The sequence below is a fragment of the Lytechinus variegatus genome, chromosome 13 (genome assembly GCF_018143015.1).
Source record: "Lytechinus variegatus isolate NC3 chromosome 13, Lvar_3.0, whole genome shotgun sequence".
Classification (NCBI taxonomy): Eukaryota; Metazoa; Echinodermata; class Echinoidea; order Temnopleuroida; family Toxopneustidae; genus Lytechinus; species Lytechinus variegatus.
Genome location: NC_054752.1, coordinates 1,175,114 through 1,319,292, shown reverse-complemented (window position 1 = coordinate 1,319,292; position 144,179 = coordinate 1,175,114). Strand labels below are relative to the sequence as shown.

Sequence of the window (144,179 nt, the reverse complement as noted above, 5' to 3'; positions counted from 1 at the left end):
AAGTAAGAGGAAAATCGAAAGAAGCACCATTTGAAATCGTGTTATATCAAAGATGGCATTGGATTGTATTAATAGGTATATCAAATAATATATTATATACCTATTAATACAATCCAATGCCATCTTTGATATAACACGATTTCAAATGGTGCTTCTTTCGATTTTCCTCTTACTTACAGATTTATTATTTTGTCTCTTTCGACTCTGAACTATTTTTTTAATTAATTGTAATTTCGAGGCAAACTTCAGAGCTATTGATTATTTGAAATAAAGATCGACGCAAATTTTGTTATGTTATCCTGTTTGCCGCAAAAATTTGCACCAACCCTTCCTGTTCAATGGAACAGAATTGGTGTCATTGCGTAACTCCTTTTTCGTTAATTTTGTCAATTATAAAAATGAAGACTTATAAAGTTATGTCTTACCTTATTTCAGCAGAGAATTCCTTACCTCGATATCTCAATCATGTTCATCTCAAAACTAAAACACCAAACAACCAGCCGAACGATAAATTCATAAATAAACCTCACGGAGAAAATGAACGAATGAGATGATAAATGAGAAAGAAGAGTGGATGTATGAAAGTTGAAATAAAAAGGAAAGGTGAACAAAAAAACCTCTCGACAGCTTTTGGTTTATCAGACCTAGGTATTCAGCGTGGGTGATTTGCAATGGATTTATTTTTCATCTTCGAAAAAAAAATGGAATGGTTTGGTTATCTGAACCAGGTGTGCTACATTCGATATTTCTTTCATTTCGATTTCTCACCTTCGGTTATTTTTGTTTCCTCCCTTTATCTTCATTTATACAATCAAACATTCTGTCGCAGGGGGCGCTCGTCCAGGCCTGTTCGACTTCCTAAAACAACAAAAAAGTTCCTACATTATCATGATTATCATTGTTGGTCCGGACTTGCTCCCATGCACTCCCCCTCTCTACCCCCCCCCCCCACATCCCCTTCCCACTTTCACTCTTCCTTCTCTTTCTCAGTTCTTTTTTTTCTATTTCTATGATTATCTATACACCTTTTATATTCATAATTTTTCCTTACAGTCATTTGATAAAATAATTAAGTTTGCGACATTTTTTTTTCCACCTGACGATCTTGAAATAATATACATGGTAACATTCTGAAATAACATTCATTTCATGTTCTACAGTTCTGTATGTAGAAGGGATTATAATAACCAGAATGCCCCGGTGGTAGTAATTATCCGGCGAACAAGGCATTAAACTTTCCTGTGGACAATACTCGATGATAAAATCACTATTCCTGCAGGCTACCAATCCCTGCAAAGCATGATGGGATAATTCTTTCCAGTATTTCACCAACCAAAGAACACTACTATGATATCCATTATAAGTCTCGTTCAATTCTCCAATCATTTTATAACTCATATCTTACGTTTAAAAACTATTGCATCTATTTCATCATGCATATGCATGCATGCTTTAAGAAGTGTAAGAATGCATAATTAAAATTGAAATATCAACACATTTTTCTCATTATAATAAATCTCAGATTCATTAAACAAAAAGAAATGAAAGATGCCAGTCACTGTGGAAAAAATCTAGTAAATTGGAATATGGTGAGGTTGTGGTCACGGTCACAGTCACACACAGAAACCGTCCCAGACCGATCACAATACGTTGTACCATCGGTTAGACTCGGTTGTGTGTGAGTGTGACCGTACTATCTCACCTGCCTGGGGCGAAGGAAGATTGAACATGATTTTAGAGGAAGACCAGGTTTCGGTAATGTGGTCTGTAAAATCCTCTTTCTCCTCTGACTCAATACTCATCTACTTTTCTTATTATTCTGAGGGAAGGGCCACCGCCTTTTACTAAAGCTGAAAAATCTACTGGAGATAATGACTCATTGATTACTATCAATTGAGGCCTCTTCGGCTAGCACCTTAGTTGAAACTTTCCTTCATTTATGCTGAATAAGTTACAAATTTTCTTGACATTTTGAAGGAACGAATTAACAATTTTTACCTTTACTTACAAAAGTTATTTCACATTATTTTATTATGTAAATAATGTCTCCTTCCCTCCCCCCCTGTTCCCATTTAGATATGCATTTGTCTTTGTAATCATGTGCAAAATAAGTCAAATATAGGATTATATGCCAAGATTTTGGGGTATGATTTAAAATTATGAAATTTGCATAAATCGATTTTGTCAATTAAATAAATTACAATTGTAGAATTTATGTTTATCCGTTTAAAAGAGTGGTTGCAGTGTTAGTTCTTAATTCAGTCTTTTGATTTTTACTTGGAATGGTGGGGGGGGGGCATTGATTTGAATCATTATTTTGATGATGATCGACAAATCAATGGGACGCGCTATTCAAAAAGACGATAGGGAAAATGGGGCGGGGGTACACACTCTCAGAAAAATATCATAAGTTTGGTTAGCATATTAAATACATATACTAACTGTTGGCTAAAATGAAACAGGTTCGGTAGAACATTTCTGAAATAAAGTAAGTGTGGGATAGTTGACAGATTAATGGGATGTGCTATTTTTTCCTTTCCTCATATGAGGATGGTGATAGGAAGGTTGAGGTATTCATTTCAATCACTTGAGAATGGTTGAAAATTTATAATATGCTGCACTCAACCCAGGTTATGTGAATGGGTACTCAGTGATTGAATGATCCAAGCGCCTTAAGCAGCTGAGCTAAAACAAAAGTGCACCATTGAAAAAATGCAACTATATAATCGTCTCACTAAGGGATTCGCAAAGTATTTTTTCCCAACGAGGTGGGGGTGGGAAAAGTGAGTGTTTGTGTGTATGGGGGGGTAGGAGTAATGGAACTGTCAATGGAGCTGAAGAGAGTGGGTGTGGTTTGGGGGAAGCCCACTATGAACTCTTCTAGACTCTTTAAGATTCCTGTTTCAAACAAGCCCGGGGTCTCTGCGCCTGACCGCCTTCATAACTCAACCATTTCTTCTATCTCTCGCGGGCAAAATTATATCTCGAACAGATCCATATCTATACAAGATAAAACAAAACAATACAATAACCTCACCATCTTTTGGCAATTATTGCTAGGATTTATGACATGGTTTGAGGATAACTCCCTCGGGGATTAATTTACTAGAACGGACGCAAGCCCGATCGACTAAGGTGGGATATGCACCGCATTCTGGTATGAATGTGTATTCTCTATTTAGAAGGATCGTACTTGTCATAATTATTCGCATATTTAGCTAGAGCGGGTGATGTACCCAGGTAATTTAAGGTGACTTGGGTCTTGATTTGACCCAAGAAACAATCAATGAATTATGATGACTAATCGGGTAGTATTACAAGAATCACACCTGCACGGAAGCTTCATCATACTCAGTCCGACAAAACAGTGTGGGGTGTTGACGTTTTTCAATGGTCAAAAGTTTAATATTTACATATTATTATTTATTCAAATGCCATTGAATACAAGGAAATATCGAAAGTGAATGAAGCCAGGAAAATAAAGAAGATGAAAAACCCCTATACTCATAAAATCGAGAGGGGTGGGTTTACATGGGTTGCATGTTGTTGGTATTGTTTTTTTATTATTATTGAAGAAAGAATTGAAAAATGAGAGGTCTGTAACACTAAACCCTGTCCGTGTTATCATTGACCTGAGTTACATAATATACGACACCTTAGATCGTATTCTGGCCTCACCCTTGCCTACGATCATCGACTCATTAGCTAGACTTATCAGTATCAACAGAAAACACTTTTCAAAAATCGTTAACTATCACTTTAAAAAAGTATTGAACTGTTTATTGTTGAACTATTTTAGAATATACTGCACAATCACACTTTTTCTACTTCAGTTTTGAAAAGGTAAAAATAATGACAAAAGTAATTAACATATTTGAATTAACAAATTACCCATTTTATGACTTATAACCGATTTTGTAATGGTTATGGAGTGTTAAAAAGAGTTCAAGTGTTGTTGTTTGTTGGTTGGTTTGTCTTTTTATATACTACAATACTCGATATTAATGTGAGGCTGCTTTTCAACAAAATTGGTTATCTATTGTCTATTACAAAATTATAAATCAATATAAATACAAATGAAAATAATCCATCCAAGGGTTTTGCATAAGATAATCAAAACTATTTTTGAAAATAAAAAAGTAAACAATATGAAAGATTAGTTATATAATTCTTTGATTATAAAATTAGTTAAGTAAAATGATTTAATTTCTCAGACACATCAATCAATATCATATCAAATTATCAAATGAAATAAATAAACAGACGAATTTGCTCGATCTTTTGGTTATCGTCTGTTCCTTCATTCACACATGTTGGTGTTTGTTCTATGAATAATCGTTTTTTGTTGGTTCAATCGATGAAACCCATTTCATAATTTGTTTTTGTTCATTCATTCTCCCGTGTGGTCCGTCTTCATTTATTCGTTCATTCATTATTCAAATCGTTCACTCTTAATTCACTCATTCATTTCTTAATTTGCTTTTCCTTCGTTTAATAGTTGAGAATATTGTCCCTTGATTTCATGCAAGATCTCAGGTATATATACATTAAGTATATATTCTTTCATCACTATTAATGACTGAAAATAAGTATGACATCGATTAGAATTGAAAAACTGAAGTCAACAAAACATCCTCTTGGAATACTTCATTTAAAGTATCAAAAGTCAAGAAATAATATTTTCAACCATTCATGTACTGTTATGTTGTGTCATTATATAGATAGATCGATTTAAATTGTAAATGAATTAATAAACAAACCAGCAAACTTATAAATACTAGTAAATAGACATAATGATTATTCGTATGTAAGTGAGTCGATAAATGGATGAAAATGATAAGTAAACAAATCAATCGATAATTTAATCATATAATTATGATAAATGATAATAATGATAATATTAGTAGTAGTAATAATAATGATAATAATAATAAAATGATAATAATAATAATAATGATAATAACGCATTTCTTGTATAGCGCAGGTCACACTAGGTAACATAACAACGTCCCTATTCGCTTTCAAACGATTTGATTGTTACATTTGCTTTAGACCAGCAGGCTTATTAACTCATTCAATTGATCGAAAAATCATGTAAGTTCACACTCATATTCAACATAAACCACAAAAATCAATAATACGATAATCGATCAATAAGTCAACGAAAAAATCAATTATGGAATTAGTCAATCAATCGATCACTGCAGCACATAACTTAATTTTTTTGCAAATGATTTTCGAAATAATTTCTTTCAGAATCTCTCCTGATCCGATTACCGTTTAAAATCTACTTGGCTATAACTACAAATGCAATCAGTTGAAACGATTTGTCTCCGCCTGTAATTCAACCCGCTATTTCCGACTCTCTAATTATTGATATAAAAAGTGTTGATATTTGTAGGCCAGCCAGAATTCGCAGCCACACGCTCTGTCGATGTGATAATGATTGCCAATGACGCATGGAATATAAGAAACTATTCTCTCCGGGAATGCGATATAGAAATCGCTATAGCACGAAACAAGGGTCTAATTTTGGCTAATTGAGCCTGTCGAGGACGATTGGTGTATGCTGGTTATCATTGCAAAGAAGATGTGAGGGAATGATGAGGAACATACGAACATTTATAGGCTGGCCAGATGAGGATAGCTCTTTTTCTCATTAACATTTGATTACAGACATATGAGGTATGGGTAGAGAGGGATAGCGCTTAATTGGTGAGGAGGGTTTTTTCTGAGGAGAAACTTTGCGTAAGTTGGTTCAAGGTGAACCGCATGACAGTGCATGCATTTTCAGGGTTGATAGTAATAAGCATGGTATTATAGGTTATTTATGTAGGGCAACATCTTTGGATTCTAACCGGTATCCTCGTGATATCAATAATAATGGGTTTAATAACATTTTTATGACTTCTTGTGATAAAACATATCAATTTTCATTTGGTACAAATCATGGACACGATTTTGACGATTAGAATAAGAATAATCATCGTTCTTATTAATCAAAGTCTTCTTTCCTTATTTCATCAGAGAGAAGTGTTTAAATGACAACTTTCAAAAAGAAACATTTGTATTTCGTAATCTGACCATGAAAATCATATGAAGATTGTTTTGAATTTTGACGATTACCTTTAAATTCAACTTTGATATGAGTGTTAAAGGCAAGCTTGATAAAGGTATCATGCAGTTACACTACCAAGACTTCTCGGTTTGATAATCCTCTTTCATTCCCTTCTCGACTATCTCCTCCTCACCCTCGCATAAGAATCAAACGGGAGGTTGGTCGCCCAGCTCACATATCCCGCCATCATTTTCCTCTTTATGACTAGCGACCCTCATCTATTATTATGAATACCGACCCTCCTTGTTGTTTATGACTATAGCGATCCTTGTGATCAATTACCCCTATGGTCGATTATGAATAACGACCCTCATCTTGCATTATGAATATCGGTCCTTTTGACTTATGGTCCTTATGACTGTATGACATAGTGACCCCTTTTCCTTTTTATGACTAGCGAACCTTTGGGTATAATTACATGTATGTACATACACGTTATGACCAGTGGTCCTTATGGCGAGCGGGTATTCATGGTATTGGTCCTTATAATTAGCGGGCTTAAAGGTTTTGTTCAACTTTGTGAGCAGCCGATTTAAAAAAATTCTCAAACCAAGATGAAACATGTGTACAAGTGCATGTATTAGAACTAATAAAAACAACCATTATTGAGAATGAAAAGCTAAAACTACAAGACAAACCCCGATTTTGTAAATAGGTGTCTTATAGACGCCTAAATAGTACACATAAGTGTATGGGATGAAATTAAGATGGTGTTTCCGGTCACTTTATATTTCAAGTTTTGAAGCACTTAAATAATTATTTTCGAACGCAAATTTTTCTGGGCTTCATTTTTGTAACATATCACAGACACAGGTGACAAAAGTGACCTTCTAGCTCAGATTTTTTAAAAGTCAAACCAATGTTAACCAATCACTATTTAACCCCGTATGTGTATGTCATTTTGAACTTTGAATTTACTAGATAACGTACATGTACCAGATAATAATTATGTAGGGAAGTCACTTCAGTTCTGAAAACTGTTCTCCCAGCGGGCCCTGCTATTATTATTTATACCCCGGCTTTAGCTGGGCTGCCTATAGGCGCTCAAGCATTAAAGGTATTTCTTCGCACCGGGTATACCCAATTCACCTCACCTGGGTTGAGTGTGACACTTGCTGAAGGAAATTACGCCATGGCTGGCATTCGAACCCACGACCCTCTGATTCAAAGTCAGAACATTAATCCACTGGGCAGTGGCGTACCGTGGGTCACGGCATTGGGGGGGGGGGGCACCAGCAAAAATTTTGAGTCACTTCGTGAGCGCGCGAAGCGCGCCCAGTTGCCAGGTATACTGACCTAACAGAGACATTTTAAGGACAGTGCCATTAAACGGACATTCAGACCTAAATAGGGACATTATAATCAGTCTTTTGTAACCATGATACGTACCTGTCTCGCTAAATAATGCGAGCGCGAAGCGCGAGCTGAATTTTTTTTAAATATTGACTCTCCAAACAGGAAGATTTTAAGGACTATATTTTAGGAATCCATTAAGAGTATACACATCTCACCATAGTCATCTAATGCGATTGCCCATAAGCGCTTGCTTATTTTGTTAGAATTACATCTAAACATGCACATAAAGCACTTGTAATCATGATTAACATACCCATCTCACTAATCAAATCTTGCGAGCGCGAAGCGCGAGCTGAAAATTTAGGAAATTCAGACCTGAAGGGGGGCATTTTAAGGCTTATTTGTAGGAATTCACGAAGACCATACGTAGTTCACTAACCAAATGATGCGAGTGCGAAGCGCGAGCTGAAAATTTTTGATATTCAGATCAGAAAAAGGGACATTTTAAGGACTGATTCTACGAATTCATGGAGAGCAGACATATTACACAAAGCCACTACTGCGAACGTAAGCACGGACAGGAAATGATTTATATTAAGACCTTAAATGGGGCCATCACTTTTAAGTAGTCATGAAAAAGAAGCACACTATTGTACATAAACAATAATAACTCGAAGTGCGAGGAAATACATTTGGCAGTTTGTTGTATATTGACTTGAAAACGGGAGGTTTTGTAGTATAACAGGATTATCTCGGTAAACAGACAATGCGAGCACCAGGAACAATGAAGACATAGGCCCTATGCAAATTATGTTTCATAAAGTTATGAAAAGAAATGTTTCTTATGTAATATAACATGATTATGATATAATATAACATTATAATGAACAATAATGTCTTCTTTTCCACTACGTTTCTCTCCCTTTCTTCCTCTTTTTCTCCTTCCCCCCTTTTTTTTTGGTCAGCCGATTGGGGGGGGGCACGTGCCCCCCATGCCCCCCCCCCCGTAGTTACGCCACTGCCACTGGGCCACAACGCCCCCTCTTCGACCAAGTGAGAAATATCGCAACAGAAAATGTAACCTTTTCCATATGACGCATTAAGTATTTTAGATCCGGTCTTAACATTTTAATAGGTGGAGATGGAAATTAATATTTGTTAGTGAACTGGTGCTTGGGGAGGAGGGTTGATTTGTGAACAATTGATTTCCATGTAACCTTGATGTAGTCAAGCATCCTCGACCAAGGTTGCCTGTCATCTTCTCTCTTTCATTTGAACCGACATCATTCATGAAGGATTATGATATCATTATCACCTATATCACAGGTATGCCAAGCGATAGTAGGGCTTAGCTTGGCTGCATTCATTAAGGGGTGGGTGGGTGGTTACTGAGTATAACGTGGGCTTATCCTATATTTTCGTTGTCACTAATTAGGTTTCACATTACTTTAAAACTAAATAAAAAATACTTTATTTCACTGATAAATCGTTCATCTATGATATACTATTTGTATCAAAGATAGCAAAGAAAAAGAAACACCGAGACAATCAATTCACAGGCATTCTAATAAATTGTTTCTAGAAATTATCAAAGCACAGTTTATACTGCAAATGAAATGAATGGATTGTAAGGGTCTGGTAATCTTGAGATCACAATCTCTTTCATTTTTCCCTCAAAATTCCCAGTATGATCCAGGCTCTTAACCATGATTTTCCAGCCTCAAACCAACAAATAAACAATACATACTAATAATAGATTATATTCTAGTCATCTCTCCAATATCAACCACTTCTGACGCCAGTGGGTACCCCCCCCCAAAAAACTCTGCGGAAAATATATATATATATATATAAAATGAATAAATAAAAAAAATGAACACACTTTTATACATTTTTTTCTTAATTTTTCACCCTTTTCCCGCCAGGGGTGGGGATCCCTTTCCCCCTTCTGTGTCTGCCACTGGGGCAATCCAAACCCGTACTCCCTCCCATCAAGCACTCCCACCCATCAACGAAGTCATTTCTTTGCTTGGCTGGTCACTCACTTGTCAACGCGCAATAAATTACTCTACATACCCTAGAAGCTAAGACCTGTGGTACGACACCTTTCAAGCCAGACGATGATTGAAGAACAGTGTAGCCGTGACATACCCGGGTCAGTGCGGAGAGCATTCCGCTCAGTCGGGACGAAGGTGCATCCTTTAATATTATCTTTATCATGTTTATCATGTTTGGGCATTGATATCACGTGATAAGAATAAATGATTCTGGTAGGTTCAGACTTTCATGGAACCCATACAACTGAAAATACTTATAGGCCTATCACTATAAGCCCTAGAATGTAAATCGACTCAAATTTGAATCACAACGAATAATCAAAGCCGAGCACTGATACAAGTTTCTTGTAAAGAAAAATAGGGGAAAACAACATGCAGGTATATCGTCATTTAGAGAAATATAATTGATTAATTTCAAAGATATTCTATTCATGATTGCATAAGCAAGCCCTGGAATGTGCAAATATTCGTTATGAACCGTGTTAACATTTGAAATTCCACAATTCTATTGCGGTATACTTTAATGTATTGAAACATATGATGAAATCTGACTGATTCAGGAAAACAATAAAAAATGAGCATTGGCCTCGTTCCATTTTCAATTAATGTCTTTCTTGCATGCCCTTTCTAACTCCACCCATTCCATGTACACTCATTAGTGTAGACGAATTGATCTGACGAGTAAGACAAATAGTTCCCCAAACGCACCACATAAAATTTAGATCAAATAATTAGGTTGGACTTTAACATGATTTGCGCACGATGGTTACAAATTTTCCATCCATCTTGTTTAATTGCTGGAGATTAGTTGAACCCACGTGACCTACACGCAAGAGGAGAACTTGTCCTCTGTAAAGTTTGAGTTAGATTTCTCTGTACCGAAACTATTTTATCAAGAGTCTATAAGGATATGCGGACTGGCTTGGTGCTGCCCGCAGTGATTTGGCGCGCGCAAACCTTAACATCTTATGACGTAAGCACCTGTTTGAAAACTGTTACCAAACCAGAAACCATCTCTGTCATGTTTCGATGGCTTTCCCCGCCCTCTTTCAATTCTAAGCGGATAAGAATCAAAGCTCATGTCATCTATAACAAATCAAATCGCATCGTAAACTGCGATTCTTTAGAACACTATCATTTAAGATATTTCATTGGTATATGTTTATCATAATTGATAAAACACGACACTGAAGTAAAAACAAAAAAATATGTGCCAAGATGGGGGAAATGCATGGCATAAACAAAGAAAGCAAAAAGTGAGCATATGTCGTGTCAATAAAGACAAAGTGTTCGATAAAAACGTAGCATTTAGAGGAATATTCAACATTCATAGATTTAATGATAACATGATAAAGACTAGTTTAATTTTAGTTGAATTCTATTCAAATTATTGTTCTGCTGGTAACCAGTGATATCCTAAGAAACTTGGAAGTTTATAACATAACAGAAAATTTATCAGATTTCAGATTCAGATTTTATTTCCAACAGAAATAGCAAATATACAAATCATTTTCATACATTTTAACAAATATTTACAATACATTAATGATAATCATGATAAATAACATATAAAAAAATACAAAATATTTGATAGAAAAAATTATAATACTTTGGAAAGAAAAGTATCTGTGGAAATGGGGGATTCACTCAAAAGCATAGCTTGTATAATGTGAAACCCCCTAAAGGAAGAGAATAGAGGAGAGAGAGAGAGACGCAATGGTTGCTATTTGCCTACGAAGATTTACAGAATAGATGAAAAAGAACAGGATAACTCACAGAACAAGACAAAACGAAAAATTAATAAAATAAAAAGAAAAAACAAAACAAAACAGGACGACAAAAGTAGAATAAACGTAAAATAGAATCAGGACAAATTACGACCGAAAAGAGAGGATAAAACAAAATGATAATTAATATGATTGGAATCTTTTTGATTTCATTGTCCAGCTATGATAATGAATGCCATACAAATTGACAGAAAAGGGAATAATTGAAAAGGATTTTAAAAAGTCTGAAAACGAATATCCAAATATACCGATATGACCCGGATAGCACCATTTATATTTCATATTCGGATTTGATTATTTATGTTATTACAAGAGAAGTTATAACAATATCTTTCAATTATAGAATATTAGAAGAACTGAGAAAAAAAACTATTCAAAGATAGTAACGAAAATCCCAAAGAGGACCACGATGATCTTGGTAACAATTTCATAGTCATGATAGCCTAAATAACAACAAAATTATAATCCAGGTTTTAGCCGGAAAATACGTCTCTTAGCATTCCTCATATCAAAAGGTATATCAAAAGTAGTATCGACATAGCTATGTCGCTCAACCACAATGGCTATTTGTCAGGATACTATGGATATGATTTAAATTGAAAAATATTTGGCAGCATTTCATGTTTAATTCAAGTCAGTCACTGATCATGAACAACGACAGAAATGTCTGGCGAAAAGTTCATAAATGAATTTTATTATTATTTTAATAAGGTTTAAAATCAGTCCATAGGTTAATCAGTCCATCAGTCATAGTGTATGGCATAGTGGCTGACTTAATTGATGACAGATATCACTCTCGGGCCTTTTTATCAAAGTGGAGACAATGTCAGAGTTTGGATTCGAAGTCACAACCTTGCTATTATGAGTCCAATGTTCTAACCACTGGACCACACGACCTGTGTTTAAACATTATTGTCCACTCCCTATTTACAATGATTTACATTCGGTGTGATTTTTAGGCTGATAATGAGGCGTGAGCATCTCGAAGATTTAAATCGTATATGTCTTTTTTTTTTGTTAATCCAACAAAACATAGTCAATAAACAGTTTCAGAAAATGGATTGGTAAATGATTAAATGAGTACATGAATAATATTTCAGTCACTGGGGTAAAGATGAAATCACTTACGGGCCATACCCCTCTACCAAAACAAGCAAACAAAAAACCGCTTCACGACTGATAGAAAAAGGAATGTTATCGTTTGCTGAAAATGTCAACATATGATTATTATGTTGAAAAGGTCGGAAAAGGTTAACATTTTTTACTCACTCGCTTCGCTCGCTTGTTAGAACTTTGCTCCATCCACCTTATCTGGGGGTGTTTCATGAAAGTTGTCAGCACTGACTAAATTGTCGGTGCTGGCAATTTCAGTGAAATCCTTGGATTTGATTGGCTGTGAAGCACTTGCCTTTGACTGTTTCTTTGGTAACTGTCGGAGAAAGCCAACTTGTCAGTGCTGACAACTTTCATGAAACGTTTCCCTGGTCCTTCATTGTGGCCCACTACGCCACAGAATTCAGTGATCGGCTATCAATAATCGATCATCAGCTTTCAATTAATGTGGACATGGTGGAGGTACCGCCGCGGTCGAGTGGTTTTATGGATATGACTATGAAAGTCCGGGGTTCGATCGTCAGCCAACGGGGCATGACACCTATGCTATTGAGAAAGGCATTTAATCAACAATGCTCTTTTAAAAATATTGAAATAAATAGGCATTTTTTGTAACTTGGTGTCCATTTGTTTTGTTTTGTTTTGTTTGTTGTTTAATAGTGAATAGCAAATCGAGACAAGAAGCAATGTCTATGTACATTAAGTAAGCATTCATCAATTCACATGAATCGTTCTGCAACATCGAATCAATTAATCTTAAAGGGATCGTATATGTCTACTAAAAATGCTGAAATCAAAATCGGTACACCAGGGGCAAGAGTTTACTATTTTGGACGACTGATGCTTCTGCCGCTGTTTGATTTACGAAGTAAAAGATGTATGTCATGTATGTTGAATAATGATTTAGATGTTTTAGGGAAACATCTAATTTCTAAGCGGTAGACAAGGATCAGATATCGCGTACTACATCTTTATTGGTTCATCATTTTCACGGCTACGTGCTTGATGGTTATCAACAAACTCTTAATAAACATCTATATGGATTAGAAATCATCACGCATTCATCTTGAACCTCCTTTTGATTTCCATAATTGCTCTTGATATGGTGCGTGCAAAGTATAATCAACGAAATAATAAAAGGGATATTGGTTTGGTCACAAGCCTCGATTCGTACTTCTTTTTCGAAAATGTCTCAGCTTGGATTATAAATTTATGTGATAAATTTCAGTTTAGAAAAAAATAAAGGTCGTTTTTTCAGCCTGATAAATTATCAAATAATTCTCTCTATAACAAGTCTTGGCTGAATAGGACTACCACAATACGAGCGAAGCAAGCGATTAGATTATAACTTAAAATACTTTCTTAAAGTAAACAAAGTAATGGCAGTTGCGTAAAATGCGGGGGGCGGGGCAGGCTACCCCTTTGGCGGATATCACCGGGGAAAAAAAGAAGAAAAAAAAGCAAGAAATAAACAAAGAAACAGAGAAAAAAAGAAAAGGGAAAGAAAGGAAAGAAAAGAGAAATGGGGGAAGAAAAGGGGGAAAATGAAAAGAAATCTAAAACGTAGAAAGGGTAAACGGAAGGAGAGCTGGAAAAGGAAGGAATGAATAACACTTGAGAAAGAATAAATACTGATACATTCGCATGAATAGTAAAAAAAAGGAAATGAATTTAAACAAGTGGAATGCCTCTGGCGGTCTCACCTGCATCACGCGATTCAATATAGCAGCAGTGCTGACATGACAATTATGGGGACATCCCGATAGACCGCGGGTCCGATAGTCCGCGGGTCCGATAGACCGCGGGTCCGTTAGACCGCGGGTCCGATAGACCGCGGGTCCGATAGACCGCGGGTCCGTTAGACCGCGGGTCCGATAGACCGCGGTCCGATAGTCCGCAGTGCGTGTAAAATTATGATCAGATATATCAAATGTCATCGAGAGGTCCAAAGGTCAAATGATACGAGACCATGGGGTTCTATCAGGTGCGGATCCATGGGGGGCGAGGGGGAACTGCCTCACCCACCCCCCCCCCCCCCGTTCAAAAAAAGAGGGGGAGAGGGGAAAAGGAGAGAATAAAAAGAGAGAGGAAGATGGGAAAAGAAGATAATAGAAAAGAGAGTATAAGAGGGGGAAAGGAAAGACAAAGAAAAGGGAAGAAGAACAGGGGGAAAGAAGAGAAAAAAGAGAGGAGGGAAAAGGAAGAGAAGAAAAGAAAGCTAGGAGAAAGGAAAACGAGGAAAAAGAAGAAGAAAAAAAAGAGGAAGGAAGAGAAGAATATTTAAATAGAGAGGGAAGATGGGAAGAAAGATAAGAAAAAAGAGAGATAGAGGAAGAGGGGAAAAGAAGAGAATAAAAAGAGAGAGAGTGGAAGGGGGAGGGCGAGAAGAACAAAAAATAAAAGAGAAAAAAGGGGAAAGGAAAGAAAAAGAAAGAGGGATAAGTAATGGGGGAAAGAGAAAAAAAGAGGAAGAGGGAAGAGAAAGAAAAGAAAAGAAAGAAAAAGAAGAAGAAAAAATAGGAAGAGAATAATATTAAAAAGAGAGAAAGATGGGAAGAAAGATAAGAAAAAGAAAGATGGAAATGAATGTGGAATGTCCCATTGGGGATTTGAAATCTCATCTTTTTAGGTTGGAATATCAAAAATTTTCAGTTTAATCGTTAAAATATGTATCGTCTTAATGACTAACTTTTCGACCAGTCCATAATACTAGTATTTAACATTTCTTCTCGCGCTTCGCGCTCGTGGTAATTATTTAGTTTCATTCGCGTCCTGTTCAGGTTCACAAACATTGCCCAGAATGGTAAATTTTCAGGACAATAATCATGAAATTTAATTTTCAGCTTGCATATGGCTTATGAGATTTTAACACATTTATGTTGCTTATAAAGTAAATCTAGGAAATGACTGTTAGGACATAGGCGTTTGCCCCCCAACAAAAAAAGAGAGAATCAAGGCTAAGAAAAATATAGAGAAAAGGAAAGGGATTAGGATGTAATATACTATTATTTTCGAAATATTATGTCAAAATCTATCACAACCTTGTTTTTTTGTACTAAAAGTGTCAACATATTTGCTTGCTCGCTTCGCTCACTGCCAACTTCTTATTAATTTTATGCGATACGCCATATCGAGCCCCCTCGAAATTGTTGGCTCATTACGGCACTTGGACAAATCAACTTTGAGCGGCCGATCGGGGAAAATATGGGTGAAATAAATGGCCCCTCCCCCTATTGGCGGAAGCTGGGTCCGCCCCTGACTTAGGCTTCCGGATAAAATACAGGAAAATTAAAAAAAAAAAAATCAGATCGCGCTTCGCGTTCTCATTATTTATTTAGGCCTTGTGAGATACCTCAATGTATTTTTCAAGAATAAAATCTCAGATTTTCTTTAACGTCTACCCCCCCCCCATTTCATTCATTCATTTTTTTTTCTTGGTGCCCTCGGCCCCCCCCCCCTGCACCCATGCTGAATTAATACGCCACTGATGAGGATAATTAGTCGAGATTGCATATTTCCTAGAGGTTATCAATAATATTTAGGGGTATACTAAAACAACAGTACATAAACTACAGCTCCCATTCACAATATTCTAGTAGGGCCTACTCTGGTGAGAAGTTAAACCAAATTGAAACCCCTCAAAATCACTCGTGCTTCGCGCTCCCATCGATATTACATCATGGGCGGAAATCCCAGGGGGGACAGGGGGGACGTGTCCCACCTACTCAAAATAGTAGGGGGGACACAATATCAAATGTCCCCCTACTATTTTGGTCTTTGATAATCATAGATAAAACATCATTCTAAATCGAAATAAAACATGTATTTTGGGACGAGATGACCTTACTTTGGCGATGATAACCTTTTTTTTGCTTGTCATATTTTCCCGCCCCTTGTCCCCATAGGCGGATCCAGGGGGCCGAGCTCCCCCTCCCCCCTCTTGGCGGAGCAAAAAAAGAAAAAAAAGGAAAGAAAGAAGGAAAAGGAGGGAAAAGAGAGGAGAAAAGGAAGAGAAGGACGACGAAGGCATAAAATAAGATGAGGGGAAGACTTGGAAAATAAAAAGAATCTTTCGTGCAACTATATAAAACTTTCGCTCGCGCTCACATTGCCTATTAGGTGATTTGCATATCTTGTTCAATAAGGAGTTCGAATATCAAGTTTGGAAGTCAATATACAACACATATTTCACCTAGGAAATCGAACTTTCATTTTTTTTGTGTAATTTACAAATTGGTTTTTACCAAGTGCTCTGTAAAAATGCCAATTTTATGGTTTGAATGTTAACATTTGCTGCTAGCGCTACGCGCTCGCAAATTTTGATTTATCAGGTACCTATATTTTCTAGTATTCCATAAATTTTTCAAAATATCCCTTTTCTGGTCTGATTGTTAAGGCGCATCAGCTAGAGCGCTGCATGCTTGCATTTTGATTGGCGAGTTATATAAATGTTTCAATATTGTTTATACAACAAACTACTTAAAATTCCCTTTTCATGACAGTTTATCAAAAAGTATAGCTCGCGACTTGCGCTCGCATCAATGGTTAAAAATATATAAACTGATGCATCCTATTCATAATCACAAAAGTGAAATGTCCAGTTTTTATGCCATGATATCATCAGATATAGGCATTAATAAATATGATATCAATTTAATAATTAAATTGTCCCTTTGTTTCATCTCGCGCTTATCAAGATGAATAGGAAGATAGTCATCATTTTCATATGATGGCATGTCGTAAGGATGTCCCGGTCCTATGTCAAAACTCAAAGTAATAATAATATCAGCTCTTTCTTAATTGCGATCCATATCCACCTTACAATTTTTCTACAAAGTGCTAGAAATATAAGGCTGAAATTGACTCTTTTTTTCAGATCGGACTATCAAAGTTTCATGATTTTCATGATTAAAGTTGTATTTAGAATGCCTAGATTCTAGGTCTAAATATGAAACACGCTCGCGCATGTTTATTCAGATACCCAACTTGTTCTCTACTTTAAATCATTATCCAGTTTCAGATCACAATATCAAAAATTTTCTGCTCGCGCTTTGTGCTCGCATTATTAATGAAGGAAGACCCCACATTACTCATCATTTTGATGATTTACAAAACATGAACAGAGTGGCCCACTTTTAGGTCTAAATCTCGATTTTTTTCTGCTCGCATCAATCGTTAAATTACATAGCTATCCTGTTCACAATTACAAAAACTGATTGAAATTTTTCATTCTTTCTTTAAAAAAGTTCAAAAATGTTCAGCTCGCGCTTCGCGCTCGCAATTTTTGATTGTTGAAATATGTGACGCCTTCATGGCTAAGTGCAAGCAGTCCTTAACAGGTACCAGTTTAAAACGTATAATTTTTTTTTGCTCGCGATTTGCGCTCGCATTATTAATCCTCATATTTTTTAGGATTTACAAATCATGAATAGAGTGTCTCGTTCAGTAAATATTATAGGACTAAATCTAGAAATTTTCCCCTCGCGCTTCGCGCTTGCTTTAATTGTTTACTCATATACCTATTCTGCTTGAGTTAAAAAAGTGCTTAGAATTTCCTTTCTTTGGGTGAAAATTTCAAAAAGATTCAGCTCGCGCTTCGCGCTCGCATTATTTAATTGTTAAATGCTACTTTAACAGGTATCTTTTCCATCAGTTCATTTCCCCTTGCGCTTTGCGTTCGTAGTAATTATTAAGTTGCATACATGTCTTTTTCAGGATAACAAACATTGCCCAGAATCAGTTCAAATTTTAGGAAAAATACAAAAAATTTCCCCCAAAATTAGCTCGCGCTTCGCGCTCGCATCATATAAATGAGGATTATGATATTATGTATTAATTTATAAGAATAAAGCCAAGAAGTGACTAATGAGGACTACCCCTTCAAAGAAACAAACAAAAATTATCTTCGAGCTGCCGATCTGCCGGGGAAAATATGGCTGAAACAAATTTCGCGCCTGGGTTCTATAACAAGCCAATTAGGGGCAATCACCCCCTGACAACTACTTCAAGGAAAATATTATCCCCATATTTTTACCGCCAGGGACTGTTACCCCCCCCCGGAAATTTACTCTCAAGACAATTACCCCAGATTATGAAAATAATAATTGTGAAAATGCCTTAACGTGACGATATGGAGTGGTACTTTACCTTACCATGTCTTAATTGATCATTGGCGGCCGAAGGCAAAACATTTAGGGGGATCCACCTGAAATTTTGGGATGGACACAGGTAAAAAATTGACAAGCAAATCAACCAAAATTTTAGGAGGGACCACCAAGATATTTTGACAAGGAAAAAAAAGAAGGTTATCAACCAAAATTAGGGGGGGGGGACAAAAATATCTTAGGGTGGTCTACCTCAATTTAGGGGGGGGGGGCGTAGAAAAGAAATTGACTACCAAAAAAGGTTCTCAACTAAAAATTTAGGGGGGACCGTCCTCCCACCTCAAATTTAGGGGGGAAAGCCCCCCCCCGCTTCCGCCACCTAAGTAATTAATAAGCTTATTATTTCGACATAGCGATGTATTCTATCTTGTCAAGTCGATATGTCCACATGGCGAGATATGAAGTGTACAAGTCCCGGCAAGAATCCCGACATATCGCCATGTTGACATTAAGTCGACTTGGCAAGATACAATATCTCGCCATGTTGACAAATAACTTTTTATAAGTGGACTGACTTGGCAGGATAACGTATCTCGCCATGCGGACATAATAAGCTTATTTAGTCGACATGGCAAGATAAAGTATCTCGCCATGTCGTCAAGTCGATGGCATTTTAGAGGCTCCATATGGCGTCTAGAGGGCATATTTCCGGGGGGGGGGGGTATACAGTCCCCGACGATAGAAATATGGAGATAATATTTTCCTTGAAGTAGATGTCAGGGGGCGATTGTCCTGTGGGTCATCGTTATAGAACCCCATGGACTCGTATCAATGACCTTTTGACCTCTTGATGACATGGATTTCACTATATTGTCCTGATCATAATTTTACACACACCGCGGACTATCGGACCCGCGGTCTATCGGGCCCGCGGTCTATCGGACCCGCGGTCTAACGGACCCGCGGTCTATCGGACCCGCGGTCTATCGGACCCGCGGTCTAACGGACCCGCGGTCTATCGGGCTGTAACCACAACTATAACCATGATAACTCGCACAAGATGTTCAGAGATACTTCATTACTCTTATGTCCAAGTTTCATGAGTCAGATCAATAAACTTTCAAAGTTATGATGGTAATTTAACAGATACCCTCATTAGGGCCAAAGTACATTGACCTTTGACATTGGTCATGTGACATGAAACTCAAGCAGAATGTTCAGTAATACTTGATTAAACTTATGTCCATGTTTCATGAACTAGGTCCATATATTTTCTAAGTTATGATGACATTTCATAAACTTAACCTTAGGTTAAGATTTTGATGTTGATTCCCCCCACATGGTCTAAGTTCATTGACCCTAAATGACCTTTGACCTTGGTCATGTGACATGAAACTCAGGCAGGATATTTAGTAATACTTGATCAACCTTATGGCCAAGTTTCATGAACTGGGTCCATATAATTTCTAGGTTATGCTGTCATTTCAAAAACTTAACCTTCGGTTAAGATTTGGTGCTGACGCCGCAGCCGTCGGAAAAGCAGCGCCTATAGTCTCACTCTGCTATGCAGGTGAAACAAAAATGACCCAGTTGCACGGGAAGGAATAGTGGGAAAGGGAAAGAAAAGAGGCATATAAAAGCGGGTAATGAAGGTAGAATGAAATGAGCCAAAAGGTAAATTGGAAATAATAAAATGGGTTTTAAAAAAAGGAGGGGAACACGATCGTGCTGCCGAGGATTGAAAATAAAGAACGGGAAGAAATATGGATGGCATATAGCATTATCAAGTCTATTACAAGCTTGCTAAAATTTCATGCAATAACTGTCGCAATCAGGACAAAAAGTCCGTTTAAGCAAAGGGATAGACATAACCCATTATGTACGTTATATGTCCCTACCTATAAAGTAAAGTTTTATGTTGACAAGAGTTGCCGTAAAACGCCTCTTAATCTTTACATTGGCTAAATCTCCAAAACTACCAGACCCATGTAGTATGGGCTGTAACTTTCAAAGGGCTCTATAACGCCCCCCCCCCCCTTCTACGGACCCTTCCTGCATTAAGCTTTACGTTGAAGCACTGGCGTATTGATAGGGGAGCTTGGTTCCAAAGCCAAGTGGAAATAGAAAATAAAGCAGGCAACGGAATGAAATGATTGAAAAAAAAAATGATATGTTATTTGCTGATTATAATTTAAAAATCTAACACATGATCAGAATTTCATTTCAATAGACCAAATTTTCTGGCTCGCTTCGCTCGTTGGCTACTTTTTACAAATATCCCACTTTTACTACATTGTCAAAATATTTGATTTGATTAAAAATAGCGGCCATCTGTGAAGTTGAAATAAATCAAAAGGATACGGGGGGGGGGGCTCCGTAGATAGCCCTGGCAAACAGATGGAAGGGTTTGGGCCATGGCGCCCAAAAGTTCTACAAACAAAACAAAATGAATCAGCTGATGTTATTTCTGAACATCATGTCAAAGTTCAATTCTCATGATTTTTTTTAATCTTGCTCGCTTCGCTCTCTCATTACTTCAAGCAACTTTTTTTCTTCAACACGCTCCATGCTGGGCCCTTCTTTTTATCATTATTATTATTCACGATACTGCCACATAGAGCTTCACCCTAACGCTGGCGCACAATAAAAAAAAAACCTGTTCACGGTGGCGCACAGGAAAAAAGAAAAGAGAAAAGGGTACAATATGATATCATTGTCTGCATATCATGTCAAAATCTATCACAAAATTTGATTTTTGAAAGAGAAACGTCAACATTTTCTTTCGCTCACTTGCATTTAAAAAAACAACAACAAATTTTGCCCCATACGTCATATCTAGCCCCCTAAATTATTGCCTCATTACGCCACTGCTTGTTCATACCATGATATGACCGTGAAACGTTTGGCTCTTGCCCCCCCCCCCCCCCCGGCCATCGAATCCTGTTGCGCCCCTGAATAATGGCAGAATTATAAAATGATAATAATCTGAAAACGTTAGCGAAAGTGTAACTGTTTCAAATTATTGAAGTATCTGAATATCCAAAATTTGTAAATAATAGTAGCATTTATAAATAATACAGTTGCACTCTTTACCCAACCCTGCATGGGCAACATACTGTCCACACATTAATACTGGTTAAAATCTGACCAATTTGGGCAATAAAAACTAATGATTGGGTAATGAATTTACTCAATTGTATAATGATTGCCCAGAATATATATATTACCAACATACATTACCTAACACATTGGACAGTATGTTGCACAACATTTAAAGTGTGACACTAACCAATAATGCATATAGCATTTCCATTTATTTGAAAGCAGGATAAAATAGCATTGTCAATTTAATGCCTTGCTCACCGTGACCGTGACCGTGACGGACATAGGTGCCGTGGCCGGGAAATCGAACCCCGGGCTTTCCATGTATAGCGCCTTAGACCACTCGGCCACGGCACCTCCTGTTATAAGGGTATTGATTGATAGATCTATTAACATGATTAAGAGTCATCTTTATAGTCAAATCTTAGAGAAGAGAATGAAGTTATCCGTCTATTCTCTTATTAATTCAACGATTTCTCTTTCTCTCCATCCTTCGTTTAATCCTTTGATTATTTGGTAGCTATATACGATTGCTGCACAAACTCACACAGAATCCCTTTTCTTGTTTCTAGTTGTTCTTTTTCAATCAATGGTATCTCCCTTACTTGGAATTCTCGATTCTGATTGGCTACACTGAGCCCTGTGTTAATACGGATGAGTGAAAATTTATTTTTGTGGAATGGGGCACCGAACTTTATAGTAAGGGGGAAATAAAACGAAAATTAAAAGATATTGAAGATATTCCAACACCGTTCAAGACATTCTCCATCTCGCTCTCTTTTTAGATGGCTTAGATAGTGTTTAAAATTTACATATTTTGGGTAAAATCTTCTTTTTATTGCACCACCCAAGAATGACTTTCAGAAAATCACTGATTTCCTATGTCAGACAATAAAACCTCAAAACAAGAAATGACTCTAAACGAGTATGATATGTCAGATAATTGTGAACAAAGAAAAGAGATCTGACTGCATCGAAACTAGCAAATTATTTGAATAAATGCAATTATCTTCTGACAGAAACGGTTCATCTGAATCATCCCAATGGTCGCGCCCATTTCAAATATCCATCTCAAAACACATGTTGAATCGACTTCATATAGCTGGGGGGGAATCCAAGAAATACTTTTTAAACGCAAACATTACAATTATAAAAGAACGTAATATGTTGATCTTGGGGCTTTAGTCCTTTCCCTAACACAGCGAAATAATAAATGAATAACCCGTCAAGATTTAATTATTCGTGTAACCGTTTAAATAGATTGGCTAAAAATATGTGCCAAATCAGCAACATGAAAACTAAACATTTCTGTTTTTTATCGAATATTGGAAATTGAACGGTGATATGCCAATTCCATTTCAAAGAATATCGGATCAGTTCACAAACAAAGTTCAATTTTGAAACGAATGCTCTTTCAACCAACCAATCAAATTGATCTATTTCTGTAGCTTTTAACGATTGCCATAAGTTTGTTATCCTTATAGGTGGCTTCGAGCATTTTGTCCCGGCAAAAAAAATAACAAGACAAGCAAGTCCATTGATAGGTATGAAAAAGAAAAAAGGATAAAGCAAAGACATTAGGTGCCCGTCTTACACAGATTTACGATGATCCAATCAATCGTAACTCTATTAAAATCCATCAGTGTCATAATTTTTTCTACAGGAAAATTGCACATGTACTTTGTAAAAAAGAGAAGCACAGTGGATTTTTAAGAAAACAATGAATGCATGGATATACATAGCTAGGAAATATGTTGAACAAACATATACATAACAGATGTTGACGTTGCTGGCCGTCCATAGTTGCGAATAATCGGATCAATCGCAACTCTTTGTAAGACGGGGCCCTGGAAAATTTCCATGCCCCTCTCTCCTGACAAAAAAACAACCAAGATAACAAAAAAAGAGACATAAATAAATTGAGTTTTTAAAAGTCATTTTTAGGGGAACTGTTTTGTAATTTGTCTTCAACAATTATTTAGTTTTATTACAGTATTCCAATATCTACAATAAAAAAATAAAATGAAAGTGTACTGTAACCATTCTTTCTCTTCCAATCATGCCAATGGTGCACCGAAAATACATCAAACGCAATATCATTATTGTTTTGAGTGAAAAAAAAACCCCAAAGAATCTGGGAAAAAAATCATTCTAATCCCATTATTTACAATATTCTAAAGATCATAAACAATGTTAATAAACAATAAACAATCAAGCATGTAGATATAAAATCATGCTACAAAAGAATAATTTTTTTTATTTAGTAAATATTTTATTTCATGAGTTAGCATAGAAAGTGAGCCGAAAAAGGACACGTTCGATCATTTTGCCATAATATGGACATGATTGACTGACATGTCAACATGCAGTAAAAATCGATCAAATATCGAAGGATTACATACGAAAACCATTTATTAACTTACATAACAAATAGAAATGTTACCCCTCCCTGGGTGGGATGGGCGTTAAACTGTAAATAATAATGAAGAGAGAAACAATTGTCAGTCACATGTAGCTTGTATGGGCATCAACAAGGTAATGATCATATGTTTATTAAAAAGAATGTCACAAGAACCATTTCAAATAACAATTAATATCAAGAATAGACATAATCTATCAAACTAATTTCTCAACTTATGATTATATAATATATTCACTTGTTCTTTAACATACTTAAATAATAAACGAATGTAAGTACTCAAATCAATACAAATATAACTGCTAACAATCAGTCTAAATTATATGAATTAGAGAATACTTCCTAATTCTTATTAATAGTCTCTAATTCTAATAACCAAACATTGATGAAATAAAGTCTGAACTACTAGACTAAATGATAAGAGAACACATGGCCAATTGATACAGGGGAATACATCCTAAAGCCTCAGGTCTAAACTGTTAAGATGGTCCCTGATTCTTATGGAACTTTTATGTACAACTTGAGAACTTTCTTTGTTCTGACATCCAAAAAGAATCCCTTGCCATTTCTGAGGTGATCCCTTAATTCTCTCCAAGTTAACTCTTTCACTCTTGGAATCAGTAACCAATATACACTAACATACTAACAATGTCTTCCAGCATGCTATATGGCTTAATAACCCCTAATCTACCACTAACTCCTAACATATCTTAAAAGTAAACACAAGTTCCAGGAGTCAAGGTAACAAGCTGAAAGTTGAAGAGCCTATTTACATAACACGTTGATAACAGATACTTTCTTGAGAAGAACAAGAACAAAGGAGTATACAGTATAGGTATATGCACATGCACCTCTGACTACAGAATCTAATATTATATACAGTTCAAGTACACATTAGAAGGAAATGTCAAAATAATATACTGATCAATACCTATTTCTATTTCTATACCAAAAGCTTCAGTAACAACTATAACTAATGTTTTAACTATTAATTGGTGAATATCTCTGTATTGAGATGCCAGTGATATATAACAGTATACTCTCAATTATAATGTTCATCCTACCCAATCAGTCTATATCCTTTCAGGAAGACATATCATACAACAAAAGTATCATTACAATCATATTAACAGAATATATATATATACAACAGTTTTGGGTATTAATAACAATAAAAATGTATCTTTTCTTACCTGTAAATAATAATGAAGAGAGAAACAATTGTCAGTCACATGTAGCTTGTATGGGCATCAACAAGGTAATGATGACCAACCACATGCTTGACAACTGAGATGGAGGTTTTGGGTTGCTCTACTATAAAATAGGGGTGTGCAAGTGTTCTAGTTGAGGGTTATATAATACACTGAAAATGAATGGATGGTATATGTGAATAAGTAAAGCTAAGTGAATTTTGTAGGGGTGCCCTATTTTTGGAGGGGCCTCACATCTTTCCCTCCTCAAAGAAATGTCGTCCTCGACATTTACGACAATATTTACAAGTAACAAATACATAGATGCTAATCAACGAAAACAGAATATCGATACAAAAACGGCTGTCCAAGTAATCAAGGGGATTACTCCTGACACAAAATTCTGAATAAATTTGTATACAAAATGGTCGTGTATGTCTACTCAATGAATTTTCGCAGAAGAATAATATCCTAAATATCGCAAGTTTAAGAACATTGCGTGAAAAGTGTAAACATACCAGGCGGCCTTTCCTGATAGTATACAACTCTCGATCAATTAGATCTTTATACGAAAAAATCATTCATACAACACACTTAGTGTGCTTGAGCAGTCCATTAAAAAAATATCACTTGAGAGAGATGCCTGATAACTCATACATTCTACATTTCATAGCTATATAACTATAAAAATGAAATTTAGAAATGCCTATGTCTCTATCCCAACTGCGCAGTGTCTAATTTAAGTTTCTGTGCATCTCATCTCCCAAAACAAATCTCTATCTGATCATTAAAAAAGTTCTTCCAAAACTATCAATTTCGGAAATGATTTTCAATCAAAGTTCTTCAGCACACGAAGTTCGGGTACACGTGCTGATTCAGTGTGGAATACTGTGACGGTTGATTTAGATATACTCCACTTTGGTTGGGGTAAGAGTAAATGTTATTACTGGTTGGCACATATTCTGGGGCATACACCATCTGTTGTGGGGGCATGTGGACATACATTCCACCTATATTTGAGTTAATACTTTGCCTGTCTGGTTCTCCGAGTCCACTGTAGGTGAATTGGTTGGGAGGTCGTCGATCCCTGGCGGGCCATCGTGGCAAGTTAACCTCATCCGGTGTAAGGACCTGGTCTGTTGAGTTGTCCACAGGCTGCATCTCATCCAGTCCGGTTGGCTGCAAATCAAGATAAGCATCAGCTCTGGGATACCCAGATGCTTCCACTGGTGGCTGGTTTCTATCTACAGTCACTGTTGGGTCTGGTAGAGGTTGACCTCCTTCAGAAGTAGTACTTCCATCAGCCCTGGTGTCCTCATGGAGATGGTCTGCAGGTTCAGGAATTCGCAGAGGAACGTCCACAACCGGGTCAGAGCAGTCTAAAGGTGCCTGCTCTGCCACTGGCGAGTCTACCCTGGATGTCTCTTCTAGTGCATCAGAAGCTGCTCGACGATAATACTCAGTCAAGTATGCATCTTCGTCATCTGAGCTGTCTAATTCTGCTTGATGATAGAATTGGTCACGTTGTTCTTCCTTTTTAATAGAGCGTCTGTTAACCTTCTTAGTTGTAGTAGGAAGTTGTGTCGTCTGGCTGCTTTCCAACGAGTCACAGGGGAAGAGAAGATTTCGGTGAAGAGTCCGGGTTCTCTTTTCACCACTCTCAGATCGCAGCTCATACACTGGCAAGTCATCCTTCCTCGCAACTACCACGTAGATGTCATCTTCAAAATAAGCTCTCAGCTTACCTGGACCATTTCTTGGTTTACAGTTTTTGATGAGAACTCGATCTCCAGGAGAAAGAATGACGTTTGCAGTAGTCTTCTGGTCATGACGCTGCTTTGCTTTCTCTGACGACTTCTGTGCATTCTTCCTGGCAATAACATAAGCCTCATTGAGTCTGTCCTTCCATTTCCGCACATACTCTCCGAGGTCACGAGGCGGAATGGACTGAGCAGGAGTCAAACCGAAGGCCAAGTCAATCGGCAGTCTAGGAGAATGCCCAAAGAGAAGGTAGTGTGGAGAAAACCCAGTAGTCTCATGCCTGGTGTTGTTATAGGCATGGATTACTTTGTTTAGATGCTGTCTCCAATCTTGCTTCTGTTCATCAGTGAGAGTTCTCAGCATCGACAGCAAGGTGCGATTGAAGCGTTCCACTTGACCATTTCCCTGGGGATGGTATGGTGTAGTCCTTGAGTGCCCAACACCTGTCAGTTCCCTCAGCCTTGCGAAGAGATTGTTTTCGAATTCCCGGCCTTGATCATGGTGGAGACGCCTCGGATAGCCAAACTTCAGTACAAAATCATTGAAGATTTTGTCAGCAGCAGTTCGCCCAGACTTGTTTGAAGTTGGATATGCTTGAGCAAATCTCGTAAAATGATCCATGACAACGAGAATATATTCGAACCCTCCTTTACTTTTCTCAAGATGAAGGAAGTCAATGCTGACAAGTTCAAATGGTTCAGTGGTGATGATTGGAACGAGTGGAGCCTTTGGTTGTCTGGTTGGTACTTTCTGCTTGACACAGCTACACCTGCTAGCAATGTAGGTGCTAATGTAGCTCTCCATGTGGGGCCAGTAGAAACGGTCCCTCGCAAGATGGAGTGTCCTGTCTGTGGCCAGATGTCCCATCTTCCCATGGAGTTCATCACAAATTAGGGACCACCACTTTTCAGGTACAACTAGTTGTGTCTTGGTTTTAGTGTGCCGTCGGAGAATCCCGTCGTCTCCCATCCTAAGATTTCTCCATTCATGCATCATAGTGGTGGTGTTCTTGGATTCACCATTTCTCTCCTGAGTCTTAGGCCATCTGTCTTTCCTTTTGTAAGATAGAATTCTAGAGATAGCAGGATCTTCCGCTTGAGCTCTTCTGATTTCGGCTGGACTGAAGAGAGCTGGTTGCATCTCTGCATCTATCCCTGTGATTCCGACATCAAGAGGTAAAGACTGGGCTAAAGAGAAATATGGATGCTCCGTTATTTGAACCCCCTGGATGGCTGCTCCCATGACGTCCGGAGAGATCTCTTCCGAGAAGGTCTGGTTAGCATCTTCAGGGTCATTTGGCATCCTGGAGAGAGCGTCAGCATCTCCATTCTGCTTGCCAGGTCTATAGCGAATGGTGAAGTTGAAGTCTGCCAACTCACCTACCCATCTGTGCCCTATCGCATTCAACTTGGCTGTTGAAAGGATGTACGTGAGAGGATTGTTGTCGGTGTAGACCACAAAGTTCTTGGCATAGAGGAGGTAGCTCCTGAAATGATCTGTTATGGCCCATTTCAGAGCAAGAAATTCCAACTTCCCAGAATGGAGATGATAGTTCCTCTCTGCTGGGGTCAAGGTACGGGATCCATATGCTATTACCCGCAACATTCCTTCTCTTTTCTGATAAAGCACGGCACCAAGACCTTCCTGTGAAGCATCTGTGTGAAGTATAAATTCCTGGTCGAAATCTGGGTAGGTCATAACAGGTGGGTTGATAAGCTCCTCAATCATAGAGTCGATAACAGCTTGATGCTTCCGAGTCCATATAATTCTAGTACTGGATAGAGCTTGGCCATGTTGCTGCTTCTTTCCCGCCTTCTTAGACTTTGCTCTAGGCTTCGGGGTACTTGGTGGATTCTGTGATTTTAGAAGCTCGTATAGTGGCTTCGCCCGCTTGGCATAGTCCTGAAGATACCTTCGGTAGTAGCCTGTGAGACCCAGAAGTTTCCTCAGATCACCTACAGTCTCTGGCTTCTTATCTCTGATGGTTGTGAGGGCCTGTGTCTCCTTGGGATCCGCTCGATACCCTTCTGCTGAGATAATTCTTCCCAGGAACTTGACTTCGCTCTGGAAGAGACTACATTTTGATGGTTTTAGCTTCACCCCATGCTCACTTAGGCGTCGCAGAACAGTTCTAAGATGGGTGAGATGTTCTTCAAAGCTCTGGCTATACACAATTATATCATCAAGATATACCTCACAGATGTTGTGATTCAAGCCATCAAGAATTGTTTCCATGCATCTCTGGTAGGTTGCTGGTGCATTCCGTAACCCAAATGGAATCCGTTTCCATTCATGAAGTCCCCATGGAGTTACGAATGCTGTCATTGGTTGACTCTCCTCGGCCATGTAGCCTTGGTGGTACGCCTTACCCTGGTCCAGAGTAGTAAACCAGCGATTTCCTCCGAGACTGTCAAGGATGTCCTGCATACGAGGGATCGGCTGTCTATCAGGAATCGTCTTCCGGTTCAGCTCACGATAGTCAATGCAGAGACGTAATCCTCCATCTTTCTTTCTCACGCAGACTACCGGGGATGCATAGGGGGACTCTGACTTCTTGATCCACCCTCTATCCAGGAGATCCTGGAGGTACAGTTTTACTTCCTGATACAATGGGCGTGGTATAGACTGGTAAGTACGCTGCACTGGAGTATCGTCGCTTAGCCTCAGAGTCATCTGCAATTCAGGAATTGAACCCATATCTTTGTCACCCTTAGAGAAACTTGCCTCTTCCTTTCTGAGTAACTCCTGTACTGCTGATCTCTGCTCCTCAGGCAAATGGGGGAGTTGAAATGTCTGGTCATTGTTTGAAGAGTCGGCAGACTCTGCAGACACTGAACTAGTGTTGACGAACATCTCATCACGTGCAGGTGGAGGGTAGCCAGGCAACACAGAACGAACATGGAGTACCTGGCCTAGTATAGTGCGGCTTGGAATGACGAGTGGTCGGTCAGAGTGATTTGAAACTGGAATGTTGATCCGGCAGGAGTTCCCTTGAGAAAGTCGCAGTAGATACGGCTCGATCTCCAGTCCCTCAGGCCATTCGCCATCACAGTTGGGCTCAAATAAGACTTGGGTGTCTCCGGTGTTAGACCTGGCTCGTACTCTGGTAGCTAGGTTGATTGTCGAGTTGGCTGGAACTCTCGCAACTGATCTACCAGTCCGCACACAACAGATCTCTTCAGTCTCCCTTGCTTTGATGACGTTCAACAACTTTATGGCCTTGTCTTCGGATAGGTTTGGAATTGATGCTTGTAGAGTACTGAGTGGGATTTGATCACCATCGAAATTGTTAATTACTTCTCCAATGACATTGGAGCCGATGATGGGTTCCCGGAGGTCATCTGTCGCAACAAGGAATGGCACCGACAACGTTGGGCTCCTAGAGGACAACTGCAAATCAATTGGAATCCATCCAATGTAAGGCATGACAGTCTCATTTGCAGCTGCCACCCTGAGTCCACGTCCAAGTAGATCCTCTACCTTCTGAAGAGCAACATCAGGTAGCTTTTCTTTCCACCATGCCTCTGTCACCACAGACACCTGAGCTCCTGTGTCCCACAACGCTGTTGTATCCATGGCGTTCATGGTGCATTTTACCAGGCAGCGTTCTCCAACGAGTTCAACAAGTTTCCGGCGTCTTGGGGTCGAGTACATCTGGTTCAATGCCACATTCTCTTTGGGGAGCTGATCAATTAGGGTTAAACCCGGTCCCCTCGGGTTGACCCTTGCCCGTTTCCCTGGTTCCTCTTCCTGCATCCACGGGCATAATGTTCAGATGAACCACACTTGAAACAATGACGGCAGTCATTTCCCCGACCTTGCTCTCGGCATTTCTCACATCCCTTAGGCCGGGGCGGCCTGCCATCTCCTGGCGTTGGTCCAGGTGCAGGTGTCCGATCCTGCAAGGCTGCCACACACGCTTTGAGTTCGGCCAGTTGTGCCGCAAAGCCCTTCATCATCTCAAACTCCGGGTGCTGGCTCTTATTCCTTTGCTTTGCAGGTTCTGCATTGTCCTCCGTGATGACATTCACCCGTGCTGCGGGTCTGATCCCAGCTTTCAGTTGCCGCTTTGATTCCAGGGCAACTGCAGTGTGTAATTTTTCCAGGAGTTCCTCATCACTGGTTGTGACAGACAAAGATGTTTTAAGATCTTGCCTGATCTGGTCATTCAACAACCCAGTAATGATTGTGTGAATAAACATATTCTGCACCAGGCTGACGTCATATTTCAGCCCAGTGGTTGTGTCCTCGGAGGCTCGGATTATCCGCTGGCGCAAATCCAGAGTCCGCATCACGAAGCTCTGTGCTGATTCAGTCTTCCCCTGGGTTGCCTGCGAAAGCTCTTGATACAATTCAGTCGCATCCTGCTCCTGATAATGCGATTTTAAAAATGCCTTTAGAGTCCCAAGATTGAGGTTGGAGCAGCTTTCCAAATACGATCGAAGTCTTAGGCTGGGGTGAATGGCCTTCAAAACACTCTCCACCACCTCAGCTTTTGAATATCCTTTCAAAAGGACTGCATCTATCTGGTGGTTGAGGCTAGATAGAGTTAGCCTGTCCTTGTGACTCGAATCACCCACTTGACCGCTGATTCGCAGCTCCTTTCTGATCATCTGCATGGGTTGAACCGGAACCGGAATTGAAGGCTTCTCCTCCACCGCATCTTTTACAACAGGCAGGTGCAAGTCTGGTACCTCTTCTAGGCTCTCGTCCTTCAACCCTTGCAGAATGTCCTTTAATGCAGCCAACGTGGCTGCACCAGCCTCATTATCTCCCAGCTCCCTTACTAGCCGTTGAAGTCGACGGACCAGAAACTTCCTGGGCTTCCCCTCTGTCTCCGATGACGGGATAGCTAGATGGGTGCAAACCATTGGCAGGTGTCCTACTGCCAGACCAAATATCGCCTCCTCCACCTCGAACACCAAATCCTCGATGTCTGCCATGTTGACGAAAGCTATGCTGTGGATCCTCTGACTGGTCCAACTACCACTGGTTTGCCCTTTTAGAACTCTTTTAGGTAGTCTTGCAGTTCCCTGTCCACAGCTTTCTTCCAGTCACCTTCACAGCATCAATGATTTGAGTTCAGATGTTTATACTTCAAATGGGCCTGGTCGCATCCTCACCGATTCCAGGTGGTCGTCCTTAGACAGCAGTCTTGAAGATTTACATCTAAGTTGCTGTCCTGGCAGGGTCGCCAAAATGTTACCCCTCCCTGGGTGGGATGGGCGTTAAACTGTAAATAATAATGAAGAGAGAAACAATTGTCAGTCACATGTAGCTTGTATGGGCATCAACAAGGTAATGATCATACGTTTATTAAAAAGAATGTCACAAGAACCATTTCAAATAACAATCAATATCAAGAATAGACATAATCTATCAAACTAATTTCTCAACTTATGATTATATAATATATTCACTTGTTCTTTAACATACTTAAATAATAAACGAATGTAAGTACTCAAATCAATACAAATATAACTGCTAACAATCAGTCTAAATTATATGAATTAGAGAATACTTCCTAATTCTTATTAATAGTCTCTAATTCTAATAACCAAACATTGATGAAATAAAGTCTGAACTACTAGACTAAATGATAAGAGAACACATGGCCAATGGATACAGGGGAATACATCCTAAAGTCTCAGGTCTAAACTGTTAAGATGGTCCCTGATTCTTATGGAACTTTTATGTACAACTTGAGAACTTTCTTTGTTCTGACATCCAAAAAGAATCCCTTGCCATTTCTGAGGTGATCCCTTAATTCTCTCCAAGTTAACTCTTTCACTCTTGGAATCAGTAACCAATATACACTAACATACTAACAATGTCTTCCAGCATGCTATATGGCTTAATAACCCCTAATCTACCACTAACTCCTAACATATCTTAAAAGTAAACACCAGTTCCAGGAGTCAAGGTAACAAGCTGAAAGTTGAAGAGCCTATTTACATAACACGTTGATAACAGATACTTTCTTGAGAAGAACAAGAACAAAGGAGTATACAGTATAGGTATATGCACATGCACCTCTGACTACAGAATCTAATATTATATACAGTTCAAGTACACATTAGAAGGAAATGTCAAAATAATATGCTGATCAATACCTATTTCTATTTCTATACCAAAAGCTTCAGTAACAACTATAACTAATGTTTTCACTATTAATTGGTGAATATCTCTGTATTGAGATGCCAGTGATATATAACAGTATACTCTCAATTATAATGTTCATCCTACCCAATCAGTCTATATCCTTTCAGGAAGACATATCATACAACAAAAGTATCATTACAATCATATAAACAGAATATATATATACAACAGTTTTGGGTATTAATAACAATAAAAATGTATCTTTTCTTACCTGTAAATAATAATGAAGAGAGAAACAATTGTCAGTCACATGTAGCTTGTATGGGCATCAACAAGGTAATGATGACCAACCACATGCTTGACAACTGAGATGGAGGTTTTGGGTTGCTCTACTATAAAATAGGGGTGTGCAAGTGTTCTAGTTGAGGGTTATATAATACACTGAAAATGAATGGATGGTATATGTGAATAAGTAAAGCTAAGTGAATTTTGTAGGGGTGCCCTATTTTTGGAGGGGCCTCACAGAAAGGTAAAGAAATACTTTGGTGTGATCGAAAATATGGAAGGGGGTTTCACCAGCCACCTCGTTAGTACGTATTACATAGCAATCAAATAAAATAAACATTGTATATATTAAAAAAAATCATCCCTAGGTTCTATGTCTCTCGATCCCTTTCTGCCCCCCCCCCCCCCTCTCTCTCTCCATCTTTTCGATGTGTATTTTTCTCAATATATTTTTCTTTCGTTTCCGTATTTTCTCTCATTCTTTGTTCGTTCTCCGATCTCTGCCTCGAAATATAATGTCATTTTGAAAGCGGCCATGATGGCGGTACACATATTGATCTGGTTCAGGAATAAATTGTTGACATAGCTCAATGGGATAACATCTTGGACCAATAATTGTTCAGCAATCCTCCACAGTTCAACCAGCTGAACATCATCCTCCTTCAACATCGCAGATTTTTCTCTCCTGAAATTCAATCCCGCCAAAAATCAGTTTAAATTAGAACCAACCCTCTTTCTCTGTACACACTGGTATCACCATTTAATGCCTGGGATACGAACACGTGTGAAATTTACCAAAGAGTAGCAAAGCTAAATTTTGATACCCCTCCAATCCATCAATTTAAAATGGCAAAATAAAAAGATTAGAAGAATTACGATTCAGTGAGAAAATATCTTGATCATCACGGCTTACCTTTTAGTTTGTCCCCGAGTTTGTCCGGTTTGGGTTCATAGCTGGTCTCCAAAGCCTAGATTCCACTTGTCATCCCAAAGAAATTCGGCGGGCTCTTTTTCGTTTTTTACACCACAAATCTCCCTCGAAAACATGTCTGAGGAGACTGAAAGGTGTATCGAAATCTGCCGACGGCAAGCTATTTAATCTTCACCAAACGAAATATCTTTCTTTATATCAAAAGCAGATTTTGTTGGGCTTTTGTTTCGCATCATCCGCCGCATATTTCAAGAATTCTACGTGAAGATTTATTTCATTTTTTCCTTCTTCTTTTAGAGTCAATAAATCATAAAGAGTTACAAAAAGAGACCACACCTAGTTTTCGCACCATCACTGACAGTTGATGAAGCACTCACGGGAAGCTAGACGGGTAGCTTCCGGCGTCGCATCGTCCACGATACAGGTGGATGAAGATGAAGTAGGCGGGGTTAACCTTTCTATGCCGGTCGCTGATTGGTCCGCCCAACCTTCACTATTCCCAAGTTGCATGAAACAGTCACTCTGATTGACGGAATTTCATTTGATTGACATCAGGTGAGAAAGGCATCGAAACTATGTGATGTATCCCCATTTTCCCTCACGCCATTCCATATTATTTCAATTTAACTCTTAAATGTTACGCCGCTTTCCGCATCCATCATCGTTTATTGTTGATATTTTTGTATATAGGATCTTCAAGAAAATAACCATTTTGGAATCTGGTGTCGGGGGATTCAACAATTAGATGCGTCCTACTGATGGAAGTAAAAACTCTTGAGGGATCATTGAGAATGAATAGTCGTTATGGTCAAATGATAATGATTTATTGCTTTTGAAATGAGTAATCGTGTAAAGGCGTTCCCCTTTGATTTCATACCTCTCTCCTTCTCTCTCTCCCTTTCATCTCCTCTTTCTCCCTCATCAATCTCCTCCGGGAGAATCTTAAAGTTGTAACCGGTTATTGTCAAAGATTCGTCATTCTCTGCACTTTGTGATTGCATCCATTGAATGACTGAAATCAGGTGAATGACACCCATTCAATACCAACAAAATTGTTACTTCATATTTGAATTTCGAAGGTGACTAAATCTCTCTCTTCCAGACACAATTGAAATTCATCTGCCATTGTATTCTGAGCTATATGTCAAGAGGTATTTCAAGTTTACAAAGACATAATAAAACAAGAAAGAATACTATTTAAGAAAAAAAAATCCTTCCCTGAATAAACCTAAAACCAATTTATTACATTTTTATAACAATAATGATCAATTATTCCAAGTGTAATATCATGGCTATTTGATGAAGGAAGGAAAAGGGAGCAGGGGGAGAGTCTGTGGTGTTTTGCCATTGCTCATATACCTTTAGCATCATGAACATGACTAAATCATAACCATGCATTTACATGATGATGAATATTCAATACAGAATAGTATATCAATTTAGATGATTACAAATAAAGGAAGAAAATAAAACGTAAACACAATAAAATTGACTGAGTTTATCTTTCAAATTACGCCCAATCCTAATTTGTCAACATTTCGTTTAGAGTGAGCATTCAGCATTCAGTTTCCACACAAGATATGCTAGATTATATTTCCATTTGATAGATTTTCCAAATATATTTCCATTCCATTTCAAAGTCAATCATTGTTTTCATCAGATCAGGTACTTCGCGCCTTGACGATTGTTTCTGATTCAAATAGAGCGAGGGAAAAATATTGCATCCTAATTGGGTCTGCTTATATTGACAAACAAACAAAGAAAAGTACATGACAGTATCAAGTACAATATGACCTGAATACATTTGCGTAATGATAGGGAAGGGGACTGGTGCTATTGCACCCCCCCCCCAATTAAAAGTGATATATATTATACCACCAAGAAAGAGAGTGAAAGGAAGGATATAAGCGAAAGGATAAGGGACGAGAAAGTGTTGGAACGTATTTTGTCTGGATGGATATTAGTACCTTTTCTTTTGATACGGTCAATATTTTTGCTTGCTCACAGCTTCATAGAAATTCTCTACGCCATCGTTTGACCCTCGCTCAGATTTTCGGGGCTGATCGTGCCACTGCCAAGCACATGAATTTTATTACTGGAAAAAAATAATGACCCCCCCCCCCTTCTCGCTCTCTCTATACCATTCGAATCTACAATGGAACAATCGAAGAAGCTAAAATACTTCCCCCTTTTATCATAATAAACATATCTGAGAAAGGTTATTTTGGTATTTATACGTAATCCAGTTAAAATCAAGCCAACTTGTCATCAGATGAAAATATGAAGAGAAAAAAGGAGAGAAAAAGAAAATCACGTAAAATGGACACCACATTTTTGTTCATGTGTGATGCATTAACTGATGAGTGTAACTTCCTAACCATCGTGGTTGCTACAGGGATGGAGGAGTTATGTAGGCCTGAAGTCACGGCCACAAAATGAGGGTGCAACAGCCAAGGTTTGGGTCTATACCCACGAATATTACTCCGAACTTCCACTCCTCATCATTCGTACTCAATATTAATGATTATGACATTGGATTTTACTTCAGTTCCATGCTACTAAACTAAATCAATTTGTCAAGAAAAACTTTTTGTGATCATTATTTTTCAAATAAATTCGATTGTAGTGACAAATGACACTGACATATCTCCGATGTCAATTTCAATTATTATGTTTTATGTATATATTCACTTCTTTCTAATGATGTGCGTAGTTAATAGATATTTATAGTTTCGTTTATATCTGACTTCAACTATTATGTTCTATCATAATGTATGTATATTTTCTCATGTTAATTTTACAGTGTATAACAAGATATTTTTTTTTTTTTAATATGCAGGACCCCAAGGGAGATGTTTATATTGATTGGGTATCCTGTTGAAATATTGTAAATCAATCAATCAATCAATCAATAAATAAATCAATCAATCAATCAATCAATAAATCAATCAATCAATCAATCAATCAATCAATAAATAAATAAATCAATAAATCAATCAATCAATCAATCAATAAATAAATAAACTGGTAGCAACTGATGTGTCAATTACTGGCGAGTAGATCTGGGTCTTGGAGGCTATTGCCCCCCCCCATAAAAAGGGGGTCCGCGACCTTGTAAGAAAATCAGTAAAAGGGGGAGAAAAAGAAGGGAATGATAGATTATGGAAGATATTATATATTTTTTTATATTATGTTAACATTTTTCATAAAATAAGGTTTTTATTTATACAAAGAGAATTTCAGTCTCTCTCTCTTATCTTCTCATCCTCTAACTTTCTCTCTGTCTGTCTTTCCCTCCCTCCCTTGAATATATGTCTTATATAACTTAGAGCGTATAAAAAAAAAAGGTTAACACATAGAAAAAATCCTGTAAAATTATACATTTTGTAATATCCTGAAGATTTTTCCACATTTTAACATTGGTACAGATCCATTTAAGCAAATGACAATATAACTGTCGAAAAATATTTCCGCTTGAGTGAGAACCGCTTACTTTTGAAAAGTTAGTGAAAATGATTTTCACAGAACTTTGAAATTAGTTAATAAAAGTAGACCTTAATCATGAAGAACACATGGAATTTGGCTAGTAAAATTGATTTGAAGATATTTTTACCTTTTTTCTAACTCGCTTCCTTGCCCCAAAACACTTCGAAGAGTGCATCGCGGCCCCACCCCCCCCCCCTCCCACACACACACACACACCGAGGCCATCGTGACGACATTTACTTTACACTGAGCTGTGATTTACATGAAATGGCTAAGGCTTGATTTTCATTTTGTTAATCATTGTCAAGCTTGGGAAAACTGTGGAGAAACAAGTATTAAATGAAAAAATGAAATATAAACCAACTTTAAATGATATAAACTAAGTGAAAAAATGCTGGAGATGTCTGATATAAACTTTTGTTCAGATTCAGTTATGTCCTCAGATCCACAGCTGGCACAAAAAGGGTGAAGGTTGTGCTTACTATCATGACTATAGGTGTTTAAATTTCAATTTGGGTGGCAAAATTGTTACAAATTACTTGAATGAATCCGTTTTATTTCAATTGACTAAAAGAGTAAGGGAAATGTAAGAGAAATGTTTCGCAGGGTAAGTTTGATTTCGCCATTTCCCCTTGACACAGCGTTAAAACGAGCATTTATGCGCATTAACAGATTTCTGCAAGCTTTACAAAAATGGACAGTGCTCATTCAATTGTAACATTCTGTCAAAACTTTTACTTTCATTGGATCGATGAGACCCAAACCTCAGATCATATGTGAAAAATTTACCCAAATGTTGTATATTTTTTAATTCCCAGGGCTTTTTCAAAGTGTAATCTTTTTTTTATACGCATTGTAGAGTGTGGGCCTATTCTAACGTATGGGTGGTGAATACACCACTGGTGATACGAGGAAGTGAAGGAGTGGGTTAGTATTGGAGGTGGTGTCAGAAGGATCTCTCATCACGAGTAATAAAGACTGTATTTGTCAATTCAAGCAGGACGGCATAAGTCTTCATCTAATCCACATTCAATGTCACGTTCCATACCCTCTGGGCTTTGATGGAATCTCAACCGTGTTTTTATAATAAATATGATATCATTTTCTCCCATTCTTTTCTTAGGAAAATATGCATTCTCCCTTTCAGGTGCAGAAATTCGAATACACTGCACAGACAAAATGGAAATTTCGTATCTTTTAATCTCATCATCGGACCTTTATTCCTTCATGGGGGTTCTTTTCAACGTTGTCAAGGGATAGGGGGTGTACGCCTCCTTAAATTTTAATGCTTGATTTACACTCTACAGGGGCGGATCCAGCCTTCGCCAATAGGGGGAAAGGCGAAAAAAAAATCAGTCATATTTTCCCCGATCGCCGGGCCGCTCGAAGTTAATTTTCATTTCTTCGAAGGGTTAGTCCTAATAGTCACTTCTTACTTTATTCTTATAAATATAATAATTTCATAATCTTTATTTGAATAGCGCGAGCTATTTTTTTATCTTATTTTGTCCATGGACCTATCCACGGAGGATTATCTATTGTTACTTGGGGTGCTATGATAATAGCCGCGCGAAATTTTTTGACCGCGCCGCTTGCTGACATTTTAATTTCAAGTCTTGCGCATTTTTTAGACCAAATTTGCGACGCCCGGGTGTGCGGTTCCGAAATGACGCAACATTTTGTAATTGCATATGTCAGACTAAAAAATGCTCAAAACATGATTTCGTGAACAAAATGCAAATTTATTTATTTTATGTTCTTAATTATCTCAATAGAGTCCCCGAAAAAGTTCATCGATAAAACAATGAAAAACAAAAGGCCCCCAAACAAAGAAATAAATAATGAATTGTAAAAACAATATAATACATTGGAAATTGATCTGGTATCGCAATTTTTTTCGTATACATTTGCTAAGAACGCAAAAAAGAGCTTCTACACCAAAAAATAGCACATTTGGAGCTTTATTATTAGGGAGTTAAAGGAAAAAGTATGATTTTGCATACTAATTACACCTAAATTAGCATAATAAATCAATAGCAATTTGCATTAAATAAATTCATATAGAATTGTGTAGATTGTTTTCCCAGACAACCCGCTTGCCAATTTTCGGCGCGATCGACGGTCGAGATTTGTATATCACCTCACATGCTTTTGCTTTAATTCTTTTTTAAGGCCGAATTCAAAATCCAAATCAATTATTTAATGTATACTTTATTGTCCAAGCGTCCATTTTAATAATGATAAAATCATATCGCAGCTGCGTCCCTATCCGCTTCCAAAGGACTTGGATGTCCCTGGCTTTAGCGCCGCAGTCCTTTACAGCGCGGTGATATTTCAAGGAATAAATTCCTGTCAGGTACCCATTCATCTCAACCTGGGTTGAGTGCAGCTAAATGTGGATGAATTTCTTGCTGAAGGAAATTACGTCATGGCTGGGATTCGGACCCACGACCCTCTGTTTCAAAATCAGAAGACTAATCCACTGGGCCACAACGCTCCATAATTTAAAGGAAATATTGCACAATTTCGATTGTTGTGTCGTTTCGGGGAGGGGGTGGGGGTGCTCGCCCATTTAGCTCACTCACATAACATATTTTATCAATGTTTTTTTTAATGGCATGTATGGTGAATGAAATTGATCATTTCAAATTCAATGTCAGCGTGTAATTTTTTGGTAAACTTAGAATATGCATGTTTTTCTTTGTCACAATGATCTCCCTCGATGAGTAGGCCTATTTAAATAATATTTTATTTCACTTTTATGATCTACGTGAGAAAACAAATTTATTGAAGCACGAGCAGCTTGCATGATGGTTCAGTGGTAAAACCGCCCGCCTCATGAACTGGAGATCGTGGGTTCGATCCTCAGCAGAGTCATGCCATAAAATGGGACTGCCTTAGGGCGGATGCAGGATTTGCAAAAAAGGGGGGGGGAATTTATCGGAGGAAAATTTTGACAAGCACACAAAAAAGGTTCTCAACCACAAATATAAAGGATATTTCGTACCCCCAAAAAAATTGACAAGCAAAAAAAGAAGGTCATCAAAATGTTTTAATTCTGCTTCTCAAAAAAAGGGACGTGCCCCCTGTGCCACCCCCATCCCATGGATCCGCGCCTGCTTCTGCCTTCTTATTAGGCGAAAAGCATTTTTATTGGAGGAAAGGGTAATTAATGTCTTGCAGGCCCCGCTGGAAGAATAGCTGATGTGGAGCACCTTGGGAAATGTAACAGTTATTAGTAGCCGATGTTCTTTCATATTTTACGTTTGTTATGTACACTTGAAAATATTGTATTTTTTAATCTTTGAAATATTATGTGCATTTCTTATGCACATAAAGAAGACTTTGAATTGAATTATTATCATTATTATTATTACAATTATTAGTACAATTATCATTATTATTGTTATTATTATCATTATTGCTATTGTAATTATTATCATTATTATTATAAATATTATTAGTTTTTTCATAGCGTTCATCCTACAACAAGCTATAAGTAATCAAGGTAGGGGCGACTTTATATAGGCTTTTAAAATATTTGATTTATATCCGTAAAATTCACAAAGCTAAATGCTGGAAATTTCATCGAAATCGGATAACAAATAACGAAGTTATTGAATTTCAAAGATTTGCATTAACAGTTAAAGGCATGTCTTTATGAATATTCATTAGGTGGGCTGATGATGTCATATCCCCACTTGTTCTTTTCACTGGCGGATTTAGGATTACAAAGGGGGCACATTTTTCTGAGGAAAAATGTGGAAAAAAAAACAAAAAAGGGGCTTTCACCCCCAAATTAATGATATTCGGCCCACAAAAAAATCATCGTTAAAAAGCAAAAAAAAAAGCCTTCACTTTCAAAAGGGGTGGTACACTTCTATTTTACTGGCATTTTCACACTACAATTTTTTCTTTTGCTTCTCAATAAGGGGGCATGAGCTGGCTGTGCCCCCCCCCCCCCGGATCTAGCCTTACTAATGTACTTACTTACCAGTAAGTACATTAGTTATTTATTGCCGCAACTTATTTCACCATAATGGAGTCACATCATTTACACAAGTATGAAAAACTGAAACGTTTATGAACTCATGTAATAATATAAGAAAAAGGAAAGTGGCGGATGTGACATCATCAGCCCACCTAAAATTCATGACGACGTGCATGCATATAACTGTTTTTACAAAATATTATTTTATTATTATTACTTTTTTTATTATAATTTTATTATTTCATTATTTTTTTAAAATTATTTTATTTTATATTATTATTTGTTTTTCTCGATTTTGATGAAATTTTCAGCTTTTTGCTCTGTAAATTTTACTCTATTTATTTAGATATAACTAATTTCAGCCCGGAATAATTGCCGAGGCGAGGGCGAGGGTATAATAAATTTGATAAACCATTCACAGCCCCCCCCCTAGTCTGCTGTGCAACCCTTCACTCGAGTTAAGAATGTGCAGCCTAATCATGCCTTGTGTACTGAAGGCCCTCTCGCTATGTGCTAGTTTTTGCGTGGAGACGCACTTGCTGATCAAAGTTTAATTAGGGTCTGTGCCTGCAGACTACCCCCTCCCTCCCTCCCCCCGCCCCCCCCCCCCACGGCAGCAGTACAGTTGGATTGGTTTTCGCTGCTACTAATTATTTTCCTCCAGACCTCCGTAGTAGGTAGGTAGCCGCCTAGTTGCTACGCAGTGCAGCGAAATGGCGGAAAATTTGAGTACGGATTGTGACGGGCAAAAGCAGTGATAAAACTAAACTGATATATCCAGAATTAACAAGTATTGATAACATCTAAATGAACCATAAATCATGGGGGATACAGCTGAAATCGTGTCTGAAAGTCGGAGGTAAATAATTGTTCGAATGCAGTTAAAATCATATATCTTCTAGCTAGGCCTAATGCATTTCAGTTTGCATTGTCCCACTAATTGAAATATTTGTCATGTTTATCTAGGCCTACCTCAAGCTGACGTTCGTGCAGGCTCCACTCCCCCGGGAAGGGGGGGGGGGGCACTCAGTATATAATGCGTGATGGGTATGTGCCGCGGAGGGGACCCCAATTTTTACACTTAAATTTCCGTTCCAAGGCATAGCATCTTTAGGTTAAATCTGCCTCTTAATTTTCAGCCAGGATTGAAGATTCTTGCAGATCGAGATGATCAAGACAATGCATAGCCATAGCCACTCATTCAATAAACAAGGTTATGATATAACCTTGTTCTCAGTTATATCTCCATGTGTGGCAAAATAAGGGTGGTAATGTTTGGCTAATTTTCTCTTTTTCTTTGGGGCAAATGCTTGATTTTTTTACACTGACAATTTCCATATTACACCTATTTTTCTTACAACTTAGCTCTTATTTAAATTTGATACTTCGAATTATTTTTTTCTTAATTGAATATATAGATCAAAAAATGAAAATTTTCTTGCCATATTACTTTTCACCAGTAGAGGGCGTAAACAAAAATACGCCCAAAATTCAAGTTTTTGAGCGCTCTGGTGAATACAAAAATTATTCCCAAGTTACTAATGAAAAATAAATTGCAACTGTATGGAAATTAGTAGTTTTGGTCACAAAAGTGATATTTAAATGATTTTTTAAAGTGTGTGCTCTGTACAACATTGGTATGCCATAGTCCTACCTGTAGATTCCCCACAGGCAGGGTGGTAGCAGTGAACAAGTGGCCATAGCCTAGGCCTACTCAAAATCTCAATTGTCTGAGTAAAAGAACAAATGTGGAAAGCCGCTCCAAACTAAAGCATGCCACATAGTCATGTTTTTTAGCACTTGTCTTAGACTCTGACTTTAGTAGCCATCATTATTTTGTTACGCTGTTCTGCCTTCCGACCTCATTGATCGGCTAATATGAGCTGCAATTTTGGTGAAAAGCGGCTGCAGAGTGCTGTTTGCTGTTCAACAATCACGGATGCGCTACACTACGCTCCACCTACCCGAACCTCAAGGTCCAAAAATCACTCTGATTCTCCGAGTGGCAAAGTTGGGAAATAATGCATATTCATTGTAGAAATCCTACACACCGAAACTTGATTATAAAAAATAAGAAGCTTCATTCATTACATTTCATCATAATTTTACTCCAAATCCATCCTCCGGTTAGGCTCAAAATTGGTGATTTAGAGCAAAAATTGGCAGCGAAATTTCCATACGTGTGAGGAACTCAATATTGGCTCTAAATCACCAAGCTAACAAGAGGATGGATATGGGGTGGAATGAGGATGAAAAGTAAGAAATTAAGCTTCTTATTCTTTTTAGGCTACAATGTAGTTTCGGTGTAGGATTTTTATAACCATTTTTTCTCACCTTTGCCACTCGGAGTACTATCAGAGCCAGTTTTGGACCTTGATGTTCGGGTAGGTGGAGCATATTGTAGCAGTAGTGAAGTGGAGTGGAGCCTGCACAAACATCACTTGAGGTATCTTATTTGTAGATTTTCTGCAAGTGACTCTTCATTCTTGCACATGCAAATTAACCAGCTGACCAACCTTTTCTTTTACAAATAGTGTAGCCTGTAGGGCCTAGTGTGTAAACATTTTTCACTTATTTTAGAGGGGGCAGGGGTTAGCAAAATGTGCGCAGTTGACCATGTGACTTGTCCCTTGCACTCCTAGTACTAGTCACGAAAATGAATTAAAAGGAAGGGGAAAGCTGATCGTGCATGAAAATAATAATTTATTTCAGAATTTAAGGCCTGGATAGTTTCCAAGTTATTGATTGGAAGATGACTCATGATTCCAGGAAGCCATAACCCTGCTAATTCACATAATTCCTTTTTTTCTTTTTTTTCCTTTAAAAAAATTCTTATCAAAAATCAGGATATTGGATGCGATACCAAATCCACAAAGCCTGTTTTCAAGTTTCCTGCAGAGAGATGATGAGAATGAAGGACAGAACTTGAAGCTCAAATGCAGCAAAGACGAGGTAAGGCTTGAAGTTTGAGAATTGGGAAGGGGTGACGGCCCACAGCAAGAATTTATATGAAATGGCAAATTTGAACATTGTTATTTTTGTTGTCACCTTTCACTTAATTCCTTTTTAAATAATAATATGTATAGTGCTTACAGTACAGTTTGCAAAATATCCGTCAAAATTATATATTTCAAAAATATTTTTTTTGTGTGTTGATAGATGCTCTAAAATCTCCTGAGCTATAGATGGCACCAAAAGAGATTCGATCTTGAGTAAAAACTGAAACATTTCGTCAAGAGTTTCACACATGGTTCTGTGTCATAATGGAGAAAATTGACACAATAAATCATGTTTGTATTACATATATATTACAATATGATGAAACATAGTAATGAAAAATTTTCCCCCATTTGAAATATAACATTGTTTTGACAGGCACTGTATTTATAATGCAAAATAAATCTGATGTGCCTTTCCAAAAATGTGCCTGTATAAATAGAGTGTACTTCTGATGTTATTGTTATATGGGGCTATATAAAAGTGGATTATAATATCATTGGTTGAATGGTATAACGTTTGTAGGTCAATTATTAAAAATGCCCATTTTGCTCATTCCTTTCAATAAATAAATCTTAGTTTCTTGTCTCTTATTTTGTATTGAATCAGAATGAATTCACCAAGCTTAAGCTAGCGTATGTAGAAGCTGAGACTCGATCCAAGATGATCGAGTTTATATTGAACAAACCTATGGAAGAATGGCCAACAATTGACACAGCATCTGATAGTAAGTGAGCTGGGATTGAATCTATTTACTCTCCACTGAAAGCACAACTGCCATAATTAAGTAGTGTTTGTACTTTGAATTGTAAACAGAAAAGCTGGTTGGGGCACTATTTTTATTCCAGTTAAGGAATTATGGTGTAGCTGGCTTTCTATATATTGATTTGAAATTAATTTGAAATTAATTTGAATGGCACCCATTTCATGATTATTGCACTGTAACCCCTTTGACACTGAGCCTACAGATATGTTGCCTGTGGTCTCAATGAAATGTGTATGAGTTTAGTCAGCCAAGTCTCCAATGAGTGTAACATAAACACTAGTTGTTTTAGGTCTAATGATCGGAAGAGGAGTTCAAACAGAATAAAATGATACCCAAAGCATTCATCCTGTACCAAATGATTCAGGCAGAATAGTGTTATTGTTGAGAAAACAAGCATGGTATTCCAGCAAGATGTAGGATGTTATTCCTTGTAATAATGATAATAATATTCTGTCCCACAAATTTGTGTTGATGGTGTGTAGTGTGGTCATTTTTCAGCGTAGAATATTTTTTCACTGAGTTAGATTAAGGATGATATTGTGACAAGTAACATTGATTTTAAAAGACTCTCCTGATATTATATTCCCTTAGCGTTAAACTGTATGAGGATATTTGTGGATGAGAAAATTACTTTCTGGTTATTTTGTAGGTGATTCACTATAGAGAGAGGGGGATTATTGGATCAACATCCAATTTAAGACCTTTTTTTAATTCAGCCCTGGAACCAAATTAATGCAAAATAGTGAAGGTGTGTAATACTTGTTATTCTTAATCCTTGATTTATTTTTAATGGTTATTTTTATATAGAAGAGAATTTTGATCAAGTGAAGATGGATCTAAAGGATGCAAAGGAAGAGCTTGAAAATCTAGAGGACAAAATGGCCGACTTGATTGATAGTGCACAAGAAAGTAAGTTCTTTTTATCAATCTTAGGGTGCACATGCACTCATCTTATTTCTGAGGTAGAATTAAGGTTTAAAACATGTTGTAGGGTACTTTTGGTACATGATGAATGTAAATATGTTTTGACATATTTATGAATTTTCAGGCTTCAAAAAATATTTTGTGGTAAAAGAACGAGGTACAAAAATATCAAAAGTTTTACTTTTAAGTTAATGACACAGTTGTTGCCTAAGGACAATGTTATTTCTTAGTGCATTTCGATTCCTTGAAGAATATCCTTTCAGAAAATGTATAATTAGGGTGAATGCATGTCTAGATTTGGACCTGAAGAAAAAAAATTACCATGTATGATGATGCTATAATAGGGATTATGTTTTAGTGATATTGTTACAATGATTGTAAAAATAGTCAATGAGAAAGTGAGTGAGTTAACTCTATCATTTTTCTATACAGAGGTTGAAACGATGGAAAGGAGGAAGAAAGAAGCAGAAGACTTACTGAACACAGTCGAAACAAAGGTAAACATAGATAATGTAATATTCAGTATATTACCACAATACCATGTTTTGGAAATGCCAAGTATGATTTTTCATGCTGGAAGGTTTAGAAAACCCCCTCCTTGTTTGGAATGGATGCCATGCTGTTAATGGTTCTACTGCAAACCATTCATGCAGTGCATTGAAAATGCATCTCCTGAAAGTAACAAGGATAAAAGTACATCTTTTACAGACTGTGTATCTAAGACACTGACAACAAAGTTTATCTGTGTTGGTAAATTTTCTAGTATACTTAATTTAAAAAAGCTTAATTTCCCAACATATAATTTACAATGAATTATGAAAGGAAATGAATGTGTAATTTAGAACTAGCCTTTTGCCTGAATGAAGAATGCATTTCTTTCAGGATGCTAAGAAGAGAAGTGATATTTGAATGATTTTATTGATTCTTATATTGGATAATTTAAAACATGGGCTTGTAGATGTAGAAGTATCATCTTATGAAATTGTCCATTAAAGTAAATGCATAAATCAATTCTTAAAGTAATTGACACCCCCCCAAAAAAAACATTAATAAACAACAACAAAAATTAATGATAGCCAATGTACATAAGAAACCACATTTATAGCAAATTTCATAGTTTACACTTATTTGCATAATCAATTTACTGATAATAATACACAGTCTTTTAGTTTACATCCGGTTGTATGTGCATGCAAAATTTTTAGTGATCATGCAATCAGCGGCCAAGATCTGAAGGGGATCAAATTTCTCCCCCCCCCCCCAAGTATATCCTGGTCTGAAATAGCCCAGTTAAATCAGGGTAGAATTCTAAACCTATAAAACAATCACCTATTGGAATTTTTCATGTATATGTAGTAAGAAACGTATGTATTCCTTTACAGAAAGCCAAGCTGGAGTCTTTGAAAATTCAACATGAAGAATCCTTGAAAGGTTTTGATGGTATGATGATGGAAGGAACAGATTTACCAACCAAACTACAGAAACAGGTAAATATTATCATTGATGGCATAATACTGGTCAAGGTAACTTTAGAGCGGTTCCAATGTGCTAAGACAAAACTTATTAGCTATGGTCGTCGAACATTTTTCTACGATTTATTCCATGGACGACAATGTACAATCAATCGTGAAAATCAAGGGTATGATTAATCGCTAACCTTTGTGTTACGGGACACTGGAGACATTAACTGAGGGTGCTGGGATTATTTCAACAAATGTGGGTAATTATTCTTATCCTGGATGAAAGATTGTGTTTGTTTGTAGGTCCAAGCACGCTCCTTTCAATGCTGATACAAAACCCAGGCTGTAAAGTTCAATATTATAGGGCAAGGCTACTTTTCTATCAAAGGGCATCTTTCAATATTACAACACAAATGGATAAATAAATGAAGAACACTACAAAGCAAGTGATGAGGGAATCAAGGCTTGTCAGCAGGTCATCCACAGCTATGGCCTTGGATTAATCCTGTCAAACCTTTTTTATATGGAGCTACTATACCATGGGCTGCCAGAAGCATGTCAGGGTTTCTCCAGAGTCATCGGCCTGATTTTACTTGAGCAGTCATCCACTTTCAAGTTTAACAGTGGTGTCCCTCATAATGGGACAGGCCTTATGTTTATCAGTTATACACAGTATGACTATTATGCCTCTCATTTCAATCTTTCAGAGAGAGGCATTGCGAACCACTGAGCTGGCCCTTCAAAAGTGTGACCTGGTACTAATGGACCACAAGAGGGTGGTCTCCAGGCTGCAGGAGAAATGTTGTATGGCCAAGGCTGTTCAAAAGGAATGTCAGCAAGCAGTTGAGACTTTACTACAGCATAAAGTGGAACATGACAGAGGGACTAAAGAGAACCAGGAATGGTTAGTTGACTTTGAATAAATCTTCATTGAGATGAGTTTCATAAATCTGTTGTAAGTAATGCAAGACTTTTTGGCAAGTGATGAACCTTGTAGTAGCTAAATCAGCTTCTCAGACATTTTATGTTGTTGTATTATAATAATATGTTTTATTGGGTCAACACAGACCAAGTATAAACAAACATAACAAATCAAATCAAATATAATTAAACAATTTACAAGTAATCATAACAAAAAAAAAACACAAAATATATTTAATGATTTTAAAAAAGTGGAAAGTTTCATGCAATAACACAGACGTGAGATTTTATACAACTTTGATGGCTCATACAAGATAGATAGATGGATAAATGGTATTTATTAAAATTCTCTACAAATTGCAGTTAACAAACTGAATTGCATGTGAATTACAGAGCTAAAATACAAGTATACATTTCATTGCATACATTTTACAATACAATGTTCAAGTATGTATGTAGATAAAATACAGTATACTGTATACCATTGATCTTATGATACAATTAAAACTATTAAAATTGCATTAATTAATGCATAACTTTGCATTGTCAGGATCAAGAAAGATTTTTTGGAAAGGATAAGGCAAGGAAAGAGTACAGGGGTAGAGAGTTTAGGTAGGAAAAAAAGAAAAAAACCATCAGGGAGGGTAAGATTGACCTTGACAAGAACATGTGACATATACATAAAAAAGGTAAATAAAGAGAAAAGGCAACTTATGGCAATAAATATGACAAATAATCCTAACACTAACATACAATACCAAAAGCATAATCATTCAAGGGTTTTTGTTGTACAAACGGATCAGATTAGGGATTGGGCTGTTCCACATACGCTTAGTTTTACATCTGGGTTCGTATATCTTTCTTGTCTTTGGTAGATTTTTTGTTTGCATTCGTTGGGGAATGAACTGTTCAAACTGAACTGTAAATAATAAAGTCTTTTTGAAGAAGGCGACACTTAGATCATTTCAACGTTTTTCTAATTGTTGTAATTTTGACAGAGTAAGAGCAGTAGTGTAACAATCATAATCATTTCTAAAGATAATTCTTAAGGCGTGTTTTTGAATTCTCTCTAAGCGTTGTCTTTAGGCAATTGTGAGACCTCCGAAGCAGCATATTCCAGTAATGAAAATTATAACTACATCCTCGTGGAAAGACCGTATTTTTGCTAAAGTGCCGAGCATATATAGTTTTGCATTTGCTCTCTTTTCAATATCAGGAATATGTGCTTCCCACTTTAAGTCGTTCTGTATTGTAACGCCGAGTAATTTCACTTGGGTCACACTAGCAAGACGAAGTACACAATTATCAAGGATAAGTTGATAGTGATTAACTGGATCTCTAAAGAAACAAATGTCCATTTTGATACACTTTTTAGGATTTAATTGCATTTTATTGGATTCAGCCCAATTATACAGACATGTTACTGCTTCTTGCATGTTTGAAAGTTGGTTTGATTTACGACATTCGACCAGAGTTAAATCGTCAACATATTACACATCTGCATACAATCAAGAAAAATTAAGGGAACAATTTTTGTACATTGGGGCACACCTGGCTTGATTTGGCACCAATCTGAAAGATCACCTTTATAACGTACACATTGTTCACGCTCAGACAGAAAATCTGAAATCCAAAGATCTATCGATGGGCAGACACCAATTTCGATTATTTTTTTAATGGCAACTGTGTGATCTATTCTGTCAAATGCCTTTATGAAATCGGTGAGAAGAACAGTTGATATTGTTTTTGGTGTTTCCGCATTTAAGAAAATATTGTGGAGAATGTTAATTAAACAATGTGAGGTTGATAAATGTTTTTGTTTCCAAACTGACAAGGATCACATACACACTAAACAGGATACATACAATGATACATGTGCAGATGACAAAAATTATAATCTAAACTTCCATTTATTAAAATGAACTTTCGTTTATTTCTTTGTTTTTTTTCCATCTAGGTTAGAGCAATGTCTGCATACACTCAAAGACTTAGCAGGAATCAGTAAGATCAGAGTTGTTGACCAATCATTGATCATTGACCTTAGCTGCAAGGGACCATCATCAGAGGTCACTGTAGAAGTCAAGATGACCTTCAAAACCACACCTGATGGAAATGAACCAAGCAAACTTTGTGCTGTTCAGGTTAGCAAGCTCACTATTCTACTATTAATTTTTTTGTGTAAAAAAATAATAAATATAAGAGCTACACAGCCTACAGATTCACATAGTTGTCTTACCTACAAGCGATTTAAGTATAGGTTTTGATAAATTCTCTCGGCTTTAAAAATTGTCCTCAAAGAGAATGGGTCCGTAGAGTGCAAAATCTTCATTGGAATATCAAAGTTTATAATTCAACTTGCATTACACAAATTGCTCTATTCTTTTCAGCATAAGCGTTGAGGATAAAAGGAGTCTGATTTGTTTAATAATTGAAAATTTGACATATACAGAGCTAGAGGAGAAGAGAGTTTTCCTCCAAGAGAAAGAAACAAAGAAATTTAGAATCAGGAGTTTGCCTGAAACTGTTTTTTGATTTCATTTCTATCCTCAGCGGATTTGACTCTCTTACATCAATCTTCCTTTGATGTAGGGCTTTATACAATAACAGAGCTACCAACTATTATATGAGAGTCATGATTTTTATGACTTTCATACCAAATTAAGCCATTATGCAATTGACCTTGATTATTTTGACGTAGAATAGGTATGTACACATTTAACACACACATAGTAATACATTGCACAGTGGCAAGATTTACTTGCTAATGCTGCACAAAAGTTATGTAGCACCCTTGATAAACATTCCTGATGACCATCATGTAAGTTTGGCAAAACTTGGCATTTACGCACATTGTGCATCTGTTCTGTATAAACCTCTTCTGTGCTGCATGTATAAAATTATGACTTTTATCTCAGAATTATGACTTTTAAGCATATTGGTTTGTTGGCTCAGTTGGTAGAGCGTCCGTCTCACAACTGGGTGGTCAGTGTTCAATCCCCGGCCGCATCAAACCAAAAGACGTTAAAAGATGGGAGTTGCTGCTACCCTGTTTTGCGTTCAACGATTAAAGGGATATAGCCTCGTCGATCTGGTGCTGCACGGTGGCTGCCGGGCCCACGATCAATTGGACAAAGCAAATTTTTGGGAGTATATCATTTCAAGTCTATTTCGAACAATAAAATATGGAATTGGATGTTTGATTACTACTTTTTACTTCGATAGATTGGCAGCTCTGCTATAGTTTAAGTTTAAATGGAAACTATCTCATAATGGACCACAGTTTTGATGTTCCCCCATTTTATCTCTAGCTTGGAGGAGAGATCTTTGACTGCAGTGATGTAATCTCTGAAGCTATTAGTTTGAATGATCCAGTCTTATTGATCAGGGAAGTGAATCGAAGGCTCAACAGCCATGCTCCTGTTCTTCAAGAGGTTGAGAGATTACGCCATCAGTGAGTACTATTACACTTTTACCAGCAAATGATATCTCATTTTATTATCTGTTTATTTTAGATATAAACAGCCTTTGTGATGTAATATTATGATTGTCTTTCAATGATGTGACTTAGTAAATACCAGTAATTGCTTTGTCCTTTGTAAAGTGCCCTCATTGAGCAAATGAAATTCAGTGCACATGAATCATAATTACCAGGGAACAATTTTACTAGTATTACATGATCTCACATCACAATCTATGACTTCTTCACAAAATTGTTTGTATCACATGTTTCTTCATCAGACTGTACACAACTTATTGCAGTATCCCCCAATGAATAAAACTGCCTATGGAATATGGGAAATGCAATTATTAATCTGTTTACTTTTAGTTTTTTATTTCTTTTCTCATCTTGGCTGTATTATACTGCATTATCTCTAGCTATAAAAACCGCATCATCCCTAATGAGTTCACACACACCACGTTTTCAAGCTAAGACTAATAAAGGAGTAGATGACGGACGAAATAAAATGAATTAATAAAATATTGGTTAAAGTTGAATTAAAAAAAAACAACCCTCAATTGTGTACAATATCGTGATACACAATAATTTTATATCATGGACTCAATATTCATTTATGATTTAGTGTAATGATATTTCAATATCAAATTATACAACAGTAATGCATCATGACCTGGGCCTATCTTAATCTTTATTATGTCTTTGTATTTACTTTGTAAATTTCTTTCCTTTATTGGGACTTCAATAAAGTGATATCAAATTCAAAATTATGTGGCCCTATTATATCTTCATCATCACCATTGTCAGTCTCACATGTATTTTATTCTTAGGTATGCTATTGACTATGTCCATGAGGAAAGGAAGCTCCATGCTATGCTAGGTAGTAGCGGTCAAGTGGTATGTACACTGACCATTGATAATGGCTATCCTACCACTGGACAGGCAACACTCACCAAGATAGAAGGAAATGGACATCATAAAGATATCTCAGATTATAAGGTAACTATTTGTTTCGGGTCAACTTTTTGTGTGTGGGCCCAAACATGCTTTACACATTGCATTATTTCAGCAGCGACCCTTTACTGTTAGAGATTGGTATTCCGGGATGCCAGTCTTCAGGCAAAAGCCTGAATTCAGGCTCTGGCAATTTATTTTCAGGCCATAATTTTAACATTTTTGTGTACAAAATATTGTATTCTAGGTGATTTTCAGGCCCTCTGATCAATTCCAACTGGCATCCCTAGGTATTGCTATTGGCTATCCATATACCCATTTTAGACCAAAGTTCAAATTAAAGAAGGGTTCAGGATATACAGGCCTTTTATTTTACCTGGGCAGATAAAGCTTTCCATTGATACCAATACTTCCACAATCTTAATTAAAAGGAAAGCCCAAACAATACAAATTGAAAGAAATGGGTCAAGTTTGAACTAGTGTCTTGTCAAAAAGATCTTTTAAATGGATCTATGACTTAACAGCTCCCAACATTGAACGCACTTCCTGGGCTTTGTCTCGTGGTAAGGGGATGTCCCCTCTCTTTCAATCCATTCCTTGGATAGGCTGTCTGTATGTAAGAAGGGTGTATTGATTATTGTTCAATTGTAGAGATAAGGATCAGAGACAGCTGGGTAGCATTCTGAATCCCTTTAATCACCATGGGGATTATCAAAGATGAGGATTAAAAACTTATAAAAATGCTTGTGAAGGGATTATCAGACTAATCCTAGAGGCACTATTGATCACATCCTGTTCTCACCTCTTTCCACAGCTGTATGTAGCAATTCAAAACCTCTCAGTTTCTATTATTTGGATATTTTCCTGGGTAAAAGACCATGCCCAAATCAATAGGCATTTTCAAACCCAGGTGTATAATGGAGACTAGGGATGTATGTGTGTCCCCAAATGGAGAAAACAGATAAGAACGAAAGAAACATTGTAGATTGACATTGGAAACGTTTGCTGTATTGGATGAGAACACATAGATTAATGAAAAAAAAGTAGGACTAAAAAATCTGAATGGTTTATTTCTTTATTTTTGTGAGTTGTATTGAATACCAAAACTCAACATGATTACCGGTACCTCATCAATATTTCTTTTATAATATATATTAGAAATGGTCCAAATAATGTTTGACTCCCCTTCTCATTTATGCAGCCACCAACAGAGAAACCAACAATGAGTGATTGGTTGATGTATCTTCAAACTCAACTCTGAAAGTAGCTCTTCTCACTCAGCTCTCAACATCAGTCAGTTTATTATCTATTTCTTACAATTTTTACTTCAGTTATTTGGTCAGTGGAGAGTGTTTGTAACTGTAATATGCCATGTGCTAGCGCCATTATTGTACCTAGGGCCAGCTTGCTTGAGGTCTGAGGCCAAGGCCAACTTGTCCTAGCTTGTGGCTTAGGGTGAATATTTTGGCCAATGCTGGACATTTTATTACAAGGCAGGATGAATAAGTCTTATAGCAAATGTGTCATTATATTAACATTCTGAACATCTAGTTTTTTGTTCCCTTGTACTTGCATTTTTATCTTCTTGAACTAAAACAAAGTTTGCATGATTAATTTTTTAATTTTCAATAGAGGGTCTCACATAAATATGCCCCAAAATACATTTTTATATATAACATCATGCACCGTATGGCACAGGGAATACCTTACATCATGGTCTTATAAAAAAACATACTGTAAGTGAAATCTGCCTGCATTACATTCTTCATGTGAAATCTACTACTAAGTATGTAATGTACACGGTGCTTGTTGATTTCAGTAAGATTAATTTCTACCAGTCAATCTGTCATAATAGTGTAACTTTATTATGAAAAGAAAGTCCAATTTAGTATCAAGGGCCGTTACTCATTTAATACTCGACATTTACCGGTACTCTATTTTTTAAAATGATTACTAATGATATGTGATATGTTCAATCATAACATACAATTACTCATTTACAATAGGGAATTATTTTTAAAAAAACATGAATGTAACCTAAATTTGTAGAATCAGAAAGGTTTTGAAATTGGTGTAAAATACAGACTTCAAAGTTAATGAAAATATGTGTAATGCAGCTATTATTTCTATTTCTTATTTCAAAGTCTACCATTCCAAATGGGTTGATTTTGTAATGTTGAGATTTCACATATTTCATGAACATTTAAATAGACTTAAATGCAATGATTCTTTTTTTTTTTCATAGGTAATATTATACAGATATTGACTGATGGGGTGTGTAATATAAACATTCTTTGGACCGCCGGATTTGTATTTTCCCGAGGGGTTATATTTTCCCGAAGCGCACAGCGCTGAGGGAAAATATTAATCCTTTAGGCGGTCCAAAGAATTTTTTTTTTACTCATCCCATCAGTCAATATCTGTTATATTAGATAGCCTCTAATAATGAAGATAAAGTTAGGCCTAACGATATACATGCAGTCTGTTTATGATATTCACAGTGATTGATTGAACTGGTATACATCTAACGTTAGATCTTGATCCATCTAAGTAACGTTAGTCTAACGCAGTGACCCTTTTATAATCAAATCAACTTTGTTTAGGCCTAGCCCTAGATCTAAATCTAAGTTCGAGTCCAGTCCAGGTCCAGGACCCAAGGCAGGCCGATAATGCATGGTAACATCTAATCCACAAGAGGGCGCCATACACATAGAAAAATATATTCATGGACCGGATGGTCAATATTTTCACCGAAGGTGGACCGGCTGGGAAAATACATTGATTTCGATCATATCACGTGACACGCTGTGGACCAATCGCGCTTGGCTATCTGTCTTGGCTATCTAATATTATTTTAAATGACTGTTAGTTAAAAAAAATTTTCACTGACTTCAAGCATCCAAGAGAATTAATGTGTGTTTGGCAGTGTCATGCTGCATACAGATGAAACAAGGTCCAGATAAATGACATAATCATCTCTAAGCTGATATGTATATTTTCCAAGTGTGTTTGTTAGATATAATGAATGAAATATGATCATGTACATTAAGATGGAGGGAATATTGTATGTAACCCCTGTAAGCCTAATAATCACCTTACCCCTCCATAAATGTACATTTGTACAATTTGTAAATTTTCTATGCTAATTGCCATTATATCTTAGAAGTACATACTACCTTATGCCCCAGGTTTGAATAATGTGGGAGCGTCGTGGTCTAGTAGTTCTGACTCTCTCCTTTGAAACAGGGTCGTAGGTTCGAATAGTAGCCACGGCATGTTTTCCTTCAGCAAGAAATTTATCCACACTGTGCTGCACTTGACGCAGATGAGGTGAATGGGTACCCAGCAGGAGTTCATGTAATTCCTTGCATGCACTAAGCGCTGGTGGTGGTAGCTCGAGCTTAAGCTGGGTAATAATAGCAACGCTCTGTTTCCTCAGGCAAAAAGCACTTTATAAATCCATTATTATTATTAATGTGTAATAGAGTACCGAATTGTGATGTCATCAATTTTCTTTTTTGCATTTTACAGTTGTGATAACAAATTTTGGTTGAGCATGATGGAAAAAGTCCACAACCCTAATTTGGTGGTAATCAGTCCATGGGGCCCCCAAGATATGAATACATAATTAGCCCCATTGAAGTCAATGTATTCATGAGGTCATATCTGTGGGCACCATGGACCGATTCCCCCTAAATTTGTTTTTTTTTTCATCATGCCCAGAAATTCCACTTTCAAAAACATAGTGACATCATCATCACTTCCGTACTCTATCATGAAATGTAAATACATGTACAGTACATTGTGTATAAATGTATCATAGGTTTAATCTTTTTCAATTACCGGTAACCTGTAAATAATATGTCATGTTTTGTGTAGTAATAAACATATGAAAAAATACTGAACCAAATGATTTTCATTTCTTCCCCAATCTCTTTCTGTTGGAATGTTTCTCTGGCAAATTGCAAGCTCTGAAGTCTTAACCATCATCATCATCATTACCATTGCGATCATCACCACATCTACCACTATGTTTGAATAATTTCCTGGTTATATTAACCCTAATACTCCGTCGAATATTTGTTGGTACTTCCTAATGCCTGGAAAGATAACACATTAGTGTTTGTTTTGTAAAATTGAAATGATCCAACATGTGTCGATTTTGATAAATTTTGAAACTATACAACTTAGTAGATTACATAATTCTTGACCCAATTTTGAGGCAATCAGGCTCTCAGGAGGGGGGCCATAATGGCGCCCTCCCTGGGAATAACGAGCTTTGAAATACTCCAAGTGCTTGTCTGGTTGTTTTCTCCAGTTTAAATGGGTTCCTTGTTTCATTGAATATTGTGAATAACTACTTAAATTCTTTGGGTTTTTTTTTATCGTTTCCATCTAATTTCAATGAAAATAGTTTTGCTTCATTTGCTTGGTATAGCAGGGGTGTCGAACTCTGATTTCTTTATGGAATTCTGATTTTCTTTTTTTTTTCAGATGTCCTTGAGATTTTTATATCAGATTTCTTTAAGAGCCTTACTCTCACACCTCTGGTATAGTTAAAGAAAAAGACAAGAGGGCTTCAATTCCTTGGTATAATTTAAAAAAAAACAATTGGGTGAAACACTTCAGGCAGTCTTCATTGCATTACATGATTCAATATAGCAGCAGTGCTCATTTTGAAAATAATTACTGATTAGTCAATAAACACCATTCATATGATAAAACGATGTTCATTGACCCTATATGACCTATGACCTTCTTGGTCATGTGACCTGAAACTCGGGCAAGATGTTAAGTAATCCTTGATTATCCTTATGTCCAAGTTTCATGAACTAGGTCCATACACTTCCTAAGTTATGATCATAGTCCTGAGATGCGGTGGTGCCGAAGCAACTCCCAAGATTTTCCCAGGGGGTGATGCAAGTATTATTATCCATAGGCAGCACCCCCTGGAATTCTGGTAGGTGTGACAAGAAAATATATCTGAAATGATTGACAAATTTTGGGGGACCAAAATGACCATATTGTAGTGAATGTTTTTTTTTTTACCAAACAACCTTCATTTAGTAGTGACCCCCCTACTTTTTTTTTTTTTTTTTTTGGGGGGGGGGGGCTTGTCAGACTTACTTCAGCACAACCCTGTAAAAAGTTGTTCCCAGGGCCCTGGGTATGATGAAATTTCAAAAACTTAACATTGCTTAAGTCTGAAAAGGGGCGCCTATTAGGCCCATAGTCTTGTTCTGCTATGCAGGTGAGAGAAAAACTGTGAAGGTAAAATCCTTTATGTGTAGGTCATTACTACACTGCATGAATACCGATGACTTAGAAAACAACTTTAATTCAAATTAACATACTGTATCTAAGAGTAGTTTTGTATTCCTGACCCCCCATATAAAGGACACAATACATTCCAGTAAGCATATGCAGAGAAAATAAACTAAAAACACAATTATCAAAGCAAAACAATCTTATTGAGTATGTGACAAAAACCAGCAGACATTTCTTTTATTACTCTATTCCAGACACCTTGTCCAAAAACTATGGGATAGGGCTTAGATATTTTCTTAATGGTTTCAATTGGACTTGAATTCAACCTAAAAGACACTTTAAGATGTGTGATATTAGGTACATGTACATGAAGGTCATTATGAAAATATAACATGACTTAGTTACATTTCACTTTTCATCAAACAGCTTTGTGGCTCCAGGGAGAAAAACAATATCAAATAATCATTAAGATTTCTTGCTCTGAATAATCTGTTTTACTTGTACGAACATTTCTTACATGAATTGTTATGAACACCAAATACGTGGAATATTAAACTGATTTAGAATCATGATCAAACACAACATGATTAAAATAGAATATGTCACTTTTCTTGAGACGTTTCATAATGCACTTTATGGAAACAATCAACTACTAATGGTAAAGTTAATTAACTCTTCATTGTTATGGCATTGATGTGAAGGAAATCACTTAAAAGTGAAAACTACTGTTTTGGGGCTACTTTTCACAATACTTGTCACATCTTATACCACTTAAATATGCAAAATTGGATAAGCTTTAACATTACAATAAATGGTAATTTTCCAGTGCTCCCTTTTTAACTTTTTTAACTGCTCTTTCCAGCATTTCGGCAGCTAAATCTTCCAAGCCTTTGAATATTTTTCCCTGCTAATTTGATACAGTGTTATGTTGACTATTTGGACTAGCCCTAGCTACAAGACAAAACCTTCCCAAGCTGAAGAACCAATGGAAGTTGAAATATGTGTGATAATTCCAACTGCTTCAAAGTCAATAAGTGACTCTTTAACTGTACTAATTAAATTCAGCAACAAAGTCAGACATGAAGACTATGAACAAATGAAAAACATGTAAAAAATACCAATAAACACATGATCAATTTCTCATGCATGTATAAGTAACCCAGACAGATGTGAAAAAGTGAAAAAATTCTTAATATGGAACACATAATAAAACATGTGATAAAAATGTGATTTTCTATTCATTTTGATTTTGTTTAACCAGAACATGAGAACAGACAGTATTTTTACAATTGCAGTTTTCACATATCATGAGTACAAAAAACACATACAAAGCTTATCCATAGGCCTATACATCAAATTGAAAAAGAAAAATAATGCTTCCGCACTGTTATTTACAAAACTCACATACTTGAACCTTAATATTGAAATGAAGTAAAAATAAATGTACCAGTAACCTCAAACTAGATTGAATGGCAAAGACATGAAATGTTTAGATACAGTTTATTTCATACTGTAGGATATGATTATCAGGGTATTGATTTCAAGAATAGAATATTTTTCCTTAAAAATCAGTAAGAACTAAAATGAACTTTTCTTGTTAAATTATTTTCTTTTAAAGAAAATAAATAATGTTGAGCTGTAAAACTCCCAAAGGAGTGGAATTGCGCACATAATGGGTTATGGGCAGGGGCTAATTTCCATCATAACTAGAATAATCGTACAGTCAAGATAACCTGAACACACCCCATGGTTATTCACACATTGCTGATAATATATTATGTGGAGGTAAATATAAGAAATTGACAATGGATTTTTCATATAACAATCCTTTGTATGAAATACATTGATGAGTAACGGACATGATTGCAATGAGCAGAAATTCTACCTTTTCTCAATATAAGCCTGTACACTGTATGTACAACTACCATTTAGGGGAGTTTTGAATTCAAATATAACTGCAACATATATCTGTCAATGTGAAAAGAATCAATTCTGCTTTGTATGATCATACAGAGACATAACAGTTCCATTGTAAACAGCATGGACATTAGAAAGAAAACATATCTGCATTGCTTTGTGCTTTACTTTCTCCCGGTGGTCCAATAGGCTTCTCTACAGGAGGCTGAGTGGGAGGCTGTGCAGGGGGCTGTGGGGTGTTCTCTACTGGTCTGATGTAAGGAGGCATATACTGGTGTGGTTGAGTCGCCATTGCTACGCCAGGCATGTAACTGGGAGTGGCCGCTGCTGCTTGCTGAACCGGTACGGCAGGGGCGAGTACAGGTCCTGTGGCCCATCCTGGTTGGCCTGGTTGATAGGTGTAGCTAGGTTGGTATTGAGGTTGATTGTAACCTGATGGAATGGATGGAGCTGGATTGACTGGTTGCCATGCACCCAAAGGACCTGATTGAGGCTGAGGAGCTGGTTGAGAGCTTACCTAGAGGATATCATCATAAAAACAAGAGAGCACATAAACATTCCCTTGATAACTACACATTTCATACAAAACACAACTTTCATTATAGAAAACAGTGTAATAATATTTATATTATACAAATATACAATGACCCATTCGCGGATCTGGCTAAAACTATTCGCATCGAAGGAACATCACATAGTACTATTCTCCCGAGGGCCATCGGCCCGAGGGAGAATAGTACTATGTGATGTTCCTGAGTGCGAATAGTTTTAGCCGGTTCTGAGAATGGGTCATTGTATATTTGTTTTATATCCCTTCCACTTATACCATTTCACAGCGAAACGATTTTTAATAAGTTGATATAGAACAATCGTCGAGAAGTTGAGAAAATACTAATGGATCGTCTGCTCAGCGAGCGCACCTGGTTAGTGCAGCTCGCCGAAAGTTTCCTGTGGCATGCAGTGGAGAGTACCATTTGGCTGAGTAGCGCTCTGCTCGTCTCGCACCACACACCTCGCGTATCGCGAGGTAGGGGGGGGGGTCAAAAAACGTATAGTTCACTTTTTCCCTAGGGAAAAATGGACTATGCATGACGTCAGCAAGGAAAATGAACTATATCACGACAAACGTTTTATCGTAGTAAAACTATTGTTTTTCTCCTTGTGTACACTCTCAATACAACAATGTTAAAGTAAGGGATATAATTGACTTTATACACAGCAATACATATATAATTGTGACATATTTCCAATACTGAAAGTTGTCTCAACTTCAATTGCCATTGATAGTCTCTTGACATTACAAATATTAAGTTCTAAGACTCCCCAAGGGCCATACCTACAGGTTTAAGAGTGACCTGCCACTCCCAAACCAACCATAAATCACCAGGATAGGTTCTCTGTAAATAGCCAAAATAAATCATTTGTGACAGGGCATGGCAAAACCTACAAAAATTTGCAACATGCAATGTCCAACGAGAGGAGATTTAAGTAGTTTTGGTCAAAATGGTTGAATTTCAGTATTTATTACTTCTTGAAAGAGCATACATATGGATGTACCAAACAAACCTGCTTGGATAACGTTATTTAGATGCATGTTTTGTCTTTAAATTTGATTTGTACAATGAGCCCCAAGTCTCTATTGGGGAAGGCGGGGTGTACCTAATGTATAAAATGCATATATCTAGAGTTCCTTTCTGCTATTTGTACAATAAAGTGATGCAGTAACATACTTTCATGGAGATGTGAAATGAATAATCTTATACTGAAGGTGTCAATAACCTACCTGCATTGGTACTTGCTGTGATGAAGACTGAAGGCTTCCTAATGGAGGTATCATGTATCTATCTGAAGTAGAAGATGACGGAGGACTACTAGGAGGAAGAGGTGGCATCTCAACATCACCAGGTGGGGGAGGAGGTGGTCCATCACTCTCAATATTAGGATCATCTAACGCTGTACGAGACTAAAACAAAAATCAATCAAATATTAATGTAGTGTTTTCTCTATCTTGCATCGCCTATTTAACAATTTCAACATAACAGACATGCCATTTTGACAGTTTCAAAGCATTACACAAGTACTCAAACAATTTTAGCTATGTTTATTAGACTCATTAACTATTCAGTTACATACACAATGAAGTTTACATATTGTCTTTAAAAGTTGGAGAGAAAATGTATTTGTTGTGAGTGTAGCAGACACAACATGAAAGGTAAAGTCCACCACAGAAAAATGTTGATTTAACCCTATCTAGGCCGGGGGGGGGGGCCTCGGAGGCCCCCCCCTCAACGAATCGCGCAATATTTTCGCCATGCGAAATTTTTTGACCGCGCCGCTCGCTGACTTTTTACTTTCAAGTCTTGCGCAACTTTTGAGACCAACTTTGCGTCACCCGGGTACATGGTTCCGAAATTACGCAACATTATGTAAGTGCATGTCAGACCGAAAATTGCTCAAAAACGTGATTTTGTGTACAAAGTCAATGCAAATTGTTTTTTCAACCAAAATTCATAAATGTATGATTATTTTTAGTTTTGCTGGTCTAAATGTATTTATTTTATGTTTTTTATGATCACAGAAGAGTCCCCAACAAATTTCATTGAAAAAACAATGAAAAACAAAAGGTAAAAAAACAAAGAAATACATAAGAAATTGCAAAAAACAATAAAATACATAAGAAAATGATTTTATATCGCAATTTTTTTCATGTACACTTGCTAAGAACACCACAAAGAGTTTCTATACCAAAAATTAGTACATTTGGAGCTTTATTTAGGGAGTTAGAGAAAAAGTATGAATTCGCATACTAATTACGCATAAATTAGCATAATCACTTAATAGCGATTCGCATGAAATAAATTACTATACAATCTTGTAGATTATGTCCCAGGCAACCCGCATGCCAATTTTCGGCGCGGTCGACGGCCGAGATCTTAGGGGGGGGGCCTGGGAGGCCCCCCCCCCCCGGCCATATGAACTCCCAAAATACCCCGGCCTAGATAGGGTTAAATCTACAGAGAAAAAAAATCAAACAAGCATAATGGCAAAAATACCATCAAAATCGGATGTAAAATAAGCTACTTATGAAATTTTAAAGTTTCACCTATTTTTCTCAAAAAAGTTATATGCACAGCTCAGTGATATACAAATGAGTCGATGATGTCCCTCACTCATTTTTTTGTGATTTATAGTTTGAATTATACTATCTTTCATTTTTTTTCCAGATTTGACAATAAGTACAACTTTACGGAACTGTAACAAAATGGTAATTCCACATGTTCCGTGAGGAGAAAACTCTGTTTTTCAGGAAAATGAGGAGCATATTTAGAATATGTCATACTTTATATAATACAAGTGGAATGCCTCTGGCCGTCTCACCTGCATCACGCGGTTCAATATAGCAGCAGTGCTCACTTTGAATACTACTCTAACTCCCACAAGATGTTCAGTGATACATGGTTACTCTTATTTCCCTTTTTTATGAACTAGACCAATAAACTTACAGAGATATGATGGTTATTCAACGAAAAACCCCAACATGGCCAAAGTTCATTGACCTTACATGACCTTTGACCTTGATCATGTGACCTGAAACTCGAACAGGATGTTCAGTGATACTTGATTACTCTTATGTACAAGTTTCATGAATCAGATCCATAAACTTTCAAAGTTATGATGGTAATTCAACAGATACACCCAATTCGGCCAAAGTTCATTGACCTTTGACCTTGGTCATGTGACCTGAAACGCGCACAGGATGTTCAGTGATACTTGATTACTCTAATGTCCAAGTTTAATGAACTAGACCAATAAATTTTCAAAGTTATGATGGTAATTCAACAGATACCCCCGATTCGGCCAAAGTTCATTGACCCAAAATGACCTTTGACCTTAATCATGAGACCTGAAACTTGCACAAAATTTTCAGTGATGCTTGATTACTATTATGTCCAAGTTTCATGAATCAGATCCATAAACTTTCAAAGTTATGATGGGAATTCAACAGATATCCCCAATTCGGCCAAAGTTCATTGACCCTAAATGACCTTTGACCTTGGTCATGTGACGTGAAACTCATGCAGGATGTTCAGTGATACTTGATTAACCTTATGCCAAAGTTTCATGAACTAGGTCCATATATTTTCTAAGTTATGATGACATTTCAAAAACTTAACCTCAGGTTAAGATTTCGATGTTGATTCCTCCAACATGGTCTAAGTTCATTGACCCTAAATGACCTTTGACCTTGGTCATGTGACATGAAACTCTAATAGGATGTTCAGTAATACTTGATTAACCTTATGGCCAAGTTTTATTAACTAGGTCCATATACTTTCTAAGTTATGACATCATTTCAAAAACTTAACCTCAGGTTAAGATTTGATGTTGACGCCGCCGCCGCCGCCGTCGGAAAAGCGGCGCCTATAGTCTCACTTTGCTTCGCAGGTGAGACAAAAATACAAATGAAATAGTGAGAGGGTGACGTCATCAGTCTCCTTTGCATACCGACCAGGATGTGCATACAAATGTTTTTGTGGAATTAAGCGAATATTAGAAATATCATAACTTTTCTTCACGTCTGATTTTGATGAAATTTTCAGTGCTAAGCTTGATGGATTTTTCTTTTTTATTCAAAACAATTTTTTGGGGTTGTGCTGGATTTGTCCATTAAATGACGATTATTGGTATCTGAATTTAATTTTAACATGAGACAAAGGATAGATTTAAAGGTAAATGCCAGTTGTAACGATATCAAAATGAGTTCATACAGAATCCAATGAAATGACCACCTAAGTGTTTGTTTGCATAAATAAAAATATGTGCCAAAGGATTCTGGAAGAAATTGTGTAATTGCTGAGAAATCAGCAAATAAGCACAGGATTCGGGTCAAGCGTTGGGCCGACATTCAAATGCACTGTCTGTCCCACGTGCCCTTATCTGTGTTGGGGATCTTCGGTGTGAACATTTTTCAGTGTACATTTCAAGATTTCACAAAGTCCAATTTATGTAACTGTACCAGATCTGAAGATCCTCGATGATATACTGACAGTTAAGCCTGGTTTTACAGACTTTCTCATGAAATCAGTGTTTACTGCAACTACTGGCATTTCTCTTTAACTGTCACAGCATATATCGCTTGTCCATCATTTCAAAATGATAGTTATGAGAGGATACTTGTGTAACTTGTCTGTCAAATATAACACTCAAGGAACTCCTCAAGTTTCACTCCAGTTTTAGCAACGCTGCCAATAAGGTGATTTAGCATTAGCATTTAGCATTTCAAATAGAGATGGCTACAAATAGGACCTGGGTGAGGCAAATTCAAAGTCAAATAAGCAGTATTCTAATCTAATTAAAACTGATAATTTACACCTTATCAAGCCTATGTCCGTTTAGAGAGAATTTATAAGTGAAACTGATGTTTTACGTTACCTCTTTCTCCTTCTTTTTCATGGTGAGTAGAGCCTCAGTGAGAGCGCTGGAGACCTTTAGAGCCATAGATGCATCTTCATCAGACTGGGATAAAGACTTGGTCTAAACAAAGGAAAAAGAAAATTTGGAAATCTCTCCAACTTGGTTGACTTTTGAAGCACGATTCCTCTATTCCCATTTTGCTTTCATCTTGAAATAGTCAAAAGCTTTTGTAGAATATGTGATGATGATACCACAAAATAGCCAAAAATCACTGGATTACCCTAAATCTCCCGGGGTATTTTGATTCTTGTCATTCCGGGGGGGGGGGGGCCATTATGCCCCCCCCCTTAAGATCTCGGCCGCCGATCGCGCGAGCGGCGCAAAAATTTGCACGCTGGTAGTGTGCGATGTAATCTCTGTATGGTAAAATTTTCCAAAATAATGAGATTTTATTTTATATGAATTAATTATGCTAATTTATGCATAAATCATACTTTTTGCTCTAATTCACTAAATAAAGCTCCTAGAATGCTAATTTTTGGTAAAAATTTTCTTTGTAGCATTCTTAACAATCGTAATTCAAAAAAACTTTGGTTTGGAAATAAATTTCTTATGTATTTTATTGTTTTATGAATTTCTTATGTATTTCTTTGTTTTTTTACTTTTTGTTTTTATTGTTTTTTCAATGGAAATTGTTCCAGACATAATTCTGATCATTAACAAGGCAAAATTAATTAAGTTTAATCAGTAAAAGTAGAAATAATGATACATTTATGAATTTTGGCTAAATACGCAATTTGCATTGGATTTGTACATGAAATCACGTTTATGAGCAATTTTGGGTCTGACATGCACTTGCATAATGTTGCGTAATGTCGTAACCGGGCTTCACAACTTTGGTCTCAAAATTTGCGCGAGACTTGAATGTAAAAAGTCAGTGAGCTGCGAGGTGAAAAAATTTCGCGCAGCAGATATATCGCGAAAATTGTTGAGGGGGGGGGGGGGCCATTATGGCCCCCCCCCCCCCGGGAGAATTAGGGTTAACATACCAGGTTCATAAAAATGGGACTTTTTGCTTTCCAAATTCTGATGTCATTTATGATGCCACTACACAGTCCAAGTTCAGTAATACTTAATTTAAAGACTTTGTTTTTTGCTTTCCAAATTCTGATGATATTCAAAACAATTGATAACCCAATCTAGCTAGCCCAAAATCAGTAACACTAGACTATGTTTACATCTAAGCCTCATCCAATAGGACTTTTCACTTTCTAACTCATGATATCATGAAAATACATTACTTTTGATAAAATATTTACATTGACAAGTCTGCTGTGCAATCAGGAAAGAAATGTTTAAGTCTCGCTTCTGATATGCAGGCAAGGTATTGAATGAATTAATATTGTTTAATATCTTCAATAACTTGACTCTTCCCTTTAATGATATACTTACAAGGGCTCCAACCACTTCTTGAAGAACTCTTGCTGATGATGATGATTCCTAACAAGTGAAAACAAATGACCACAAATGAACAATTTGGCTCCATATGATAGACGTACATGATTTTTTTTGTAGATTTCAGAATTGAAATGTTACCATATGAAGAAGATTCTTTGGACAAAAAAGAGTTAAAAAACACAAGCTACATGAAAACTGACATTTCACACAGGAGTTTACATGTATAAGAAAATAAAATGTATATTTAAATTCATATCAAATCATCACATTTTATTTAAACTACTACGGACAAGTAAAACTACAAACTGCATCTTTTGGAGAGATTGACTCCGAAGTGTAGTTTATTCATTCATTCATTTCCATATAATTTAACTTCTTCTTATGATAGGTGCACCTTCAAACATTCTATATTCTAACATATTCTGATATCAATTAATCCATAATGTTTTAAGTGGTAAAATTTGGATGGAGCCTTTTTTGAATGGATAATGTCTTCATATTTTTGTTGTTACTTTCATCAATATCAAGTAAAAGAAATGGGGGGGGGGGGCGCACTGGGTTTACAAACCTTTATTCCAAATCTTTCTTCATATTCTCTCTTGAGCTCTTCATCGGACTTGGACCTAATATTCAAAATAAGAAAGCACAAGAAGTCAATGAAAGCGTGTCTATATATCATACCATGAAAAATGTACCATTAGAAAGATACCTGTTTATAAATCACCATTACATATATCAATGAAGTTCCCAGTTGTCAGTTTTATTATAAACATCCTGTGTCCTTTAAGAACAACTTTATGAAACAGCTTGCATTATGAATAAAAGATAGACAAAGACAAAGAAGGATGATAATACACCTCATTGAGGCCATTAGTATGATACACACAAAAGGTACATATGGCACAGCTCTGACAGGGAGTTTGGAATGTTTCAAATATGTACAATCATTCTAATTCCAAAGCTAAGGCTTATGTTTTATAAGATAGCAATGTAGACCCTTGTTATAAGATAAACTATTCTCATCTCAAAACCATGATTGCTCAATAGAACTAGTCAATAATAACACACATTAGCAAATTTTCCTGTTTGTAATAGTAAGCGATAGGTACAATCATTCGATTAGGACCAAATAACAATTCACTGTGTTGTATTTACTTTGAGGTTGATGGCTTCTCATAAAGATCCCTTAGATCTTGAGATACCCTTGGACGGTCATACAACCCGCCTCTCTCTTTGCTCTTCTCTGCATTCGGAGCGCGTCCTTTCTCTATGTATGATGCCAAGAAGGGGTCTGATTCTCTAAGCTTCGAGCGATCTCTATTCCTTAGCTTCTCAATATCCATCTTCCGAGCATCAAGTAATTTCTTTTCTTTCTCCCGTTCAAGAGCCTCCATGATGAAGGAGCTACGTTCACGCTTCTCCCTCTCTCTTTTTTCTCTGAGATTCCGTTCTGTGCCAAGCTCTTTCTCCATCTCTTCCTCAAGTTCTCTCATCTTCAGTGACTTTGGAGGGAGACCTGGAGACAAAACAAGGATTCTTAAATCAAAACCATACCTAGCAGCAAGGGAGTATGCCATGAATAACCACCAAACTATATTCAGACAATTCAATTATGTTTTATTTGATGGCCTTACACTAATAGTTTCACTGAACATTAAGTCTGCATGTAGGACAATGCGTACTCCCATACAAAGACATTTATGTTAGTACATCTGCATGTAGCATGATATTGACTGAAAATTATATGAGTCAAGAAAAAAGGGACTAATCTTCATTTTCATGATAGTTTCCAGGTAAATCGAACTCAGGAAAATATGGTAAAATAGAGAGCAATTTCATGGATGTAAAGATGTGCAATATGATATTTCAGCAACTTTTGGGGATTTATTTACTTGTTTATCCTCACTGGTTAACATTGTCTGCCCATATTTAATGGTGTTCAAATGTTTTTTTCAAAATAAACGTAATGACCCAGGCCTAGTCCTTGGTCATACAGCTGAACCCTGGCTATTTCACTGTATTTTGTGTTTTCAATTAGACAGAAACAATACAATTTAATTAAGGTCAAGTCCACCCCATAAAAATAATAATTTGAATAAATAAAGAAAAATCAAACTAGCCTAACGCTGAAAATTTCATAAAAATCAATTAGAATAAGTTTTGACATTTTAGAGATTCACTTACTTTTCACAAAACATATTATGCAAATTAGAGGGTCGATGAAGTAGTACCAACTTGACTGAACCTATAGTATTAAACAAGGGTAATTCCACATGTTCATCTGCCTTTAATAGTGTTTCTTTAAGAAGTAATCTTGTTCTTAATATTTTGTGCACATGTATCAGACCTTCACGTTTATAATTTCATGGAGCTCAATAAATCACTCTCCTTATTTTTTTGAGGAGCTCAATTGAGCTCCTCAGAATCGCTCTCCGTGAGGAGCTCAAATCAATTCATTACAATACATGTATGATAAATTGTAGATTTTTCTTAACATTGTATATGCAATAGCTGTGTTAGCTATTAATTAATCTGTGGTGAAACTAGGCCTGGGCCACGTCAATACGTTTACAAGATGTCGTACACGCTCCTGCTAAAAAAAAAAAAAAAAAAAAAAAAAAAATTGCTAAAATTTCACATTTTACATCTTTAAATCCATGAAATGGCCTTCTTTTTTCCATAATTCCTTGAAATTACTTTGATTTAGTTGAGAACTATCAGAAAAATGAAGAATATTGACCACTTTCCCGACTCTGATTTGAACTTACCTCGGTAAATATTGCAGTCCCACATGTAGACTTCCATGGTGTTGCCATGAAAATCTACATATGGGACTACATGGGACTGCAATATTTACGGAGATTAAATTAAAATCAGAGTCGGGAAAGAGATGAATATTCTTCATTTTTCTGATAGATTTCAACTAAATCAAAGAAATTTCAAGGAATTATTTGATGGATTTAAAGATGTGAAATGTGAAATTTTAGCAATTTTTTTTTTGGAGGAGCGCGATTTTTTGCTCTCCTTATTTTTTTTTAAGGAGCGCGGTAGGATAGCGCGATCGCGCTCCTCAAAAATGAAGGTCTGATGTATGCACATTTTTGTTTGTGAATGCAACGGTTACCTTACAATATCAGCAATATCTTATTCTAAATCTGACTTTATTCTTCATGGTTGAAAAGGACTCTGGTATTGACCAAAAAATAGAAGCAGATGTTGTTAACTGACCAATCTGAGGTGGCTGGTCTGGTCGTCTTGGTGGAGGTCTAGGTGGTGGAGGGAGTGGTCTAGCTCTCATTGGTGGAATACCAGGCATTGCTCCAGGTCTCATCATCATAGCAGTAGGAGGCGGGGCACCAGGTGGTATGTCACTAGGTACTTCATGCATACCAGGGGGTGGCACATCAGGAGGTTTGTAACCCAGGATCGTAGGCCTGTCTTGCTCCTTGGATCTATCTTTGGGTTGGTTCTTGGGGGTGGGGCGTTTCACTCCACCGATCGGGATGGGTGGGGGGAAGGACACCGGCTTGCTGAATTCTTGAGGGTCTAAGGACTTCAGTTCGACTTGTGAATCTGACAGAATTTAAAACAGAAGGAAAATTAGACTAGTACCTGATGCTTTCCATCTTATGATTTCACAATAATGGAAGCAAATCTACAAGGTACTCAAGATGCTACGGAACGGTCAATGTAGGGCAGTATTATCAATGATCGGTTATGTAGATGGACATGACAAGTGCATGTACAGGACTGCCCCAAATCTCATTCTGAAAAGAACCTAATGGGCGCTTATCCTGATGGAAAATTGCTGATTAGTCAACAACCGTCTCATGTTCTTTCTCTATGGTCTCATCCCACAAGGTCTAAACCTACTTCTTATATATTCAATTTTGTCTAAGAACCATTTGGTCTAACTGCCATAGAATCATGTACCAAATTCCTGAAAGGATACTCCCAAATGGTCTAATATCTAATTGGTCTAAAAACCAATTACTATGTTCTGTTAGATGAATTATTTATGAACCAATATTTATTTGACAAAGTCAAAAGTAATTTAGTTGATGAAGAGGAAATTAGACCAAATGGACATTAGATTAAGTGAGATTTAAACCAAATTAAGACTTTCTGAGAAGTAGACTTGTTGCTTGTATACCAACTTGATATAACCATACAGACACTGTTCGCTACATGTAACCAAGATGTGATCTCAATTACCTGTATATTCATGAATGTCACAATTCTTTGTACAGTACCCCATTGCACAGTAACCCATCCTAACCCTAAATAGACTGGGCTATTTTGACGCCTAAGACGGGAGGGGGGGGGCTGATTCAGCCCCCCCTTATGATCTTGGCCGTCGATCGCGCGATCGCGACAAAAATTGGCACACGCGTTACCCATGTCATTATCTACAAAACTATAACATCAAATTCTGCAAAAAATCTCATATTTCATATATTATGCTAATTTATGCGTAAAATCATAAGTTTGCTCTAATTAATAAAATAATGCCCCTGAAATGATAATTTTTGTTTCACATACTCTAGATAGGCACCTGATCAAATTTATTTTAAAAAGATTTCAACATCACATTTATTTTCTTATGTATTCTATTGTTTTCTAAATTTCTTATGTATTTCTTTGTTTTTCAACTTTTTGTTTTTCATTGTTTTTTCAATGGAAATTGTCGGGGACTTCATTTTGACCATAAAAAAGATAAAATTAATTGATTTAAAGCAGTAAAAGGAAAAATAATGATACATTTATGAATTTTGGCTAAAAACACTATTTGCATTGGATTTGTACACAAATTCACGTTTTTGAGTAATTTTGGGTCTGCATGCACTTACGAAATGTTGCGTAATTTCCGAATCGCGTACCCGGGGGTCACAATTTTGGTCTCAAAAGTTGCGCGAGAATTGAAAGTAAAAAGTCAGCGAGCGACGCGGTCAAAAAATTTTGCGCGGCAGATTTATCGCGAAAAGAGTCGAGGGGGAGGGGGGGCTGAATCAGCCCCCCCCCCCCCCCCCCCGTCTTTTTAGGGTTAAACAACAAAAAATGAATAGTCAAGGTAATGATGCATGTATGATTACACATATCAAGCAAAACATTTTCAATACACATGCAATTTTAGATGTTGATGGCTTTCCATAGTTGTGGTTGATCTGATCAATCATAACTCTTTGTAAGACAGGGCCCAGACTCACCCGCTCTCATTGTCTTCTTCAGTCTATTCAGAGGCATATCAGGTGGATCAGGGTCCGGTGCTTTAGGCATCTTCTGTGTTCCATTTTGTTCCTTTAATATTTCATTACAGACCTTTCTCAAGTTGGCTAGTGAGGCAGTGCGATTACGCTTGGGTACTATCTCTTTTACCTGCTTCCCATCCACTTCCTTGAAGACTTCTTTCTCTTTAGGTTCTACACGACACATATCCTTTGCATCGGGCCGTTTGATTTTCTAATATATACCAAATGGAAAAAAACATTGTCAAAATTAAAAACCTGGGGGCTGTTTCATAAAGTTGTTCATAAGTTAAGAGCATCTTTAAGAACGACTGGTGATCCATTCTTACGCGCTAAAGCATTGACAATGAAAATACTATTTACCAAAAGAAACGCTCACCAGTCGTTCTTAAAGTCGCCCTTATCTTACGAACAGCTTTCTAAAACACCCACCTGGTATCTCAAATTTTGCGTTATTTCATGTTTTAAAGTTAATAATGAGGGAATCAGTTAAGTGATGTCCTGTACTAATCCCAGCGCTCTAAGCCCAAAATATTAAACCCCCAGCATGTGTCCTGGGAATGAAATATCCAAATGATATAGCACTTTGTTTTGTATGATTTATTGCTCTCTTGAACATTTGAGAAAGTATATCAGCCCATAGATGAAATATTAAATGAATGATTAAAGACCTGAGAGAGTGTGTTATGAAGCATGCTATCAGTGATTTTTCACTAATTTGCTCTGAGCAAATCAGAGGTAAGAATAACTTTTCACAGATCATTTCTGGATACATTATGTAGTAAGACAGATTTAATAATGTAGTCTTGCACTACCACTAAACCATATACACCTAGGTAGATAGCGGCATATTTGAAATGTCTTGTCTGAAGACACCAGAGCTAAAAAACAAGAATAAAGTATAAAGAACTACTGCATTTCCTAAATAAACAACTTACAATGTAACTGTATCGATGACGATAGCCAGTGACATGGGCTATGAAGTTGACTAGTTGAAACCTTGCCTCACATAGCGTACAATAGAAATATGTCTCAGTCTGCCATTCTTGCCTCAGGTATTCATTAATCATCTCCAGACCTGTGTTCATGACCAATGGAAAATAAATGTCAGATATTCCATACAAAAATCTTTTTACTTGGTTGATGAGACATGAAGCATACAGCCCATCTTGACAACTAGGATACAATTAACACTGACAATGCCCTTGTATTAATAATATAGTGATGAAAATACTCTTGAAGGTGAGATGTCAAGCTATAACAGATGGTGCTTTATAACTGCTGCTATACCGAATACTTGATGGGTTACAATGAATAACATGTTTTTCATTTCATCAATAAGATAAAGATAAACTTACCAACCAATGGTTCTTTACACTTGTCAATGATCGGTTGAATCTCAACGATCTCCTCACCCGTAACGGTGATCTTTTTCTTCTTTCCTCGATTCCCTTTATTACGAGAACCTTTGACAACATCCTCTGTGAAGAGATACCAAAGTGTGAATTGTCAGGCTGAGGTATGTAATATACAAACAGAACATACATGTAAAATAGACAAAAACAGTGACTGTACAACATGTGTTATTTCAAATATAAAAAATCTATAAGTGGAATTCTTAATCAACTAAAAGGCTGCAGTAGATGGAACAAAATATCTGTAAGCATATGCTTGCTATTATAAAGACCAATGCAAATTTACATGTGTAACATGCAAATTATGTGTAGGTTGCTTGCTTACTGCTCCATAAATTTAGCTAGATTACAAATTACATTCACACATCAAATCATGTAAAGATTTACATCTGGGTAGAGATGGCCAAATACAAATCAATGTCTTGTAAAATGACATTTGTTTTGTAATAGAAGTCAAACTAGGATAAGATCTACAGTCTATCAATAAGGCGTAATTGATTGACTGCAAATCAACATGCATCGTCTCTCAGAGCATTGATCTCCAGTCTATCAATAAGGCGTAATTGATTGACTGCAAATCAACACACTTGTATGTATTTTACACAAAGTTGTAAATATCATATTTCCGTACATGTCAATGTGTAATCAAACACATCCTCATACAATATGTTATACTCAATTAGCTCCATTTTCCAACAAACATGAAGTGTCCAAGCCTTCATGATAGCAACTCTCCGTCAGGTATGCTTCTAAAATGAAACTTAATGGAAAGCATTAAAACTGTAGCATGAAGAATATTCTTCATATTACAATACTATTGCTCGATGTCTGTTTTGCTTCTCTTGAAACATCCTGCTCCCTCAAAATGTGGGTAAAATTACCCGGATATTAAATTTCAAGAGGCTTGATTGGGTGGTTTCAAGTCGATTGAAGTGTCAGGTACACTAAGTCATCTCCTTCTTTAATCACTTTCACGGCTAGCCTTTTGCAACTCACTGGATTGAAAACCTCCTGCCTCATTGTACATGACTGAGGCAGAAGTGGTATTACTGACACCCATGTAGTGCAATGATCCATGCAGAAGTTCCACATGAAGTAGGTATCTATAATTATACTCTGACAAATGCAAAGACATTAGAACTTTAGAATGAAGGTCATTCTTAATGCTAAAATTCTATTGCCTATCATGTCCGATGCTCTAGCTGGTATAACATTGAAGTACACTTTCAATCTTATCCAAATCAAGTGGATTATGTTCCATGTTAACAACAGAATCCACCCAATTATGAATTTATTATCTTAGAACCTGCACTATAATAATAAGTTTGAAATCTTTTTAAGAAATAGACCGACCTTCCACAACCTAACTATAAACCTTTTAACACACAGATCATGCACATTGTAAATATGTGACTGCATAAAGTCATTCATTGTGTGTTTGATATCACTAAAAAACGTCAATTTACATGTATATGTTTCATAATGCCTATGAAACACAAGACTGATCTTGGCCCCTTTCATGCACTGACAATTCATGTGACAGTCATATGAATGTCAATGAGTGTAGGCTCTAAACACAACTATTACTTTACATTGATTCCAGTCTGTTGGCTGATAATGACCCCTTTCACACATTGACGGTTTATGGCAGTTCTTTCGTTGAGGTTGACTGTGCAACGGCAATGGTGACAGAGGGGGGTATTTCACTTAATCATTTGATTTAAGCAAATCAGATGCAAGCATTTTAGTAGCTTATAACAGTTGCTCTAAAAGAGGAAATTTGAGAAGCTGCTTGTCAGTGATTTTCAAAGTTAAATTTGTTCTCAGTCAATCATATGCTAGGATTTCAGTAGTTTATAACAGTTGATAGTGATACTTCCGTCAAATTTGCTTTATGGCGCTGTACTGCGAGTCGAAAACAGCTGTTTTATCAATTTTTATTCAAACCACCAATATGTAGCTGGTACAAAATTTTAAAACGGCTGTTTCTGTAGAGCAATGTGACCAAGGTAAGAAAGTCACAAGCTTCCATATTTCATGACATGCTATCTATAATAACCAGTACCAATATAGTAAGACGTCATACAACATCCATAAGAGGAGCTTGACTAGGAATCAAATAATCCCTCAAAACATTCCTCAGAAGAGCAAAGTGGTCAGCTGATTCCAAGACTGCCTTTTAAACCGTCAATGAGTGAAAAGGTGTTGACAAGATTTGCTACAGTTAATAGAATGAAAATGAAGCAAATTTTATCCAAGAAATCAACCCATGTCAAGTGATCTTGATCACCAGGGATTTCTGACTGCTCTCGTTCTTACTTACCACCTCTCTTTTGACGCTCTACGTTCTGCAGAGAAGAAGAAATGGTGAGAGTTAATGAGAATATAGAAACATTGAACAGGTATTTAACAAAAAAAATCCTTTTAAAAAGGTCCACACTGATCATAAAACTGAAGCAGCAGCAAGAAGTCTTTGCCACGACCCCAGTTCCTGATTTCATGACTAATTAAAACTGATCTCTAGGACATACTGAAACTGGCTTATGCCACATTATTACACCTCGGAAGATGATTAGACTTTGTTCAAAACAATAATAATAGCAATACCACCATTGCCATTAAAATTGTCAAGAGTCGTTCAGACTTCTGTGTTCGATGAGAAATGTTGTGGATAACATTTGAGTCATCAAATTCCATAAATACTCTTTCATCTTGTGAACCACAATGTTTATTTTTTAAGTTTATAAATCGAGATCTTTATCTTGGTTCCAAGTCAACTCCCAAGGAGACAACCCCCTGATGACTAGCAGATGTCTCTAAAGGAGCTCATTTGAGTTTTCTCTTGACACTTCCTCTCTAGTGACCTATAATCCTCCAGCAGAGATCTGCTATAGGAGAGATTTCCTGAAGTAGAACATTAGAAGACTTTTGTATTAATGGAAGCTGTCCTCTGCGGAAGTTATCCTGTAACTCGCACCAGTACTCCTCACAATTCAACATTATCAACAAAGTGCATCAAGTAGGTTACTAAAATTATGAGTTCTGGATATCTCTTATCAACAAAAAATATCAACTCCTGTTTTTTGGTTTCTGAGTTCTGAGATTTTGTATCAACAAGAAATATCAGGTTTCTGATTTCACTCATTTTCGTCAATATGGTATGTTCCTTCTTTCTCTTTCTGCAAATGTTAGAATATTCATAAATAAAAAATCTACTTTCAATATCTCTAACAATATTGAAGGTAAACAAATATTGAAAAGGAAAATCATTTTGCAATTTCACTTGATACCAAATTTTAATTTGTGCTTCTTCTTAACATATAGAGATATTTCAAAACAAATCTAAGGCAAAATATAATTTAACCCTAAAAAGAACTACAAAAGGACTGGACTAAAGGACTAAAATGTTGCGCAAAGTGTTGGGGGGGGCCATCATGCCCCCTCAACACTTCGCGTGATATTTCTGAAACACAAAAAGATAGAGCTGCAAAATTGTATGACTTCTTTTAGACCAAATTTGTGGCATACTGTATGCAGGTATAGTGTCGCTATGCCACGCAACTTTTTATGAGACAATGTAATGCCAAAAATGGCTAGTTTTTATACTTTGCGTACAAAGTCTTTGGGAAGTGAAATTCATAAAAGGGTGATTATTTTTCATTCTAATTGGTCTGCTTCATTCATTTAGGCTTTAATTCAGTTGTTGAATGGTCTGTAATAATTTCCATTGAAAAAAATAATTATGAAAAACAAAAGATGAAAAAACAAAGAAATAAATAAGAAATTCTAAAAATAAAGAAATACATAAGGAAAATTTTGCAATTTTTCTTAGTGGAAACCTTTAGATAAGATCTGGGGGGAAATATGAAAATTTCAAGTGAAATTGAGAGTTAAATATGCAAATAATGTCACAAATAAATCTGCATATTTCAGGCAAAATTCTTTTTTTATACTGGCTTGTAGTTTGTGGTAAAGAATGTGCGTGCCAAATTTTGACACAATTGTGCAAACGGTGGCCGAGATCAGATCTCGGCTAACAACTGCGTAGTTGTCATCCAAGAATTATATTCAGGGATGAAATATTCCTATAATTCATGAGACTACTGTCTCAAATGTCATCTACACGTCAGCACTACAGCATGGCTTTACAACTGATGAACTCACAACTGACAAATAAATTCCACCGGCAAATCTACCTTCCATTTCATGACAGATATGAAAGATAGTTTTATAAACCGATAATTGGCAGTGTCACTTTTTACTGATAACCAAAAATATCACTGCAAGGTCATATGTCCTAAAGTGAGTTTCACATTCCATTTTTCACATCCTTTTAAAGGATCTCAAGAAGTAAATGGTTAAGGATAGCAGTAGGCCCCAGATAAACTACTCTTCAGATAGCTGTTGAAAATATACAAAATAAAATGTGTTTAAAATATTCATATTATACAAATAACACTATAATTTCCATTGCAAGCGGCCAAGGACGACATGGTAAGTACAATTACACTAGCTCATGTCAAATTAAATTCATTCCTGCTAAAGGTTATACATGTGTATTGTTTGGGATGCTTTGAAATAATTTGAGCATACTCCTCACATTAATGCTCTATTTTGTAACAGTATTCTAAGACCGACAATCCGTTATTACTAAGTTGCATTTATCTTCGGTGGCATAGCCAAATGTTGCACTCTAGGGAATGCAAAGAAATCATTCTTGTCAAACCTTGCTATCAACTTGAAAGTTTATTTACTGATATTGGTACTTGGTATTTTTTGGGGTTGTTACTTCAAAGTATTGCAAGGAAAAACTTGAAGAGAGTGGTCTTGTTCCTTTAATAGAATAAATGCTAGAACCTTGAGGAATGATTTTTTTTACAAATATGAGGACTGGTCAATGATTTCTTTGAGAAATATGATAATTAAATAAATGCATAAGATAATTAAATAAATGAACAAATGAAATATCAATGAAGATTTAAGATAAGCAAAGAAGAAAATGAATTTTAAAAATAGGGAACTACTCACAGCCTTGTGTCTCATGCCATCATTATGCATATCAAAGTTCTCCTGGCTTGTTGTTTGAACTTCACAAAGCTGTTAAAGAAAAATCATAATCATCATTTCAGGTAATCCCAACGAAAACCAGAATTTAGTTCATAATTCTATAGAATGCTAGCAATTCATCTTTCTTCAATCATCATATCATATTTTTGTCTCATTTTAGCACAAATTAATTCCCAATATGAGGTATGTATGTGCCACAGGTAAATCAAAATTAGGGGGCCCCAGAAGGGCTCGTCATGAAAGTGGGGGGTCCCTGGAACTTCTTAAAATATTGCACAAAGAGGTTCCATTGAACAAATTTATAATGTAAATATGATGGCCTGGCAATGATATGAAACATCATGGGTCCATGGAGCTAGATTTTGAGTTTACACACGAATCATAGTAGCGAGAGCAGAATCATAAAACCTCAGAAGGTGCTCAGGAGGTGATGCGATAAACATGGGTAGTAAGAACCCCCAGAAAGGGTATGGCTGGGGAGAAATTGAACACAACTCCAATGTCCCATAACAGGTTTTATTTAGCACCTGTCCTGGCAATGGAAAGATGGTATGCCCTGGAAGAGAACATTGAGTGTAAAAACAGGGTCCCTTCCGAGGCATGTATCCACTGTCCAAAACATACAGAGTACATGTACTTCTTCACCCTCCCACTCTGTTAAATGTATTATCATTGCTTGGAAAAGACTCTAAACCAAGCAAGAATGTCATGTTGATTTCTCATTAATAATATATTCTCTATCAGAACCAGTAAGCACATATTTTCCTTTATATATACAAATACTAGCATTGATATTTTATTGGATTCTGTTTAAACTCATAATGAGATAACAGACTTTTAAGCTAAATTTGTAATACAAGAGTACATATTAATATCCACTGCTATGAGCTGATGAATGAAAACCCTGAAAGGTGATCTTGTTTTCATCATCTTATCTAGTCCATTTAATCTCAATCTAAAGCCCGGTGTCTTATTCAAAGGGAAAATCAGAGTCCATGAAATTGAACATGGACAAATATTGTATTTTTTCTACACATTAACTTTCAAGGTAATTAAAGCATTTATTTTCATGACATGGGTCATGGAAAACTGGGTTTCAAGCACATTTATAGAGCAAACTGGCCCTGTTTTTACCAAACATAAATTGCTTAATTCCATACAGTGGTGCTCAAAAGTTAATGAACCCTACCAGAAAGCTCTGCCATGTATTAGATATTTAATTGTGAAATCAGGTGATAAAATATTACATACAATGAGGTTTGTCTCTCTGGGCTTGTCAAACAAAGTGTTGTCTACATTCAACACTCAGCATGAAGGAATGCATTGACTTTTCAGTATAACTATAAATAAATGGAGGTCCCTTACATAATAAAGCAAACAGTGATGAGTAAAACATACTGTACACCAATGCAGCGCCTGAGGAATATGTCTGAAAGCACTAGCTTCCCCAAACTTTTGCTTGTAGAACAAAACATATATATTTTGTGACTTTCCACACTTATTCTAGTCCCAGAAACATTAAGCATTAAGCGAATATGGGATAGATTTTTACGATTGATCCAGAGCTGCCAACCTGAACAACAGGAATACCATAGGACAACACATAAACTGAAACTTTAGAAATCAGTATTTTGCATGAAACCATCAGTATTCTTCTCTATTTTCAGTACTAAATACAGAAAATCAGTACTACTTGGCAGCTCTGTTGATCATACTCAATCATCAATCCTATCAAATGTAGAAATCACCACTATGACCAAACGATAGCCTCTTTGTGCTATTCTATGAAATCCTCCTGTATAAATGCATACTTACTGTACAATAGTATAGTTTCATTCTTTCTTCCAATGTCATCTCTTCTTCTTCCCAATATTCTTCTTCTTGATAATCTTGTGCAGGGTATTCTTCTCTTTCTTGTTCTTGAAATTCCCAAGAAGGTGCCTTATCTCCATATCCCTTATCCTGGATATCCCTTTTCTCGTATAAATCTTCTACAAATTTTGCTGGATCCTCCTCTGAAAGAAATCAATTATCAATTCCAATAATGTAATAATTCCAATAAGTATGCAAAATTAGAGCTTCCTCCCCGATTAGAATAATCGTCAAGGTCAATGCAACTTTCCAGACCATGGACCCTCTGTTTCAAAGTCCAGAGACTAATCCATTGGGCCACAACGCTCCACAGTTTTTTAGATTATGGCATGGGTATTAATATTAACCTTTTTCAAAAGCTTTAGACAGGCTTTAACATCATGGAAACAGAAAATGGATGAATACTTGCCTGGGAAGACTTGAGCCCTCTGTAAAAAGACAGAAAAAACAAGAAGAGACAATTATGTTAAAGTTAATAATTGTCATCTTGGTCAAAATCCAAGCAGATAATATCTAGGTGGATAAACAGGTTTTATTTCCTGATCCCTTTTACTCCAACAACCTTCTAACTTTCATCTTTGGTATCAAACCATGTTAACGTACTAAATATTAAAATGGTTGTTATAAACCCCTCAAAAAAAGTTCTGCAACTCAAGTTTGAGTGCTAATAAATTTCTTAGTGTGCCATCATCATATGTAAAAGTGCTATCATTGGAAAGTATGATTATTCCTCTTTACGATCATGTGTCATTTGTAATGCTAGTGTTATCATGAAATACACAGACATGATAAATATGCAGCAATGGAAAAAATGAAATGTTGCAAAATTCGTTGCCATGTCATGTTTGAGTACTGCAACTCAAACTGCAAGTTTGAGTGCTAATACATTTCTTAATGTGCCATAATCATGTGTAAAAGTGATATCTTTAGAAAGCATGATTATTCTTCTTCACAATCATGTGTCATTTGTAATGCTAGAGTTATCATGAAATACAGACATGATTATACGCAGCAATGTTAGAAATGAAATGTTGCAAAATGCGTTGTTTCCAACATTGAATTTCCAATTGTTTCGAGGATGGACCAAGTGCATTCACTGTCACCTGCATGGTGGAAATTCTATAGAAATGGAGACTCTTGTTAGAAATCAATGCATTTTGCAACATTTCACTTCTGGCTTTTTTCAATGTTCAGGGTGATTGCATATCCCATGATTACATAATCACAGCAAATGGCATGTCATTGTAAAGAGGAATAATTCAGTTTTCCAATGATACCAGTTTCATATTTTACATGTATAGGTTGTGTTTAGGACCGTGTTATTATGGTTTATTTAATCTTCTTTATTGTGTAGATATATATAATTAACCAAAAAGATATCATCCCCCAAAACTGAGTTGCAAAACATGTAAAATATTAACCAAAAAGATATCATCCCCCAAAACTGAGTTGCAAAACTTTTTTGAGGGATTTACATGTAGACTGGCAATATGGTCATAATGGGGGAGGGGAACTGGCTTGTGTCATTATCATGACCATTTTTGTTTATGTTATAAGCTTCTTTTTATCCACAGGTTTAAATATTCGACTTTGTTTTGCATTACCCCCTCCCCCCTAGATAAAAGTAAATAATAAACAAAATATCAAGTTAGGTGAGATTTTTTCTCCTGCAGAAATTTCCCACGAGCATTTCTGACATACACTTGAAACATCTACATCTTGATTGATGAAAAGGCTAATTGATGAAAGCCAAAGTAAAATCACATGTAATTTGATCTTCAGCCAATCAGAAGCACGTAATTTAGCCTGAATGAATGTACTCACTAGTTTATGAGTTACTCCTCTCAGATGCTGCTTATAATTCTTTTCTCCTCCGCATTTCACATTGCATAACTGAAAATAAAAGAAGACAAAAGACTCCTCAAGGATCACAAGAACAACCCCTAGTTCTACAGCGCAAATTCAACTTCAAACTTGTGTATTATAGATGTTTGCAAACTTAATTTTCATAATTTGCTATCCAATTTTGATAAAATTTTCAGTGCTATGCTTGTTTGATTTTCTCTCTATGATCATAGCTCAAATTAGCTTGTTCTTGAGGTGGAATGTATAAAGTCAAACCAATTTGACCTACCTTACAGGTGTACATCTCTGCGATCTCATCCAGGGTCAAAGGCATCTCTTCTTCCCACCATTCCAGCTTTCGCCCATCTTTACCAAAGCGTACTTTTTCTTCAGTACTCTTTTTACGACTTTTGTCTTTATCATCTCGGTCACCTCTACCCTTCTCACGATCTCTATCCCTCTCTCGATCCCGAACTCGGTCTTTGCTACGATCTCTATTATGTGCTCGATCTCGATCTCTGTCTCTGTGTCGATCTCTGTCCCTATCTCGATCTCTGTCCCGGCCTCGTTCTCGGCTACGATCCCTATCCCTACCTCTTGGATCATCTCGTTCTTTGTTACGATCCCCGACATGACCCTGTGGACCATCGTGACCAAGTGGACCATCACGACCCCGTGGACCATCGTGACCAAATGGATCCTCACGACCCCGTGGACCATCGTGACCAAGTGGAACATCACGACCAAGTGGACCATCACGAACCCGTGGACCATCATGACCAAGTGGACCATCACGACCCCGTGGACCATCGTGACCAAGTGGACCATCACGACCCCGTGGACCGTCGTGACCAAGTGGACCATCACGACCCTGTGGACCATCTTGACCAAGTGGATCCTCACGACCCCGTGGACCATCGTGACCAAATGGACCATCATGACCCCGTGGACCAACGTGACCCCGTGGACCATCACGACCCCGTGGACCATCGTGACCAAGTGGACCATCACGAACCTGTGGACCATTCCTAACCCGATCACTTTTAACATGTCCCCTTTCTAGGTCTCTTTGCTTCCTAAAATCCAACGAGTCTTTCAACCTTTCATTTCTCTTTCCACTATGTCCATCCGATCCAGATCCTCCATCATAGTCAACAGGGCCAAAGTTACCGCGGTCAGGTGACATCCAGTCATCTTTTAGTCTTTTGCTGGATTTTGGTTGGAAATCATCTTCTGTTGGGGGCCATGAAGTAGAGACAGCCTGGTGTGATAATTCTTCATCATGATCCTCCATTAAACCACCTCCTCGTCTTTTACCTGGTCTATCCCATACGTCAAGATCTCTTCCAAGATATGGATCCCTCCTATCCCGCAGCCCATGATTGAACGGTTCATGCAAATCTTCGTACTCTCCAAGACCTTGATCATCCCTCCATCTTCGGTCATCCCATGTTTCATTGTCTTCCCAGCTCTCTTCTCTTCCCCTTCCAATGCCGCCGCCTCCTCCTCTGCCATCTCCTCTTTCCCATCCCCTCTCTCCTCCTCTACCTCCTACCATATCTCCACCTCTCCAACCTCCTCTGTCTCCTCCTCTTCCTCTGTCTCCTCTTCCCCTGTCTTCTCCTCTTCCCCTATCTCCTCTGCCGCCTCCTGTACTCGGGACTCCTCTGCCTCTATGTCCGCCCCTGAACATAATTTCCATCTCCTTTGCTCGCTTTCTCCTGCATCCAAAGCCTGAAAGCACAATCAGGAAAATAAACTTGAGGAAAAATAAAAACTCAAGGCTACAAATGTCTACTTTGCTCCTGACTCCAAGAACAAGAACATCCATGTTCTACTGGAATCAGGTGGTTCCTACACAAGACCTATGGGAATATAAAATGCTGAAGTAAATACTGCTAGATTAATTCTTAAGTCAAAACACATTCTATGGACAGGTATCTTTTCATAACTTTCCTTTTGAAACAGAATGTATTTTAAAAGATACACCCGTTGAATTGTTATGTCATATAATAATCGTGTGCTTCAAATGATGTATTAGTGGAAGGATATGCTAAATGATTTCAGGCATTGATATATATTTTATGGCAAGGACACTTTTAAATGTTACTGCAAAAATACATGTAAGAAGGTGAAAGGGCACAACAAATATCCAAGGCTTGTGAAAAGGGTACCAATGCCCCATAAGAGGAAAGGGTGGCCTTAGAAAAATCTTATGCACTGTGACTTCACCGATTTATACCTCATACATGTAGATTGTGATTTAAGGCCTGGTCTAACTGGCCGACAGACACAAAATGTATTCATACCAGATACATCCGACAAGCAAAATTTTGGGGTACCTCCATCCATTTTCATCCGCTCCAGACAATAGACAAAATGGGCGAACAATGAAATCACAGTGGACGGATGCTCGATGGACATAGAGCGTATGAAACATGTATGTCAAGATTACACAACGGATACATAACGTTTCCCAAATGATGGTATATGCATACAGTACCTTCAGCCACAGATAATGTACATGATCATGTAGCTTGATAAACTGGAAAAACTGCTGATATACCGGTATATGAAGGTTTATATTCAACCTCATGTACACATTAGTTTTAAAATTTACAATTGTATGTTTTGTTTTAAATGCAAAAGTGATATAAATGAAGTAAGACTCACCTTCATTTATCCAATTCATGTCATCCCCATAATTTGATTGATGAAGGTCCTCTAACCCTGCCCCTGCTTCATGCCAGCCAGTCATCTTGAACGTTTATCTTTAAACCTCTCCAATAATCACTTCATCTGCATATCAGCATGAGATTAAAAACAAAATGTAAATTTCTTTGTGTCATGACAACCTATTACATGTATCTTATGAAGCCCGGCACACCCTACAGTATGTGATTTATTCCAATGCAAATTTCAAAGACATTGTAATAACATTTGATATGAACGTTCCAACAAAAAATCCTAGCGATCAGAGTTCAGAATAGTGGTAGGAATACTAAAATTGAAATTCAGTCTATACACAACAAAAAAAGTAAGTCCCCCTAATTCAAATTGCTGTAACTTTTGAACGGAATTATTTTGATATATCAAAATAATATATACGATATTTCGTAGGTGGTTTTTAATAATCATTAAGCAACTCCTGGGGAAAAATGAGATTGGTCGGTTGAGTCATGCATGAGTAATTAAAGATTGAATTAAAAATGACCATTTATGAAAGGCAAGAGTAGTTTTTCAGATGTATGTATGTTCATGGTTGAGTGAGCACAATGTATAGCAGGAGCAGCGGAACGGGGGGGTTCAGCCCCTTCCCCTTTTTTCCAAAAGCATGTACAAAAAATGTAAAAATGATCATACGATTGTTATTTTCTGCATGGTCAGCCCCCCCCCCCCAAAAAAAAAGGTTCTGCGGCCCCTGTATTGTGACGTATCATCAAAGGGGATTATGGTAGTATCCTCAACAACTTGTTAGATCATGTTAAAATTTGAAAATGTTGTTGGCTCCCCGATTATAGGCCCCTCCTCCATGATACGGACGCTTGTGTCGGGTAACGTTGGGGAAGAACAATAGGACACAAGATGGCGGCCTAAACATCGGGCAAGTCTTCATATTTTTCCTCATTAAAATAAAATACATAGCGTAGAAATGTCGGAAATGAAGTTGTATCCCATGTACATGGTTTAGGGCTAGATCTTTTAGAAAGTAGAAATCTCGGGGGCGAAAGTTTCAGGTTTTTTGGTGGTACACACAATGTAGGCATATAGAAAGGAAGACCTGGCTTCGTATGAGTAACCTTACCGGCCGTTTGGAATAAGTAAATGATTTTTACTCTCGAGAAGCCTCCTGGCTAACCAGGACTTGGAACTTGGATCACGATAATGCTAAATATACCTTGGCGTCCCAGGCTTCAATGGGGAGTAAGTAAGCCTAAGTCACGGCCCCAAGTAGAGTAGATGACTTTTACTCCCCAGAAGCCTCCAGGCCAGGCTACCCTAGCCAGGAGGCTTCTAGAGAGTAAAAATCATTTACTAATGTAACTTACTCTCATACAAAGCCAGGGCTTCTATTCTATACATGTGCGTGTAGGCAGCCAAAACCTGAAACTAGCCCTAAATCATGTACCGGTACATGGGATACAACTTCATTTCTGATATTTCTATGCTATGGATTATATTTTTAGACAAGAGTTCATCTAAAAAAAATGACAAAAATATCATAAAAAGAAGAGACTTGCCCGATCGATGTTTACGCCACCATCTTGTTTTTTATTGTTCTTCACCCAAGATACGAACGCTTGCGTCGCGTAACGTGGGTGAAGAACAATAGAAAACAAGATGGCGGCGTAAACATCGGGCAAGTCTCTTCCTTCTTTTCATATTTTTGTCATTTTTTTTAATGAATCATTACAAAGCTTAGAATTCAAAGAATCTCATGATGCTGGGAGTTTTTTGGTTTTTTATGTGTAGGGGTACGATAATGGGGTCAAAACATTCATGTCATCATCAAATCACCATATCAACAAGATTTCTAAGACATAATTTCAGAGCAAAAGTACTAAACTAACGATTCAAACCACAAACACTGGTGGAAGTCAAAATCTTGTGTGTCACATGATTATGACATGAGCAGTACTTTCCACTTTTGGCTTCTGAGAATCAAAATGGCCGCGCGCATTCTACGATCATGCAGGTTTCAAGGCACATTTCAAGTGCAAAATATCTGGCGATTCTAACCTCAAATCAGAATGTAAAGTGAAAATTTCCTATTTTATATTAACAATCTGTGGATTTTTGTGGGTCAGACAAGCCTTGAAATAAGTGGGCGCTGAGCGCAAATTCGCGCTCATAAAGCCATCAATTGTGCCCATAAAGCCCCAAAATTATCAAAATTTTGACGACCGGGCGCAAATATTTTCCAGGTAATTGCGCCCGCCGTGAGTGAGCAGTGAAGCCATATCATACATGTAATTTAAATATCTGAAAAGCCAAAATCAAGTAACTTTCAATTTACGATGAACACAGTTTAAAATTGCCAAGTGCGTGTTTTTTTCTGTACCATAAAAAGTGAGCTACGTCCGTCTTTTTTTCCTGTAATACATGTGCGCGCGTGCTTCCGGTAGCGGTTTTTCCATACTTCACCATGTCCAATTTCTAATGCACACATTTCCAATTGGGAAATCACGATTCTGCGATAAAGTAATTTGAATTGCACAGGAGATAAATCCCTGTTCACAGCATTAGATGTGCGAGTCTTTTATCCTCACAGTCGCCGACTTTGCTTGTTGAAACAGAGCCTTAATAATAAAAAATCACTTCGCTTATAGTTGTGAATTGTAGCTTTTTAATTACTTTCTTGGAGAGGGGTAAATATCAGACAATAAATCATCAAACAAGGCTCCATCTAAAAAAAAATCGGAGGACGCCGTGCACTTGAGTGTGGTGTTAGCTAGCCAGTTTGAGCTCATAACCTCTGCCAGAGCTCTGGGTGAGAATTCTATCAGTAATGGCCTAAGTGATGGTGATTTTCCGTTTCAGGTAGAGTTTAGATTTCATGTTAATTTTTGAAAACTGTCAAAAAAACTTTATGATTTCTTCATTGTGATGAATATTTAAGTTATTAATGAATAAATTTTCACCGAATTTAGACTCTCCAAGAGTGAAAGGCATTTTCTGTGGAGATCTGCGTTTTCAAATAACTTGTGAAAAACTTAAGGTACACGTGTACATGAACCTACAATACACAAGATACATGTAGGCCTACATAGCCTGTGGCATGTATATGTGCTGGAATTTGAATAGACTGAGTTAGATATTGATTTCATTTCTTCATTTCTTTAGCATAATTTATATGCAATCCAAGTGCACCTCACAGTCACAATCACACACAAGCACCCACACCCGTGATTCTAACCATGAAAAAAACCTTAAAGCTCGAGGATAGTTTTGGTGAAGGATCATAAAATCCAGTTGTATGGGTCGTGGCTATTGAATAACAAGAACTGATCATAATGCAATATGAGAGTGGCAAAATTTCTACTTGAAAATGTCTAAATTTTAAATAAACTCAGAAAATGAAGTCATTATCCTCGGCTGAATTTCACCGACATCTTACTCAATCTACCTATTCGCAATGTTCAAAAAGGTCACTTTTCACAGCGCCCACTTTCGTCCATGACTGAGCATTTGTTTTTCACGTGACCGATATCTACTTTACTGGAAAACAAAATTCTTCCGCGCATCGTCTGCTATCGCTAGGCTACACGGAGTGCATGCAATGCTTTAGTATCCAAATTTCACCCTGAGTGAGCGCGGGAGCATGGCCGGAGAAACGCCGAGCAGCCACTGTCGTAAAGTCGGTTTGTATTGAGCCAGAGGAATTGGAGGGATATCTGTTGTAGATTTACCTTCGCTATGCTAATGCCATCACTCAGACTTACATATATATATATATATGTATTTATATATATATATAGTGTACTTTGATACCCATAAAATAGTATCGTTGAGGTTCCTGAGAATATTTTGTAGAGATTATAAGACGACTACAATTTCTGCAATGGTTGGTCGAACAACCAAAACACAGGACACCGGATGCGATGCACAAATCGCAGCATCGCCTGACGATGTGTACGGCGGGCCGGCCGCTGACATTCACATCACACTCATTCACGCGAACACTTCTGACCGCATGTAATACGTGCCGCTGAAATCTGCATTCTCTTTCTTATCACATGTGACACACAGCCGCCTCTCGACCAAATTACTTTTTCGAGACTCTGTAAGCAGCTCTGCCATCACACATTTTTCTTCAAAGAACAATTTATATGACCGGCGTCGTCATGTGATTGTAATCTCAATAAAATTCAACAAATTTCTCCTTTCTATTGTCTTATGCTTATTGCTGACAGTTCCCCGGGCAGTTCCCCCCCCTAAATTTGAGGTGGGGGAGGGGACGGTGCTCCCTAAAATTTTTGTTGATAACCTTTTTTTGCTTGTCAATTTTCTTTCATGCGTCCCTCCTAAATTCACGTGGGCCCCCTGAAACGTTTTGTGTCCCCCCTAAAATTTAGGTTGATGAACTTTTTTTTTTGCTTGTCAAAATTTTTTGGTGATCCACTCCTAAAACTTAGGTTGACAACCATTTTTTTTTGGGGGGGGCTGTCAAATTTTTTACCTGTGCCCATTCAGCTGGACCTCCCCTAAATTGTTTGGCTTCCGCCGCCAAGGTGTATTTCCATCTAAATATGTAAAGCATTTTCAAGAAACAACATTTCAACTAATGTAAAGAAAAAATGCACATTTTCGAAATGGCAATTATTGGGTCCTTGATCCGTAAACAACAAGAGACATCCTTTTTTTATCATTATCTTATAAAGTGCTTTGCAGCTAGATTTTCGCCTGTATCTTTTGCTGATAAATCTATATGATCTTGGCCCATGGCCGGTGCTAAGACTCAAACGTAATATTTTCACCTGCAGCCTACCCCCCCCCCGACCAGCAAATCGATACTTTTCTTTTGGCCGGGGAGGGGGGTGCAAAGTTCCAATGCATATCTAACTGTATCACAATCCTGATCGTAAAGAATCCCATTACGAAAATATGTAAAGGTCACGATGGAGAAATAGGCTTTATGTATTATTTACATATATACATCTCTTCTATTTTAGCATCTGACGTGGCGTACCTAGGATTTTCCAAGGAGGGGGGGGGGGGCAATTTGACAAGTAAAAAATAAAAAAAAAGTCTTCAACTAAAATTAAAGGATTTCGTACAAGAAGAAAATTTGACAAGCAAAAAAAAAGAAAGAAAAAAGGTCTTCAATTTCAAAGGCACGGGCCACATGTGGCTCATCACGGATCAGTTGTGACTCGTCGGGGGGGGGGGGGGGGGGACATGGGTTGTGACTCGTCAGGGGTTGGGTAGTCTGTCCCTCTGTAGGTACGCTAATGTATGCTAATGTCTCCAAGGTCTCCCCCCCCCAAAAAAAAAAATAATAATAAGATTACACTCGAAATTACCAGGAACTGATCGCTTCTATCACCGACATGCTGTATAAATAGCACTGACCAAGTTCCCCCATCTATCTCTTACCCCGTTTTTTTTTCTCTTTTTTGGGGGACAGGATCATATGCCATTGTGGTACTATCAGGTGCACATTACGTTCGGCATGGCTGGGGGGGCACGATATAAAACAAGTCGGGAGTCAGTTGATATTGATCGCGCTTCTTGCGCTAAATAGCCATATAAAATGACCTGAACATGGAAATTGAAATTTATTTGACGACCGTTTATACAAGCTATAGGAATTCACGAAGAGCTAGCGTATCGCTGCTAGCACGAAGCGCGAGCTGATATTGTTTGTATTCCCCGGTTGTATTCAAACCTGACAATAGTACATTGGAGGAGGCCTACATACTAGCTTGTTTTGCAATCATGCCGTGGAATCTATACATGTATAATTAACAATTATAATAAGTAAACAATGTGAGAGCGAAGCGCGAGCTGTGATTTTTCAAATAACTATTTATATTGACCCCCAAATCGAACGTTTTACATGTAGGTTTGTGATGAAAAGGATATAAAATCCAAGTACAAGTGCGAGCTCTAAGCGCGAGCTTGTTTGTTTTTTCAGACTGGGGTGGCGGAATTACTGGGAGTGGAGCACTTGCCACCCTTTCCACTAAAAAAAAACATATAATTTTTTCAAATTGAAATGTGCCTGACAAAATTAATGCCCCATTTGAAGTAAAACAAAATACATTTTAGGCTAGATAATGACAAATTCTGGGCTGGCGCTTCGCGCTCGCACCGATTTTTGTTCGTGCAAGAATCATCCTGTTTATGGTTACATTTCGTGATAATTATTGATATTCTGATGTGAAACTGGTTAATATAAGTGCAGGCTATCGCGCATGTTTAAGATTATTTAGACCTAGAATTTGAACATTCTGAATACATTTGTTTAATGGAACATTATGGAATACAAGTATACAATATGAACTTGGCAAATCAAAGAATGTGACCACGCAGCGTTAGCTTAAAATGCTGATATGTATAGACCATAAAATTGATATTTTACAGAGCACTTAAATTTGTAAATGAAAAAAATGAAAGCTCGTTGTCCGAGCTAAAATATGTTTTGTATATTGACTTGCTCCATATCAGCCTATTATTAATCTACTCGAACAGGCAATTCTTGCGCCAAGCGCAAGCAAAACTTTTATATGGTAACATGAAAGATTTGCAAGTATCCTCACATTATTACATTCACTCGTCTTCCTCCTCTTATTTTCCTCTTCTGTCTTTCTTCTTTTCCCTTTTTGTTTTTCTTTCTCCCTTTTTTTTTGCTCTGTCAATTTTTTTCAGGGGGGCACGTGCCCCCAGGCCCCTTCCCCGTAGCTACACCACTTCGGGTCAGCGGTCACTTCGCCCCTGGATTCGCCAATGCCCAATTTTGAATTATCCTGCATGTCTTCATTACAGAACATTTTCAGTTTATTTAATCCCATTCAATATCAAATCTATCAATAATTGTCAATATACATGAACCTCTATGAAGGGGCTAGTTTTAGCGGCTTGTATTTCCGCTCAGAGTTTTAGAAAGATGCAAATTGGTCGCATCCCCTGCCATTATTTTGGACAGCGTAGGAGAACCCCTTTTCTTATCAATCATGACAATGATTCTGGTGAATTAAGTTACCAAAGAACGATCGGTCAGAATAATTTATGTAATTAATGTTCAGTGATATCGAAGTTGAATGGCCATTTTCAAATTAATGAGCTTGCCTAACAGTTAGGCAAGCTCGTTAATTTAAAATGGCCATTCGTATAGGTTTTTTAGCTTATAGAATAGGAAGGAGAAAACAATATCATTTTGGATATTGAAACAAGGGGTAGATATAAGTTTTTTACAAAAGAGGGGATGCAGGTGGCAATTTTCGTAGATTTAGCTATATCGTGCAGGACTCTCTGGAGAAGCATGTATACTCAAGAAACTAGCCTTGGTAAAAAAAAAACCCCGGGAATAGATAAATAAACAAATAAATAAATGAATGAATGAAAAAAATAAATGTAAGCCTATGTCTTCTATGAGCAACTGTAAATATATACGGGGTGCGTCTCTGCCTGGATCCGCCAAAGATGATATGCCATGAGTGTCGATCGGTAGGGGGGGATGGAGATGGGGAAATATACCCCAAAAGAATTCAGGTGGGGATGGCTTGTAAAATCGCACCCCCCCCCCCATTATATTGAGGGCATCGAAAAAAACAGTATATCTCCAGAAAAAAAATCGATCTTATAAAAATACATGAAATCAATAAAAAAAAATGTTAACACAGAAATACACAAAAGAAAGAAAAACAAAATTTGTTTTCCAATTCAGTTATACTTTTTTTCTGAAGTTGACAAGTCTGTTTTGAAATAGTTACACATTTATCTGTAATGATAAGTGAACTTGCCGATATCTTAGGGTAATTTCATGAGCCATGAATAAATGCAAATGTTTAGGCTCTCTCTCCATTCGATGGTGCAAAAGTAAAATTGTATTAACAACAAAAGCATTTTATATATGTTATCTGAATTCATAGGCGAATCTATAGGGGCGAGGGGAACGATTCCCCCGCTCCTATTTGCGGAGCAAAAGAAGAAAACGGGGAAAAGTTAAAGAGAGGAGAAAAGAAAAGGAAAATAAAAGAAGGAAGACGAGTGAATAGATAAGACGATGGGAAGACTTGGCAAAAAATCTTTCATGCCACTATTTTCGATCGCGCGAAGCGCTCGTATTGCTTGTTCGATGACCCATATCTTGCTCAATAGGATGATATAGAACTAAAAATATCAAGTGCTGAAGTCAATATACAGAACATATCTCAGCTCGGACATCGAGCTTGAGCTTTCAATATTGCTACATAGTGCTTGAAATAGTGCTTAAATTACCCCTTGTTCAGACCGGAAGAAGAACAAATATTTTCAGCTCACGTTTCGCACTTATGATTGAGATCGGTTAAATATTAAAATTTTTCTGCCCGCGGTTCGCGCTGGCATTATATATGTAGGAAGAAACCAAATTGCCCAGATTTCATGACTTACAAAGCATGAATTGAGAGTTCTATTTTTAAGTCAGAATTTCATCTTTTTCCGCTGCTCGCGCTTCGCGCTCGCATTTATCGTTTAGCTTAATATCCTGTCCTTTTCATGATTACAACAAGTTGTTAGAATTCCATTGTGCCAAAACGTCAACAAATTTCAGATGTATACCTATCCTGTTCATGATGAAAAAAAATCAAACGCTCAGTGCTCTTTCTCACTTCATAAAAGATGACGTATGGAATATATAGGCGAGTGTAAAGTCAGAGATCTTATCATTATGAGCTACATGTACGTTTCGTTGACAAACCAAAATTACACTTTTATGTCGGTAATTTATTTTGATTATTTTTTTCCTCGCTCTTTGCTTGGTCCGTATAAGAGGTTGAGGAGTAGCGATTTTGTAAGTCGTGTAGTTGAACAAAGTAATATTCAAAAAGAAAGTGTTTTTATAATGACCTATATAGTAAAAAGTATTATTTTTACATTATTTAAAATTTTGTTGCAATTTATCGATTGCAACACAACTTTTTGCTATTCTCTCATGAAAGCAGTCAGATGGACAATTCTGATAATATATTTCTCCCTTTTATGAGAGGTTGAAATTGCTTTTTATTATGTGAATGGATTGTTTGTAAAAAAACAACAACAAATTTATACTGCAATGAAGTCTTGAAGTCATCCTTGTTGACAACGCGATCCAGTTATTCCCTTTCCTTCAGTTCTTTCTTTCTTTATATATTTATCTATTAATCTCTATTTTCTTTCATTGCATTCTTTCTTCCTTTCTATCTCAATTTCCCCTCGTGCAGTTGTGACTTGAATGGAGCGGTCTTCCCTGCTTTGTACAAGGCCCATTCCGTTTTTTTTTTTTCAATTTACTCGCTCGCGGATTCGCCGCGGCTGCATGTGCTGGTCTATTTTCAGTTGGTATAATGCCAATTCGTCTAATTATGAACTGGTCTACTGGGGTCTACCATCATCAGTTCGTCCACTCACTGTTTTGTCTAATAACCAGTCAGGTCAAATACCCATCTAAAGTCCATATACCCCCGTATTTAGTCTAATAATTGGACTAAAGTTTGAATTGGTAGAAATGAATAAAAATAAAATGGGTATTAGACCAACTGGTTATGAAATGAATGAAAATAAAATGGGTATGAGGATAGACCAAATTGTTTATGAGACGATTTGGTCACTGTGATAGACGAAGATGAAATGACGATCGAAGTGGATTTGGCAACACGAATTGGCACTTTACCGCTGTGCTTTACGGTGGGTACAAAAACAATGATTAAAAGAGGCGAGCGTGACCCCCCCCCCCGAAAAAAGCCCCGCACAAATGAAATAAAAGAGGAAAACCCAAAACACGAGGCCTATATTCGGGTCGCTCTTTGTAGAAAATGTAAATTCCTAAACATCATCCCTCACATTTGGAGACCATGCATATAAAAGATAACACTTTTGCGATCCAAAATAAAGTCGTGTCATTTTTCTATCGCCAGTTATGAAACATGTCTATGTCTAATAATTGCATATCTTCATACATGTACATCGAATCCCCGGGACCCACAATGTTTTTACTCATATAGTTAGTAGCTTATGTTAATTCCAGGACTTATGTGAAAATCATCCATCAAAATATGGAAAATATACTAAACTCAAATGACACTATATACAGAACTTTATCGAGTTACTTTCCATTTCCACATTTGAAGCTTGGTATTATATAACCTCGATTGAATTATTTCTGCAGAGGACACGTATACATGCATGTAGTGTAGGAACATAGAGCTATTAACAGTACTGTTAGCTCCATGGTAGGAACATAGAGCTATTCTCTGGTAGCTCCATGGTAGGAACATAACCGTGCATATAACGCATACATAAACCCATATAAATGTGTATATATATGGCCTTTCCAGTAGACCGACGCATAATGCAAGCATTGAACTCTGCATGACCTCGTCTGGACTAGCAGTATATGACCTTATTACGTAAAGTTCATCTGCTCTCGAAACAACACAATTCCCATGCATAGTACACCCATAGAGCTGTTACACATAAAAACAACTTCATGTAGTTTATGATTTCAGACACAATCCACCCAGTGATGGTTTGTTTCTAATTGTTTTAGCGAGTAAACACTCCCGTAAAAACATATCCAAATATAAATTGCCCCTGTCTTTTGGCAATTGGAGATCAGTTATTCAAATACACTCATTGTAGCATATCGCGGTTCCACTTTTTTAAATGGGATGATGAGGGTTTGTTTATCATCGGGGTTTAGTCGTCGATTGGCAATGAATCTAACTTCCAAGGAATAGGAAATCAAGGTGCATTAGCTATAAGACTAAGTTCGGTGAGGTACGTATCGTTCAAGTATTTTCTTTTGTTCTTCTCTGCCGTTTGGTGTCACGTTATGCATCGGAATTATCATCGAATAGTGCGTATACAGAACGGGCTTAGCAAACCTGAGTGACTATAGACTGGACAACTCCTCTTTTCAGTGGACTACATTTTGTTCCCGCGTACGTAGCTCAAGCGGTGGTGCGTGTATACTGCACTGGAGGCCGAGGCAGTGCATGCAAAATAATGCATGGATTTCGGTGATAGAGGGAGGCAGCTCGCAACCTGCTTGCGGGAGATCGCGCGTCAGCTCGATAATTCTGGGATACCCGACAGGGTTAAATTACAAGGGAAATTGCAAAATTAACTATGTAAAACACCATTTCATTTCATGTCATCCACATCATGACTGTTTTAGGGCATAAGCATTCATATCATATAGAAATTAATTAGAATGGTGACAAGCAGATTTTGAGGATTTACCAAAACTATCCACCCTCTTTAAAAATTATTTATTTTTTTCTAAATTTATTATTTGATCTGAATTCTCTCTTTCTCCATCTCTCTCTCTCTTTCTATATTCGTTTATTTAGATTTTTTTTTTTTGGGGGGGGTTCGTTGATCGTGGTTCATTAAAGATGAAAATAAATTAGCCCATGTGTGTGTGTGGTTCTAAAGGGGATGTAGAGTAAGAGTGTCAAAACACACTTAAACATTTAAATCTGATTTCTTAAATGTTTGAATAAGCCTAATACTTAGCATATTCATGTACTAATTCAAAAATTACAGGAGCTGTGCTTACTATAAACAAATTTGCGGTGTGGTTCACCGTTTTATATATATATCAGGGCTCGACACTAGCGGCGGTCCGACCGTCCCAGACCGGTAAAAATCGCTGTTGGGCCAGTAGATTTTCAGAAATTGGAAGATTTACTGGTCCGACATGACCAGTAAAAAATATCATTGTCGGGCCAGTAATTTTTCCAAAAATAGCAAGATTTAAGGGTCCGACATGACCAGTAATAAAAACCATTGTTGGGCCAATAACTTTTCCAGAAATGGTCAAATTCACAGCAAACCATTTCCCCCCGTTAAATTCTGCAATTCACACACAGAATACACACAGAATGAATCGCACGTGTTACTAGACTACTGTAAACGCTGTTATTTTCGCGGGATTAATTTTTCGCGCTTGGCGGCTTCAAAACATATTCGCGGGTTTTTAAATTCGCGCTGCACACTCCATAGTCACAAAGTCACTTCCTTCTTGCCATCTTTGAATGGTTTTAATTAAAATTTTAGCAACGAAATTGTATTTTCTAATCATAATTTTAGCTCTAGGGCGGCATAATTCAGCATTGTTTTGATCTAATTATGAGCTTTTGTGACATTTAGCGCAACTTTTCTTTGCGAGGCGGACATTGGGAAAGGCAAAACGGAGGCGCTGCTAGCTGCTGGCCTGGTAGTGGTACGTACGGCCGAGCACCAGATCGGGGGATTACGGCTATTAAAAGTGCATGGGATCAATCAACAAACACGGGCGATCAACCCAACGTCTTCTCAAAAACTAAACAGATCTAAACACTCACCAATCAAACAGCAAAAGCAATTTATATTTCAACCAAAATCATAATTTAAATACCGATCTGCGACTGTTAAAAAAATGATCGCATTGCATTTTAGAAATTCTTGCGATGCACATGATATTGGAGCAATGGAGCTCAAGCTTGCTTGCGTAAATGCCGCCCTCTTTAGATCAAATTATGCAATCTCTTTGCCATAACGATACACGCAATTGAACCGTGTTTCAAAACTTGCATTAAAATAGACGCTCATAAATTCGCGTGTTTTTAAATTCGCGCTCGCCGATCTTGCCGCGAAATGCGCGAAAATTTCCACACCGCGAATATTTCCACTTTTACAGTACTATACAGCATGCATACAGTGTACATGTAGTCAGCCACACAATCCACATGGTGAATTCTCCACTGGCCGCACGAACGAAGCCTGGCTAAACTCTGGCAGAAATCTCTCACAGAACTGTCAAAATTCACGGTTCATACTCATGAAAGGCTCTTATAATGTCCATATTTCCTAAAAATTGGAGTAACTCTGTCATCTGTAAGCAGTAAAAGGGTAAATTTTCACTTCTGTTTGGTTCAAACAGATCGGGTCTCGGGTGGTATCGTCTGAATACATATTAGCCCCACATATGCATTTATGTGTGTGTTGATACACTTGGTTTCTGACTTTCTTTCGTAGCTATTTTAATTGAGCCAAAAAAGAAACAAATTATTTATGATAATAGTTTTAGCTTTCTTCCTCTGTTTTCTTCCTGTTTTCTTTCCTTCTTTCTTTTCAATCTTTCTTTTAATTTTTTTTTCTCTATTTCTTTCCTTCCTTCCTTCTTTCCTCCCTTCTTTCCTCCCTTCCTTCCATCCTTTCTTTCTTTCTTACTTTCCTTCTTTCCTTCCTTCCTTCTTTCCTTCCTTCTTTCCTTCCTTCTTTCCTTCCTTCTTTCCTTCCTTCCTTCCTTCCTCCTTTCCTCCCTTCTTTCCGTCCTTTCCTTCCTTCCTTCCATCCTTTCTTTCTTTCTTACTTTCCTTCCTTCTTTCCTCCCTCCTTCCTTCCATCCTTTCTTACTTTCCTTCCTTCCTTCTTTCCTTACTTCTTTCCTTCCTTCTTTCCTTCCTTCTTTCCTTTCTTCCTTCTTTTCTTCCTTCCTTCCATCCCTTCCTTCTTTCCTTCCTTCTTTCTTTCCTTCTTTCCTTCCTTCCTTCCTCCTTTCCTTCCTTCTTTCCTTCCATCCTTTCTTACTTTCCTTCCTTCCTTCTTTACTTCCTTCTTTCCTCCCTTCCTTCCTCCCTCCCTCCTTCCTTCCTTCCATCCTTTCTTTCTTACTTTCCTTCCTTCCATCCTTTCTTTCTTTCCTTCCTTCTTTCCTTCCTTCACTTCTTTCCTTCCTTCCTTCTTTCCTTCCTTCTTTCTTTCTTTCTTACTCTCTTCGTTTCTGTCTTGCTTTCTTTTTGTCCTTCATTCCTTCGTTTTACGGGGGGGGGGGGGGGGTCACGAAAGGCTAGAAAAATAAACTTGCGCCTTTTTTTAATGTTTTCTTTACTTTTTGGGACCAGTAGATTTTAGGTTCGGACCAGTAAAAATTTGAAAAACTGGGTATCTACTGGTCCGACATGAATAGGTTGGACCAGTAGAAAAAATGGGTTAGTGTGGAGCCCTGTATATATACTTTTTAATTGCCCCCGGTTCCTGTAAAAAACCCGTGAGCCGGGGGCAATTGAAAAAAAAAATTGCCCCCGGCTCACAGGTGCTTATTTCAAGGCTTGGGGTCAGAGTGTTACTGTCATGACTGTATTAATATTTAAAGACTGGAAAAGAGTTTTCTGAGACCATGTTTTACACAGGGGCAGAGCATACCGATGCGAACGAGCAGCTGGTTTGGCATCGCTACTAGGCCTAGGCCTTTATGGATGATGGTCTACATGGTCTAACGAGTGGCAGTTTTTCTGACATCTGGCATGTCTGGGCACAGACTGGAACCTCAAAAAAATGAAAAGTTCTCTCCTTCTACCCCCGTCTCGATCGGCCATTTTGTTACAATTCATAACAAAAATGGCCGATCGAGACGGGGGTAGAAGCAAAGACAAGTCGGGCAAGAAGGAGAGAACTTTTTGTTTTTTGAATTTGAGGTTCCAGTCTGTGCCCAGATGTCAGAAAAACTGCCACTCGTTAGACAATCATCATGATCATCCATATAATCGTGGTAAGTGCTTGATTTCTGTTTTAACTATTTATTCGGAGAATTATTTTGACCATACTTAAGTTCAAGCTTGTCAGGTGAGTATGCCAAATTGCACGTACGATCCTGGGGTGGTATTCTGAAAACGTTCTTATCTTTGTTCTTATCTTTTATCTTATCTCACTGAGATAAGAAGACGCTAAAATCATTGCAAATCGGTATTCTGAAAATCTTCTTAATGCGTTCTTATCTCTGTAAGGACTGCCCCCTTCTTATCTCCAACACGCCCATTTTTAAGATTTTACCAATCAAAATGCCCTTTATATCGGCAGTTTAACCAATAGAAGCGTTCCTTATGTGAAGAGAATATCATGGGCGCTGCACGTTCACCGTTTCTGGCGCATTGCGCGAAATGGGCATTTTATACGCAATGACTGATTTTATTATTTCGAGACGTCCACGTGCAAAAAAAAGTAAGAAAAGTAAATAAAGCAGGTACGAATAAAGAACAAAATATGAAGAAAGAAAGTAAGTAGGTATGAAAGAAAGAAGACAGAAAAGGGTCAGAATGAAGCAGAAAAAAAAGATGAAAGGGACAAAGCAGAAAATAATGAAAAAATAAAGAGTAAACGAAAGAAAGCAAGCAAAAAGAATTCAAAAATAAAAAAGAAAGAAAATAGAATGAATAAAAGAAGGAAAAGGAAGAAAAAAATAGAACAATTATCCATGATAAAGTGAAGGAACAAAAATGAAGAAAAAAAAGAAATTAACTAAAAGGAATACACACAAAAATAGAAAAAGGTCAAACTAAAATAAATTAACAAGGAATCGAAAAAGAAAAAAAAAGTCTAAAAAAAAACGAATGAAAGAAAGTTAGAAAGAAATAAAAAGAAAGAGAAAAAAGGGAATAAAAATGTAAAAAGTGAAGGAAGAGAGAAAAAAGAAAATTAAACAAAGAAATAAAGATGAGAGAAAAAAATGAAAGGAAATTTGACGCAAATACGAAGACTACAAAAAGATAAAGAAAGGTAAATTCATAGAAAAAAGAAATAAAGAAAAAAAGGAAGAAAGAAAAAGAAAACGAAAGGGAAAATAAAAAGTTGGGGGAAAAAAACGAAAAAAAATCAATGGAAAGAATAAAGAAAAAGTTAATAGAAGAAAGACAGAGAGAAGAAAGAAAGAAAAGAAAAAGAGTAAATAAAGAACGAATGAAAAAAGAATGAGCAAAATAAAGACAAAAAAAGTAAAAAAAGACACAAAAGTGTCAGAAAGCAGAAATATAAAAATAAGAAAAATTAAGAATTATTAAAGGGAAGGAAGAAAAAGAGGGAAAATGAAATGATTAAAACAGGAAAAGCATGTATAAAAACGAAAGAATGGAAGAATAATAAGGAAGAAAAATAAAGATTACAAACAAGTGAAGGAAGAAAGAAAGAAAAAAGAAAAAGAAAGAAAAGGAAGAGAAACGGGGGGAAAGCAGAAAAAGACTCAGTAAAGAAAAAAAAGAAAGGGATAAAAGGAAAAGGGAAAAAAAGGAAGAAAGATGAAGTATAAATGAAACAAAGCAAAATAAAAAAAAATAAGATTCAAACAGAACAAAAGTAAAGATATAAATGAAGAATGAAAGAAAAGAAAGACAGACAGGTAGGAAGAAAGACAGATAGAAAGGAAGAAAGACAAACAGATAGAAAGGAAGAAAGACAGACAGATAGAAAGGAAGAAAGACAGACAGATAGAAAGGAAGAAAGAAAGACAGATAGAAAGGACAAAAGACAGACAGATAGAAAGGAAGAAAGACAGATAGATAGGAATAAAAATGGAAAAGAAAGAAGGGATAGAAAAAAGAGACGGGCAAAATAAAGGGTGAATGAAATAAATGTGGAATACTTGTGGGTACCGGTACTTGTTACTAGCATAACTAGAGTAGAGGCCATCGATTTTGAGCAAGAAAAAACGCGGACATCGTGAGATGTGATAACCCTCTAGCTGTCTTAAATATTATCTTAAATATCGTGAAAGATAAGAAAAAAAGATAAGAACGTTTTCAGAATACCACTTATCTACAATCATTCTCATTATTCTGTTCTTATCTTTTTTTAGTGCGCTTTGGTATTATAATATGCGCGAGTTGTAAATTTACGCGCTCAGCATTGGGTGGAGAGCAAGATAAGAACAAAGATAAGAACAAAAGATAAGAAAAAGATAAGAACGTTTTCAGAATACCAATTTAAGAAAGTGACGTAGATAAGAACAAGAATAAGAATAAGAACGTTTTCAGAATACCGCCCCTGGGCTCCCGACCGCTACGCGGCCGGGAGCCCCCTGGGTTACGACAGAGTCTGACTTACGCATAGCTGGTCTTTGAACTTGGCATCTCTGCAAAGATCGGATTCAACTTACGAAAAAAAGATCTAAAAAGCCAAGCTAAGTGTTGTAATTAGTAATCTCATCTCAACAAATGGCACTAAGTAGACAGGATATCACGCCATACTTACGGTTATGCTTTGAGAAGAACGTGGAATATAAATATGGAATTTGAAAAGGAGTTCTCTGATTCTCTCCGCAAAATTTTCGCAGGACGCAGATCAAACTTGAGCACGCTGAGCTAGCTGCGATTGCGCTTGTGTACGTACGGTACCTATACCTGCTTTTTTTTTTGGTACGACGTGGAATCAAAGACACTACGTAGCGGAAGACCGAACACTTCGGCGAGTTTTTGAAACGGCCAATGTCGCTTACAGGGGGTGGAAACTCCGCTTCTGCATCCGGTCAGAATTGAAGAAAATTTTGGAGGGTCAAAAGTGCACACTGCTCCCATTTTACATGTACAAGCCTATGGACACTGCCACTGCTTTGGTACACCAGCGAAATGGAGGCGTGGTCATTAAACGTCCTTCGCGCATAGCGTAAAAATATGTAAATTAGCATTTGGTCACTAATTAGCATAATGCGCGACCTGATTTGATGTCGTTGGTGTCTGTGATTGTAAAACATCATGCCACTCATTCATTCTTAAGTAATCTTATTTTATTGATCTATTTGTTCTTGTCTGTCACGATTATTACTGCACCTTTGATTTATTTTAGCTGCAGGTTGCCAGGATCTTTGCTATGGCAATAACTGGAAACTTTATGGGAGGGGATTTAATTGAGCTTGATTTGCCCTCGTTTCATATAATTTTCATTCTAATTACATTTCACTATTTATATTACAGAAGATCGAGGTTCCCAAAGAAAATGTTGCCATAATAACTTTTTTCCCCTTAAATCGTGTAAGTGTTCCTCGGTTGACAATAATGGTTGAATGTAATTACGATGGCATCTCTTTATGTTTCTGAAGCCCTTATTTGAAGAGCTCACTTGGAAAAGGGGTTAGGTCAACTTTTCATCAAATTTGATTTCTTTTTTGTCTCAATGTAATTTTTAGTAGCTCTATAATGTGATACCAAAGAACAGTTGAAATTCCCATTAAAAAGTGATCTGAAATGGCCAAGAAAAATAACTTTTTATCAAAAGGGGTTAAGGTCCATTTCAGTTTTGTTGCAAAAGGGGTTAGGTCCACACAATTTTTATTTGGAAATGAATATTTTACAAAATATGAAGACAGGTAGATTTCTTTCATAGCCAATTTTATGTTCTCATGGTAGGGCGTCATAAAAAAATAATTCTGCATAAGAATATTGCAATTTAGTTTTGCATAAAAATATCGCAATATGGGAGAGTGGACCTAACCCCTTTTGCAAACAAACTATTCTGAAGAGCTCATTTGTCAAAAGGGGTTAGGTCCATTGTTCACAAATTTTTAGTTTTTAGTCGTTCTAATGAAAACAAAAAAAATTTGAAATTCACGTGAAAACGTGAATAAAAGTGGTAAAGAAAAATCACCTTTTTAATCAAAATTGATTGGATTCATTTCAAATTAGTTACAAAAGGGGTTAGGTCCACAATGGTATTTTTTAAAAGAATCTATAGAAAAAAATTGAAGACAGGTAGATTTCTTTTATACCCAATTTTATATTCACATGATAGGGTATAGCACATCATGACAAATTAGTTTCTCATAAGAGTAATGCAGTAAGTGAGAATAAAAAACATGGATTTTCTCGGAATGGTAAAAAGTTGACCTATAACCCCTTTTGCAACTAAACTCTTCATTTATATTTTTATCTTTTCTGTTTATTTTGAATTGCAGAAAACTAAATGAACCTTTATTTCATTATTTGAACAAAAATATAAGAACAAATCAAATTCTTTTTCATAATTATTGTAGTCTCCAATATAGGTCCTATTATAAATAGCAGTCGGGAGCACTTAATTTTAAATGGCGACTTTTATGTCACTTTCATTTATCAATAACCATGACCTAGGTACAATATTTTAGGGGGATTCTCAAAATTATCTAGGCAAGAGAGCAAACTGATCGTAGGCTATAGGATATTTATTTTCAACTGGAAATGAATCTGGTATAATTTTTATATGGAAAAAAATACATTAAATATACAGGTTCCACATTTTGTAGAAATAATTCCCCTCCCCCGTATACCCATGATGAACAGTAAGGTCTTATGATTGCTTCTTCCAAAACAAACAACTTTCTCTATCCCCCATTTCCTGCCTCTTCTCTCTCTCTCAGAAACTGACACACACAAATATATGCATAAAGGCAAACAATTCCCCTGTCATTTTACTTTCTTTCCCACTCTTATCCTTATTTCTCTTGAAGAATATTTTGACTGCTGTTTGCTCTCATGATTTCACAGTAGTATCATTACATTTGAGTACAGAGTGCAAAATCTTGTCCATTTGTGCATAAAAAAAATTGGTAGCAATATATCATCACAAACTGGTGATTAATAAATGAAAATGACCAAGATCAGATAATTTAATTCAAAATTAACATGTTTATTAAGAAATCCATTTTCTAAAACATTGAAAATAACATGATAATTAGAGTCTATAAGTATTAAATTAGATTAAAAAATAAAGGATTGAGTACATTTTTCTACACTTAAGTCAAAATATACAATTTTTATTAAAATTTCATTCAAACGATGTCAATGAGCCAAATGAGGGATGCATCCAGGATTTCATAAAAAGAGCATAAAAATCTGTGATATTCTGTTTATTCTTTCCACAAAAGTTTGTCACAAAAAAGAAAAAGAGGTAAATTCCTTCCAAATTTGCTGACTAGAAATATTCTACTAATGTGAGAGCACAGCAAGGGGGGGGGGGGATAATTCCAGAATGGCAGAATCTCCCTAAAGAGTGCCTTTCCCAGTCAATACATTAGTGAATCATTCACAAAATTTGATATTGTCTACTGTCACTGTAGCTAGAATTCAATCTATTTTTAAAAATATAGTCTATTCATATATTTTTGCAGAGGTAATTCATGTCAAAACTTTTTAAAAAGTGAGATAACAATAAATGCAATTTAATATCCCTACATAATTATTAAGCCATTATATGAAGACTTGCAATTGTGGTAACTTTGTCCAAGCCCATTGCAGCTACCATAAAGACCTTGATTTCTTGCTCAGCCCTGTTACCATGGTAATTGTCATAGTGACAAGATTACAATAGTAATAACTTGTTTATGAAATAAGGTCCAGGAATGATACTGAAATTATTTCTTAATCCTCTGATCACCTTTATTAACATTTATCTACGCATGATTTTTATTTCAAAATATAAATTTTTGTCTTATATACAATAGGCCTTTAAACTGGAAATTACATTTAATTTCACGAAAACTTTAAGAACTAGTAGAAGTATTAATATTAATAAAGGGTGATACATTTGCCCATTGGAAAAAAATATTTCTTACTTGTATTTTGTGTGAAATTTTGTATACATGTACTTTAATGTCTTGATTGCCCGCTGATGAATCTGAACTTGTACTGCACTCTTTTCTACAGATATGCAGTTTAAAGAACATTCAATGCTTTGTTGATATCTATTCAAATTAATTTGAAGTAACTACTTATTAACTTGGCCTTCATATTTCTTTCATCTTGGTACTTGTTGTGGTACCAGTACTTAAACAGCTTGGGCAGTGGGAAACCTGCATTGTAAAAAATAGAGAAAGAACAAAATGAGCTGCTGATGTAAATTATTCTTACTCATCTAGTCCACTTTTATTAAGATTTAAACTCTATTTAATACTTTTGTCCTACATCCAGATAAATTGATATATCAATATAACTATTTACAGTATGTTTTGATAATAAAGAGTGCAAATTCAAATGTTTATCAGATGATAACTGTTAATATCATGGTTTTTATGTACATAGACAGAAGGTATGGTCGGTGAAAATGGAAATACTGGTGAATCTGAATTCAAGCAAATATTAACTATCAATGGAGCTTTAATTTTACGTTAAATCTTATCTTGATTCAACTCAATTGGCCATACCCCCCAAGAGGTAATATTTATTTAATTAGACTACTTTGGGGGTGGGGATGATGAGCTTAGATACAGCCTGTATTATTATTATTATAACAACAAGCATACCTTGCAATTTTCCAATCTCATGTTCCTCATTAGAGTGTGACTCACACTTGCTGATCTGCATGGTTCTCAATTTTGTCCCTCTGACTGGGTGTGAACTGCTAAGAACTTGGTCCTATTGATCTGCAATAAACATTTTTTACAGTTTGAAAGTATTAGAGGAGATAAATGAAACTACTCTTCTTAAACAATATTTTTAAAAAAATCCAGCTGCCCATATCATTGGCCTATGAATATTCCAAACTAAATTATCTGGTCCAAAAACTTCATTTTCTCTCTATCATAAAGTTTCATAGAGAGGCATACGCATACCAGGTACCCGACTGTTTATTAAAGTAAAATGATTCCAACCACATATGGCTCCTGCTGTATAGCTGAATCAGGACCTGGTCTATGATGGTCCTGTATATAACTAGAGAATCACATCACATTTGAATGAAGGAAACACTAAGAACGTTTTCAGAATACCACCCCAGGCCAGGCCCAGGGCAATCTGTTCAAATAGAAACTTGATTTATGTCCGAGTCATTTCATTCAAATCTAACACTAAATCAATTGGATTTCATTCATGATTACTCTGAAGTAAAAAGTTTCTGAATAAAAGAAGCTGCTGAGAATTATACTTATTCATATGATGATGAAATAGCGTGGACGGACTAGGCCTAAACTTCAACTTTCAAGCTTGAAGTTTGGGCCTAGTCCGTCCCCGCTATTTTCATACCCCATGACTACATCGACAATCTCGTTAGCCGGCTAGCACCGGCGGTATCAAGGCCGGATCTCGCTCTGACCAAAATCGACAGTTTGTCGTACAGGAGGTCGGAAACAAGTCCACATCTACCCCTGATAATTGACAATAAAACTGAAATACAGGTTTACTTTTTGCCTACATGAAGCATTCCGATGAAGGTCTAGATCTACGACAAATGGTAAGTTAGGCCTATTTTTTAGAAACTCACTGACAGATGATTTATTTGGAAGTCAGGCAAAAGAAATGGGAGTGTATGGAAATGGAGGTTTACGTAGTAAAGTAATACGGGATGGGCCCCGAACCCCGGCAAACACATCACCATTGCAAGTGAGATCAAAACATGAAAATGAACTTAACTTACTTTTATTCTTATGGAATGTCATTAAATTAATATTGATGTTCCCTCCAAGATTTTCTGCTCCAATGAAGTTCACTCAGAAATCACGATTTCGAACATCAATTCTATAAACAGATGATTAGTCGAGCTATTTCGTTGTAGAAACTGGAAATTCGCGGAGTCCGAAAGAATAACACTTCGCACAGATCTCGTAGGGAATTGTGGGAAGGAAAAAACGTGTTTAATTCATAATATATGAATAAAACATTAGCGTCTTAGCCAATCATAGAAGTGCATTTTGCGTAATTTGACGTCATTCTTATGAATAAAACATTGACCCTCCAAAATCACCCTTCAAATTGTCCGCCGGCAGCCATATTGGCTGTGTACAAAACCTATGGGAAATAAAAACGCGCGAAAAGAGTTACCTCTCTAGCTCCCTTCGGGAGCTTACGTATACGTAAGATCGTATCTCTGTGGTCGCTTATGGGAAGGGCGCCCAGCGTTGAGTAGGCAAAACCGTCGCACATGGCTATATGAGAGGGTTTACTGACAGTAGGTCTAATATCACTTGGTCTAATCTGCTTTAAAACACAACATCAAAAGTAAGTTCCCCCTAAAGAACCACATCAAATCTTCCAGTATGCAAATCATTCAAGTTGAAACCAAGCTTGGGATAGGCATAATAGCTATAGGGTTGGTTTTTCGAAAATTAGCGACATCCATGACTTAACCGCTGAATGAGCACAGCATGAACAAAAATAAAGATTTTTTTCAAAAACGGCAAAAATGAGTTGTAATGTAAGTTACAGTAAGGCTTGTTTTCAAGGCTTAAGAATCACAAATCAAATTCAAATTCGCAAGCCAATGATTTAAATGCAGTTCATTTCCAATGTGATTACAAGGGCGGAAATCTCTCCCCATAGGCAGCCGCGTAGCCAGTTTTTCAAAAGTGATTGTGAACGAACGCATAAAAAAGGAATACAATGGAGGAAATTAAAATAATCATAACCCCGCACGAAGCGCGGAAGCTACAGCGTTTTTTCATTTTTTTTTCATTTTTTATTGCCATGAAAAGGGTTCCGATAAAAGAGTATTCTAAAAGATATATTAAATACTCCCCTTGGAAAGATCGGATATGATTACAAAAAATTTAGCGACAGTGAATAACTCACAAATAGGAGAAGTGTATATGCCGGGAGGAAGATATTCCTCTCAGCAAATAGAGCGATGAAACTCTGAAATTTCAAAGGGCGGACGTTTCATCAAAATACAGATATCTCTATAATACCCCATCTGTTCTAAATCAATTGATTTTCTAAGATTATTGAACTTCATCACAAGGAAAATAGTGCGTAAAAAGTTGAAACTTCTGTGATTTATTGAAATTATATAAAAACGGATGCCTATAAATTTCTTTGACTTATCCTGAAGCGCTTCAATTTGATTTATAAAAAAATCTTAAGTGTCATTCGAAATTTCAAACTGAGTGCGCAAAACAGGACATGAGATGAATGTGCAGGGAAATGACATGAAGTTTGTAATTTGATAATAAATATTGTACTTTTTTATTTAATACAACACGAATTTGATACCTTCCTCTTTTTAAATTAGGAACATGTTTGCCCCCCAAATTATGGTTGTTTAGTAATGAGCTGAAAAGCGGGAGAAGTTGACTTTATGGAGGTGACGGTAGATATTATAAGATTTACCCGGCCGCCGGAGCCGATCCGTCCAGAAGTTGCGCGATGAATCAAAAAAAGATAACTTCGTATGAAATTCCATGCCATAATGTATACATTTGAACTATAACTGACAAGAAACACATATAGCAAGGGTTGAAAAACAGAGTTAGAGAAAGGGTGGGGAAACAATGGAAAACTTCAATATTATCATTTAAACACGCGCAGCGCGGAAGCAAAATTCATTTATAAATTTAGAGCAAGAGTACAGGAGTTTCTCTTTTGAGAAAAAAATAAATAAAAAGAAAAAAACACAAAGCTACCTTTCTTCCCTTTCCTCCATTCCCGTTTTCTTTTCTCCTCTCTTCCCTTCTTTTTTTCTTTTTGGGGACTTTTTTGGGGGGTGACCGCCCCCCTGGCTACGCGCCTGCCCAAGGGTAGGGGACCAAGGGGCTAGAAAATTTGACGAGCAAAACAAAACAAAAATGAACAAAAAAGGAAAAGGTTATCAACCCCATAAGTAAGGTATACATCTCGTCCAAAGTAGTGTTTTAAGAGTCGATTTTTAATGATTTTTTTCTTTCCATCATAAAAGACCAAAAATAGGAGGGGGACATATGATAGTGTGTCCCCCCCCCCCTGCCCTACTTTTTTGGGTAGGGGTATGCGTCCCCATGGGATTTCCTCCCATGACGCATTAACACCAACACCAAACTTTGCTCTCCTGGGCCAGATGTTGGAAGAAGAACGGAATGCCACCCCCAGCAATTAAAGGGGAAGTTCACCCTGACAAAAAGTTTATTGTAAAAATAGCAGAAAAAATAATAAAAAATATTGCCGAAGGTTTGAGAAAAATTCATCAAATAATTAAAAAGTTATTAGAATTTCAATTATTTGATTTGTGACGTCATATGCGAGCAGCATTCCTACATAGCGAATGGTAAAAAATCAATGAAATGTCATTTTCTCAGAAAATTGAAAATAGTTTTCACTGTAACTTTTGTATATCAATAGACAAATAATTTCACACCCGATCAAGAAAAGAAACCAAAATTAAGTCATCAGGAACCATTCAAAATTTGAAATTCATACATTTTATATTACATAACACATGGGGCAGCTGCTCGTTTATGACGTCACAAATCCAAAATTTTGAACTCTAATAACTTTCTTACTCTTTAACGGATTTTTCTCAAACCTTCACCAATATTTTTTACTATTTTTTCTGCTATTTTTACAACAAAGTTTTCTTCAGGGTGAACTTCCCCTTTAAAGAGCCACAAGACTCATGATCGAACACTTTGAGCACCATATGGACCTATAGGTCCATGTGAACACCACCTTTTTTCAAAAACCGTGTACAAAACGTAATGACCATATTATGATTATGATTTTTTTGCATTGTCAGCCCCTCCCCACTTTGAAAACCGTTCTGTGGCTCCTGTAGTCTCTTTGTGCTGTATATGTGCTCATTCAGCCTATATAATAGACACCGTGACGGATATCTCTAATATCTCGAGAATATGATTCTTATAACAACTCTATATATTCCATGCTTACACTGGCAGATTTGATGGGATTCTTTAGGAGGAACTTTTGGGCCGGTATTCTCAAAGGAGGTTTAGTTAGTCCATGGACTTAAATTTGGTATTCTCAAAGGTGATTTAGTCGGAGGTTAAGTAAGTCCGTGGTCTAAACGCGTCGTTTTACGTCATCAATTTTAGTCAGCTCTCATGGGTGGTTTAAAAAAATTAGTCCATGGACTAAAATTTAAACCATGGTTTAGTTAGTCCACCGTTGATAAATAACCCGGGCTTATTAGTCCATGGTTTAAATTTCAACCCGGGCTAACTAAACCTCCTTTGAGAATACCGGCCTTGATGTTTAGTTCATTAATGTGACTGGTCCAGTTGAAAATCAACTGGCCAAGTAAAAATATAATGGAAACCAGTAAAAAAAAATCATATTATTTCAGTGTATTCACATGCAAGTTTTATGAAAAGAGGTTTAATGGTTTTGCTTGAACTGGTAAACATTATGACGGAATTTTTTTCTAGTTGATTTTTACTGGCCCAGTTGAATCAATTATGGCTAAAAAAGTAACTCAGTTAGGAGAACCTTCAAGGACCTCCAAGTTGGCAATGCGAAAAAAAGATGTCACATATTAGTAGGCCTACTTTTGTATATATTTCATCAATAAACTGCCTTTTTTATCACAGCTGTCAAGTATCCTGTCTATAGGAAGGTATGTAATGCAGATTTTCAATTGGATGAAAAGTTTCTATCACCATTAGAAAGAGCAAAGCATTTTGTGGGTATTTCATAGTAATAGAGATGTATCTCTTAGGAATAGATCAAAATGTTTGTATATCAAAAGAAAAAACGATAGAGATAATGCTATGTTCATACTCTTTCATAATTAAGGCGTTTGGGGAGGCTAGACGGCAGTTTTCTATTTCATTTTAATTATTATTACCAACAATGCAGTTCTGGTTTCTGGCAATTAATGAACTGGCCGAAATTATGGTTAGTCTTATTTCAGGCCATTTAACTTTTGATTGAACTGGGCAAGTACCTGATTAACATATCAATTCTTAATGTACTGTTAATTGTGACTAATGTCAGTGAATTAAAGCAAAATCTATCGAATGATTTATTTTTAATGATTTTTTGATGAGCTATGATAACACGTGAGTGAATGGGGGTCTGTAATACTCATGTGTTTCCAATATCGAGCGTTTAAAAAAAAAATCGTCAAAGTGTCCGATCTTCCCCTTGTAGTATCTTTGGGAATACCGACAATCAATGCACATGCGCACAATGAGGTATTGCCTTTTCAAGTACGAAAAAAAAAGCTGCGTGCGCTGGTGACTAGTCCCATATATTGATAATTTCGTTGTGAAGATAAAACTACGTTGGTAAACTGAAATGCGCATGCGCAATAACCCAAAGGAATTTCAACCTTGAAATACCCCTGAGAAATGGCAGCCTCGTTAGCGCAGTAGGTAGCGCGTCAGTCTCATAATCTGAAGGTCGTGAGTTCGATCCTCACACGGGGCAGGCTGCAACAATTTTTTTTTTTGGGGGGGAGGTTATTGTACACTTTGACTTAATAATTTCTTTTCATTAATTTTTCGTATTTCTCATTGACATTTGATACACAAAAAAGCAGAAACAATAATGCATAACTATTTTATCTCTGAAACCAATAAAAAAATCAAAAGAAATATTTTGATACGTTATAATTGAAGATTTTGTGTAATTTCTATTATGCCAATAATAGATTACATAGGGCAGTGTATGTGCTGGAATTAAGAAGGTGTTTTGGTCACTTAATTTATATTTAGTTAGTTTTTGGAGCACTTCGTAATGATTTTCGGACGCGATTTTTATTTATGGGCTTCATTTTTGTAACATATCACAGCTCAGATTTTCATCAAAGTCAAATCAATGTTAGCCAATGCCTTTAAGCCATTTCCATATCAGTCAAGCTGTATCCATTATAATGCATTCAGTGAAGAATATTGGTAAATAAAGTTCACGATTTCGAAAAAAGAAGTGTTAGTACGTTTATTCTAAGACAATATAAAGACAAAAATTATAGTGTCACAATTTTGTAGCTATCATGATAATCTTTTCAATTAAATGGCGCAATCAGAATGATTTCCCTTAATGCAGCCGTATAAAGACGAGTCGGAAACAGCCGTTTTAACATTCACTTTAAGTTCTGAATCAGTAATTAACACTTAATGCATTTAAGTAGAATCTACAATTTGTAATTATTTTTCGTTTTTTAAAGTAGTTTTAACCTGTCTTTTAATTTACTTGATTTATTGGGGTTCGATAGCTTGCTTTGATTGAGTGAATCTAACTCAATTAGACAAAGATGAACATTACTTATAAAAGTTGAATGTACTTATATTTTCGAATCCCAGCAATGGCGTAATTTCCTTCAGCAAGAAACTGATCCACAACATGCTGCACTCAACCCAGGTGAAGTAAATGGGTACCGGTAGGAAGTAAATCCTCAAGAAGCTGTGCGCTATGAACACCTAGCTTATATAGCCGGGTAATATAGGAGCGCATTGAACACCTAACAAGGTGGATATGTGCGCAATATAAATACCCTATATCATTTTTCAAAGCGCGTAAGCTAAGACGTTTTATAAAAAGAAATTGAGAACAAAAGTGGTATAAAATGCCTACCTTAGTCACATTACATGCATTAGATTAGGTTGTATAAACTTTATATCCACATTACATTTCTTTAACTCGTAAAACAGAGTATAGAAGCGGGTATATGCAGGGAGGAAATATTTCTTCCCGCGAATGGCTTGAAGCTCTGAATCTTATGAATTTCTTTGAAACTTAACCTGCTCTAATTTTGATATTTCTATAGATAATACGAAGAAAAATGTAGCTCAAAATGAGAAAGGGATGATTTCCGGATGATGCAAGCTTGAAGAGCGACTTTTCCTTTCCCATGTACGCGCCACGGAAACTTCTGTGAGTTATTTTGGAAGAAAAAAGCTGTGTAATTTCGCTCATAATATTAAGAGCTTCCTTCTGTGATATTCAAAATTTCAAATCAATGGCGCAAAAAGGACAGGAGATGGATGTGCATCGATATAAATTTAGAATAAAGTTTCATCGTACCAACGTTTGCATATAGCACGGCATTAATTCAATGCTTCCCCTTTGAGCAGAACTTTGCAAAAAAATGCGTTCTTAAAAGCGGAAGAAATTTGGGACTTCGGGATCGAGTGACGGTATAAAACTTTACCCGCTCTGAACAGAAGAGCCGAAATTTAAAAAAAAAATACTTCTCATACTCTTCACACCCTTGTATACTTTATAATTTCTGGCAAGAATGCGATTCCCATGGCCGGGAAGGAGAAAAACGGAGTAGAAAAAAGGTATTGGAAACAAAAGGGAAAGGCATTTTGATCATTATTTCCCGCGCGGAGAGCGGAAGCAAAATTTTGTATGAAGAGAGAGAAGAACATCTCGTTTAGGTTTTTATTCTTTTGACAAAAAAGAAAGAAAAAACAATAAAGCTGTACCCTCCTTCCCTTTTCTCCCTTCGCTTTTCCCTTTTCTCCCTTCTTTTCTAGCAAAATAGATTATTTTCATTAATTTCGTCATTTTGACACCCTTATCACGTTACGTACGTAACGTGTCCTATCGTGAAAAAGACACCTTTTTGACGTGTGTTTTTTGGTCGCGCATGGTATCCACTCCTCAATGTAAGTGCCCCCGGGCACTTGGGCTTACATTTCTCTTCGAAGTGTTTTGGGAAGGAAACAAGTTGAAAAGGTAAAATATATCTTAAAATCAATTTTACTATCTAAATTCCAAGTGTTCTTCCTGATGAAGGTCTGCATTTATTCGCACAACTATTTCAAAGTTCTGCGCAAGTCATTTTTCACTAACTTTTCAAAAGTACTGATAAGTGGTGATCACGCAAGCCGAATTTTAGACAGCTATATCGTCATTTGCACCAATGTTAAAATGTGGATTTTACAGGCTTTTTGTGTAAAGTGTAAACATTTTTGATATGCACATATAGGCCCCTACTTTTAATAAAAAAGTATGCAGTTTTGGATTTTTTCGTGTTGTTCATTATAGTTATTGATTTCAAGAATTAAGAATAGAAAAATCAGACTAGCATAACACTGAACATTTCATCAAAATCGGATGTATGATAAGAAATTTAGGCCATTTTAAAGTTTCGCTTATTTTTCACAAAACAGTGACATGCACAACTCAGTGATATGCAAATGAGTCAGTCGATAATATCCATCATTCACTATTTCTTTGTCGTATATTGTTTGAATTATACGATATTTGATTTTTTACAAATTTGACCATAGGGACCGACTTGACTTAAACACTGTTTCACTTGACAATGATGACAAAATTAGAATATTCCATATCTCATATGATAAAATACAAAAGAAATAGTGAGCAGATGACGTCATCAGTCTCGTCATTTGCATACCGAATATGATGTGCCTTTTGTCGGGGTGGAAAATAAAATAAAGATTTAATAAAATAAGATTGTACTTGAATTCTCAATAGCACTATTCTAAAACAAATAAACCAAGACACACCTTGCTGTTTTTATTTGGGGGGTGGTATTTAATGTAAACAACATTAATTCAAAGGAAAAAATGGGTGACGCTGATGAATATTATAAAAGCCTACATGATATATTTATCATCATGTATACGACATGCGTGTTACTTATCTTTAATACACCTTTTTGAGCACAACAGTAATTAGCAGTGTCATATTATGTTATAGAATGGAAATGAATAACTGAAATAAAATGATGCATATAAGTAAAACGGTCACTATGATCAGTTGCCGTGTCGAACCGGGGTGGTGGGATGGTAAGAGAGTATCCCTCCCTCCCCTTCCCACTTCCAAAGACGTTGTGCAATCTCTGACGAGCGTGATAAAGGATTGGATAATGATTATATCCTATAAAAGCTCTGTAGAATACCAGCACATCCATTGAGACCCCTTTCCCATTCCCAAATATTTCAAAAGTTTTAAACATGAAGAGCAATCCATGACATTTGGTTGAATAGTATGCTCAGTTCAATTCGATATAGAGAACTCACTAAGCATCACGTTTTTAATCGGATAATGTAAAAACAAATGAAATGATTGCAAAATAAGCCGTAGGGCCTACGTTTCTCTGAAATAGTTTTCCTATATAACTAGGTCAAAGTTTGACAATTTTATGATAAGAAAAAGATCAATAACGTGGCTATCTGATTTCCTTGATTCAAATTTCTCCTAGAGTTCAAACATAAATTATTTTTTTCTCTTCTCATATCGCTGATACTATTAAATTCAGTTCTTTATTTCGTTTCCATTAAAACATGATACGAAGTAATAAAAGTTATATAAATCAGATATAAATTAATGGATTAACATTTTAAAGTATAAAAAAAATGAGGGATTCCAACAATGTTTGAAAGTACGGATCCACCTTGAAATCAGAAGAAAAAAAATTAGTGGGTATTAATATTATGCATGTGCATAATAACACTGAAAAATAAGCATGATAAGAAATAAATATGCTATACAAAATCAGGCGCACACAATGCGATTCGTTGCGATCCGAACTTCAGAGAAATTATAATGACACTTGAACATTCCAACCAATAAAACAAGTGGAATGCCTCTGGCCGTCTCACCTGCATCATGCGGTTCAATATACCAGCAGTGCTGACTTTGAATACTACTCTAACTCGCACAAGATGTTCAGTGATACATGGTTACTCTTATGTCCACTTTTTATGAACTAGACCAATAAACTTACAGAGATATGATGGTTATTCAACATAAAACCCCAACATGGCCAAAGTTCATTGACCTTAAATGACCTTTGACCTTGATCATGTGACCTGAAACTCGCACAGGATGTTCAGTGATACTTGATTACCCTTATGTACAAGTTTCATGAATCAGATCCATAAACTTTCAAAGTTATGATGGTAATTCAACAGATACACCCAGTTCGGCCAAAGTTCATTGACCTTTGACCTTGGTCATGTGACCTGAAATGCGCACAGGATGTTCAGAGATACTTGATTACTATAATATCCAAGTTTAATGAACTAGACCAATAAACTTTCAAAGTTATGATGGTAATTCAACAGATACCCCCAATTCGGCCAAAGTTCATTGACCCTAAATGACCTTTGACCTCAATCATGAGACCTGAAACTTGCACAAAATGTTCAGTGATTCTTGATTACTATTATGTCCAAGTTTCATGAATCAGATCCATAAACTTTCAAAGTTATGATGGGAATTCAACAGATATCCGCAATTCGGCCAAAGTTCATTGACCCTAAATGACCTTTGACCTTGGACATGTGACGTGAAACTCATGCAGGATGTTCAGTGATACTTGATTAACCTTATGTCCAAGTTTCATGAACTAGGTCCATATATTTTCTAAGTTATGATGACATTTCAAAAACTTAACCTCAGGTTAAGATTTCGATGTTGATCCTCCAACATGGTCTAAGTTCATTGACCCTAAATGACCTTTGATCTTAGTCATGTGACATGAAACTCTAATAGGATGTTCAGTAATACTTGATTAACCTTATGGCCAAGTTTTATTAACTAAGTCCATAGACTTTCTAAGTTATGACGTCATTTCAAAAACTTAACCTCAGGTTAAGATTTGATGTTGACGCCGTCAGAAAAGCGGCGCCTATAGTCTCACTCTGCTTCGCAGGTGAGACAATAAAAACGATCAGAGTAGTAGTAAGCTGAATTTGAAATTCAGTCTAGTTCGAACTTTCATGTAGGAATACAAGCAAATTCAAATCCATATGACGTCATCATCGGCTGCAACTTGAAACCGACCACAGGACTTGCCGCAAAGCAAAATTATGATTTTATCATTCCTAAAATAATGCAAAATTTTCACTTCTTGGAACTTTCACATTTATTGAAAAATACGATTTATTATAGAATCGGCTCGCGTTGGATCGCATAATGCGCTGGGGCTTAACATGCTTAATTAAGTGCGCAAAACTCTTTATTAAAACAGTCAATAAATTGCTCATGCAATAAATAATGCATTAAATGTTCACGTAATCTCCACTTTTTTTTAAATACATTGATTGGACCAAACATCTCTTTTTATACATTTCTTTGATGACACTTCTTGCTCCTCATTTTTCTTCACTTTTGTACCATGCCCCCCCCCCATCTACTTGAAAATCCCAGTGGTTGGCATCGCGTCTGATATAATGATATACATATTATTTATACTCATATTTCAAATGTTTTATACTTTCTGTTATACATAGCATCATTCGAAACAATTTTATTTATAAATTGTTCTTCATGCAATGCTAAACCTTTACTGGTTTACTACATTTTGACATTTTTTTTCTCTTGAACCTACGGATATACCAACAATATAATTCCATTAATTACTTGACACTGGCCAGCCCATAACCATAAAATATAAGGTATTTAAGAAAGTCGTTGGTCGTAGAAGGATCAGAGCTCACTTGATCCAACCTCGCTCCTTATACAGGGTTACTCCCAACTAAAATTATCATATGATAGAGTAAAATTAAAGATATTAAATATTTAAGTTTACAAAATGCAATCAAAATTATTTCATGTTTTCATACGAGTGTGTTATTAACAATGGTCATCTAACAAAGAAAATCATAAGTAAATCACATTTTCACCATTGGAGCAGAATATCTGAATTAAAATAATTTCGTATAAAAATAAAACACACTTTTTTAGCATGATTAGTGGGGATATGACGTTATCAGCTCTGTCATTCATATTCATTAGGACATATTAAGTAAAACCCGTGTTACAACTTTGTCGTTCCTTGTCTAATTCTAATGGAATTTTCAGTGTGTTTGTCCGATTTTACTCTATCTGTTAAAATCACCATAGTTTGAAGTATCCCTTTAAGGCTTTAGCAATAAGGACATCGGTTACACCTGATCGTTGCCATCATCATCATCCTTGTCGTTGTCCGTATCTCCTTTGACGTAGGAAGCTGGGAAGAGACCTATCTTACCCCCTCTCTCACCTTTCCACCAACCATCTTCACCTTTCTCAACAATATTGATGACGTCACCTGTATCAATACAATAATGTCATGTAGTCGCATTTAGTAAGCCCAAAAGCAACTCGGTCAACACATTTACACATTGGTGACTGCATATAAAACTGAAAGTAACCAAAGGTGTTGTAATAACACCAATGAAGTGCTTAAGTAACATTCTATATTCGACACCTTTAGTAAAATAAAATGACTGAATAAAATAATAAAATAAACACAACGTGTTGTGAACCAATGTCGACCAAAGTTTCCCATCATCAATAATACATTCACATTTTCACTATTCTAATCATGTTAATCTCTTTTATTATCATGATTTTGAAAAAAATCTGTAACCAATGTAAAAAGTGGTAGGTTTCTCGTACGACGCCTTCCCTTTATCATGTCATACTGTACGTCACTTCGTTAATATACTATCTTTAGCTGACAAACACAGCCAAAATTACTTTGAATAAGCCCAATCGTTGAGAGGTCTTTGTCAAAAATAATTGGACTGTAACAGCTGTTTTGTCCTATGTTTTGAAGCTGACGAAAAAATGCAAATATTACGCTGTTTGTCGAGCAGTAGCCGACGATGACCATCAATTTTGGACGAAACATCTTGGTAATTCATTGTCATGAAGTGCATTTGACAATATATTATCTATGTTCTTGAATCAGCGTTGTGGAGCGAAAAAACCCTAATATGGCAACCTTTACGGTTTCCTTTTATACCTTCTTTAATATCAATTTGATCCTCATCCGTGGCGTCAAAGTCATAAATGGCAGTGCACTGTCCAAGCACCCTTGTCGTGTCTACAGGAGAAAAAAGTTTATTAAAAGTAAAGGTTAGAGATTGATAAGCTTTCAACTACGACGAAGACTTTATGGTAGATGAACCTTATACATTTATTTTGTTGGAAAAGACATAATTAATTCATAGCGAGCTTGTGTATGAGTACAGCAAAGAAGATGCTTGGTCTTTTGTCATTAAATGTGTTGCAGGGGAGCTGACATCTCTTCTCGTAAAATACTTATAAAATCGTTACAATGGATATTAATTAGAGGTAGGAGGACTTTGGAAAGGGGCAGATTGATGTGATCGTCTTGCACCCCGCCCCCATAGACATTCTAGAATGACCATAACCACGAAAATCGGCGCACATGAAGGGGATGATTATCATCTCACCTGACTCTTGGTAGGCTGGTGGAGGTGGTGGTGGAGCCGCAGTAGCTCCAGCAGGAGGCACAGGAGCGGGAGCCTTCTCCGCTACCACAGCAGAGGCTGCTACGGCTCCTGGTGGACCAGGAGCTGCAGCAGCGACTGGAGCAGCAGCGGCAACAGTAACGATCGCCAAAGATGGTACTGCGGAGATGTTACGTGTCGACTTCGGCTCTGGGGCGTTGGTGCGGGGGTAATGGAGGGTTGAAACTGTTGTCCCCTAAAAGGAAATAAAGATATATCATCAACGATATTTTTGTTTACTCTCCTTTTACTTAGTCATACTCTGGTCATAGTCTTTGAATAGAAAATAGGTATAGTGTTATTTTCAAAGTAAGTCACTAGGCAGGCAGTTCCAATATTGTTACCGGGGTGATATATGGCGTGAAATATTGTATCATCAACAACAACAACAACAAACTCAAACTTGAACAGAACTTCGCATCAGAAATGCAGGGCGACTACACACAATATAAATGTACAAAATATTATTTTGTAATACCAGCGTCATGGTTGCTAATGACCTGTTGTCATAACTCTTCCATGATCATTGGCTGACGATCAAGTTACCATGGTAGTTACTACTGAATGATATAATAACAGTGAGAGTAGTTTGTTATGGCTCACCTGTTTATCTTTATTAATTCGTATGAATTGAGCCATTCCACTAACTGGTCTTTGCTTGCCATCCATCTCAGCAATAGAAGCTAATAGCTTGTACTTTGACGCTGTCAACATATTTATGTTGTCATCACACTGGTAAAAAAGGAATTTAAATAATAGTCATGATAGTGATGGCACTGATGAAGATGAAAAATAACAACAAAATATAACTTTGTGTCAGTTTTAACATGATATTCAGTGAATCATATCACATTTCACCATTTCTCTCATCTTTTCCCTTTTTATTTATTTATTTTATTTTTGTTGGGGTCATAAAAATGCTATGGTTTATGCCCCCACCCCCGCATGTTTAGCCGAGACCCTGTTACAATTCTACATTGTGGTAAGTATATACGCCTAATTGGCCCCAAAGCTGCAGCGAACAATTTATAATTTTTTGTTAGATATACCGCATCGAACCGACGGCCATCCGACTTAATCCTTTCAACCGCTCAGCCATCAGAATAACTTGTCTAAGGTTTGAGTATTATATTTCTAATTAGCTGTAGAGGTGATGTGGACGAGTCTCCGGACTATGAACCATAAGGTCCGGGGTTCGGACCCCCCATCGGGCCCTTTTGGCAATGCGTTTATCTACACTTGCCACTCTCCACTCAGGTGAAGCAAATTGGTACCCGGTAGGAAGCATGGTAAGGAATTCATTGAATGCTTGAGCACCTATAGCAACTCAAATAAAGCCGGGATAATAATGACATTTTGTTAAACAGGGTACGAAGACAGAACAGCTTTCGATATACTACCCTGGTTAAAATATGACGTTATACTCACATGCATGATTTGTATGTGTATGTTACCAGTCTGGACACCTTTGGTTGATTTGACACTACTGTTCTTCTGGTTCCGTGAGATGTCTGAAACAAAAACAAAACATCAATGCCACTCCTATTCTACACTTATTCAATCCCTTAGGGGGCCTCAAACAGACACGTATATACTTAATTTTGTCATATTTGACTAATTTCTTGTCATATTGCACTCGGACACACTAATGTCTAACTTGAATAACCAGTGAGGACATATGCTAGTTCCCAACTGACCATTGTCTGATCTCGGGTATAATGTAAACTCTGGTCTAAAAAAAAGCTGTGGCTTAAATAGCAACTACACTGATCTGTAACAGTAGAGGTTTAATTCGTGAACTCATGACGACCAAATCACTGTGAGGTCTGAGTATGATAAACACGATGAATGAGACTGTTGAATTCATCACTAAAGAATGAGAAATGACAACAAAATCAATATTGTTGGATTCCCATCATCAGAGTTTGGCCATTGTTAAACTGGACTTTAAAATAGGGCTACAAATAAGAGCTACTTACCATCCCTTTTCTTTTCCTCCTTGGCGATCTCATTATCAATGAGTTTAATCTGCCTTGCTACGTACGTCTTGCGTTGATTCAGTGACATACCATTACCAATCTCTTCTTGCTGGAAAAAAAAATAAAAATGAAATAATAATGATTACATGACGGAAATAAATAATGAGAGATTAATGTGAGTGAGGAGAAATAGGCAGTTTTACAAAGAGAAAGATAAAGAAAAGGTTGTGAAAGAGAAAAACAGCAAAGAGAGGGGAGACATTTTGAGTACAAATTAATTCAATATTACCACCATGAATCCAACGCCCCCTGTGGAAGATCCTCTATTTTCAAATAAGTTACAGTATCATACTCTTTCACTTAAGTGACAAAAGAAAATCGGCACATCCAACCTGTATCTGAATTAGGTTATTTGTTTATCTTTATTCTATTTTTTAATGGCATCTCTTACATTTTTTATTCCAGAATATCATGACAACCTATGTAAAAGGACAAAAGAAAAATTAAAGAATAGGGAAATCAAAATCTGGTGGTGCTTCACAAATTTAAGTGTGACTTTCGCACTTAAATATTTTTAAAACAATCATCCCAAGATGACAGTTGACGAATTCCTGAAAGTTAGCTCATTATTGAAAGGACAATTCCAACCAACAGAAAGTTGATTTGATTTGAAGGGGTTTTGTTTTCCTCCATAAATACGTGAAATTATTAGATTCTTTTAACATTTTATGGTTCAGTCAAGTTGGTCCCAATTGTCAAATCAATAAAAATAGTGAGGGACATCAATCAACTCCTTCATTTGCATGTCAATGAATTGTACATAACTCTTTTTTGAGAAGTAAGCGAAACTTTATAATGTCGTAACTTTCTTATTTAACATCCCGAAGACTCCAGAGTTTCCATATTTCAAAGGTTCGTTAGTCATAGTATTCGTTAATTGAATGGTTTCTCAATCTTAAAAGGAGGTCTGTCATTCCGAAAGATTAATACTCAATAAAATGAGGTAATGCTCGCATAGTTAAGTATAGTATTTTTTTACTAGCGAAAAACTGTTTAGCTTACAAGCTCAGAATAGGAATCCAAATTGTAGGCCCGATGCCAGAAAAACAAAGCTTCGGATTGACGAACTTTTGCACTGACATCTACTCATTCAAAAAATAATATTTTGCCAATTATTCACATCAATGATAATAACTTACGTAGGCATCCATGAGGAGTTGGTATGTTGGTTGAGGGGGCTTCCCTTTAGCCTTGGCGATAGCGATTACGTCATCTTCTGGTTGAACAGCAGAGAGTGCGCTGTTTATTTGATCACAACACTGTTACCATGGTTACAAAATAATGATAGGTATGTCAATCAATATCTAAATGACTATGTTAATAAGTTAGGTCTACAAGTAAAGTTCGGATTAATTCATATAGATCGATCCAAAAGTCCACGTAACTACATCAATATACGTTTATTGCAAGATACGTGTCGGACGCGAACTGTAAAAGATCAATGGAAAATTAATCATGACAATTCTATCTTCCATAGGCCTATATGAGATTGAATGTATATAGATAATAGAAAAAAGGAAACATCACCCGAAAAAAACCAACTATATGTACCAAAATGAAAAAGAGGCACTGCATTCATTAAAAAAGAGATATCATTAGGTCTGGAACGAAAATTTTATGCGAATAATTAAGAGTTGGAACATCTTACAAATATTATGTTACCATCCTTACTAGAAGAAACGTGAATTGAAAGCATAGTCGTAATAACGCTGTACCAATATCGTACATTTGGCTACGATTTGAAACCAACTTGCCCTTTACTCCAAAATAAAATAGCTAGTGGTAAGGAGAGGTAGTGGCTTTCAAACATGTTTATGATATTATTATGGTACAAAAGCTTAGGGAGAGAATTACATGACATTACATTACATGCTATTATTCTACCTAATAATTAAAATACTATTGCAATATTTCTTTTCATATGGAGGTCTTGTGTCGCTCACCGTTTTAATTTTAGGCGTCATATTTACGATGGTCTGGGTGTAAAGATTGAGTAGTGATTTTTGTTGATTGATTCGTTCTATCTCAAGTTTTTGAACAGTAGAAGCAGCTTCGACTAGAGCAATCTCATGATCCTGCCTAGTCTTCTCAGCTAACATTAACTGCTTGACATACTCCTGCTCAGATTTAGCCACGCCTTCTTCTGATTTTTGACTCTTACCCTTCAGCTGCCAATGAAAGACATAATATAATACATGATATTATGCTGACGCAAAGTCATGTATAAGATAGAACAGAATATTGGGTTCAGTTAGGAGCAAATTCCTTATCCCTCTAATAAGACAATATAAAATGCTCTGAATTTAGCGATTGAGGATTTATACTCGTGCATGCCTACGCATCTATGACTTGTGTCGATTTATTTATTTATTCAACATATTTATACAGGACAAATAAAAAAGAAACAGTCTAATGGAAAAGCTATACTTCAACGATGTCCTGTAAACATCCATGAATATATGCAATGTGACATCAAATTGTAACACTAGATATCTCCAAAATAAAGTATAATAAGCTAAAGAAGAATAAAAAAGGATTATGACCTACCGGTATCAGATTGAAAATAAAGAACAGTTGTCATAGATCTTCAAATTAGAAAAAGCATAAACAAAATGATAATTTAGAAAAAGGAGATAAATCACCGTTCGAGCTGTAATGGTGATGATCGATAATAGTTAGAATTGGATCGCAAATAAAAAGTATTACAGCTTATGTTAACCACTGTATAGGGTTGTACCCCCGGGCCCGTTTCATAGAGGACTTGCAAATGTTGTAACTTTGCATGCCATTATGGCAGCTACCACGGAAACCTTGATTCTGAATGGTTGCTGAGCCCTGTTACCATGGTAGTTGCCATAATGGCAAAGTTGCAACATTTGTACGTCCTTTATGAAACGGACCCCTGGACTGGCTTTATTTACGTTATGACATTTAAAAACTTAACCTTCGGTTAAGATTTTGTTGTTAAGATTTTGATGTTGATTCCCCCAACATGGTCTAAGTTCGTTGACCCTAAACGACCTTTGTGACATCAAACTCTTGCAGAATGTTCAGTAATAATTGATAACTATCATGTCTAAATTTCATAAACTATGCCCATATAGTTTTTAAGTTGTGATGACATTTCCAAACTTAACCATGTTAACCTTTGGTTAAGATTAAATGTGGACGACGCCGCCGTCGAAAAAGCGGCGCGTACAGTTTTGCTCTGCTATGCAGGCGAGACAATGATAATCACAGCAACAAAATACGGTTGATAAAAAATGGTATTTTATCGCTATGATAACGAGTCTAGCAACATGGACAATGCTCACAAGAACTGTGTCACTTATATGAGCTCGTCTCCTATTAAAATGTATCATGTATACCCAGACAAGTGGTCGTCTTCAAATTTTCACATGTTAGGTTAGAATATTAAGATGAGGCTTACCTTTGATATTTCTTTATCTGAAAGAGGTTTCCCTTTTGAGTTGTTTGGGTTGCTCGCCTGGTTCACTACAACCTGAGAGTCTTTTGATTTACTGTATACAGATTTCCGTTTCTGTAATAAATAATTTTAAGAAAGTAATATTGAGCAACTATTGTAACGATATTGTACTTGTTGAAAGAAAGAATTGAGAAACTCGTTTAATTTCATTCATGTGTTCTCCTTGGAATTTACATTTTCTTTTACATTAAAAAAAGAGCGTCGATAACATTATATATTTCAACGAAGAATAAGCGTGTCGGAAAGATATTGGGTCATCAATTCGTAACAACAACATTATTTGTTTTATGAAAGAATAGGAAAATAACACAAATTATTCAACGCCTGTTGTTAAAGAGGATCATAAAATAAAAGAAATAAACAAATTTAAAGGCAAGAACAGCCGATGACGAAATAACAACATTATAAATCTTTAAGGGTCGCGGATTAATTCGAATCTCATCCTCGGCGTAATATGCGTTGAATTGACCCGCATTGTTGTGCACTCGACCCAGGTTAGTGGGAATGGATCCCGTCATGATGGATTACTTAAATGATTCAATCGGCAGCTGGAGCTAACTCTGGAGCTTCATATATAGCCTATATATTAATATGTTATTATCATCTTAAAATGGGGGTAATTGTGATTTTTAACACTTTTTTCGTTAATGAAGACATCTTGGGTTTATTAGAGTATATGGTTCAGTCACACCCATGTAAACGGCTCCAAACTGATCAAAGCTACTACATTATACTGGCAGACAATCGATTGGTGTGGGGTAAGTTTGGCCAGTGTGACTGAGGTAATGGTTAATGATTATTTTAATGTAATGTGTTACCTTCATGAGTTCAGCTCGCGAATCATTCATAGACTTCACTGCTTTATCAACAGGAGCTTCAAACTAGAAAATAAAGAGAAAATCATGATATCGAATATTTTCAAAATATTTCATTGCCGCATATAGAGCCAATACATGTAATGTATTTCTTTTATTTTTACAAATAGGTAATTGTAGTGATTTTATCCTATTATTTTTATCATCAATAGTGGTCGGGTGTCCCAATCGAAAAAAAAAAAATTGAATATAATTTTTTTAAAAACGTTATCACCGCTCATGCATTCCCCTTACAATACTATGATCGGTTTAAAAAAAAATGATATATCAACAACTGTCTCCCCTTTTTTTTTGTTTTTAGAAAAAGGTGATAATCGAAAAAACGTCATAAAAAATATACATGTCTCTACATTGGAACTAATCCTAAATCGACGATTGACCTGAAACTGAAATTTGAAACATCGGGCATTCATTATACATTCTAAAAACACTGTGTACAATTTTACCCAATATTGGGTAAAAAAGGAATATGCATGTTTGCTGGGCATTTTTAAGCCTAGAGTAAATTTCAACGCAACATTGCGTAAAATATACAAAACACTTGGTATCTTTTTACCCAACTAACTTGCATGTTCACATTTTCCCCCTTTTTAGCAGCATAAGTCGTGAAAAACATTTCATGGGGTAAACTTTTTAAGAATTAAAGTGATCAAATAATGACAAAATAGTACATTGTTCTGTATGAGTTAACCATGCTAGCTATAAACATTGAAGGAAAAATTATTACGTTAAAGAGGGACAAAAGACGACATACCAGTTTATAGCTCTTCGCTTGCTGTTCCGACATTTTCTTTAACGGTTTCTGAATGTCTTTCATAATCGTTTCTGCTGCAGTTCTGTATAATATTGAAACAGTTTATTACTACTAGCAAAATAGAATAAAGGGATTAAGTTCAAGTGCATTGAGAGATTGCATGTAGCATTTAAATAGCGTTTAATATATTGTTTCTAAGCGTTACATACCCCGGATGTAGGTCCAGCTGATATCATTGATGAGCATAATAATTTCCACCAATCACATGATTTACACAATGTTTGGCAGACGTCTGTTTCCATTTTAAAAAAAAAAAGGTTTATCCGACAGTTACTATGGTAACAGTGCCTCCCAGCCAATCATAATCACGGAAAGTTGTCAGACCTGACAAACTTATTGGATGAAAATGTTGATGAAATTTAACGCTCCCCGGGGCTCGAGTCTCGATCCTCTGCACCGTTTATACCCCCCCCCCATGTAGCTTGGATTACAACGTACATCGCCATAACATTACCGACAAAAAGTTTATTTTGTCATGGTTGAATATGAAATCTTGTTAATGTTGTAAATATCGATGAATTTGGAAGTGTTATCCATTTTCATTCCTATACACTCCTTTCCTTAATTCCTTTACTTACTTGTGAATAGTAGCTTCTGCGTCGAATTGTCCACAAAGAATACTCCATGCTGCACAAAGTGTCCTAATAGTAGCAAGAATAATTAACAAGATTTCTAAATTACCCATGTACAGTCAAACCGAAAATAACTTGTTAATTATATATAACGAATTCACTACTTTCCCCTACCGAGAAAAGCTACACTACATGGCCTATTGATAGGGTGCTCTGGCCAAACTAAAATAAACCACAAAAGGAAGTATTCATGATTGATTTTTTTAATGTGTTTTCAATTTGTATTCTGTCTAATATCTTTTAAAATCTGCTGTCTGCTGGCCCATCAGACTTATTTAGGCTTACTCGCGAAATTCATTTACAATTCTTTTATTGATTGTATTCTTTTTTTTTAGCTTGCTCGCAAATTTTTAAAATAGTACTTTGGTGGTATCAAAAACTTAGCTCTCTCAAATATTCTAGCCTACCCTTATCACGCCAGGGAAAAAATATATAGATATATAATACGTATAATTTATTATTATACTTCATAAAATTCTTATTCAATCGTCCATTACTTTCATTAAGGGTCCAATATCATCATCATCATCATCATCATCAACAACATCAACATCATCATCATTATCATAATATATTAACCATTATCATCATCGTCACCGCCGTCATCTCGTCATCATCGTCACCAACATTCTCATCATTATTGCCTATATGCTCTATCTGAATCGCCATCCTCTTCACCATCACAAACAGCAGATATCGAAACATCGTCGTCATAAAAAATAATAACAAATCATCTAGACATACTTACTAATGAAATAAACGGTGGTTTGGGAAATACCATTTGTTTAGAATTATGAATCACTAGTTACAAGTTTTAACTTACCCAGATTTTAATTTCGTGATTTTATTGGCTTTGACAGTGAGTTTGTTGAGAAGCTTAGCATATGCAATTTCTACTTCAGCTCTGTAAAAAATATATAATGTGAAAACAGAAATAATTTGAAATTCATTTGCCTTTTGTATTTAATATTGAAATAAAAATATACAATTCCTGAACCCATAATTTTGTATTGAAAATACCAAGAATGGGAGAATCTTCCTGAGTTATTGATATGCTGTATATATAAGCCCTTCATACACAATGGGCTAATTTAAAGGCGATACAGGAATAAACCAATGGATGACAGACCATTCATTATCCGATTGAAAGGGGGGAGGGCGAAGTCGTCACCTTTCGATCATCTTGTCTTCACCCCACCAAAATACAGTGATCCCCGTGTCAGATTTAATGTGTGGGGATGTATATGTCGCTCAGAGAAGCAGGATAAAAGGGAAATAAGTCACAAAAAGATAAATATTTATAAGAAATATTGCATCAGTAATGTTCTTGTGGTCAGCACGTGCTGAATGACATAACCCTGAGTTTGTTAATTAGTAACTTGATTACAAACAACCTTTAATCAACACAGCTACACACCCTTTCCGAATTCGATGAAGCTTGAAACGTTTATTGGTGGTGTCTGGCATTTCATACGTATTATTGATCTTATATATTCCACTGATATAGACAACCACTCAATGAATGGAGTAATAAAAACATCTTTCAGTGATCACTATATGATTTTTACTGTCTATGGTGATACAGATATTAATCAAAAAGAAAATATTATAGAATGGAGAGATTTCAAAGGCTTTGAATTCTCTGAATTTCAGTCTTTATTATCCCAAGTTCATTTTGAAGATGTATATCAATGTGAAGATGTAAATTGTGCATGGGACATATGGTACAAGCCGCTGATGGAAATTATAAACAAATGTGCACCATACAAAAGAAAACGTATACGAAACAAGGCGTGTCCGTGGGTGACAGGTGATGTAATTGCATTGATGAATACAAGGGATTACTTACATGAAAAAGCAATCAAACTGTCGTCATCATATCTTTGGAATCAATATAAAAGGTATAGAAATCTTGTGACAAGGGAACTCAATAAGCTTAAAAAATCATATATTACCTCTTTATTAGATGTTAAATCAGGTAACGCAAATGCATTGTGGGATGTTATGAGGCGTCTGACTAAGAAAAAGCAACCTAAAAATATGACATTGAACGTAAACGATGCCGAAATATCTGACTTGAAAGAAATTGTTGAGCTCTTCAAGACATATTTTATTGACTCAGTTCAGGAACTCACTAACAATTTTGAACAAAGTGTTGAGAATTCTGAAGAGTGTGAACACATTAATGAAGAAAATTCGGAAAAGCAGATAAAAAGTGATTTGTTTAATTTCTCTATTATTTCTATAGATTTCGTCATCAAAGAGATAAAATCTTATAGTTGCAAAAAAGCAACTGGATATGACGAACTCTCCATCAAAATACTGAATTATATTTGTGATATTCCTTGTGTAATCGGAAGCTTAGTATATATATTGAATCTGTCCTTAAAGTCTTCTGTATACCCTGATGCTTGGAAAATAGTCAGAGTCCAACCGATTCCAAAAGGAGGGGATTCAGCCACACTCAAAAACTACAGGCCTGTATCTATACTGCCGATTTTATCTAAAATAATCGAGAGGGCAGTGTATTTAAACGTATTTGATTATATATCTCAGAAAGACTACTTATATAAGAATCAGTTTGGGTTTCGCCCTAAGCATTCATGCGAAACAGCTTTATTATGCATGGTGAATCAATGGTCAGAGAATGTAGATAAAGGACACCTGAATGGTATAGCTTTTATAGACCTTCGACGTGCATTTGATACGGTTAACCATTCCCTACTATTAGATAAATTATATCAATATGGATTCTCACCTAATGTCATCAAATGGTTTGATTCTTACTTGAAAAACCGCCAACAATATGTATCATTAGGAAAAGAAAAATCTACTCTACGAAACATTAAAATGGGTGTGCCACAGGGTTCGATCTTAGCCCCGATACTTTTCACTTTATTCATTAATGATCTCCCAAACGCTATACCAAATGGCACCGTTTACATGTATGCTGACGATACTACTATTTCTGTTTTGGGAGGATCGAAACAAGAGGTCGAGCTAAAACTGTCAAAAGCTCTCAGGGATTTGGACTCTTGGCTCGATAAAAACAAGTTGATTTTGAATAGTGACAAGACCAAAACGATGCTACTAGGATCAAAACAAAAGCTAAGAACACTAGACAGCAATATGCTATCGATAGTGTTAAATGGATGTCAATTGGAATGTGTAAATGAATATAAATGTTTAGGAGTTATTATAGATAACAATCTCGACTTTAAAAAACATGTTGACAGCATAGCTTTAATTGTAAAACAAAAACTAGGAACTATTCGTCGCTGTAAACAGTATTTTGATAAAGCACAATTGAATAAGCTGTATTGGGCATTTGTAATGCCCCATATAATGTATTGCTGTACCGTCTGGTCGGGAAGATCTGAAATTAATCACAGTAAGTTAGAGAGATTACATAAGAGGGCGGCATACATGGTATCTAACTTCTCTTGGGAAACTCCATCTGAACAAATTTTCAAAATATTATCCTGGCCCAAAATACGCAATGTCTTTTTTAGAGCATCTTGCTTAATGGTTCATAAATGTTTACACGAAGCTGCTCCCCAGGTGCTTTGTGATAAGTTTATTTATATTGAGAAAGTATCCTCCCGAACAACTAGAAACACAAATAAGATGATAATCAGAGTGCCATATGCTCGTACAACCTTTTATCAGAAATCATTTTTTGTCACAGGCCCATTACATTGGAATAAACTACCCGAACACCTCCGATTCATAGAAAACATTAAACAGTTCAAACAGGAAATGGCTAAATGGGAAAAAACCTTTAATATGTAATAGGGACTAATGGTGGAATTTATTTTATTCTTTCTCCTCATTTTGTACATATTTTATCTCTTTTCATGTGTATATATTTTCGTTTAGTTTTAGTTAACATCTTTACAGTATTATATTTTATTTGTTCTGTTATTTTCCATAGTTAATTATGCTCATTTCATTTCATTTTTTTTTCAATATTAGTATTTATGCTCTATTCTTTGTTTATATTTGAATATGTTACCATGTTTTATATTTGTGTTTGTTCACGAAGGGCCTCAACGAAAACCAGCTTGTTGCTGATTGAGCTACCCTTCTTTTAAATATTTGAAATAAATAAATAAATAAATGATATTTAGAAGAGGTAGTCATAAGAAAAAGAAAAAAAAATAAAGAGAGAGGGAAAGAGGGAGGGGAGCAGTGGCGTAGCTACGGGGGACCTGGGGGCACGTGCGCCCCCCCCCTGAGATTTGGTGTGTCCCCTGAAAAAATTGGCAGAGCAAAAAAGAGAGAAAGAAGAAAAGCAAAAAGGAAAAGAAGAAGAAAGACAGAAGAAAAAGAGAAGAGGAAAATAAGAGGAGGAAGACGAGTAAATGAAATACATGTAATGTGAGGGGAAGACTTGTTACTATATAGAATCTTTGCTTGCGCTTCGCGCTAGAATTGCCTGTTCGATGAGATTCATATCTTGCTTAATAGGCTGATATGGAGCAAGTTTTTAAGTCAATATACAAAACATATTTTAGCTCGGACATCGAGCTTTCATTATTTTGTTTCATTTACAAATTTAAGTGCTCTATAAATGTCCGTTTTATGGTCTACATATAAGCATTTTAAGCTCACGCTGCGTGGTCACATTGTTTGATTTGCCAAGTTCCTATTTTCTACGTGATTCCATAATGATCCATTAAACAAATCTATTCAGAATGCCCAGATTCTAGATCTAAATGTAAAACATGCGCGATAGCCTGCATATTTTTTTTTATTTAAAATGTACTTCAATTATCTAGTTTCACATCAAAATATCAATAATTGTCTGCTAACGCTTCACGATCGCATTATTAATGGTACCCAATTACAGTAACTATATCCTATTTATGATTTACAAAATATGAATAGAGTGTCCAACTTTTAGGTCTAAAATCTCAATTTTCTTCCTCTCGCTCATTGCGCTCGCATCAATAGTTTAGTTACATACCTATTCCCCCCCCCCAAAAAAAAAGCAGTAACCATCTAATTACATACGAATCTTGTTAAGGATCACACATAACATTGCCCAGAATATTAAATTTTCAGGACAAAATACATGAAAGTAAAAATTTAAAAAAAATCTCTCGCGCTTCGCGCTCGCTCTTTGTAACTGGCTTATGAGATTATTTCATTTTTATGTTGTTTTATAAGAATAAAACTAAGAAGTGGCTGATCGGGGAAAATATAGGTGAAGATAATATCGGGCCCCGTCCCCTATTAGCGAAAGTCTGATCCGCCCTCGTGACACATACACATACACCGGAAAAATGGTGCCCCCCCCCGAATAGCAAAGGACCCCCAGTGCCCCCCAGGAAAAAAAAATCCTAGCTACGCCACTGAAGGGAGTTGGAGGGAAGGGAGAAAATATATTGGATGAGTGTCATGTGCCAAAGTGCCAAGAACTAATACTATATACACTCGGCAAAAAAAGTTCCTGGACACTTATAACAGTTAAAATATTCCATATAGATATTTGATTAAAGGCCAATTATTGTATGTCAACATGACCAGACAATGTTCTCTTCCAGTATGACAAGACATTTTCATGTGAACAGTCATGCATTGGTGGTTAAATGCTTTAAACAATAGCAATGTCAGTAAAAGAAAATTGCAAGAAATGGACCATTCAAATGATAATGATCATGGCCATCCTGTAGTTTATAGGTGGTTATCATTCGACTTAAATGCTTAGGAATGCATCATAAGATGGATCATTTCGACACTCACTTTCAAGATGAAGCTTTCTTCTTCTTCTTCCAGGCTGGTACAGTCCGCCACTGGCGTATTATCGTACCTTTCCAACAAAGAGCGTGCAAGGGCAATAGGAATGCATTCTGGGCAGTCATTTAGACAGATGGCTCGATATTTCCAAGTTTCACCACCAACAATTTCAAATTTGAACCAGCGGTATTTGGCTACTGATGAAGTTAGAGACCGCCCTAGGGCCACCACCCCTGCAGAAGATAGGAGGTTCAGGATGCTTGCGCTGAGAAGGCGATTTGTCACTGCACCAAATATCGGATCTGAAATTCATTGACTAACTTTGACTTAAAATTCCAGTTGACTAGTAATGCGTCCAAGTTGGATTACTTTTTCTTTTCTTTTAGAGTGGCATTCGACTTTAAGTTTGCTTTTATCGTTTAATGGATATTTATGCCATATAAACTTTCACAACTGAAAGAATGGCTGATCATTTTCTTGCAATTTCCTTTTACTGACATTGCTATTGTTTAATGCCTCTAACCAGCCATGCACTGACTGATTCATTCTTGCAATTTTCTTTTACTGACATTGCTATTGTTTGAAGCATATAACCACCAATGCATGACTGTTTACATGAAAATGTCATGTCATACTGGAAGAGGAATATTGTCTGGCCATGATGACATACAATAATTTACCTTTAATCAAATATCTATATGGAATATTTTAACTTTTATAAGTGTCCAAGAACTTTTTTTTTCTGAGTGCATATATTAAAATAAGACTTCAGTTTAGATTTGAAAGTCTCTACTGATGATATAACTCTTAGATTCAATGGCAAATTATTCCAAAGAGAAGGTGCTGCAGTAGAGAAAGCTGGCTCACCATAGGCTTATCTTGTTTTGGGAGTTTTAAGAAGATGTGATGATCTCAGGCTACGAGCCGGTGTATAAGGCAAGGTCTTGTGAATATTTTGGTCCATTACATTTAAAATGTTAAGTGAGAAGAAGTATTTTGAAATTCTACGCGCTTCCAGATTGGCAACCAATGCAACATTTGGAGAATTTGAGAAAAGATTTGGTATTTTGCCGTCTTTTGTTCCAGTTAAAACCAGGTCAGCTGTATTTTGAGCATATAGAAGTTTATTGACATTGCGTGAGGAAAAGAAGAGCATTTCCAACATCTAATCGAGATAAGTTTTTAACTTTTTAAATGATCCCCCACATTTACATATACTGTTTCTCTTCTTGTCTGATTTAAGTATTGTTCAGATTTTGGTTTATTGTTTTGTGTAGTGTATGTGTTCTTTATGCATTAGAATATATTGTACTGTATTGTGTAATACCATCTTTACTCTGTATTGTTCTTTTTATGAAGTGTGGAAATAAATGAATTAATGAATCAATGAATGAATAGTACAAATGAATGAATAATTATACCAGCAGACTTTATGGTCAAGGGCTTTCCTAATGTTGTTAACATTATGAATATTATAGTACTGTATCTTGATTGACATTTTCTATTTACATGTGCATCCATGGAAATGTTTTCATGAAATACAACGCCGAGATTTTGATCAAAACCTTAATCAAGGAGTCCCCAACCTGTGTAGTACGGCCTTTAGTTAAATGACTTTGTGATTTAGAACTAATGATCAACAACTCTTTCATTTAATTCCAACTCATTATTTAGCATCCATGATCGTATATAATCTAATGTATTTTGTAAACGAAGTCTAATGCAGACATCTCATCAGGGTCAGTTGGATCAAACAAAACATATTATTGCGTATCGTCCGCATACTGTACATATTGAATGTTTGGCCATGTTTATGTGCAATTTTTGCCAGATGAATAGAAGGCAAAAAAAAAACGATGGCCCGAGAACTGAACCTTGGGGCACTCCGAAAAGAAGCTTAAAAGGACAGGACCTATTTTGACCGATCTTGACAACCTGTGATCTTTTCTGAAGATAAGATGAAAGCCAATCAAGTACAACTCCTCCTATGCAACATTTCAAAAGATCCAATAGCAAGTTATGGTCTACAGTACTATGATAATGATGATGATGATAATAATGATGATAAATAACAATAATATTTCTAATAATAGCAATAAATATTATAACTTACCTTTCTTCTAAGACAAGTGCAAGTTCCTTGGTAAATTCGGTGCTTTCTCGTATGTGTTTCCTCAGCTCTTCATAGCCAGCGGTATCCTGATATAAAACAAAGTCAATTGAAATGGATTAGAATTTACCCGAAAAGAACTTATAGGCCCTATTAATGAAATAGATTATCGATTTGGTCAGAGCATGTCCATAGTGTGATGTATAATGTTTGCCCTCCACTGATCTGTTTCCGGGAACGCTCTATGTTTTTAAAATCAATGTTCATCATCTTCCATATCAATTTCCATTCTACCTGATGGTTTTCAACATACATGACCTGATGTCACCTGTAAACTAAAAAGCAACATTGATGGAATTTGGTAAGATTATTTAACTTGATAAGCGTATCATGATCAAATGTATTAATTACACGAAACTTGTAAAAAAATTAATAACTGCCACAAGTACTTGATTGAATATAAAGAAATTCACTGATAGCTCCGCAGAATAAGAAAAATACAAGGTTTGAAGTTAGGGATCCACTCTTAAAAGCACGAGGTATGCTGAAAACTGTCGTGTGACTGCACAGTTGCACTTGATTCCTGATTTACCTTCTTATTTTGTCGAATTATTACTATTCATCTATATTATTTGCTAGAGTCCGTCATTATTATTAGTCAGATTAGGCGCTTTTTGTTATATTCTTTTGTCGTGTTCCATTCGTTTGTGCGTCATAATCTGAAGAGTCCTCAACGAAAAGCTTTAGTATCGCTCTTTTTCCCGCTAGTTTCCCTATTATTTGTTAAAATATGCTAAAGAAGGCTGACTTTGGCCATATAATTATATTCCTATATCCAGTAGATATAAACGAAAAATGTCTAATTCTTTCCCTATAAATAATTTCGTTTGGGTCCTTTTTTATGGAAAGGGCTTCAAGGATGCGTAACAAATACATCCATTCACTGACATAGCAACAAACACGAATAAACTGGCTAATTACATACTCCATTCAAAGTGCTTGTTTTTCATTGGAAACTCCCAAGTAGAATTCATCTGCAACTATTATCGATCATATAATGCCTTATATACCATGTAAATCTTCTGACTATAGCTTATACCATGTAAATCTTCCGACTATGCATTATACCATGTAAATCTTCTGACTGCGTTATACCATGTAAATCGTCTGACTATATGCCTTATACCATGTAAATCTTCTGACTATGCCTTATACCATTTAGATCTTCTGACAATGCCTTATACCATGTAAATCTTCTGACTATGCCTTATACCATGTAAATCTCCCGACTATGCCTAATACCATGTAAATCTCCCGACTATGCCTTATACCATGTAAATCGTCTGACTATGCCTTATACCATGTAAATCTTCCAATTATGCCTTATACCATGTAAATCTTCTGACTATGCCTTATACCATGTAAATCTTCTGACTATAGCTTATACCATGTAAATCTTCTGACTATGCATTATACCATGTAAATCTTCTGACTGCGTTATACCATGTAAATCTTCCGACAATGCCTTATACCATGTAAATCTTCTGACTATACTTCATACCATGTAGATCTTCTGACAATGCCTTATACCATGTAAATCTTCTGACTATGCCTTATACCATGTAAATCTCCCGACTATGCCTAATACCATGTAAATCTCCCGACTATGCCTTATACCATGTAAATCGTCTGACTATGCCTTATACCATGTAAATCTTTCGATTATGCCTTATACCATGTAAATCTTCTGACTATGTCTTATACCATGTAAATCTTCTGACTATGTCTTATACCATGTAGATCTTCTGACAATGCCTTATACCTTGTAGATCTCCTGACAATGCCTTATACCATATAAATCTTCTGACTATGCCGTATACCATATAAATCTTCTGACTATGCCTTATACCATGTAAATCTTCTGACTATGCCTTATACCATGTTAACCAGAGTAAACCCATTAAGGATGTCATGAAGCTCAGAGAGTTGAGTAGGTAATGCATATTTTAATCATCCCATCGTTAATTTTATTTGTAAATATAATATTCAAGTAAAGCTAAATTACTCAAATTATGACCAGATTTAATCTGTGTAAGGATTTTCCAAAATGATACAGAGAGTCACCCAAGGAGATGAATCATAACTGCAAACAGCATGTAGTGTCTTGTTGCTGTAGACAGAAAGGGATGGTCCAGGCTGGAGATATTTCTATCTCAATAAATAAAAGTCATTGAATTGGACAGATTTGCATTATTCCGGTGAAACAGTTCGAGGCATGTTGTCATGAATATATTCATTATGTTTGCTGATGATGTCATATCCCCATCTGTTCTTTTGTATTTTATTGTATTAAATAATGTTTATTCAACAATATTCTACCAAGAACTAAAGCAATTGGATTAAGTGCATTAGTTATTGATTGCCGCAACTTATTTCATCATTACAGACACTTCATTTACACATTTATCAAAAATGAAACATTTATGATTTCATGTAATAACAAGAAAAAAAATAGAAAGTGGGGATGTGACATCATCAGCCAACCTACTTAATATTCATGACGATTTGCATATAACTGTTTTCACAAAATATTGATAAACTTTAAAATTCAGTGATTTCGTTATTTATTATCCGATTTTTATGTAATTTTCATCATTTTGCTTTGTGAATTTTACTTAATTTAATAAGATCTAAATATTTTTCAGCCCTGACCATCCCCTTAATTGAAAGATGAGTACTGACATAGACACGAGACCGTCTGATTGATGGAAGGTTTAGTTGTTGTTGTTTTTTAATTGCAAACTGGATTATAGCTACAGGTATACTGTGGGTAATTTGTGTCGCGCTGCAGCTAGGGGGTAGAAAGAAAGAAAAAAGAAATAAGGGTAATAAGAGAGATCAAAGTTGTGTCCCAGGCCAGAATTCAGAGAAAATCTGACGTCGCATTCAGTTCTCCTTACATCCTCATCCCCCTCGAACTCAAAGTATCCTGGTTTGATCCGCGCCAGGCCAAGCATAATTCGTTCATTTAAATCAAGTCATTCGGATGCATCTGTATTAACTTGAGTAGTGGATTCAAGTCAAATAACTTTGCACTGACAATAAAGCATGTTAAAATAAATCAATCGAGTATTTTTGCCTCCTAATTATTTCTCCTGGGTAAATGTTATACAAAACAATACTTCAATGATCTACACTCTAAATTACAGGGATTTAAAATAAGTCCAGATGGACTGTAGTTAAGGACCAATCGATTTCTGGATTTAGTTTTAATCCTAAAAACTTAAATTTAAATCTGAAATGATTTAAATTTAAATCTTTTGAGATTTAAAAATGAATCTGATGGATTCAAGCTAAATTTATTTTAAATCCCTGTAATTTAGAGTGTACTCACCACAAATGCTGTTGTGAAGTTGACTTGCTCCGTGGCGACCGCCATCATCAGCTGATCCCGTTTATGAACACCCAACAATATTTCAAACTGCAGTCAAATAAGCCTAAAACAAAACGTATTTAATGCTGCTTAATTAAGGCGTGGCGATTAATCAAATGGTCACCACATAGTCTATTGTTCATACGAATTAAGGTCCAACCATAAAAATCCTTCCACCCGGTTTATAAACATATCATGTGTCCGTTCTATCGTAGCTGATTTCGGTGAGCATGCATGTCAGAATGAATTAGGCAAGATTCAATACCTTTATGGGTTTATAGTACACTCCTCGAGTATTTCACGCGATGTTTAAACAAGTGTGATAGGGTGATAGCATGTTTATTCAGAGGGCCGGGGATAGCTACCTTTAGCAAAGTTATTCAGGTACATGTATTTACTTTTAGGATGTGCAATTGTACACCCTTTGGAAGACCGGAGTTCTCACTGACCATAAGCACTTGCGTACCTACGGACTACATGGGGGGGCAGGAGGCAGTCTGCCCCCCTTACTAGCCACAACCCATGCAAAGGACGTATCCCTGCCCCCCCCCCTAATGAGCTTGAAAGACCTTTTTGCCCCCCCCCCCATGACGAGCTTGAAGACCTTTATTGCCCCCCTGACAAGCTTGAAGATCTTTTTTTTTGGGGGGGGGGGTTGTAATTTTTTTTTCTGATACGATATCTTTAATTTGTGATTGAAGACCTTTTTTTTTGCTTGTCAAATTTTTGGCGGACGTTTTTGCCCCCCCCCCCCTCCCTGTGGAAAATCCTAGGTACGCCACTGACCATAAGGGAAATTACAACTCTGTACATGGTTTGGTCTACAGAATGTCGTTACGCACAGCCCTGCAGCCAAGATATATTACATTAATTAGTATTCATAAGAGGACAAGTGGAACCTGATAAATAAAATATTGTAAAATGGCATAAAAACAATTAAAAAAATAATGTTGAAGGTGTGAAGAAAATCTATCAAAGACTTTTTTAAAAGTTATTATATTTTTTATTTGTGACGTCATATCCCAGCACCTGCCCATGTATCGTGAATTAAAAAAAATCAATAAAATTATTTTTTTTCAGAAAAATGAAAATAGGTTTATTGCACCCTTAGTATATCTACAGACAAATTATTTCACACCCGCTCCTGAAAGACTGAAACATCACCAATGTTAGCAAACTTATAGTCAGGGTGAACTTCCCCTTTAAACTACAAAACCCGGTTGTTGTAGTACCGCCACTGTCATCATCATCATCATCACCAACACCATCCGATTCATCATCATCATCAGTGGCGTAGACAGGTCCTTAGACCTGGTGGGATGATCCCTAGCTGGGTCATACTTTATATATATATATATATATATATATAGATATATATATATATATATATATATATATATATATATAATATATATATATATATATATATATATATATTTTATATATATGTATATATTATATTTATTATATATATATATATAATTAATATATTAATATAAAGAATGAAGGAGATAACGTACTCGATAAAAACAAAATATCATGGGCCAAAGCAGACGAGTTAAAGATAACAAAATAACACGATCTGCCTCATGGATTATCTCGTGTGTCTTTTAATCACTTTGCTTTCAGCAATAAACAGGGCATCCAGGAATAAACAAACTTCCTTGCACATTTTTCATGGCAGTAATCTTTTGTTTGATTAATGACAATGAGTAAAGATGATCATAAGAGAAATGTCATTTGTCAGATGTCTAGTTATCATCTTGGTCATGACAGTCCTGCTAAACATGATCTAGAATAACTAGTATTCCTTATTTTACTAGTATAGTAGTATACTCTTTTAAAAGTAGCGATATTGTTAATGATCAAACGAATGAATCAACAACTAAAGGAATAAACAAATAAACAGCCAAATAACTAAAAAAATATCAATTACAATTATAGTAATAGGGGTAGAATAAAAAAAGCTCAACATTATATTTCTTATCCACGTGCAGATATGCGGACACTAAAATGATAAGCACACTCTGTTTAAAATTACCATGATTACAAAGGCTTGATTGAATTAAGTATGGAAATGAAATAAACCTCACCGGGTTGTCGGAAGTAAACTGTATAGATAGTAACTTGTTATAATTTCGATTCATTTCTTATTATGTACCTTGTTATGATGATTATGATAAAAACATAGGTAAGGAAATGTAACAGTTTATAACCTTCAAACCTAGAAGACTGCGCACGTACAGAAATCACTGGTATAAGTAATTCCAAAATACATTGCGCCAAAAATATTGAGTGAAAAAAACCTCGGATATCACTGAGGCCATCCAAAATTTGCACTTTCATTCCAAAATCATTCATTTACTAATCCGCTCCTTAGAGACTGAAAATTTTCACCTTTCCTTTGCACAGTAGGGGTTGAGGACATGGCCAGCAGGGAAAAGGGTCAGTGTATGTGTATAGGTAACTTCTTATTAATTAGTTTGAACAGTGTTAATGTGTTATGAAAGCAATTGCTCTGAAAGGGAGTGATTAAGCGACACTTTCTTAAATCTGTAATGAAACATTTTGAACTCCATTGCAAATACATAATTATTATAAAGAAATGTACTTGGTGAAACTCTGAATAACGATCCTTAAATGTATATGACGACGCAAGACAGTTGTTATTACTTAAAACTTGCAAGTTGTAAATGCATATAAGATGACTGACTCTGAATAAAAGTCCAATTTTGATCATGTTTGTCATTGCTGTACGTTATGATTATTACTGCTATTATTATTGATTGATTTTAACTAGCATTCATTGCTTTATTACTGTATAGTTTTGCTTCTTCCCCCACAGAAACCGGGGGGGGGATGATTGTACACACCATCCCCCCCACCTAAAATTCTGGGGGGGATGCATCCCCCCCATCCCCCCCCCCCCGCTATCTACGCCCCTGATCATCATCACCAACACCATCCGATTCATCATCATCACCAACACCATCCGATTCATCATCATCACCATCATCATCACCAACACCATCCGATTCATCATCATCACCATCATCATCACCAACACCATCCGATTCATCATCATCATCATCACCAACACCATCCGATTCATCATCATCTTCATCGTCGTCACTCATCACTACCACCACGCCCACCATCATCATCATCATCATTTTCATCACCAACACCATCCGATTCATCATCATCATTATCTTCATCTTCGTCACTCATCACTACCACCACGCCCACCATCATCATCATCACCAACACCATCCGATTCATCATCATCATCTTCATCGTCGTCACTCATCACTACCACCACGCCCACCATCATCATCATCATCATCACCAACACCATCCGATTCATCATCATCATCTTCATCGTCGTCACTCATCACTACCACCACGCCCACCATCATCATCATCATCATTACCTCCATTTTTATCCACACCATTTGTCCTCCTCCTCTTCGCCGTCTGGGCCTCGCCTTCCTCCTCTTCATCATCAAGTTAATATACACTGGAATATCATTATTTTTCAGTAGGGGTATATTCAATACCCTACATCCCTGTAACTCTACTTTAAGATGGTTTTAAGTCACCACACACTAGATAATGGACTTTGATCAGATGCTTTATCATAAGCTGATCATTAACTAAATGAGTTCAGAATGAAGTCGATAAAAGATAACATCTTATGAATTAATGACCGTGTAAAGTAAATATGTATTTGTTTTAGACTTCGGCAATTAGTATTTCATTTACAGAGGTGCATTGATCTCTTGATGTTCACACTTTGAGGTCGAGCAAAAATAGCAACAACACCATACGAAAAAAAGACAGATGCAGCCAATCAGTAGGTGTGTAAATAGCATATCTGTAATATATAGAATAAAAGGCTTATGTATACATCTATTTTATCTATTTATCAAATTCATTCATTCATTTGTTCATTTGTTTCTGCATGTAATGACAGTTTACACAATGCTTAACGAAGTAAGATCATTCTGAGATTAAGTTTCATGAATCAATGAATTTGGTTCTATATTAGACATGACGTTTTGTTTTCAATTCAATTCGGTTTATTATGAAAAAGTATTTCACCCATTGATATTAATAAGAATGATAATAATAATCGAAATAATACTAATGATAATAATAATTATAAAGATAATCAAAATTACAATAATTATGATAATAGTTATAATAAAATCGCCGAATAATCATTACAAAATATAAAGTAACGGAAGGGTATTCAATATGATGTAGATAAATCTTTTAATAATAAGTTGATAATCTGACATTCAGATATCCCCCCCCCCCCCCCCCATCAACAACATTCTGAATGTTTCAATTGTAACAGTCGCGGATTCAGTAAAAACAAATTGGGGGTGTGTTGCACCCACAAATGTAATAACGCCCACAAATGTAATAACGCCCACAAATGTAATAACGCCCACAAATGTAATAACGCCCACAAATGTAATAACGCCCACAAATGTAATAACACTTTACCCACAAATGTAATAATTTTTGATCGCCCACAAATGTAATAATGACTTTACCCACAAATGTAATAAATTTGAAGGGATTTTTGGCGAATCCGTTTTAAACTAAAATCCTATAGTAATGCGTTCATATAGCACAAAAGTGCAAAGTCTTTTTTTCAGACCGGGTTAATAAAACATCAAAGTACAAGTCCAAAGTCTTTTCCAGACCCGGTTGTTTAAAAAATTATAATATAAATCCAAAGTCTTTTTTCCAGACCCGGTTGTTTAAAAAATATACTAAAAGTCCAATGTCTTTTTTTTTCCAGACCCGGTTGTTTAAAAAATTGTGATATAAGTCCAAAGTCTTTTTTCCAGACCCGGTTGTTTAAAAAAATATAATATAAATCCAAAGTCTTTTTTCCAGACCCGGTTGTTTCAAGAATTTTAATGAGTCCAAAGTCTTTTTCCAGACCCAGTTATTTCAAAATTGATAATATAAG

At 36.5% G+C, this 144,179-nt stretch overlaps 3 protein-coding genes, 2 long non-coding RNA genes and 1 other non-coding gene across 10 annotated transcripts; 2 read left to right on the top strand and 4 right to left on the bottom strand.

Annotated features, from left to right (window-relative positions):
- Window positions 1–24,011: 24,011 nt before the first annotated feature.
- On the bottom strand, window positions 24,012–25,270 carry LOC121426490. The gene is made up of 2 exons (XR_005971605.1): window positions 25,190–25,270; window positions 24,012–24,047 (listed from the first exon to the last, which is right to left on the bottom strand). It is a non-coding gene; the product is annotated as an uncharacterized LOC121426490 (long non-coding RNA).
- A 17,162-nt stretch (window positions 25,271–42,432) lies between these two features.
- LOC121426516 lies at window positions 42,433–55,236 on the top strand. Of its 2 annotated transcripts, none has more exons than XM_041622851.1 (11): window positions 42,433–42,601; window positions 44,589–44,694; window positions 45,349–45,466; window positions 46,313–46,414; window positions 46,862–46,926; window positions 47,812–47,916; window positions 48,597–48,793; window positions 50,768–50,951; window positions 52,119–52,261; window positions 53,098–53,266; window positions 54,423–55,236. In XM_041622851.1, exons 1-11 carry the CDS (start codon window positions 42,564–42,566, stop codon window positions 54,480–54,482), a joined length of 1,287 nt encoding a protein of 428 aa, XP_041478785.1. In that variant the 5' UTR covers window positions 42,433–42,563; the 3' UTR covers window positions 54,483–55,236. The 2 variants fall into 2 exon arrangements, with proteins under 2 accessions (XP_041478785.1, XP_041478786.1); XM_041622852.1 differs by lacking the exon at window positions 42,433–42,601 and adding an exon at window positions 44,062–44,188.
- Window positions 55,237–58,672: 3,436 nt separating this feature from the next.
- Window positions 58,673–102,543, bottom strand: LOC121426771 (titin-like). Of its 3 annotated transcripts, none has more exons than XM_041623168.1 (19): window positions 102,417–102,543; window positions 85,398–85,523; window positions 83,488–84,458; window positions 83,014–83,361; window positions 82,704–82,772; window positions 81,289–81,307; window positions 80,823–81,022; window positions 78,969–79,037; window positions 76,264–76,288; window positions 73,884–74,006; window positions 73,464–73,603; window positions 72,487–72,739; window positions 70,508–70,852; window positions 68,435–68,795; window positions 67,848–67,902; window positions 67,274–67,321; window positions 65,840–65,941; window positions 62,190–62,369; window positions 58,673–60,923 (listed from the first exon to the last, which is right to left on the bottom strand). In XM_041623168.1, exons 2-19 carry the CDS (start codon window positions 85,480–85,482, stop codon window positions 60,537–60,539), a joined length of 3,780 nt encoding a protein of 1,259 aa, XP_041479102.1. In that variant the 5' UTR covers window positions 85,483–85,523; window positions 102,417–102,543; the 3' UTR covers window positions 58,673–60,536. The 3 variants fall into 3 exon arrangements, with proteins under 3 accessions (XP_041479102.1, XP_041479101.1, XP_041479099.1); XM_041623167.1 differs by having other exon boundaries at window positions 83,014–83,703; window positions 83,740–84,458; XM_041623165.1 differs by having other exon boundaries at window positions 83,014–84,458.
- Window positions 102,544–105,008: 2,465 nt separating this feature from the next.
- Window positions 105,009–107,581, bottom strand: LOC121426477. The gene is made up of 3 exons (XR_005971604.1): window positions 107,544–107,581; window positions 106,435–106,554; window positions 105,009–105,984 (listed from the first exon to the last, which is right to left on the bottom strand). It is a non-coding gene; the product is annotated as an uncharacterized LOC121426477 (long non-coding RNA).
- Window positions 107,582–112,188: 4,607 nt separating this feature from the next.
- Window positions 112,189–112,261, top strand: TRNAM-CAU. The gene has a single exon. It is a non-coding gene; the product is annotated as a tRNA-Met (tRNA).
- Window positions 112,262–117,923: 5,662 nt separating this feature from the next.
- On the bottom strand, window positions 117,924–142,711 carry LOC121426413 (nostrin-like). Of its 2 annotated transcripts, XM_041622708.1 has the most exons (16): window positions 142,624–142,711; window positions 139,151–139,253; window positions 135,760–135,845; window positions 128,728–128,808; window positions 127,851–127,913; window positions 127,213–127,294; window positions 126,402–126,464; window positions 125,527–125,637; window positions 124,040–124,264; window positions 123,236–123,355; window positions 122,037–122,145; window positions 121,486–121,568; window positions 120,661–120,789; window positions 120,001–120,253; window positions 119,547–119,627; window positions 117,924–118,847 (listed from the first exon to the last, which is right to left on the bottom strand). In XM_041622708.1, the coding sequence occupies exons 2-16, from the start codon at window positions 139,196–139,198 to the stop codon at window positions 118,702–118,704; spliced, it is 1,680 nt and encodes a 559-aa protein (XP_041478642.1). In that variant the 5' UTR covers window positions 139,199–139,253; window positions 142,624–142,711; the 3' UTR covers window positions 117,924–118,701. The 2 variants fall into 2 exon arrangements, with proteins under 2 accessions (XP_041478642.1, XP_041478641.1); XM_041622707.1 differs by lacking the exon at window positions 142,624–142,711 and having other exon boundaries at window positions 139,151–139,444.
- Between the last annotated feature and the right edge of the window lie 1,468 nt (window positions 142,712–144,179).

Coding starts and splice junctions, on each gene's coding strand:
- LOC121426771 (XM_041623165.1), bottom strand. CDS start 85,482: ATGACTGGCTGGCATGAAGCAGGGGCAGGGTTAGAGGACCTTCATCAA. Junction 67,903..68,434: donor GAGAAGCCATCAACCTCAAA/GTAAATACAACA, acceptor TTTGAATATTAG/GTCCAAGTCCGATGAAGAGC. Junction 67,322..67,847: donor AAGAAAGATTTGGAATAAAG/GTTTGTAAACCC, acceptor TTCACTTGTTAG/GAATCATCATCATCAGCAAG.
- LOC121426413 (XM_041622708.1), bottom strand. CDS start 139,198: ATGATGGCGGTCGCCACGGAGCAAGTCAACTTCACAACAGCATTTGTG. Junction 119,628..120,000: donor ACCAGCCTACCAAGAGTCAG/GTGAGATGATAA, acceptor TTTCTCCTGTAG/ACACGACAAGGGTGCTTGGA. Junction 118,848..119,546: donor TCAAATTGATATTAAAGAAG/GTATAAAAGGAA, acceptor GTATTGATACAG/GTGACGTCATCAATATTGTT.
- LOC121426516 (XM_041622851.1), top strand. CDS start 42,564: ATGGGGGATACAGCTGAAATCGTGTCTGAAAGTCGGAG. Junction 42,602..44,588: donor ATCGTGTCTGAAAGTCGGAG/GTAAATAATTGT, acceptor ATCAAAAATCAG/GATATTGGATGCGATACCAA. Junction 53,267..54,422: donor AAGATATCTCAGATTATAAG/GTAACTATTTGT, acceptor TCATTTATGCAG/CCACCAACAGAGAAACCAAC.